This window comes from Salmo salar, chromosome 06 (genome assembly GCF_965601325.2).
Source record: "Salmo salar chromosome 06, fSalSal1, whole genome shotgun sequence".
In the NCBI taxonomy this organism is placed as follows: domain Eukaryota; kingdom Metazoa; phylum Chordata; class Actinopteri; order Salmoniformes; family Salmonidae; genus Salmo; species Salmo salar.
The window spans coordinates 62,718,505-62,862,683 of record NC_138296.1 but is presented as its reverse complement, the minus strand read 5'-3'; the positions used below and the strand labels follow the sequence as shown (position 1 = coordinate 62,862,683).

Below are 144,179 nucleotides of genomic sequence, written 5' to 3'. Positions count from 1 at the left end.
TGCACCTGTGTAATTTTCGTGGTATCGGTATATTTCACGCACCATTGTATTGTTTCTATACTGGTGTTTTTCGTGTACCTTGTCCATGCATCTCAGCTCTCCTGCACCTGACTCCTTTTCACCAGTTACCCAAAGCCTTGACAGAAACACGCACCACCAATGGAGTCAGCAGGAGCAGGTGCCCCTGCAGTAGTGGTCGAGGAGCGAGTCCAGCAGCACGCTACTATGCTCCAGCATCTCGGCAGCGCCATGGATTGCGTGCTGCAAACCATGGAGCGCTGGGAGAGAAGAGGAGTTCCTCAGGCGTCTCCACCAGCACCACCAGTTTCACCTATAATCACCCCTTCTTCACCTGGACCCAGTTGGATTCGGCTCGCCCTCCCGAGGGAGTATGATGGAACGGCGGCAGGATGTCAGGGGTTCTTGCTCCAGCTAGAGCTCTACCTGGCAACCGTCCACCCGGCTCCCTCGGGCCGTGAGAGCGTGGCCGCACTCGTCTCCTGCCTCTCAGGGAAAGCCCTGGAGTGGGCCAACGCCATATGGGGGAAGAAGAAGCGGTGTTGGACAACTTCAGGGATTTCACCCGCCGCTTCCGGGCAGTCTTTGACCACCCGCCTGAGGGTAGAGCGGCGGGTGAACATCTCGTACACCTGAGGCCGGGGACGAGGAGCGCACAGGAGTTCGCGTTGGACTTCCGGACCCTGGCCACCGGCGCGGGATGGAACGACAGGGCCCTGATTGATCACTAACGGTGCAGTCTGCGCGAGGACGTCCGTCGAGAGTTGGCCTGCAGGGACACCACTCTCACATTCAACCAGCTGGTGGACCTGTCCATCCGGCTGGATAACCTGCTGGCCATCCGCGGACGTCCAGATCAGGGTCTCTCGATTCCATCCCCCAGCCCCACCGCTCCGACGCCCATGAAGCTGGGAGGTGCTGCACATAGGGCGACCGGAGGAGGGGCCGTTCATTGCACCATCTGTGGCCACAGAGGGCACACAGCCAGTTAGTGCTGGGGATGTTCCTCTGGGAGTCGAGGCAGCAGGCAGGGCACTCTCGTGTCACCCCAGGTGAGTCGGCACCAAACTCACCCAGAGCCCCCTGGGTGAGTTTGGTGCCGACTCTCCATGCCTTCAAGACACATACCTGTTCATTATTTAACCCTCTGTTTCCCACATGTAAGTGTGCGTGTTTGTTCTATGTTGATGGCTGTATCTGACGGCTGGTATTTTGTTGCCGGATTTTGTACTATGCACCCGTGTAATTTTCGTGGTACCGGTATATTTCACGCACCGTTGTATTGTTTCTATACTGGTGTTTTTCGTGTATTAAATACCTTGTCCACACAGCTCAGCTCTCCTGCGCCTGACTCCTTTTCACCAGTTACCCAAAGCCTTGACACACATTGTTTCCATGTGTTTGATGCCATTCCATTCGCTCCGTTCCAGCCATTATTATGAGCCGCCCTCCCCTCTGCAGCCTCCACTAATGGAATCCTATGGTACAGCAAACTGTCAAAACTCTTTATCTCTTTCTACAGGTTTAGGACTGATCCTGTCTTGAGATGAACTAATTACAGTCATAATCTGGGATGATCTGTTTGCTAGCAGCATAGTGAAAGGTATAGGCCTGATCTGATCTGATCTGCATGATGAAGCTGAACCATGCACCCGGCCCAGACTGACGTTAGGCAATGCACACGCTAGCCAGTCAACTGTAGGCCTACAGCATTATCCCACACCAATCCATTTGCTCTAATATCATTTCTCATATACAGATTTCATCTGTTTCTACCAAAGGCTCCAGAGGATTGTGCCATTCAGCTGTCAAAGAACATGAATGGCACAACTTGTAAGGGGACTGTCTCTATGGAGCACATTATGAAAGGGACTGTAGATTCACAGTAGATTCATGTCTTAACCATACAACTATCTCAGCAAGTCAATTTTTGTCTGTCTTCTGTCTCTTCAGTTTGTCTCTCTGTAAGGTAAATTAAGGAAACCAATCAGAAATGCTTTACAGTACATCCTTTCATTTTGAGTACATACTACCTACGTACCTCTTTAAAACAAAACAAAAGGTTTCTATCTATTGCATGACCATTGTCATGCTGATGAAATTACGCATGATCAACTGTACACCCACATTAATAATGAGTCATTATCTTTATTCATGTATGAGGGATGAGTTTCTTTTGCATAACAGGATACAATCAGAATGGTATTTTTCTCTGAATGGAAAACAATAAACATCAAGGACTATGTTCCCGCTGAATCTCAAGTAAGGTAGATGCTTCTTGGTTTCTGATAAAGCATTTCACGGGAAGTGCAGTTGAACAATGGTCCATTATAGTGGGCCCACTGTATCCAGGTGGTTACTATGGAGATGTAATTGATGGAGGTTAGCATGGATGGGTGGCAAAACTGGGGGTTTGTGGGTCGATTACCTAAATAATTACTGCTCTCGGACAAAAACAACAGGTGCATCGGGGCTGCTATCCAGGCAATCGCCTCCCTCCCTCTCTCCCTCCCTCTGTCTCTCTAAGGTTACTGTGGTGCCAGTTGACTGGCTGCCAGAGCAGAGCACCCCTCCTTCACCCCTCTCTCTCTCTTCCTCAGCTGGGTCTGAGAGAGAGGAGGGGGATCTGTAACAGCGGAAACAGGAGAGAACATTGACCTGATGGAGAGAGAGCTCTGACTCCCACTGCCCTTGCTGTCTGGCTGGCCTCCCTCCCTGAATCTATTTGACCAATTCCCCATCTCTTATCCTGTCCCCCCCCCCCCCCCCCCATGCACACACCACTCCCAAACCATCCGCTGGCAGGACCATGGCCTTCCCCTGGAGGTCCGGCCGGGCTGGGCTAGGATGGGCCGGCCAGAGGCACCAGGACACACAGGGGTCACTGACACTTCCCCAGTCGGCAGAGACCCAGGCAGCCACAGAGGCAGTCTGGACCAGCTGAGGGAAGTGGCAGGGGATGCAGATGTCACATTGTGGTTACCAGAGACAGAAGTAGGTCTTACCACACCACAACAAAAAAAACAGATTTAATGGAGATCTGGATTTAGATAACATTTATCATTGAGTCACACTACTTTTTGTTCAGAGGAGCAAAAAGAGAAAACATTCAAGTCTTAACCTGGATTGGTGTGTACTTTTTGCACATTTTGTAACAGCTAAATTGATTGATTCCCAAAGGATACAGTATATAGGATATACCGTAATAGATATGCATCTAAAATCAGACATTTGAAACTTATCAGAGTTTTGCAACATGTGCTATAAATAATTAAGAATTAAGAATTAATGGCCATAAATAATGAGTGCATTCTGTGGTTTATTAAACACTTAAAACACCCAGAATACAGGAATGAACACTGTCATATTGAGATGAACAGTGTGACTACAGGCACTTCCTGTTTAAAGGATTGAAGAGGAACCCCTTTCTCCTCTTGTGTAACTATCCATCTGTGCAGGCCAAGCAGAAAAAGAGGAAGATATATTGTCAAAGCCTTTTCCTCCTTTATCGTTCAATTCCTTGATAACGTCACCATCATTATGGCGTTAGAATTGCATTACGTTTTCTCCAATGAGAACGAACTCAAGTGCTTAGGCCAAGCATTAACTACCCATATAAAAACGAAGTCAACTGGATTCAAAGCAAACGGATTCTAATCTTGTTTGGAGCTGGACTACCGACCGACTGACTCATACTCGAAAATGCTTGACACTGCAAACCACTGAGAACATGTTTAATTCATCGGTATTGTGCACTGGAATTGTTTGTTGAAAAAAGGAAACGTTCTGTTTATGTCACTGTCTTCTGAGCACTGACAACCAGAGCCTAGGGAATCTGGAGAGCATCATTCACAGTGTGTCATCACCAACACACTGAGCCTAGATAGAAGCTACTCCTCAAGTACAGAGTGATCTTTCATTCAAGGCACATTCATACCAGTTAAGGTCATAGATCAATCATTTCTCTAATGGGAACAGATTCAAATAACTTTTCAAGGGCCAGGGAGAACGTATTTTGCTTGCTTGCAAACATATTCATAAATCTGTCTCGAACAACTCATTCCTGCAAAACACAAATCTCTGTTGCCAACATTGACTATGCCAAATATATCAACCAAGAGAGACTTGTGTTCATTCCATAACTCACCCATATGGCAGCATTTAAATCTCCTTTGATCAAAAAAAATCCCAACTTTGTTCTTGTTGTATGCTTTTCCATCAATGGATTTCCATCAATAACTTATTCACTTTTAAGTCAACAACTATTACAAGTGCAAAATGTGCCCATCAGTTCATCCATCCATCATGCCAGCCACTAATGGCGTAAAGGTATGGTTGTTTAGCTCTGATGAGGGTTAGTTGACGATGGAATGCCTTGTGAGGAGGACCATGGGGAGGGAGCTGCACAGCGGGCACTAAGTCTCTGTTCCTGTGCCCCTTTAAATTCCTGCTTTAAACCACCGCTCATCCCATGTATCACACGCAGCGGCAGGCCTGTTTACTGAGGTCGGAGGTCAAAGATTCCAAAAAATGTGTTTGTCATTAATTGGGAGCAACTGTCCAATGGGACGATCAAAGGGAGATTGGGCACCGGCATGTAATCACTCCTCAAGCCCTGTGGGAAAGTTGGTTTCAGGGGGGCAGTGAGAAGACTGAGCAGAGCAGAGAAGAGGAGAGAACCACACCCAGGAAGGAGGTGCTCTGCTCAGTCAGCAACCATGTGCCTATCAGCCCTGGTCAAAAGTATATAGGAAATAGGGTGCCATTTGGGACAAAGACCATTTCTAGGCTGCATTGTGTGTATCATGATCATTTAGTGTGATCTCTGTATTGTCACTCAGTGGATAGCATGCCTTCCCAATATGTGCAGCACATGCTCTATTGGATCATGGTTACTGGCCATTGGTGTGAACCCCACTTCCTGATTCTGTGCATATCAGAGGAATAGCTAGGAAGAGCAGTGATCATCCTGGGAAAGAAGTCAGTCTGACAGACTATAACCATATGATTGTAAACATTCAGTGCACATAACTCTATGCCCACCAGTTGTTCATTCATTTAGATCTACAAATCACACTGGTTGGGATGGCATCGGCATTATTAACTAGCATACCATTAAATAGCATACCGGGACCATAAGTTCACACAATGCACACAGGCTTTTCTCCCTGTGGGCTCAGAGGGGTACGGACGGGACGGTGGTCAGAGTGAAACAGTGAGCTTGGCACCCACCACGGCTGGCGGACTAAACGGTTACTCTGGGAGACATGCTGTTCTGTTCTGGTGCATCTGTCAGCCGATTGCATTCCTGCGGCCTGCAGCCTGTGCTGAGGCAGCGATGTGCGCAGACAAAAAGTCTTATTGACACGCCGCACAAACAACCCTCTGCCCCGCCCCTCCAACCCCACCACCCACCCACCCACCACTCTCCACTCCAAACGCCAGGGCCTGCTTTTAATTAATTGTATCGCTCCATAACGGGTGGCATTGAACAGTCAGTCACAGAGCAGTCAGTCACAGAGCAGTCAGTCACAGAGCAGTCAGTCACAGAGCAGTCAGTCACAGGAGAGGGCCATGTGGGTTTCACTGATCAAAAAAACACATTGGATCTGACTGAGCCTGGTCTCTTCGGCTGACTGGCTGCGGTGTGCTTGTGAAAGTTACATATGAAAGATGCTTTAGCATTCAAGGTGAATAGGGAAGAGGTCTATTTCAAGGATGTGTGGATGGAATGCTTTCATGCTTTAACATTAAAGTGGGAGAGACTTTTTCCTCCTGCACTAATGAGACACATTTGACATCAGTTTGAGAATGTGTAATAATTACTTCCAGCTGTATAATGCCAACACACAAGCTTGCACCCAAGTACTGTACACACTATATACAGTGAGGGAAAAAAATATTTGATCCCCTGCTGATTTTGAACGTTTTCCCACTGACAAAGAAATGATCAGTCTATAATTTGAATGGTAGGTTTATTTGAACAGAATAACAACAAAAATATCCAGAAAAACGCATGTCAAAAATTGTATAAATTGATTTGCATTTTAATGAGGGAGCGGTCACGTGCTCTAGCAAGGCAGAGGTCGTGCGTTCAAGCCTCGGTGTGAGACGAATCAGAAGGAAGTGGTACTTGCTATGCTAGCAGCGTGCTGTTCTTTACACTATCACACCATGGTGTTAGATATGCGGAGACTCTAAGCACAGAGGCACACCCCAAAACAGAAGGTGATACTCCCCAAATGGACCCAGGGGGGCGGGGTAGTGGATCAGAGGAAGAAAAAAAGCAACAGGAGCAGGAATCAGGGAAGATGAAATGACTTAGCCAAGCAGAAACTGTTCCTCCTCCACAAAACATATGAATTTCAATATTATATTTCCACATCTTTTGTGCGGGCTGGAGTGTCTGGTTATTGTATCTTTTGTTGATATAACTACATGGACAAATCTCAGTTTTGCCATTGAGGTTGAGTGGAGGCTACCCACAAGACCCAATGGGCACAACTAATAGGATTCCCGTAATGGTGGTGGAAAAGCTGTGTGGACTAACAATTACAGTTGGGCAGATTGAGTTTTAAAGAGGTTCCTTTCACCTCCTGCCCCTGTCCTATTCAGCCAGGTCACTAGGCTCCTCCCTCGTGTTTTGTGTGTAGTTCTTCACAGCTCTCCCTCTATCGCTCAGTGCCTTCTCCTCCTTCCTTCCTACTGCCATCAGCACCCTCAATGCAATTAGGCCTACACATCATTGACCCTGAACAAATGAATTCTGGCATTCCTTAATGCTGAAGAAATGCTCCGAGCTAGGCTATTGGATGTTTTCCTGTGAAGCAATACAAAAAAGTAAACACTGGGAAGTTAAAAGGAAAAGAGAGAAAGTGTGGGTCTGTATCCTGAGCATTTCAGTGATTCTGGTCATACTTCGTTGCTGTTGACGACAGAAGGCAGGACATTACAGATTCTTAACGCTATATGTTAAGATAGGCTCTGGTCCTTTATCGTGTCAGACTCAAAGTCTTTTAATACTATCATTAATTCTCAATACAATCCTAGTGACAAAATGATAGCAAACGTCAAGCTAGCAGGCAGCGGCTGTAGATAGTGAATAGGGAAAGGTTGTGTCTAAGAAACTGAACCTATTGGGGAACATTCTTTCCATTATTGACTTTCTAGTTAAGTAAGTCAGGTTTTTTTTGGTAAGAAAGTGCAACCGGTAAAAAAAATTGCGAATGACCAAGTTGTTTCAAACTAAAGAAAGCAGAAACACAATACTAAACAGTTAAGATCTGTGATCCTGAGGCTCTAGTTGTAAACCAGTTTTGCCCTCTGGATGGTTCTATAGCTACTCTTATCTTGTATCTCCTTAAGTTGTCATTAAACAGTAGTTTATTTTTAGCATCAACTCGTGTTGGCAAACATGAAATTTCATGGGGTCTTTTTTTATAAATCACATTCATGACAATAAGAGACAAATTGTCATGGTTGTCGAAAGGAGAAGCGGACCAGTGCAGCGTGTGTGTCGTTCCACATTTTATTTACTCTGTGAAACTATGCAATACATAAATAAACTGAATAAACAAAACAACAAACCGTGACGCAGAGGAAAATCAAACACTACTCAAAATTGCAATCTCCCACAAACCCAGGTGGAAAAAAACCCTACTTAAGTATGATCTCCAATTAGAGACAACGAGGACCAGCTGCCTCTAATTGGAGATCATCCCAAACAAAACCAACATAAAAATACAAAACTAGAACATGAACATAGAAATATAAACATAGAAAAACACCCCCGTCACACCCTGACCTACTCTACCATAGAAAATAACATCTTACTATGGTCAGGACGTGACACAAATAGGCTATGGTAACTACCAACAGCACAAGTAAGAAGCATGTATGTTATGGTCCAAATGCACTACATACATTCAGTCAGCACATAAAACATACACACTGCCAAAGAGACCGCTGAGCAATCACAAATACAGAGGCACAAGGGAATCTGACCGTAGCTGAGATGTGAGGCATCCACCGCTAAAAGTCTCACCATCACCACTATCACGAGTAATATTCTATTCATCCAAAGCGCTGTGTGACTGACAACACTTTTACTGCTGCACCCCACTGCCTTATCTGTCAAATTGCTGTGACAAACCAGGTATTTCTTTCCCATGCACTTGCTCAGTGGCTATGTTGGTAAAGATAAGAGATTGTAATAGCTTTCTAGTTGTCAGGATTTCTAAGGCGGTTCAGTACAAGCACATCGGGGTTGACAAGCATTCCCGAATTACCTCTGAAACTGAGCACAAAAGATTCTAATTAACACAATAGTGTACACAGTTAATTTAAACAATATTCCCCAGTCTACTATCTCATCTGTGTAACCATTTTTATTAGCAACATGAAAATGGTAAATATCCAGATGCATTACAATGGCCTTGTGGACATGTGAAATTACCTTGTGGACATGTGAAATGGCCTTGTGGACATGTGCAATGGTCTTGTGGACATGAAACTGAGCGAAACTGCCCTTAAGCAGCCCAGTGTTCAAGTACAACCCTATTCAACAAGGTCAAGCTGTCTTTAGCTTGTGACGGTATCATATCATATTGACAAAGTAAAAATGTTTGTGCATTCCAAAAGACCAAAAAATAAATGCCATGTTGTTGTTATGGTCATTACAGAAGAACCTGAGGCATACTGTACTAGTGTTCCACATTATACCGAAACTTCAGTACTTTTTCGATACTACAACATGTAAAATGGTACAGTACAATAATTTTTGTTACTTTCGTTTCTTCTATCAAATGTGTATCAAGTCGTATTCACTAGGTTAATCATCTCATGTCTCTTCCTCACCGAACTGAATGTGTGAGATAATGTGTCTCGTGAATTACGGGGTTTTAAAGAGACAGCACACACTTTTATATATACAAATCAAATAAAATGTTATTGGTCACATGCACATGGTTAGCAGAAGTTAATGTGAGTGTAGCGAAATGCTTGTGCTTCTAGTGCAGTAATTGTCACGTCCTGACCAGTAAAAGAGGTTATTTGTTATTGTAGTTTGGTCAGGACGTGGCAGGGGTGTGTTTGTTTTGTGTTGTCGGGGTTTTTGGGTTGTGTTCTATGTTTTGTATTTCTGTGTTCTATTTTCTAGTTTTTCTATTTCTATGTCTAGTTTATTGTTTTGACCTTCATTCGGAGGCAGCTGTTCCTTGTTGCCTCTAATTGAAGGTCCTATTTAGTACTGGTGTTTTTTCTATGGGATTTGTGGGTAGTTGTTTCCTGTTTAGTGTTTGTTGCACCTGACAAGACTGTTTTCGTCGTTCTTTTTTTTCAGTGTTCATTTTATTTAATAAAAGAAGATAATGAGCATTCACATTCCCGCTGCGTTTTGGTCCAATTCATACGACGCCCGTGACAGAACTACCCACCACCAACGGACCAAGCAGCGGAGGAAGGAGCAGCAGCAGAGTTATAAGGAGTTTTGGACTTGGGAGCAGATACTAGCGGGAGAAGGACCATGGAGGAAGGCTGGAGAGGACAGAAAACGCTATGCTGGGACACGGCTGGCAAGGAAGCCTGAGAGGCACCCCCAAGAAATATTTTGGGGGGGGCACACGGGTACTTTGGCTGGGCCAAGGGTGAGCCCTAAGCCAACTCCCCGTGTTTATTATGGGGAGCGTGTGGAGTGGAGAGCGCCGGTGTATGCGGCAGTGCGCACGATCTCGTCCATGCGCACGCGTAGTCCGGTGCGAGCGATCCCAGTCCCTCGCAAGTGCCGTGCTAGAGTGGGCATCCAGCCTGGAAGGAGGATGCCTGCGCAGCACATCTGGCCACCAGTGCGCCTCCTAGGCCCAGGCTACCCTATGCCTGCTCTACGCATGGCAGCCATCAGGCCTCTGCACAGCCCAGTTCGCCCTGTGCAAGCACTCCGCTCGTGCAGGGCTACTATTACCATCCAGCCAGGACGGGTTGTGCAGGAGGTGCGCTCCAGACCTCCAGTGCCTACTCATGGCCCGGTGTATCCAGTTCCTGCTCCTCGCACTAGCCCTGAGGTGCGTGTCTCTAGTCTGGCGCCTCCAAAGCCGGAACCACGCACCAGGCCTCCAGTGCGTCAGCCCAGTCTAGTACGTCCTGTTCCCGCTCCTCGCACTAGCCTTGGGGTGCGTGTCTCCAGTCTGGTACCTCCAGTACCAGCCCCACACACCAGGCCTCCAGTGCGTCAGCCCAGTCCTGCTCGTCCTGCTCCTGCTCCTCGCACTAGCCCTGTGGTGCGTGTCCCTAGTCTGGTGCCTCCTAAGCCAGCCCCACGCATCAGGCCTTCAGTGCGCAGTCCCCGTCCAGAGCTTCCGGCAACAGTGCCCCGTCCAGAGTGTCCGGCAACAGTGCCCCGTCCAGAGTGTCCGGCAACAGTGCCCCGTCCAGAGTGTCCGGCAACAGTGCCCCGTCCAGAGTGTCCGGCAACAGTGCCCCTTCCAGAATGTCCGGTAACAATGCCCCGTCCAGAGCTTCCGGCGATAGTGCCCCGTCTAGAGAAGGCCCACAGTCCGGAGCCAGCAGAGACGGCCCACAGTCTGGAGCCAGCAGAGACGGCCCACAGTCTGGAGCCAGCAGAGACGGCCCACAGTCCGGAGCCGGCAGAGTGTCCGGCAACAGTGCCCCGTCCAGAGTGTCCGGCAACAGTGCCCCTTCCAGAATGTCCGGCAACAATGCCCCGTCCAGAGTGTCCGGCGACAGTGCCCCGTATACTACAGTTTACTACAGAATTCTATAGTAAGTACTGTTGTATTCTATATTATCATCTTGGTATCGAGTATTGTGATACTAAACCTGGTATCGGTATCAAAGTCAAAATTCTGGTATTGTGACAACATTAGTTTGTACTGCCTCTACAACGTACGCTCTTTGCATAAGTCAGTTGAAAAGTTGCTGCAGGGTGTTTGTATAACCTAATTGGAGTGTTGTGTTAGAACTGCAATCTTTCTCTAGAGCTTACCATCAGTTACTGAAATTTGACTTCATGCAAATAGGAAGCATGTCCATTCACGCTTTAACATGGATTGCCTCACGCATAACTAGTGTATTATGAAGATCTCAGATGAAATCACAATTCAAAGTGTTTTCAAATTAGGTCTGGTTTAACATGGCAAGATGAATGCCTCTGATTCTTTGCCCTCGTGTAGTTTTTTTCAAAGCCATACACTGTCTCACGATTAGGCAACGTTGTACTATTTTGCTTTTAAAGCATTTTAATCCATGGTCATTTATGTGAAAGACATATGCTACACAAGCAGAGTAAAAAGGCTGTAGTTTGTTTAGGCAGAGAGGAACAAATAATTCAGGTATCTCTCTCTCTCTCTCTCTCTCTCTCTCTCTCTCTCTCTCTCTCTCTCTCTCGCCACCCCCTCCCAACCTCTCAGATAGCCTATCAACATAGTATCAAGCCAAGGCACCTAAGCTTCCACAGACTGAGTTTCCTTTGATTGCAGTCATGTCAGATCACTGACGAGTGATGCAACCATCACCTTACTTGTAAGTCATGTAACAAAACTCAATGGAGAAGAGATTCCCTAGTGCAAAACAATGTACTGATCCTCAACACCAATGTTCTGATACAACCTGTTCTTAATACCCTGTGAAAGCAACCACCTCTTCCGCTTTACTTCGGTATCATGTCCCCTCATCTTTTGAATCGGCTTGACGATTATATCATCAAATTCGTGATAACACGGTCATTTAAGATAGATATGAAATTATATTAGTGTTTGTGGATGAATTTACTTCTGCCAGATGCCTATTATGAAGTTTTGCGCTGAAGACCATTGCGCTACATTTATGCACATTGAATACCAATCAAAAAGCCTATAAAAGTTCAAAAACAACAAGGGTACTTCCTGGAAAATTACACATCACTTGCATAAGCAAAGAATACAAATGTATTCTGCAGTCCTAGTTATTTTGTAAAACCTAATTGTATGTAAAATAGGGTCATTTAAACGTCTACAGTAGCGTTGATATTTTTGCATAGTGCATGATAAAAGAAAAGTCCAATGATACCAAACATATTCCAGGAAACCCACCAGTATGCCCTTATGTCCTAACAGTATCTGTTTTCTTTATCAGGCCGGTGAAAGAGTACAGTTGGCTGTACTTTGGTGCTGTATTTGCATTGCAAACATTGAACACTCACTTCTCCCTAGAGCCAGTCACTAGATGTCAACAAACCTGTGCTGTGAGCAACTTTGGGAGACCACTTCCTCCTCTCCGCAGAACACTCCTCCCTCCTCCTCCCCTCTCCACTGCTGCAAAATGGCTGGGGCTTGTTAAACCATAATGTAGCTGAGAGAGTGAAAAGGGGGAGACTCAGTGCTCAAGAGTGTTGCTGAGTAACTACTCTAAGTGGCTGTATCACCTGATTGGCTGCCACAGTGTTTACTGCAATCTGTCATCTCACCAACACAACACTGCTCTTTCTCTGAGGGGAGCTGTCCAAAATGGAATGTGCAGGGAGAGAATGGCTATCCGTTTTATCACTGACCCTGAATGACTGTTTGCCCCTGACCTGTCACCTGAGCGGAGGAAGTCATCACCTATAATTTGTGAATATAAACAAAGTGTCATTGTGATATAGGTCGGAAACCTCATGCTCTTGACCCTCAATATTACTGTTGGTGTCAGCATAATCCGATTTTAAGGGTAATACATTGTTGTATGAGCTTAAATAATACATCCCTATACGAATAGGCTAAATAACTGTACTGGTGAAGTAGTAGAGGAATTGACCATATGAAGGCTTTTAGTGAAGTTCAGCTCAGTTCAAAGAGGTATCTTCCAATTTGGTGAATGTAACACCACAGCTATGACACAAACCATTTTGCAGAACCATGAACTAACTGTACAGTGGCCAGACAGGGAATTGTGAATAGGAGTTTGATTGTTACTGTGCTTGTGTAACATATGTAGCCACCCACATATATATATGCTAAAGAAATGCCAACTTCTTCCTGGGTCAAAGGTTCATTGGAGGCGGGTCTGTTTTGAAGAGCACATGATGAGTCTGCATTCTCTCTTGATATGTTAACAATTTGATGATTAATTTGGTAATTTAATGCAAAGCTTTAAAACAGTCACTGGTGTTCTATAGTATGGGGAATGGAATTATGATTGAAATAATTGATCCAATTACATTATTAAGTGATTTATTTACAATTTAAGAAGTGTGGTTTGAGCTTCTGTGGCAACCATTTTAGATATGCCATCTTGTCAGCAGATTCGTCACTGGTGTTACTGTTCCTGCTGGTAACACCTGTGACAATCAATAGCACTGCTAACTTTTTATACCAACTTAAGTTTTTATACAGTTTCAATATTGTAATTTGTAACATAATATGACTTTCCTTTTGATAGATATGGCAAATAAAGTGCTGCTTAAAAGCAAAAGACTCTATAGACAGTGAAGGGATGCTGACCCAGATGACCCAGACCGTAGAGCAGCCTACCTTGAAAAAAACCCACCAGACTTACTTAAAGAATTTAGAAAAAAAGAAAGAGTGAATGATCTCACAGAAAGAGGAAAAAGACAGGAGCAAAATAAATGGCGGGTCAGACAGAAAAAACACAGATGTTGAGAGCAGGAAAGACAGTGTTGACCCCCCCCAAGTAGGAAGACGTTAGTACTTATTTACCCAGTTACCCAAAGGGATAGTTCACCCAGGTTTCTTTAACGTGTAAGCAATTTATGGACAAGGTATGACAGCAGCACACGCTTTGGTTTTGTTAATCTGGCCACTGTTTCAAATGCTAACTGTTTAGCATTTGTGGCACAATAACTCAATGAGTTACGTATAGATTGTTTGGATGAGAAGTGCATGAACTTGCATTGATGTAAAAAAGTAAGCCTTTTAAACAGTGGCCAGGTAAACAAAACCAAAGCATGGATTGTAGTAATACCTTGTCCATTAAGCCATTTTGTAATTTGGGTGAACTATACCTTTAAGTAGGCTTCCAAAATGTTTGTCACATGGCAGAATTATTTATGTTTTACCGAAGCTATATAGTTTTGTGGATAGGCATGTCAGAAATAAAGTAGGATTTCATGTTTGTATCATCTTTGAAAGATTACATCTTTATGTTTTACAGACAAACCGAAGCGCGGAGATCGCACAGGACAGCAGTACATAAAGCCTGAAGAAAACAGCATAAGTTGCAAGAAACGTTGTCAGCGTTTGCAGGGTACAAATCAAGACCCTGAAAGTCCAAGAACGGAGACGAGAAGCACACTACATGGCCACCATGCCTCTTCAACAACTTCAAAAACTCTAAACTTCCACTATGGGCCTTGGGGGATCTAAGAGCAAAGCAAAGCAGCCAAATCAGACAAAGCCAAACAAGAGTTTGCAAATATACTGAGAGGAAGCTAATAAAGAAATAAAAAATTCCAAAAGTTGTGTGAGCAGAGCATTGTTTTTTTTTTATACAAAGCCTGGAAGCAACAAAAGAGGTCAACAAGCAAGCTTGGTGGAAATAAACAAGAAGACAGCCGTGAGACAGTTTTACCTTGCAGGCAAACCCCTGCCAAGAAAGACACTATCACACTAAGGAAGGTGAAGAAAAAGGAGGCTCCTTTGTGATTCCCGGCGTAACCTCCACAGGAAATACGTTGCTGAGCATGGGCAACAGATTTCATCATGCGCCTTCTTCTGAAAGGAGAGACCCTTTTGGGTGATGACACCACAGGAGAGGCCAAGAAACTTGCCAGTGCAAGACTCATGAAAAATTGCGTTTTATGGCAAATCAAATGCTCAAACGTGGTCAAACTTGGCCATAATCGAGGATGAGCTTGTTACCCAGTTCCGGGAAAGGCGCTTTAAAATGTAGGAGACGTCTGTTCAACATTCGATGGCAGGTACCACAGCTACCGGACCTTGAGAGAGAACCTGACTAATGACTGCCTGATCCATATAGTTTTTTGTAAAAAACTTCACATGCATGTATGCTTCAGAGATCCAGTCAGTTCACTTCGGGGGTTCACACAAGCAGGTGACGCTCCACACTGGTATCATCTATGTGGCAGAGGAGCCCCCACCCATCTCTTTCTGCACCTTCTCACCCGACAGCCATATGGGCTCACCTGGACCCCATTCTGGACATGCTAAAACAGCGGTACCCTACCGTGCAACACCTTCACTTCTTCAATGATGGCCCTGCCACCCAATATAAACAGAAGGGCAACTTCTATATGGTTGGTACTGAACCTGTCAAGAACGGCATCCAGGGAAGTACGTGGAACTTTTTTGAGGCCAGTCACAGAAAGGGTGCTCCGGATGGAGTGGGTGGTTCACAGCTGACCTCTTGGTCCACCACGGGAAAGACATAACTGCAATGTCTTTCTATTAGGAGGTAAGAGACTCTGGCACTCAAATACAGTTGTATTATGTCAGTGAGGAAGAGGTGGCATAAAGTAAGCATAAAAGGGAACCATGCGAATGCACCAGGTTCTTAGTATCATGCCTGGCAACCTATAACGTCTCTGCCAAGCAGCGCAAGGAGTGTGGGATTGCCCATGTTATGGACTCCAAGAAATCACTCTCCCGACAGTGCCGGCTAATGGCCACGGTCTCTCACCTCCACATCAAACAGATGTCATTGACCCGGATGCCTCAGCTCCACTTCGGCCAGATGTCATCGAGGCTCACCACACTGGACAGTGGTGCATTGTGAACTATGACGAACAACCATACCCTGGCGTTATAGCGTTATACTGGAGGTCGAAGAACAAAATGTCAAAGTTAAGTGCATGCACAGGAATGGAGTCAACAAGTTCTTCTGGCCAAACCCAAGAGATGATATCAACTGGTATGGGGATTACCAGATTGTGTGTCTGATGCCAAAGCCGCTGTCAGTGAACAAAAGATCAGATTGACCACAGTATCTGGAAGTACTTGGAGGAGCACCTGAATGTGGGAAAGTGGCAGGTGTGAACTGGCTACCATAGAAGAAGCCGTCAGCGGCTAGAAAGCAATGGAGACTGGCTCAGAGATGATAACAGATGGACCTGACACAATAACATGGCAAAGACAAACATGAACAAACATTTCTAAAGACAAACACATCTCAAGTAAAAGTGAAGTTAGTATGGGAAATAATTTGTACGGGAAAAGTTAGTACAGGAAATAGGCCTATTACATGAACATATTTGACTTTAGTCCTAGTTTACATTCACTGTTGTGTTTCTATTGTTATAATAAACATATTTTATGTTTGTACGACAATGTTGTGTTAGGAAATACATTTTAGTCCATAAGATTAAGACCAAAAGATGAAGCCTATTGACTAAAATGTCTATCCTAACACAACATTGTCGTACAAAGTAAAACATGTCTTGGCCAGAAGAAATAAAAGATATTACTAAATTGATCAAATTTGTATGAAATGATCATATGTCACTGCTTTCACATTGTGTCACTGGTGTTACATTGCATCACTGGTGTTATAGCATGGCATGCTGGTGTTCTGGCATCAGTTGCCCATTTTCATAGAATATGTTTATTTGTATTTACACAACTGTTGCTGCGTTCATTAGTAAGCAATTTAAGAATATGATAGTCCAATTTTGGTGACTTAACCTCAATTATATCTGATGTTACAACACAAAACACATGGTAGAAATATATATATGTCGCACAACAGAACTTTACACACACCGGTTTAAAGTAATTTATTACTAATCAAAACAATTTCTTAATTATAGCATTAACCCTTTGTCTTTAATTATATATGCAAATGAAATTGTGAAATTACATTCAGAAAAGCCAGAATTGTCAGCTAAAATATAGGTAACACCAGTGGTGTGAAGTATTTAAGTAAAAGTACTTTAAAGCACTAGTTTTTTGGAGAACCTGCACTTTACTTTACTATTTATATTTTTGACAACTTTTACTCCACTACACTCCTTTTTATTTATTTACAAATATATATTTTTACCCCAATTGGTAGTTACAGTCTTGTCCCATCGCTGCAACTCCCGTATGGACTCGGGAGAGGCGAAGGTCGAGAGCCATGCGTCCTCCGAAACATAACCCAGCCCAGCTGCTTCTTGACACAATGCCAACTTAACCCGGAAGCCAGCCGCACCAATGTGTTGAAGGAAACACTGTACACCAGGCAACCGTGTCAGCGTGCACTGCACCCGGCCCACCACAGGAATCGCTAGTGCGCAATGGGACAAGAACATCCCTGCCGGCCAAACCCTCCCCAAACCCGGACGACGCTGGGCCAATTGTGCGCCGCTCCATGGGTCTCCTGGTCATGGCCAGCTGCAACAGAGCCTGGACTTCAACCAGGATCTCTAGTGGCACAGCTAGCACTGAGATGCAGTGCCTTAGACCGCTCCGCCACTCGGGAGTCACTATAATGACATAATGTACAATAAATAGATTAATACATTCCATTCAAAAAGTGTCTTCATTCAAAAGAATCATCTTAGATTAAAAATATATAAAAGGTAACACACTACATGACCAAAAATATGTAGACATTTACTGATCAAACATCTCATTCCAAAATCATGGGCATTAATATGGAGTTGGTCCCCCCTTTATAACAGCCTTCACTCTTCTGGGAAGGCTTTCCACTAGATGTTGGAACATTGCTGCAGGGACTTGCTTGCATTCAGCAACAAGAGCATTAGTGAGGTCGGCACTGATGTTGGGCGATTAGGCTTGGCTCGCAGTCGGCGTTCCAATTCATCCCAAAGGTGTTTGATGGGGTTGAGGTCAGGGCTCTGTATGAACCTCGCTTTGTGCACGGGGGCATTGTCATGCTGAAACATGAAAGGGCCTTCCCCAAACTGTTGCCACAAATTTGGAAGCACAGAATTGTCTAGAATGTCATTGTATGCTGTAGAATTAAGATTTCCCTTCACTGGAACTAAGGGGCCTAGCCCGATCCATAAAAAACTGCCCCAGACCATTATTCCTCCTCCACCAAACATTACAGTTGGAACTATGCATTCGGGCAGGTAGTGTTCTTCTGGCATCCGTCAAACCGAGTCGTCCATCAGACTGCCAGATGGTGAAGCGTGATTCATCACTCCAGAGAATGCGTTTCCACTGCTCCAGAGTCCAATGGCAGCGAGCTTTACACCACTCCAGCCGATGCTTGGCATTGCGCATGATGATCTTAGGCTTGTGGGCAGCTGCTAGGCCATGGAAACCCATTTCATGAAGCTCCCTACGAACAGTTATTGTGCTGACGTTGCGTCCAGAGGCATTTTGGAACTCAGTAGTGAGTGTTGCAACCGAGGACAGACAAATTTTGCGCGGTACATGGTTCAGCATTCGGCGGTCCTGTTCTGTGAGCTTGCTCTACTACTTCGAGGCTGAGCCGTTGTTGCTCCTAGACGTTTCCACTTCACAATAACAGCACTTACAGTTGACCGGGGCAGCTCTAGCAGGGAAGAAATTTGACAAACTGACTTGTTGGAAAGGTGCCACATTGCAAGATACGACGCTCTTCAGTAAGGCCAGTTTGTCTATGGAGATCGCGTGGCTGTGTGCTCAATTTTATACACCTGTCAGCAATGGGTGTGGCTGAAGTAACCACATCCACTAATTTGAAGGGGTGTCCACAAACTTTTGTATACATACTGTATGTGGTGCTATTATATGTGACTGAGATGAACTTATTACCAGATGGCATTGAGCTGAAAGGTGGGTTTGGGTGTCCCCCCTTTAAATGTATTTTATCAAGACATGATTGTTTCACAAAAGCAGTATTTATTCAATATGAAAAATAGCCACCACTAAATAGACTACCTACTAAATGTGCACTGTCTGTGTCAAGTGAATGTGGTCGTATTCAGAGCACGTTCTGAAAGTGGAGGCGGCTGGAGCTCAATGAGCCAAAAAACAATTTCTGCCTAAAGCAAATGCCGATTCCTCATAATCAAATTAGCGTACATAATTGAGATGAAATTGTTACAAACACCCTTAAACATCTATCATAATGAATCAATAATTAGGTATCACTTTGTTAGGAGTGATTAGAATGTCTTTCAAACCTCTGCGCACACCATCAATTCCAAAATTATTCTCTAGTCGAGTAATTTTTGTTTGGTAGTTTTGAAAGGAACATTTGTCGCCACGACAATATATATTTTTCAGATTTGTTACAATCTGCAAAAAACCCATTGTTCACTCGTTTTTAAAGCCTTGCCCACTTTCTGTGTGAGGGCTCTGATTCGCTGGATCTGAGCGCGGATGCCGTCATCATTCGGGATGCCCATTCATCTGGGCCGCGTTCAGTAGAACGCAACGTTTTGGAACGTTCAGATAGAAATAAACAATATAGAACACACATGCCTCTCCAACATGTAGAATGAGGAACCACCAGCTCTATTCGTGGCATTTCTATCTGCAACGTTCGAGAACGTTTGGCAACTGAATGTGGCCCTGTGCACTTGGGCGTTGGACTCCGCATCTTATTAGCAACACGGGAAATTTCTCCATTTTCCACCCTGTCTACAGCGACATAGCCACAAATCTGGGATTTTTTATTACTTCTCTTCACTTGGCAGGTATTTTCTGCAATTTTCCCATTTTGTTCACTAAGACTGGACTTTGATTACTTGTCCAGTAAACGTTTCAAAGAGGAGCCTTCGCAAAGTGCTTGCATTTAAGAAAGAGTCTAGTAGTGGTCTTTGTTCGTTTTTTTGGATCGGTTGAGTTTCTTTGTTGGAGCGAAAGCATGGGAGCGCAATTCTCCAAGACAGCTGCAAAAGGCGAAACCGCGGTTGAAAAGCCAGGAGAGGCTGCCGCTTCACCAACCAAGACCAATGGACAGGTAATTGATTTAATATATATATTTGTATCCGAGTTAAAGGAAATATAGATATACGGTTGGTTTGCGCAAAGGTTCTCTGCGTGCGTTATTGTGTTGTGGGCACTTATGGAGACGTTCGCCAGGCTGATGGAGCAAACAACCACTATTCGAATACATTGAATCTACACTATTTCATTAAACAGTTGATCATTGATTTGAAATGCAATTTTTAAAATTCTACAATTATTACAAAAGTCCAAACTGATTTGAATAATTATTTGGAGACAAATTCGGTGAAGTATTCTGTCGTTTTCATTGATTCATTTGATGTGTGGGGATTTCGGTTAAATGGGTGAATTCTTTGTTTGAAATTTCGGATTGTGAGACAGCGGAAATTGGTATCACATTGTTGGACCTTATGTAGCCATGTGTAGTTAAATGGATCAATCATGTTTGAATCAAAAGCTTAACTGAAACTGAGCACAAATCTAATAACTTGAGGCAATCGGTGGGTGAATTGGGGAGATGAACGACGCCAACAATGGCTTGCCACGGTCTAGCTAGCCAACACGCCTTTTGTTACAGATGCTCGAATAGAGCGCAGGGATGGTTACTACTACACGGGAGCAGGGGAACCACATTTGATAATGCGTCCCCTCTGTAACTGGTATTATAAGTGTTGGAATGGATGGTATTTATTAAAGTGATAAGGATGATGGTTTGAGGGTTCTGGTGCTGTTTGGTTTTTGGGGTATGCATCTGAAGGATGCTCTGCGTGATCTGGTGTATTAATGAGCATCTGCTGTTTAATGAGCAGATGCTTTGCTTTGGCGCTTCGGTGTTGGAGCGACCGGCAGACACGCATCGCCCCCTAGCGAACCATCCGAAACCGTGTCTCCCTTCTCTCATTGACGGAGGCGGCTTATTCTCGCACGTGATTACGGGAAAGTAGTTTCAATTCTGCATTTCTAAAACGAATTCTGTATTGAATTTGTAACTCGCAAAGCAATTAGCCTGCCGACGCCCGTGCGTAAAGGCCCATTAATACTAAACATGTTTAAAAATAAATAAAAAATAGACAGAGGGCTGTATGCGTTTTGTCCCGATCTATTTTTGTGGTGTCTACTGCCCCTTGTGTCACTGAGTGACAATAGTCCATATCACAGGTTATATTCCACGCTTGTTTTTTTATGTGATGTTAATGGCCTCTGTCTTTAGGAAAACGGCCATGTGAAAGTGAACGGGGATGCCTCTCCTGCGGCTGCAGAGGCAGGCAAAGAAGAGGTGCATGCCAATGGTAGTGCCACGGCTGAGGAGGCTCCAAAAGAGGAGGCTGCAACTGCAGAGGCTGCACCCTCAGCAGCAGCGGCAGTAGAAGGGGAAAAGGCAGAGAATGCCGAGGCTGTGTCTCCAGCAGCTGAGGGTGAGGCTGCTAAACCGGAGGAGGGTGCCACGCCTTCAACCAGCAACGAGACCCCCAAAAAGAAGAAGAAGCGCTTCTCCTTCAAAAAGTCCTTCAAGCTTAGCGGTTTCTCCTTCAAAAAGACCAAAAAGGAGACAGGCGATGGGGCAGAGGGTGAGGAGACCGCTGCGTCCACCGATGAGGTCAAGGATGAGACAGCCGAGGCCCCAGAGGCCGCTGCTGAGGGGGAAGCCAAGACTGCGGAGGTAGAGGCCAAGCCTGCCGGTGCTGGGGAGGAAGCTAAGGAAGCAGCAAGCCCCACAGATGCCAAGCCTGAGGAAACAGCAGCAGCAGCACCCGCTGAGGAGGCCAAGGCAGCCCCAGCCGCCGAGGAGCCAAAAGCAGAGGAGAAGCCAGCTGAGCCTGCTGCGGAGGCACCCAAAACGGAGGAGGCTGTACCTGCAACAGAGGTCGCATCCAGTCCAGAGGCCCCCGCTGCCGCAGAGGCCACTGCTGAGTAAAGCTATAAACGCGAAGAGCAAAACGGAAGAAATAAAAAAAACAAAAAGCTGAAAAAAGATAATCAAAAAAACATTTCCCTGTTTGTATGTTGGAGTGGTGCCAGTTCCTGGCTTTGGAGGACTTGTCTACAACAGGGGTATTTTAAAGCTTTTCTTTTTTTTTGTTTTCCCTTCCCCCTCCACAAAACCCATCTCGGTCCATTGTTACTACCATTCCAACGGGCAGAGGTGGGTTGCTTAGAAACGTAATATTACAGAAAAAAAATACATCCACACTCTGCCATATATTTTTTTGCATCCGTATTACATGTTTTTTTTTGTTGTTGCATTTTTATACAAAATGTACCTTGTCAAAATGTATGGGCATGCCCATGGTATGGAGGAGGTGGGGTATGTAAATGAGTTGAGATGTAAATGAAGGGGGTTTTGGGGTGGGTGGGGGAGATTTGGAGGTGGCACCTTTGTGCCTGGGAATTGTGCCACAGACTATAATGTAAAGAGGGGTCTTAAAAACGAGAATGAAACAAACACCTATGTACCACAAGAGTACCATGCGGTTTATAACACTAAGTCATTTTTACTATGAGACGACAAAAAAATACAATCCCCAGAGCTAGGTTTAGGAAGTCATTAAAAAAATCATAGGAGCTTTTCACTAATCTCATTAGCTGTACCAGTCAGTGATTCAGTAGAAATACAAGTTGTATAGGCTTTATTGTTTATTGCTGGTTTTATGACCTTAATAAAGTGTAAGTATGTATAGGCGGGGTGTTTTTAACTATGATTATTGTACAAATGAAATCTTGATCTCAAGAAGCACATGAAGTTTGCAGCTCTTTTTCCACCCGCTCATTTTTGTAAGATAACAAAAAACAAATTCATCCTGGATGACCTTTTCAGCAATTTTGAACTCAACCAAGCTGTGATAAGTGGAATGGTTACTGTTTATATACTGTGGTATGTTTTGATTACAGCAGACAATGCTTTTTTTTCAGTGGTCTTTGACAAATGAAGGAATCTCTATCGGATGCCACGTTTGTGTAGCATCTTGTCTCTTTTTTTTCTTTTGTAAATACTGGAGAAGCTTTGACCAATTTGACTTAGAGATGGAATGTGACTTTGCTTAAAAAAATGCTATTAAACTCCTGCTTAGTGTTCTAATTTTCTGTGAGCACACTAAAAGCAAAAATAAATGTGAATAAAATTTGAGCATCATCTGTCTTTTCATTTAACCAATTTCTATTCCTTTTAAGATGGAATCCGCAATAGGGGGAAACAGCGCCACTAGCCGCCCCACCACCGTTGTTTTTGTTGCCAACCCAAGTGTTGCGCAGCATGGTCAAATAAATTGCAGTGTATACTGTGCTATTCTATTGCATGTGCAAACAGTGTTTGCTGTAATGTCACAAACGGATGTTTTTTTTCCCACTATGGAGTCCAGCTTTAACCGTTCAGATGGAGGTGGTAAGTGGGTTGTTGAGTGTTGTAATTGATGGGTAATTTCAACATGTGTAATTTGAGCATGCTTGGCTGTTTACACAGGCAGTCAAATTCAGTTCGGTTCCCACCCCACTAATTGAGCTTTTGACCATTCACATCAGATCTTTTCACGTCGGTTCTTTTTTCAGAGCTGATCAGATTGGTCAAAATAATTGGGCTGCCTGTTTTAAATGCAGACATAGTGTGTTCAAACGAATTTTGTAACAACTGCCAACTTTTCTACATACTCAAACATTACAGTATACCTTGCCGCAACAACACCAAGAGGATTTCACCTAGGATTTGAACTTATGGCGTCACAGCCTGTGTCACTGGCCCTAGGTTACCTACAAAAGTCCAATATGGAGTACTCAATGGTATGGACAAATCTATTTCACCTTGCAAGTATTATACAACTAACAACTAGGCCTAACTCATTCAAAGCCTTTTTAAATGAATCATGGACCAGAATAGATGCATTTGTCATGGGGATCAAGGTTTGTTCATTGTACGTTCCATCACTATTAGTTTAGTGCTATTCCTCGCCCCCAACATGATCACATGCAGCCTACATCACTGAATTCTCACTGATGTTAAATACGTTGACATTTTGCAAATCATATTTTGAATGGTGTAAGATTGTAGCACAATAGCTGCTCAGTAACTGGTAAGATGCCAATGGAAATGATAAAATGTCAGTGAAGACCTTTTGAGCAGCTCATTGTTGTAAAACGAGACCCTCAAGGCACAGAGACTAAATACTTTGCAATGACGTTGAAAAATGAATGATGTAGAGCCCCACCCAAGACCTTGAAAGAAACCATCAACACAGTGGTTTGATTTTACGAAGGCTTGCTTGATGCTACACTTGGATAATGAAATATTCGTATGGATTTTGTTTCAGGGCAAAGGGTCCCTCCCAGGTGAGACCACACATAACCTCAAAGTTTGCAAGACATGTTTAGCAACTAAAATGAACCTTTTTTTTACAGTAGCTGGCCTAACACCTGGCTGTAGGCCTACAGTGCAACAATGCTGTTTACATGTTATAGGTTAGCTTCTATTGTAGCTTCGGTGTTGAGAAACCTTAACCACATTCTTCAGCTTCCATTACTGAAAATAGCCAATGAATAGTGTTGCTGACACAAAATAAAACATTTTGATGTCAGATGCACCATCCGTTTTCAATTAGCATCAATGAGTGCCAGCCTTTCCAGGGAAGGCCTATAGCACAACAAACTACAGACATTTGGCCTCTTTATACAATTTGCTGCAGCAACAGGAAAGATTTCATATTAGCCAGTTCCAACATGATAGCGCATATCATTCTGTATGTAGCAAGTTACCGTGCAAGATTGTAGCTAGAGGCACACATCTTTCTGTAGCATGTTATGCATGCTACATTGTAATACACAAAATGGCAACAAATCGAGAGAAAAAAAACATACTATAAATTGCAATTGTTCATTAATAGACGAATAGGCCACAAAATAGGCGTATGCATATTTCTCTGCTAAGCGGGTTGCAGCTTACTAGTGTTTTGAATTTCACACGTGCTATTTTCCCGCTTGCAGGTGTGTCATAGCTACAGTAGGCTAAGTTTCTGTAATGAAAATCTAGATATACTTCATCAGCAAGTCTATCTACACAACTTGATTAAAGATCTTCAGGGTTGTATTAGCAATCACGACGGTTGAAATTACTAGGCCAAATTGGTCGGTATATAAGCTATAACAACAAGCGCGGTGCGGTCTCCAACTCAATCATCAACGTTTGCTGACGACGCTACAGTGGTAGGCCTGATAAACGACAACGACGAGACAGCCAACCGTGCGGAGCCCTGGGGGAGTGGTGCCAGGAAAATAACCCCTCCCTCAACGTCAACATAACGAAGGAGCTGATCGTGGTCTACAGGAGACAGCAGAGAGAGCACGTCTCCATCCACATCGAGAGGGTAAAATAAATTATAGTTCCTTGGCGTGCACATCACTGACAACCTGAAATGGTCCCTTTACACAGACAGCGTGATGAAGAAGGCCCAACTGAAATTCAGCTTGGCCCCTAAGACCCTCAAAAACTTCTACAGATCCACCATTGAGAGCATCCTGTCGGGCTGTCTTGTCACCGCCTTGTACGGCAATTGCACCATGCGCAACCGCAGGGCTCTCCAGAGGGTGGTGCTACAGCCCCAACGCATCACACTGCCCTCCAGGACATCTACAGCACCCGGTGTCATAGGAAGGCCAAGAAGATCATCAAGGACCCCCAGCCACCCGACGAGCCACGGCCTGTTCACCCCGATACCATCTAGAAGGCGGAGACAGAAAAAGGTGCATCAAAGCAGGGAAAGAGAGACAGAGTAACAGCTTCTATCTCCAGGCCATCAGACTATTAAAGTCACCACTAGCCGACCTCCACCCAGTAACCTGGCCTGAACCTTAGTCACTGTTCTAGCCGGCTACCACCTGGTACTCTACCCTCCACCTTAGAGGCTGCTGCCATATGTACATAGTCATTGAACACTGGTCACTTTAATATTGTTTACATACTGTATGTATATACTGTGTTCCACAGGAGGTTGGTGGCACTTTAATTGGGGAGGACAGGCTCGTGGTAATGGCTGGAGCATAATGAGTGAAATAGTATCAAATACATCAAACACATGGTTTCCATGTGTTTTATGCCATTCTATTGACTCCGTTCCAGACAATATTATGAGCCATCCTCCCTCAGCAGCCTCCACTGCCGGTATTCTAGTCATGGCTCAACCTATATAACTTTTATTTTTCAGGATTTTTTCATTGCTAGATATTACTGTACTGTTGGAGCTAGAAACATAAGCATTTCACTGCACCTGCAAATCTGTGTACACAACCAATACACTGATTCCTTGATGAAAATAACAGGCAGGGTGACATCGCCATCGTGTGGCTACTATGCAATGCGCCACAAAAAAAATCCCTAGTGAATTTTGTATCGATTTGGTTTTGGATTTTGCAAGAACTGACATGATGCGCGTTTACAAAGAATGCTGTAAATCATCTTTACGTTGGGTTATGACAGGGCTACAGTTGCACTAAGCTCATGGCACTTATCATGCAAGCTAACACGTGGATGACATCTCTGGAGGAGACCGATCTACCAGGCAAGTCTAAGGCATGGGGAATACCAACAGGGGTTACGTCCCAGACTCCTCTGGCCACTGCTTGTATATGATGTACCTCTCAACAGTTTATAGTGTAGTCCGTAGTTTTTAGCCTGATGTTTATAGTGTAGTCTGTATCCTGGTGTTCATTATGTACATACTGTATGTGTACTGTGTAAATATCTATTTTATTGTCCATCTGTATATTGTTTGTGGCAGCACCATTCCTGTACATGCAAATAAAGGTGATGGGGATTCTGAGTACTTTGAAGGAGTGATTGCAGTGACATCCAGCTCACAAAAGGCACTTGGTGGCGAGTACCTGCCACGTGAGCCGGCAGCGATGAACCCCATCGTATTGTAGATAATTTAAATGATCATGGTTGATTTAGCATATTTACCCCAACTACTATAACACATACATTCACACCACATAGTATTAAAAAAAAGCTTTTAATTGGCAAATGCAAAATATCTACAGGAACACCCACATACTCTCCTCTAAAAACACATACTTTAATTACAAGTAGATTTCTAATTTTGAAGATAAAGCATGTCGCAATATAAAAGCATTCAAAAAGTATCAAAGGAAAGTACAGCAAATCCAGGTTGGTTGCAAATCCTAGAAATCCACTGTTACAGTACACAAAGGAAACTAAGTCTTCACGACGTACGGCTACAGATCAATGCTAAATATAATGTGTCTGGTATGGAGTCAGGCGCGAAGGTGTAGAATCAGCCAAGTTTAGCTGCCCTGGTTGCCACACTCGGGACTGTCCATGGAGAGATCACAGCACCACTATGTGGCTGAATCAGGCACTGCTAGTCTGCTCAGTCTTCACACTGGAAAGTGTGCCGTTTTCCCACGCCAAAACATAAGTCAGTGTCTGAATACATTTGTGACTACTTCTAATTAAGCACAATTTCATATACATCTCAAACTATAAGTAGCTGGTCGTGACAAGCAATTATGAAGTCTTTATTGTGATAAAGAGAAGGATGAGAGATTACAATGGTCTGTACTCCCCCCTGAGATTATCATAATTGTTTTGGATCTTGCAGCACTGCACAAATGAGGGCTGACAGGAATTCATGACCTCCTTTTAAAACTGTACAAACAGTGGCAGGGTGCCACAATTACTCTTAGCTACCTTTACGTCAGTTCTCAGTGCTTGTTTCCTTCGATTTCTCCACCTCTGTACAGAAGACAGCACAAATTAACAAATTGTATCAAGTTATCAATTCAATATTTCTAGGTTATTTACTTCATCTAACTCAATTTATCGAAAATGAAGGGAATTGCAAGTGTTCTTGAAAGTCCTTTACACAAAAGGGGGGTAGTCAGGGTAACCATGTTCTGAATACTCACCAACTTTCTCTTTATCCCCCTCCTCAACTCGAGTCCGTTTTGTTCCTTTCTTGTGATTGGCTTCGTTCCGCCTTCCTCCCTCTCCCTCGTCCTCAGAGTCGGAGAACTCCTCGTCGCAGGCTATCCTCTTGTCTGAAGCACGGACTTAAACGAGACAGGAAATCAACATTCAGATGCTTCTGGAAATAGGATCCATGCTGCTGACAATAGGGTCCAAGATGGATTCCACAGTGGAAAATCCAGCCACTGATACATTGAAAATGGAACCCCCTCTGGAGTGACATAACAGCAGTAGTTAGACTGTACACAGTGTCTTACTGGACATGCGTTTGTCGGGGTCCTCTGCATCCTCATCCACCGTATCGTCAGTGATGGCGTCCTCAGGGACCGTCTGCATCTGCACTCCCGGGGCGTGAGGTAGCATCCGCAAGTTCTCAAACAGACGCTGCCTATAGGTTAATACACACAAAGGCAATTGCTTTAGCGCAGTAACCAACATCAGTGCAGTAAGCAACATCAGTGCAAAAGCACACGAGAAGGCTCTAAGAAACTTGGATAATCATACGCGCCAACGAGAACTTCCTACCACGATACCAATTTCTTAAAGTAATAATGCAGCTGCAACAACCTCAATGCAGACACACATCCTTAATGACATGCAACTCCTTAGCGGTAGTTGAATGCATCGGACATGCTAGATTTGATAGTCCATGACAGACTCAGTCCTTACTTGATCTTATCCATGTACTCCAATGTGTTCTGGTTGGTCATGTTGGATGGGCTGATGTGCAACTTGAAGTCAGGCCCAAAGTACTCAAAGTAATCGTTGTATGGCAGTTCTGAGAAGAAAAAAAAACCTTACGGGAAAATGCCAGCGTCAAGATGAACATGAAGGTTACGATGTACGTGCTGTAACTAAAATAAAGTTTCAGAATGTCAACCCTTTCAGGTACATTTTTTATAAAATGACAGTGATTTTTACACCTATACGAGTCCCTCCACTTGAGAGCGGTTATAATGGAAAGGGCAAGGGTTCTGTTAATGTCCCGAATTCCATGAAGAAAACAGCTGGCTCCTTTGACAGGCTGTGATAATGTCCTCTCACACACACACTTGGTGGCCCACTGATATTCTGCTTAGTCAGCTCTCTGTAGGCAGATAGATGTCAGGACCAGGACTATCCCTGGATGCATCCCAAATGGCACCCTATTCCCTTTGTAACACACTACCTTTGACCAGGTCCTTAACCCTACATAGTGCACTACTTTTGACCAGGGCCAATAGGGCACTGGCCAAAAGTAGGTCACTATGTAGGGAATAGGGTGCAATTTGGGACAAAGCCCCTGTCTAGTGCTGTAGCGTTTTCTCTAGAGACCCAGCCAATCTCTCAGGGGGAAGAGAAGACATTGTATTACGTAAACTACAAAAGTAGACAAGCCTCAATGGTTTGATATTTTCACTGCATTATACAGGTCTAGGCAATCGACACTGAAATGAGGAAAGCACCTTAAAAGTGGCACGTGAGGGTGGGAAATGGGGCATTTTGAATAAGGAAAAAAATAAATCAACACACCGTCAGGGATCTCAGTATCCAGAGCCACGGCCGTCTCGTAGGTCCAGCAGCGGGCCACGTTGCGGATGGTGTAGCCTCCTCCACCCAGCATTAGCAGGGGAAGGTTGAACGACTTAATGTACTCAACACACTTAGCATGGCCTGATGGAAAAGCAGCATGAAGAGACAAAACATCACATAACTATAGGAACAACATGGAGGGCTTAGAACAGGCTAATACACTTCTCTAAGAACAAAATTAGATCATCATTACTGTTTAATAAATGACATACTAAAAACAGATTTCTGTGTAACTCTCAATGCTGGCTCAATCATTACAGTTAAAATGAAGCTATACAAGTTTAAAATGGACTCGCACATAAAACAGGTAAGACGACTAGCATACAGCCTCCTTACCGCGGATGGTTAGGTTGAAGCAGCCCAGTCGGTCTCCTGAGAGGGAGTCTGCTCCACACTGCAGCACCACTGCACTGGGCTGGTACATCTCCATCACCTTGGCCATCACCTGCCAAGACAAAGCACTTTTCTCTCTTTTCCATTGTTTCCCTCTAAAAATCAGGGACTAATTTAGACCTGGGCCACCAGGTGTGTAAAATGTATTATCAGGTAGAACAGAAAGCCATCAGAATCCAGACCTCGCAGGGTAAAAGCCAATTTATGCTTGATCCCAAAAATGTGGTTGAAGGCTCCGTATGGAGGGTGTGATGCTTTTGCTGCGCCTCCAGAGGCCAAATTGAGCTCCGTACCACATTGCCGTGCGCCTCAAATTTTGCAACAATGCGGAGGGCTCCGTATAGCTCCGCATTGACATGATTGGTTGACGATAAGTGGTTTGTGGGAGGCCCTGTATAAACACAAACTCACTTCCTTGACAATAGCTCTGCGAAACGCAAGTATGAATGCCCTGACTTCTGCAGAGGCCATTTCACTGTAAATGCTTAGACCAGAGCAATTACTGTTAAGTGCCTTGCTCAAGGACAGATTTTTCACCTAGTCAACTCTGGGAATCGAACCAGCGACCTTTCAGTTACTGGCCCAACGCTCTTATCCACTAGGCTACCTGCAGCCCTGCTAGAGTTCAGCACTGAACACTGCGACACCTGTGCATACTTACAGGCTTGAAGATAAGCTCATACGACTCATCGTCAACGCCGTCCCTCAGGGGGAAGTTGACAGCGTAGTATTTACCTTTTCCAGCACCAATATCCTAAGAACAGAGTGGCAATTGAGGATTTTAAACATGTTTACACACTTGCTAATCCATAACTAAAATACTGCATCCATCATAAAGTGCTCTTCCCAAGCAAAATACTACAAATAATGAAAGTGAGATTACTTTGTAACTATAACTGTGGAAAGAAAGTCTCTACCCAGCTATCAATGGGCCCCTCTGTCACAGAGCACCAGGAAGTTCACATTGAGGTGTGACACATGGGGCTACGTCCCAAATGGCATCCTAATCTGTACATACCGCACTACTTCTGCTGGTCAAAAGTAGTGCCATTTGGGACGTGCCCAAGTACTCACCCTGAGGTCTCCAGTCCCGGGGAAGTACTCTCCGTATTTGTGGAAGGACACAGTCATGACCCGGTCTGTGGTGTAGAAGGCTTCCTCTACTCCATCCCCATGGTGGATGTCAATATCTATGTACAGTACCCTCTGATGGTACCTGGGAACGAGGAGGTGTGAATAATTCAACCTGAGGCATGCATAGTAGAATACACATTGATATATCAGGGTGTCTACAAAAAAAAAAACAAGTCACCATCACTAATGCATTTCATTGTAGAAGTCATACGGATTAGCCGGTTTCTATCTGAGAACACAAACTCACTTGAGGAGCTCCAGAATGGCCAACACAATGTCATTGACGTAACAGAAGCCAGAGGCCTCAGACTTCTTAGCGTGGTGGAGTCCACCTGCCCAGTTCACCGCAATGTCCGTCTGCTGCCTGTTGAGTTTCACCGATCCCGCTGTGCCAAGGGAAGAAAAATATTTTTGTTTACACTATTTTCACAAGCATGTGTTGTGATTTCTGAACCAATAGGGACTAGTTCTACTGTTTGCAGGTGAAAAACTGTAGACAAAGAAATAAAAGATGTTTGGGTTACCCTAACTCATTCCAGGGTTCTTCATTTTGACTATTTTCTACACTGTAGAATAATAGTGAAGACATCAAAACTATGAAATAACATTCCAGCTCTAACCACACTGTAGTAACCAAAAAGAGTGTTAAATAAAAAATATATGTTATATTTGAGATTCTTCAAAGTAGCCACCCTTTGCCATGATGAAAGCTTTACACACTCTTGGCATTCTCTCAACCAGCTTCATGAGGTAGTCACCTGGAATGGATTTCAATTAACAGGTGTGCCTTGTTAAAAGGTCATTTGTTGAATTTGTTTCCTTCTTAATGGATTTGAGCCAATCAGTTGTGTTGTGACAAAGTAGGGGTGGTACACAGAAGATAACCCTATTTGGTAAAAGACCAAGTCCATATTATGGCAAGAACAGCACAAATAAGCAAAGAGAAAAGAGACTTTAAGACATAAAGGTCAATCAAACTTCAAGAACTTTGAAAGCGCTTGATGGTTTTTGCGACTGCACTATGATGAAACTGGCTCTCATGAGGACTGCCACAGGAAAGGAAATCCCAGAGTTACCTCTGCTGCAGTTACCAGCTTTAGAAATTGCACTACAAATAAATGCTTCACAGAGTTCAAGTAAACAGACATGTCAACATAAACTGTTCAGAGGAGACTGCATGAAATCAGGCTTTCATGGTCAAATTGCTGCAAAGAAACCACTACTAAAAAACACAAATAAGGAGACACTTGCTTGTGCCAAGAAACACGAGCAATGGACATTAGACCGGTGGAAATCTGTCCTTTGCTCTGATGAGTCCAAATTGGAGATTTTTGGTTCCAACCACAGTCTTTGCGATGCAGTGTAGGTGAACGGATGATCTCCGCATGTGGTTCCCACCGTGAAGCATGGAGGAGATCGTGTGATGGTGCTTTGCCGGTGACACTGTCAGTGATTTATTTAGAATTCAAGGCACACTTAACCAGCATGGCTACCACAGCATTCTGCAGCAATACGCCATCCCATCTGGTTTGCGCTTAGTGGGATCATCATTTGTTTTTCAACAGGACAATGACCCAAAACACACCTCCAGGCTGAGCAAGGGCTATTTGACCAAGACGGAGAGTGACGGAGTGCTGCATCAGATGACCTGGCCGCCACAATCACCTGACCTCAACCCAATTGAGATGGTTTGGGATGAGTTGGACAGCAGAGTGAAGGAAAAGCAGCCAACAAGTGCTCAGCATGTGTGGGAACACCTTCAAGGCTGTTGGAAAAGCATTCGAGGTGAAGGCGGTTGAGAAAATGCCAAGAGTGTGCAAAGGTGTCATCAAGGCAAAGAGTGGCTACTTTGAAGAATCTAAATACATATTTAACACTTTTTTTGGTTACTACATGTGTTATTTCATAGTTTGTCTTCACTATTATTCTACAATGTAGAAAATAGTAATAAAGAAAAACCCTTGAATGAGTAGGTGTCCTAACTTTTGACTGGTACTGTATATACACAAGAGTATGTGGACACCCCTTCAAATTAGTGGACTGCCATTTCAGCCACACAAGTTGCTGACAGGTGTATAAAATTGAGCACACCGCCATGCAATTTCCATAGACAAACATTGGCAGTAGAATGGCCTTAGCGAGTAAAAAAAAAAGGGTCTGTCCTCAGTTGCAACACTCACTACCGAATTCCAAACTGCCTCTGGAAGCACAAGAACTGTTCGTCGGGAGCTACATGAAATGGGTTTCCATGGCCGAGCAGGCGCACACAAGCCTAAGATCACCATGCACAATGCCAAGTGTCGGCTGGAGTGGTGCATAGCTCACCGCCGTTGGACTATGGAACAGTGCAAATGCGTTCACTGGAGTGATGAATCACGCTTCACCATCAGGCAGTCCGACGGACGAAACTGGGTTTAGCGGATGCCAGGACAACGCTACCTGCCCGAATGCATAGTGCCAACTGTAAAGGTTGGTGGAGGAGGAATAATGGTCTGGGGCTGTTTTTCATGGTTGGAGGTATAGGCCCCTTAGTTCCAGTGAAGAAACATTGTATGCTGTGGCATTAAGATGACATTCTAGACGATTATGTGCTTCAACTTTGTGGCAACAGTTTGGGGATGGCCCTTTCCTGTTTCAGCATGACAATGCCCCCATGCACGAAATGGTTTGTCGAGATCGGTGTGGAAGAACTTGACTGGCCTACACAGAGCCCTGATCTCAACCCCATCCACATACTTTTGGTCATGTATTGCATGTATTCATGGGAATATATTTGTATGCATGTACTTACCAGCAGAGCCACCAGTAGATAACTGGCAGAACTCAAACAACCCATCAAATACAGGACAATCCTCACCAACATTAACTATGATAAAAACAAAAACACAAATTAGTGATTCTAGCAATCTATTTATAATATATATTTTTTTTTCCCTTTCTCAATACTAGGTTAATATGGGTAGTTTTCCCTGGTCCAGTCATAAGGTTAGTAACAACTCCTGGCCCTAGTTATGGCTCGACTTACACCGCTGCATTTGCTTGCTGTACTCCGACATGTTGTCTGGTCGTATGGATCTGAGAAACTGGATGTAATCGTCACTGTGGTATTTGGTAATTTCCTCTGCAGTGGCTTTGTGTGGTCTCTGCAACAAAGAATAACAATTGCCTACTTGATGGCGAAAGAGAGAAAATGCCATACCTACATATTCAGAATTAACCTTTTTTACTTGAAATCTTGTTATAAACGTACATATATTTCCATTTTTCTGTATAGTCCATAGTTCAACAGTAGGTTGTGGGTCATTCGAATTCGGTGTGGTTTCATGGGATGCCCTTGTCCATAATAGTAATTGCCAATGTCACCTGTTAAAAAGGGGAAAAAAAGACCATAACTAAAAACAGAACCTACATTTGAGAAATGTTGATGTTTCACACAGCTAACTATCACCATGCAACATTCCAGCTCTAACCATACTTCTACTACCACATAATTGTATTTTTTTACTAACGTTACTACAACAATGCAGTCAGTTAGCTAGCAGTACTAGCGCATGAAGCAACGCCGATAATGCGCAATAGCCGCTAGTGTCGTCATCTTCATCAGTCTTCAACGCTATCACTGGTCCCTTGCTGGCGGTAGTAAATCCATTTAACTTTCTGCTTATATTTTCAATTTCATAAAACAAAATACCACAACAGCGTGTTTACTTGTTTAACATCATATTAGTTGTAAAAGTAAACGTTGCTGTGGCTGGCTAAACTCGCTAGTTACTCACAATGTGCCCCGACATGAGTGAAGCCGGCTAAACTAGCACTAGCTACAGTAGCTGGTTAACGTTCACTAGCAAGTCTAGTTTACCGATATATCTAGATTCTAGAACACCGTCTCGTAACTTATTTCAGAATCATAACAGGAACAGAAAACAAATAATGTCTGGATCGCTAGCCAATAGTACCTAGCTATTCAGAGAATGAATGGATATTACACTGCACTGGCTGTCATCACGCACCCTAGCTAAAGCGCTAGTTTGGCCTTGGAAACTTATTCTGAAAACTCAAAATGAACATGCATTTCTTTACCGTCATAGTAGTAGCAGACTTTCTTCTTGGTTCCACCTGCAACGGTGTAAGCCATGTTGAGTCGGATTTCTGTTTGAGATGCTTGCCGACACTTAGGTAGTATTTAAGAACCTGGTGGCGGATAGAGACATTCACAATAAGGAATAGCCACAATTGTGGCGTTTGCGGTTTGCTTTCAAAATAAAAGTTAGTCATTGAAAGTGATGCAAATGGGTACAAATAAATGAATTATGCAATTTGGACTAGATAATGGTAAACAAAGTCGGAATGTTTGTTATATAAATGGAAGAAAATACAATAATTAGAAGAAAACAAATATCAGTTGAATTGCACTGTGTATGTATTAGATATGAATTGTACATTCATATTGCACTGTACAGCCTTACCTATGGATTATGGATCAATGAAATGGGGGTATCAGTATACTCAGTGACACACACAGAACACAACTATGAAGAGTCTTCACAAATATTAGTGTCGTAGCTCTTATTGCGGGACTTTGAAACCACTATGAAATGAGCCACATAAAGCTTACCAGTCAACCATGTTGGACATTCATATTGCACTGTACAGCCTTACCTATGGATTGTGGATCCATGAAATGGGGTATCAGTCTACTCAGTGACAACCACAGAACACAACTTTGAAGAGTTCACACAAATATTAGCGCCATAGCTCTTATTGCGGGACTTCGACTGTGGGAAATCACTTCCCCTGTCAGCTTATTGTGTATATTGACATTCATATTGCACTGTACAGGGACTCTGAAATCACTGACCCATTGGGCAAATTAATATAGGGGATTCAGAACTAATGTTTTGCTTCTCCACTTTTTTACCAGCGAATTATCATAATCCAAGTTTCAGTATTTTTTTAGCTAGTCTGTATAAAAAAGAGATATGATAATTTTATAGGCTAAATTGTAAAATTGAGTGTGATATGATTGCATTTTGTAACCCCGCTCCGACTTAAGTCCTTTTGGGGGTATCTGTACTTTACTTTATTATTTGTATATTTTTTACAACTTTTACTTCATTACATTCCTAAAGAAAATAATGTCGTTTTTACTCCAAATATTTTTCTTGACACCCAAAAGTACTCGTTACATGTCTAATGGGGGTGGGGGGTCGAGGTGAGGAGGAAGGAGGATTATTTAAGATACTGTTTGAAGAGGTAGGGTTTTAGATCCTTTTGGAAGATGGGCAGGGACTCCATTGGGGTGCCAGGACAGAGAAGAGCTTGGACTGGGCTGAGGGCCAAGAGACCAGGAGGGCCAAGAGACCAGAGGTGGCAGAACAGAGTGCTCATGTTTTTTTCTTTTTTTCTTTAACCTTTATTTAACTAGGCAAGTCAGTTAAGAACAAATTCTTATTTGCAATGACGGCCTACCCCGGCCAAACTCTAACCCGGACGACACTGGGCCAATTATACGCCGCCCTATGGGATTCCCAATCACAGCCGGTTGTGATACAGCCTGGAATCTAACCAGGGTCTGTAGTGATACCTCTATCACTGAGATGCAGTGCCTTAGACCGCTGCGCCACTTGGGAGCCCATGGTTGCGGTGTAGGGTTTGAGCATAGCCTGAAGGTAGGAAGGGGCAGTTCCTCTTGCTGTTCCATAGGTAAGCACCATGGTCTTGTGGTGGATGCGAGCTTTGACTGGAAGCCAGTGGAGTGTGCTGTGGAGCGGGGTGACAGTTGAAAACCAGGCGGGCTGCAGTGTTCTGGATAAGTTGCAGGTGTTTTATGGTATAAGCGGGGAGCCCAGCCAACAGCCAGTTGCAGTAGTCCAGACCGAAGAGGACAAGTGCCTAGATCAGGACCTGTGCCACTTCCTGTGTGAGGTAGGGATGTTGTAGAGCATGAACCTGCAGGAGCGAGTCACTGCTTTGATATTTGCAGAATACGAAAGGGTGTTGTCCAGGGTCATGCCAAGGTTCTTTGCACTCTGGTAGGGCGATACTGTGGAGTTGTCAACCATGATGGAGAGGTCTTTTAGCAGGCAGGCCTTTTCTGGGAGGAAGAGCAGCTCTGTCTTGTCGAGGTTGAGCTTGAGGTGGTGGAGTGACATCCAAGTTGAGATATCTGCTAGGGAACGTTCACGTAGGCTGATCTCCAACTGTTGTCTATATTGTGGTGCTGCGGGGCATTACATAGCCACCTGCCCAGTAAAGAGACCTGACAAATTACTAGATACGAGTACACTGGTGAGCCAGATTGGAAATTCTGTAATTCCCATTACCCGTACTCCTCTTTTTGTGATCCTGCTGTGGGGAGACCAGTCTAAGTCTCTCTGGGTGCTCATTGACTTTGGGGCAGATTAAAGTTTTATGGATGCTACCCTGGTATCGGAACTAGGTATCCCCACTCAACTCCTCTCCGTTCCAATGGACACTAGGGCACTGGACGGCTGCTCCATTGGAAGAGTCACGCACAGCACAGTTCCCATTAATCTGCGGGTATCTGGCAATCACAGTAAGACTATACAGCTTCTGCTCATTGAATCCCCTCACGTCCCTGTTGTGTTGTGATTTTCTTGGCTCCAAAAGCACAATCCCATTATTAACTGGACCACGGGTTCAATCCTGGATTGGAGCCCATTCTGTCACTCCCACTGCCTTAACTTCTTTGGGAACAGGGGGCAGTATTGAGTAGCTTGGATGAATAAGGTGCCCAGAGTAAACTGCCTGCTACTCAGGCCCAGAAGCTAAGATATTCAGATTTGGATAGAAAACACTCTGAAGTTTCTAAAACTGTCTGAATGATGTCTGTGAGTATAACAGAACTCATATGGCAGGAGAAAATCTGAGAACAATCCAACCAGGAAGTGGGAAATCTGAGGTTTGTAGTTTTTCAAGTGATTGCCTATCCAATATACAGTGTAAATTTGGTCAGATTGCACTTCCTAAGGCTTCCATTAGATGTCAACAGTCTTTAGAACATTGTTTCAGGTTTCTATTGTAAAAGGGGAGCGAATAAGAGCTGTTTGAACCAGTGGTCTGGCTGAAAGCCTTGAGTTTAGTCACACGCGCGGCCGCGATAGCGAGCTCCATTCCCTTTCATTTCTAAAGACAAAGGAATTGTCCGATTGGAATATTATTGAAGATTTATGATAAAAAATCCTAAAGATTGATTCTATTCATCGTTTGACATGTTTCTAGAAACTGTAATGGAACTTTTTTGATTTTTCGTCTGGACTTCGTGCCCGCGCCTTGTGCATTTGGAATAGTGAACTAAACGCGCAAACAAAAAGGAGGTATTTGGACATAAAGATTAACTTTATCGAACAAAATGAACATCTATTGTGGAACTGGGATTCCTGGGAGTGTATTCTGATGAAGATCATCAAAGGTAAATGAATATTTATAACACTATTTCTGACTTTTGTTGACTCCACAACATGGCGGGTATCTGTATGGCTTGTTTTGGTGGCTGAGTGCTGTACTCTGATTATCGCATGGTGTGCTCTCACCGTAAAGCTTTTTTGAAATCTGACATAGCGGTTGCATTAACCTGTTTAGGATAGGGTTGCATTAACCTGTTTAGGTATTTTCACGGCCGGATAAAAAACGTACCCGATTTAATCTGGTTATTACTCCTGCCCAGAAACTAGAATATGCATATAATTAGTAGATTTGGATAGAAAACACCCTAAAGTTTCTAAAACTGTTTGAATGGTGTCTGTGAGTATAACAGAACTCATATGGCAGGCCAAAACCTGAGAAGATTCTATATGGGAAGTGCCCTGTCTGACCATTTCTTGGCCTTCTGTAGCCTCTTTATCGAAAATACAGGATCTCTGCTGTAACGTGACATTTGCTAAGGCTCCCATTGGCTCTCAGAAGGCGCCAGAACATGGAATGATAACTCTGCAGTCCCTGGGCGAAAAACAGTAGGGGTTTTGGAGAGTGGTCCATCTGAGAACAATGACACTGGCGCGCGCATGCATGTGAAGACTCCATTTTCTTATTTCAGTGTTTGAACGGATACAACGTCTCCCGGTTGGAATATTATTGCTATTTTACGAGAAAAATCACATAAAAATGGATTTTAAACAGCGTTTGACATGCTTCGAAGTACGGTAATGGAATATTTAGAATTTTTTTTGTCACGAAACGCGCCGGCACGTCACCCTTCGGATAGTGACTTGAACGCACGAACAAAACTGAGCTATTTGGATATAACTATGGATTATTTGGAACCAAAACAACATTGGGTGTTGAAGTAGAAGTCCTGGGAGTGCATTCTGACGAAGAACAGCAAAGGTAATCAAATTTTTCTTATAGTAAATCTGAGTTTGGTGAGTGCCAAACTTGGTGGGTGTCAAAATAGCTAGCCGTGATGGCCGGGCTATCTACTCAGAATATTGCAAAATGTGCTTTCACCGAAAAGTTATTGTAAAATCGGACACCGCGATTGCATAAAGGAGTTCTGTATCTATAATTCTTAAAATAATTGTTATGTTTTTTGTGAACGTTTATCGTGAGTAATTTAGTAAATTCACCGGAAGTTTTCGGTGGGTATGCTAGTTCTGAACAAAACATGCTAATGTAAAAAGCTGATTTTTGATATAAATATGAACTTGATTGAAGAAAACATGCATGTATTGTATAACATAATGTCCTAGGAGTGTCATCTGATGAAGATCATCAAAGGTTAGTGCTGCATTTAACTGTGGTTTTGGTTTTTGTGACTTATATGCTAGCTTGAAAAATGGGTGTGTGATTATTTCTGGCTGGGTACTCTCCTGACATAATCTAATGTTTTGCTTTCGTTGTAAAGCCTTTTTGAAATCGGACAATGTGGTTAGATAAAGGAGAGTCTTGTCTTTAAAATGGTGTAAAATAGTCATATGTTTGAGAAATTGAAGTTTTTGCATTTTTGAGGTATTTGTAATTCGCGCCACGCTATACCATTGGATATTGGTGAGGCGTTCCGCTAGCGGAACGTCTAGATGTAAGATTAAGGAGAAGTTTATCAATAATTAAAACATACAGCTGGCGGGTTATACACTCTATCGGCAGGACAGACGAGCAGCCTCTGGTGAGACATGGGGCAGGGGCCTATGCATATTTGTAAACAATAGCTGGTGCACAATATCAAAGGAAGTCTTAGGGTTTTGCTCGCCTGAGGTAGAGTATCTCATGATAAGCTGTAGACCACACTGTCTACCTAGAGAGTTTATCTGTATTTTTCGTAGCTGTCTATATACCACCACAGCCAGAGGCTGGCACTAAAACAGCACTCAATGAGCTGTATTCTGCCATAAGCAAACAGGAAAACGGTCATCCAGAGGTGGCGCTCCTAGTGGCCGAGGACTTTAATGCAGGGAAACTTAAATCAGTTTTACCTCATTTCTATCAGCATGTTAAATGTGCAACTAGAGGGGAAAAAATTCTAGACCACCTTTACTCCACACACAGAGACGCGTACAAAGCTCGCCCCTAGCCATCCATTTGGCAAATCTGACCATAACTCTATCCTCCTGATTCCTGCTTCCAAGCAAAAATTCAAGCAGGAAGCACCAATGACTCGGTCAATAAAAAAGTGGTCAGATGAAGCAGATGCTAAACTGCAGGACTGTTTTGCTAGCACAAACTGGAATATGTTTCGGACTCTTCCAATGGCTTTTAAGAGTACACCACATCAGTCACTGGCTTTATCAATAAGTGCATCGAGGACGTCCCCCCCACAGTGACTGTACGTACATACCCCAACCAGAAGCCATGGATTACAGGCAACATTCGCACTGAGCTAAAGGGTAGAGCTACCGCTTTCAAGGAGTGGGACTCAACCATCAAACAGGCAAAGCGTCAACACAGCACATTACATTACATTACATTTAAGTCATTTAGCAGACGCTCTTATCCAGAGCGACTTACAAAATGGTGCATTCACCTTATGATATCCAGTGGAACAACCACTTTACAATAGTGCATCTAAATCTTTTAAGGGGGGGGGGGGGGGGGGGGGGTTAGAAGGATTACTTTATCCTATCCTAGGTATTCCTTAAAGAGGTGGGGTTTCAGGTGTCTCCGGAAGGTGGTGATTGACTCCGCTGTCCTAGCGTCGTGAGGGAGCTTGTTCCACCATTGGGGTGCCAGAGCAGCGAACAGTTTTGACTGGGCTGAGCACCAACATTGAATCGTACTACACCGGCTCCGACGCTCGTCGGATGCGGCAGGGCTTGCAAACTATTACAGACTACAAAGGGAAACACAGCCGAGAGCTGCCCAGTAACACGAGACTACCAGACGAGCTAAATAACTGCTATGCTCGCTTCATGGCAAGTAACACTGAAACATGCATGAGAGCATCAGCTGAATGTGTGATCATGCTCTCCGCAGCCAATGTGAGCAAGACCTTTAAACAGGTCAACATTCACAAGGCTGCTGGGCCAGACGGATTACCAGGACGTTTACTCCGAGCATGCGCTGACCAACTGGCAAATGTTTTCACTGACATTTTCAACCTCTTCCTGTCTGAGTCTGTTATACCAACATGTTTCAAGCAGACCACCATAGTCCCTGTGCCCAAGAACACTAAGGTAACCTGCCTAAATGACTACATGACCTGTAGCACTCAAGTCTGTAGCCATGAAATGCTTTGAAAGGCTGGTCATGGCTCACATCAACACCATTATCCCAGAAACCTTAGACCCACTCCAATTTGCACACCGCACCAACAGATCCACAGATGATGCAATCTCTATTGCACTCCACACTGCCCTTTCCCACCTGGACAAAAGGAACACCTATGTGAGAATGCTATTCATTGACTACAGCTCAGTGTTCAACACCATAGTGCCCTCAAAGCTCATCACTAAGCTAAGGACCCTGGTGCTAAACACCTCCCTCTGCAACTGAATCCTAGACTTCCTGACGGGCCGCCCCCAGATGGTAAGGGTAGGTAACAACACATCCGCCACGCTGATCCTCAACACAGGGGCCACTCAAGGGTGTGTGCTCAGTCCCCTCCAGGACTCCCTGTTTACTCATGACTGCACGGCCAGGCACGACTCCAACACCATCATTAAGTTTGCTGATGACACAACAGTGGTAGGCCTGATCACCGACAAGGCTGAGCCAGCCTATAGGGAGGAGGTCTGAGACCTGACTGTGTGGTGCAAAGACAACAACCTCTCCCTCAACGTGATCAAGATAAAGGAGATGATTGTGGCCGATAGGAAAAGGAGGACCGAGCACGCCCCTGTTCTCATTGACGAGGCTGTAATGGAGCTGGTTGAGAGCTTCAAGTTCCTTGGCGTCCACATCACCAACAAACTAACATGGTCCAAGCACACCAAGACATCCGTAAAGAGGGCACGACAAAGTCTATTCCCCCTCAGGAGACTGAAAAGATTTGGCATGGGTCCTCAGATCCTCAAAAGGTTCTACAGCTGCACCATCGAGAGCATTCTGACGGGCTGCATCACTGCCTGGCATGGCAACTGCTCGGCCTCCGACCGCAAGGCACTACAGATGGTAGTGCGTACGGCCCATTACATCACCATGGCCAAGCTTCCTGCCATCCAGGACCTCTATATCAGGCGGTGTCAGAGGAAGGCCCTAAAAATAGTCAAAGACTCCAGCCACCCTCGTCATAGACTGTTCTCTTTGCTACCGCATGGCAAGCGGTACCGGAGCGCCAAGTCTAGGTCCAAGAGGCATCTAAACAGCTTCCACCCCAAGCCTTAAGACTCCTGAACAGCTAATCAAATGGCTACCCAGACTATTTGCATTGCCTCCCCCATGCTGCTGCTACTCTCTGTTACTATCTATGCACAACCAATTAAATAAACCTACCTGCATGTACATAATTACCTTGACAAGGGGCCCCCACACGTTGACTCTGTGCCGGTACCCCCTGTATATAGCCCCGCTATTGTTATTTACTGCTGCTCTTTAATTATTAGTTTTTCTTATCTCTTACTTTTTAAAACTTTTTTGTTATATTTTCTTGAAACTGCGTTGTTGGTTAAGGGCTTGTAAATTAAGCATTTCACCTGTTGTATTCGGGGCATGTGACAAATACAATTTGATTTGATTTGATTAGATAGTTCAGCGATTTTACACATTTTAATATTTGTTTCCTCCCCCGTTTAGCATGTATTAATAACATCAGTCCACTTTCTCTCCCCCAGGTGGCCATGCACAGCTGTTAAAAATGATTACATGCTTCATATCGGCTTTTTTCTTGTTGCTCTTTTTATACTTTGAGGGATTTGTGTGCTCTAGCATGAGCTGTCTCTCCTCTGTCTGTCTTCTCCAGTGTGTGGTACTGATTCTCTCAACAAAGATTGTGGGGAGTCAGGATGCAGTTGCAGGGATCTGGCAGTGGCAGGCCAGTCTGCACAGACAGAGCAGCCATTTTTATGGAGGCTCCTTTATCAACAAAGAGTGGGTCCTGACTGCTGCTTATTGCTTCTCCAGATAGAAAAACCTAACCTTACCCATCCGCCAACCCTTACAGTATATTATGTCAATGTATGATTGAAACGTCTAATTACGCTGTATTTTCCTGCCATGTCAATTAAAATAAATTAACTTGAGTTAACTTGCAAAGTAAATTTCCTAAAGAAAATGTGTGCTTGCTGGCTGGTCTTCAATTATTACTGCTTGTCAAATAAGTTGTAGCAGTGGTAGTGACTCCAGAGAGCTATACATCACAGAATTGTGTAAACAGTGTCAGCAAGCACACTAATAATAGTTAGCATCAACTCCCTTCATTCTCAGCACCAGCACGTCCGGCCTGCTTGTCTACCTGGGCCGGCAGAATCAGCAAAGCATCAACTCCAACGAGGTATCCCAAACAGTCTCTCAGATCATCCGCCACCCGAACTACAACAGTGCAACCAACGACAATGACATATGTTTGCTGAAGCTCTCGTCATCCGTCCCCTTCACTGACTACATCCAGCCGGTCTGCCTGGCAGCAGTGGGCAGCACCTACTACACTGGCACTACTAGCTGGGTCACCGGATGGGGCGATATCAATAGTGGGGTTGAGTTCTGATGGTCCCGATGCTGACTTTGCATTGACAAGCCATACATACCCTTTATGTACCTATACATGTAACCACTTTTTTTGCCCATTCCGTTTGTACCAAAACAGTTGGAGCAGACCACGAAAGATCAGAAATGTACAATAAGTGTGTTTTAATTCAATGTGAAAATGAATCTACTGGTAAATATGTTCTTGTGATGTAAATAATTAAGTTGGAAAGCAAATGTCATTTTGTAATGCTACAGGATTACATTTGGTTGTTTATCAGAACTCAGTTCATATGATGGTTAAATGCCTTTCTATTAGCCATCACACTTGATGATGATTTTTTATTTTTTTTTGTATATTGCGGGACTAAGCACACACCCTGAGGGGCCCCCGTGGTGAGGCTCAGTGTAGTGGTGTTGTAGCCTACCCTTACTGCCTGGGGGCGGCCTGTCAGGGAGTCCAGGATTCAGTCGCAAAGGGAGGTGTTCAGTCCCAGGGTCCCGAGCTTGGAGGGGATTATGGTGTTGAACGCTGAGGTGTAGTCAATGAACAGCATTCTCACATACAGTGGGTATTCCTCTTGTCCAGGTGGGAGAGAGCTGTGTGAAGTGCAATTGAGATTGCGTCTTCTGTGGATCTGTTGGGGCGGCATTCGAATTGGACTGTGTCTGGGATGATGGTGTTGATGTGTGCCATGACCAGCCTTTCAAAGCACTTCTTGATAACAGATGTGAGTGCTACAGGACGATAGTCAATTAGGCAGGTTACATTGGAGTTCTTGAGAACAGGGACAATGGAGGTCAGCTTGAAACATGTAGGTGTACCCAGTAAAACAGCTGTTAAGCTGAAGATTGAAATTGGTTACATTTCTACCTCCATCTTAACAGCCTATGATGTGTTAGACCTGGGATATCGTTCAAATAAAAGCAGCCTGCTTTCATTCCTCCCTATTCAGCGATTTCAAAAGGTTGGATTTGGTAAAAACCAAAAGGGTCAAATCAAATCCAGTCATCCACAGATCAGTGTTTATCTCAAAAAAAGGAAGAAAAGAAACTAGGGTGGACGCAAGCATGGAAAGAAGGTTGTACTTAAAAGTATTCTAAGTACCTCTGTTTTGAATTTATAAGTTTGCTGGTTGGTCCAGGACTCTTGTGGTCTGCCCCCGAGAAGGGAGGCACTGCCTCAAAAATGAGTCTCTCTGGGGATAAAGAGAAGGGGGGTGGCATTCTCTTTAAAATGTGATAGAGGGGGGCGCTGCCTCTAAAATTAGTCTCTCTGGGATAGAGAGGAAGGGGCACTACCTCTAAAACAAGTCACTCTAGATGACATGACGCCAACAGCAAAGCTATGAGGTAGGACACAAGGGTGTGTGTGTGAGTGAGTGAGTGAGTGAGTGAGTGAGTGAGTGAGTGAGTGAGTGAGTGAGTGAGTGAGTGAGTGAGTGAGTGAGTGAGTGAGTGAGTGAGTGAGGGCAGGTGCATTCACACAGGTGTGGTTTTCTGAGTTAATTAAGCTATTAACATCCAATCATGGTTAGGGTCCTGTATAAAAATGCCGGTTGCCCATTATTTTGGCTACAATGGATAGAGGAAGAAATTGCAGTGACTTTGAAAGGGTGGTCTCAAAGGGGCATAGGGGGTTTAAAGAGTGTGTGTAGGTATGTATGTTTACTCTTTAATTGTAAGGATGATAGAATTACAAATACAGGATTTTAATTTAACTGAGAATAATTGAAAATTAAGAGTGCTGAATGAGGCAAAGCAGGGGAGGACATACGCACATAGAGGAAGAGTGAGAGAGAGACAGAGAGAGAGAGAAGACCAATGACATGTGTCACGAGGTATGCGTCACACCCTGACTCAACAATACAAGCTATTACCTACCTATGTAAATACCACAGGAGACTGAGGACGGCTCATAATAATGTCAGACATGGAGCTAATGGAATGGAATGCGTCAGTGTGGTGAGCCATTACCACAGCCCATCCTCCTCAATTAAGGTACCACCAACCTCCTGTGGTACATACCTCCTCCTTCAACCAAAGGTATTTTAAAGACAGGACACACACAAAGCCGTAGCAGCTGATAGGATGGAGTCGGGGTGGGCATTGTGTGCTGTTGTAGTAGCGTTGACCTGCATGGGAAAAGGTAATTGAGAATTAATATTATTATAGACCAGCATTCCACTTTGAGTTACTTTAATACATTTAGAGAAAACTCACCAAGTTCACACTTTACTATGAAGTATTGTACATTTCCAAGTAAATTATCTTACAGTTTGACTAGATTCCTATATAGACAGAGATTGGGTTCTTTCCCAAATGAATAAAGGAAAGTTTAGACTGCATTAAAACGGTGCATATGTTTGATATCACTGCTTTTACAGTATATTATAGGACCATAATCTATTTTGGTCCGTGTTTATATTTGTTTTTGTAATGATTACTGCCTCAGTTATCTATGATTAGTAATTGAAATTGTACATGTCTTTTGAAATGATGTAATCATTCTTCTACTGAACCTTTCAGTGTAATACATGTCTTGCACATGACACCACTTTCATCGATAATTAATATGATAGCCAAAACATTCTTCACAGGACTGTCCCAAGTGATATTACTGTTTAACAAAAACAAAGTGGTTTCCACGCTGACTAAATCAAAGATTCTCACTCAAACTACCGTTATATCTACTTCTTATTATTAAAAGACAACAATACATACATACTTTAAATTGAACCTTTATTTAACTAGGCAAGTCAGTTAAGAACAAATGCTTATTTACAATGATGACCTACCCCGGAAGAGCTGGGCCAATTGTGCGCTGCCCTATGGGACTCCCAATCCCAATTGTGATACAGCCTGGATCAACAATAGACTAGTCTAACCAGATCACATTTCTGTTGTTCACTGTTGAGTTTCACCCACTTGACACAGTGATACTGTTTAGATGTTAAATCAAATCAAGTTTTATTTGTCACATGCTCCGAATACAACAGGTGTAGACCTTACAGTGAAATGCTTACTTACAAGGCCTTAACCAACAATGCAGTTTTAAGAAAATCCCAAAAAAAGTAAGAGATAAGAATAACAAATAATTGAAGAGCAGCAGTAAATAACAATAGCGGGGCTGTATACAGGGGGTACCGGTACAGAGTCAATGGGTCAATGTGCTTTTGGCACTGGTGTCGTGGTAATTGAGGTAATTATGTGCATGTAGGTAGAGTTATTAAAGTGGCTATGCGTAGATAATAACAGAGAGTAGCAGCATCGTGGGGGAGGGGGCAATGCAAATAGTCTGGGTAGCCATTTGATTAGCTGTTCATGAGTCTTATGGCTTGGGGGTAGAAGCTGTTTAGAAGCCTCTTGGACCTAGACTTGGTGCTCCGGTACCGCTTTCCGTGTGGTAGCAGAGAGAACAGTCTATGACTAGGGTGGCTGGAGTCTTTGACAATGTTTAGGGCCTTCCTCTGATACCGCCTGGTATAGACGTCCTGGATGACAGGAAGCTTGGCCCCAGTGATGTACTGGGCCGTACGCACTACCCTCTGTAGTGCCTTGCGGTCGGAGGCTGTACAGTTGCCATACCAGGCAGTGAGGCAACCCGTCAGGATACTCTTGATGGTGCAGCTGTAAAACATTTTGAAGATCTGAGGACTCATGCCAAATCTTTTCAGTCTCCTGAGGGGGAATAGGTTTTGTCGTGCCCTCTTAACAACTGTCTTGGTGTGCTTGGACCATGTTAGTTTGTTGGTGATGTGGACGCCAAGGAACTTGAAGCTCTCAACCTGCTCCACTACAGCCCCGTCGATGAGAATGGGGGCATACTCGGTCCTCCTTTTCCTGTAGTCCACAATAATCTCCTTTGTTTTGAGAATGAGACTAAGAATATAACAATGGATGTTCCAAACATTAAATTCTGGAAATACCTGTTTGTTTGTCTATCGTCTTTACGCCTTTAGAAGGACATCCACTGAGCGGCACTGAATGGTGTATAAACAAAAGGGTTGATATGACAAAAACCCTACCAGCATCGAGTTACCACAAGTTTCACCTAGAGAGCCAAGTATATTCTTGCCTAGTGGGCTGTTTCTGTGACGTATTTATATGCAGTGTATGCACAGAGCCTTCGGAAAGTATTCAGACATGTTGAATTTTTCCACATTTTGTTAAGTTACAGCCTTATTCTAAAATGGATTCAATACTTTGTTCCCCTTGAGCATACTACACACAATACACTATAATGACAAAGCAAAAGCAGGTTTTTAGACATTCTTGCTAATTTATTAAAAATAAAAAACAGAAATACCTTATTTACATAAGTCAATACAGTTGAAGTCGGAAGTTTACATACACTTCGTTTGGAGTCATTAAAACTCGCTTTTGAACCACTTCACAAAATTCTTGTTAACAAACTATAGTTTTGGCAAGTCGGTTAGGACATCTACTTTGTGCATGACACAAGTAATTTTTCCAACAACTGTTTACAGACAGATTATTTCACTTATAATTCACTGTATCACAATTCCAGTGGGTCAGAAGTTTACATACACTAAGTTGACTGTGCCTTTAAACAGCTTGGAAAATTCCAGAAAATGATGTCATCACTCTAGAAGCTTCTGATAGGCTAATTGACATAATTTGAGTCAATTGGAGGTATACCTGCGGATGTATTTCAAGGCCTACCTTCAAACTCAGTGCCTCTTTGCTTGATATCATGGGAAAATCAAAAGAAATCAGCCAAGACCTCAGAAAAAAAATTGTAGACCTCCACAAGTCTGGTTCATCCTTAGGAGCAATTTTCAAACGCCTGAAGGTACCACGTTCATCTGTACAAACAATAGTAAGCAAGTATAAACACCATGGGACCACGCAGCTGTCGTACCGCACAGGAAGGAGATGCGTTCTGTCTCCTGGAGATGAATGTACTTTGGTGCGAGAAGTGTAAATCAATCTCAGAACAACAGCAAAGGACCTTGTGAAGATGCTGGAGGAAACGGGTACAAAAGTATATTTTCCCACAGTAAGTCCTATATCAACATAACCTGAAAGGCCGCTAAGCAAGGAAGAAGCCACTGCTCCAAAACTGCCATTAAAAAAGCCAGACTATGGTTTGCAACTGCACATGGGGACAAAGATCGTACATTTTGGAGAAATGTCCTCTAGTCTGATGAAACAAAAATAGAACTGTTTGGCCATAATGACCATCGTTATTTTTAGAGGGAAAAAGGGGGAGGCTTGCAAGCCGAAAAACACCATCCCAACTGTGAAGCACGGGGGTGGCAGCATCATGTTGTGGGGGTGCTTTGCTGCAGGAGGGACTGGTGCACTTCACAAAATAGATGGCATCATGAGTAGGGAAAATTATGTGGATATATTGAAGCAACATCTCAAGACATCAGTCAGGAAGTTAAAGCTTGGTCGCAAATGGGTCTTCCAAATGGACAATGAGTCTTTGTGAGTCTTTGTGTGCCTTTCCAATTCATGTCCAATCAATTGAGTTTACCACACGTGGACTCAAATCAAGTCATAAAAACATCTCAAGGATGATCAATGGAAACAGGATGCACCTGATCTCAATTTCGAGGCTCATAGCAAAGGGTCTGAATACTTATGTAAATAAGGTATTTCTGTTTTTTATTTTTAATACTTCTGCAAAAATGTCTAAACCTGTTTCCACTTTGTCATAAAGGGGTATTGTGTGTTGATTGATAAGGAAACTTTTTTTATTTAATCCATATTAGAATAAAGCTGTAACGTAACAAAATGTGGAAAAGGTTAAGGGGTCTAAACTTTCCTAATACACTGGCTATCATTTTGTAGGGCATCATTCTATTTTGATAGAGCTACACACTGTAAGATTTCCAGCTACTTAAAGGGATAGTTCAGCGATTTTACATAATTAGATATTTGTTTCCTCCCCCATTTAGCATATCTCTTTAAGCCAGAGGTATTCAAACTTTTTCAGCATCCTTAGAATCGATACATTTAGATTTATTTTCACATCAACAAACAACTTTAAATACATAAAATGTTAATCTCTTATCAAAATTAAGATAATCAATAAATACATTTTCTCAATACATTTTATTTTTCAAATTATACTTATATTTTTACTTTTTCACGCTTGAATAGTGCTTTAAGCACTGTAACCTGGTAACCGTAAACCCCTTTAATAACACCAAACCACTCTCTCTCCACCAGGTGGTCATTCACAGGCAAATGGTAAGTTGTTATTATTACATGCAACTGCAGTGCTTCATATCAGCTAGGGTATCTTCCTTAATGCTCTTTTTATACTGTGAGGGATTTTTGTGTTCAATCATGAGCTGTCTCTCCTCTGTGTCTTCTCCAGTGTGTGGCATTGCTTCTCTCAACACAAAGATTGTTGGGGGTCAGGATGCAGTTGCAGGGAGCTGGCCATGGCAGGCCAGTCTGCACAACTCCAACAGCCATTTTTGTGGAGGCTCCCTTATCAACAAAGAGTGGGTGCTGACTGCAGCTCACTGCTTCCCCAGGTAGAAAGACAACCTTACCCGTCCCCCAACCCATATATTATGTCATGGTGATATTGTAACATGTATATGCTGTCTTTGTCTATGTACTGAATTATCTATTTTAATCATGTATTAATCACTGAATTCAGAGAACTAATTCAAAGTATAATGTATTTTGGTAATTTATTTAATAAATGTAACATGATAAATGTACATGTAACTGCCAAAATACAGGACATGTCAAAATATAAAGTGTCTTAATAGGATGTTGAGCCACCAGAACAGCTTCAGTGCACCTTGACATAGATTCTACAAGTGTCTGGAACTCTTTTGGAGGGATGTGACACAATTCTTCAATGAGAAATTCCATCATTTGGAGTTTTGTTGATGGTGGTGGAAAACTAATCTCCAATAAGTGTTCAATTGGGTTGATATCTGGTGGCTGAAACACACACACAACTTTTAACCCCCTATGATCCTCTGAGACTCCTCTTCAAAGTCACTTCTAGCCATGGTAGCCAAAATAATGTGCAACTGGACGTTTTTATACATGACCCTGAAGGTTACCGTATGCTTCCCAGTCAAAACAGTTTGTGCATGTATTATGACGATGTTTTAGTTAATTTTGGTGTTCGGCAGCGTACAGGTTTATTCGGCTGTTCAAGCACACCATTTTATTTTTCTTGAGACAAGCTGAAGTTTGGTAGTGGAGGTCTACGCCCCTTCATCGGTGATTGGTCAACAGTAGGGATTCGTCAATGAAGTGTGTGTTGTCATCCAACGACTGGTTTTTATTCACATTTTTTCCTTTGAGAAATACTGCACTAAACATCTTAGTTTGATGTAAAAATGCGCGACTAAGACCTCCTCGGCCAAAAACTCAATTAATTACAGGTTTCTTGATATATCTTAGATTATTTATCTTGATTCTGACTATTTTGAGGAAGTGTTAATGTATGTTGCCACAGCGTCTCAAGAGGGACAAACAGTAACAGCATTTAAACACAGACCATCACAGAATGTGCGTTTTTTAAACCATTTCACCTGCGTTTATATTGAACGTCATCTGCGTTTACAAAATGCAGCAAGATATCTTTTCTGCTTTTTATATTTCATTTTCTGCTTGAAAAATACAAAATCCTGCGTTAATGCGGCCCCTGGTGATGGGATGTTAATTGCTTAATTGACTCAGGAACCAAACCTGTGTGGAAGCACCTGCTTTCAATTGACTTTGTAGCCCTCATTTATTCAAGTGTTTCCTTTATTTTGGCAGTTACCTGTATGTGCTTGCTAGTTTGTACTGTACTTGTTTTTTAAAGTACAGTATTAATGGTTGTCAAATAAGTTGTAGGAGTGGTAATGACTCCAGTGAGGTGACATTATCTCTCTAAAATACATCACTGAATTGTGCAAACGGCATCAGCAAGCACACTAATAGTCTAATAATGACATTAATAATAGTTAGTCTCAACTCTCTTCATTCTCAGTACCAGCACGTCCGGCCTGCTTGTCTACCTGGGCCGGCAGAATCAGCAAAGCATCAACTCCAACGAGGTATCCCAAATGGTCTCTCAGATCATCCGCCACCCGAACTACGACAGTACAACCAGCGACAATGACATATGTTTGCTGAAGCTCTCATCACCCGTCACCTTCACTGACTACATCCAGCCGGTCTGCCTGGCAGCAGTGGACAGCACCTACTACACTGGCACTACTAGCTGGGTCACTGGATGGGGCAATATCAATAGTGATGGTGAGATCTGATGGTCCCGATGCTGACTTTGCATTGACAAGCCATACATACCCTTTATGTACCTGTACATATATCCACTTTTTTGCAAGTAAATGTTGTTCCAATACAGTTGGAGCAGACCACGAAAGGATCAGAAATGTATACAACAGAATATCAGCAAAAGTTGATTTCATGGTCTCTCCTCCTCAGTGCCCCTTCCCTCACCCGGGACCCTACAGGAGGTGACTGTGCCAGTAGTGGGGAACAGGGAGTGTAGCTGTCTCTATACTGGATTTAGTTCAATCACAAACAACATGATCTGTGCTGGTCTACTGAGCGGAGGACGAGATTCCTGTCAGGTGATGCATGGCTGTGTTTCATTCCAAATAGTTGCAGAGCCAAAGCTGCAGTTTAGCTGCAGTTTGCAGAGCTATTATTCAATGACAAGAAAGAGATGATCATGAATCAAACTCATGAGAACTTCTAATGGTAATTTCATTGTTCACTGACCCTGATGATTAACCTGGTGGCTCAGTTGGTAGAGCATGGCACTTGCAATGTCAGGGTTGTGGGTTTGATTCCCACAGGGGACCAGTATGAATAAAGTATGCACTCAGTACTGTAAGTCGCTCTGGATAAGAGCGTCTGCTAAGTTACTAAACTGTAAAATGTATCCCTCTACAGGGGGACTCCGGGGGGCCAATGGTGAGCGAACAGGGTCAGGTCTGGATCCAGTCTGGGGTTGTGAGTTTCGGACAAGGCTGTGCCGCAGCAAATTTCCCAGGAGTGTACACCAGAGTGTCCCAGTACCAGACCTGGATCAACAGCCAGATCAGCACTGACCAGCCAGGCTTTGTCACCTTCTCCTCCAGTGGGACTGACTCTGACCTCAATGTCACCTGTAATGCACTGTCCACTGGGACCACACTCGTCTCCCTCTCTCCTATTCTCTTCTCTCTCTATCTCTTCTAATAGAGGAGACACTAAAAGTGGATGCTTAAATGTACTCACTGTATGTGAGAAGTACTGGAATAGTATGTTTATACACTGAACAAAAACTGATGGGTTTAATTTAATATGAATCTACTGTATCTACTAATACTTGTTGATTGTGATGTAAGTCATTAAGTTGGAGAGCAAATGTAATCCCATAGCACAATGACATTTGGTTGTTTATTAGAGCTCAGTTTATGATTGTTTGCAGATATGCTTAGCGATCACACTTCATAATTAAATTGAGAAAAAAAGTTTTATTCATTAAGTTATGTATATTTGTCTATCTTGAATATACTGTATCTGCAAATAAATACACTATTTACAGTGAACTACAGCTATTTACCATTGAGCTGAGAATGTCTCTCAACAATCTCCTATCATGTAATGGTGGGCAGGCAGGTAACTACCATCAGTCTGCCCACTTCCTCTAGCGCAGAATGTTAACAGACTGATATAAATTCCAGGGGTGCCTTTATATAGACCAAGACCATAGCAAATAGTTGCGATACCGTTTACGCCAATGGGAAAATGTTTCGCAAAGAAAACGAGTTTCTCGTGGACAAATTCAGGTAGGTCCCTAACAAACCGTTCTGTTGGCTTCCATTTGGTTTGTTTGGTTCCTAATGAATAGACCCCAGTTGTTAACCCTCCTACCTGGATTGGGCCATACCAACTCACTTCTCCAGAGAGGTGACATCTCTCTAGCGACACTGAACAAAAATATAAATGCAACATGTAAAGTGTTGGTCACACGTTTCATGAGTTCAAATAAAAAATCCCAGAAATGTTCCATACACAGAAAAAGTTTATTTCTCTCATGTTTTGCACAAATTTGTTTCCATTCTTATTAGTGAGTATTTCCCACTAATCCATCCACCTGGCAGGTGTGGCATATCAAGAAGCTGGGGTTGCGAGAGAGAGCTTTCAATTTTGTGCAGATGAGGGATATACATTTGAAAATAAATTGTACATCTCATGATGAAACGGTTCCCAACCCTATACACACGCCTATGCGAACCATACTCTAAAGAAAAAACCTTATCTGTTTTATGGGCTTACTGTAAGTTGCCTATATGCAACCAAAACAGAAAGAGGAATGTGGACAGAGACCTACTAGAGCAGCACAGCCCCCTTAAGATTCTGAGCCTGCCTGGCATGGTTGGTCTTACAAAGCCAAAGCCCCCTGATGGGTGAGCATAATATACAAGGAAATTGTCAAAGCTGCTAATGAGAACCTTGACGAACATGTACCTAACCAGTGGCGATTCCGGTGGGGTACCTCCACCCAGGTAGTGGCAGGGCTGGCAACACTGGCTGCAGTAACCCATGGGGAAGGGGTCACAGTCGGACAATCAGACAGGGGGCATATTATTGTGACCATAGTGGGTCTGACTGCACAGAGATGCTTGGGAAAATGGTCACAACGGGGGACCAGTGTATGTGTGTTTCAGGGGAAGGGGGTGTATCTGATCTCCATCACCTAGGACTTGACACTGGTTAATCGAATCTCCTCAATGTTGCACATTTTGCTCAATCTTGCAAGCTTTCTCAAACAGCTGTAACTGTATATGCATTTGTAAATCAAGTCCTTTCTTGATTTGGGCTCTGGGATGTAACAACACAACCGTTGAGCATCTGAGCTTATGGTTGTTTGTCGGGGAAAGGGGTTGAGAGAGAGAGAGGGAGAGAGAGAGGGGGGGGGGTGTGTGTGTGTGCCCACATCTGTTGCTAGGTGGTAAGGATGTTAGGGACAATATAGGATGAATCACAATAATTGTTCGCTAAAATAAAAATTGCTTGACAAAAATGTAATGCAATGGCAATCCTGGTTATAGTTATAGGTAACAATCCTTTGCATGAACTGTCAACATTATTACGCATATTAATTGTTAATGATGGATATTAAGATACACAAGATTTTTTTAAATACACCGCAAGCACAATTATTAAGCAAGTGAGTATTCTGATCTTATCATTATTTCTATGCACATTTTCCAACTCCAAACCATATAAATTTGAATGCTTATTGGTTGATGGTAGGTCCTGTATAAACACTATTGCCGTGTATTCATGGATGGCAAGGGATGCCAGGCTTCCCCAAAAATGTTTAAATGTTGAATTTGAAATTGTGCTGGAATAATGGAGACAGCTCTTGTTTTCTTTGCGACTTGTGGTAACTCTGTGGTTCTAAATCCATAGACGTTTAGTGGTCCGAAAATGTGGGAAACATTAACTTGCTTGACCATGCTGTAGGTCTGTTACTGTACATGCAATATGCTTTGTGGACTTCACTGGGCATTGGTTGCTATCCGGTTTTGTGATAAAAACAAAGGTGTGGTTGAATTTATTCTGCAGTTTCTCCAATAAATGTAACTACGCACCACTACTGATAAACACAAACTCACTTCCTTGACAACTTCCTTCACAACAGCTCTGCGCTGCTCCGCCAAACGCAAGAAGTATGAATGCCGTGACTTCTGCAGAAGCCGTGTCACAGTAAATGCTGCACGTGATGTTGTCGGGCAAACCGTAATGCCCTTGACATGAACGGGTAAAAGCTGCGAAGGAGGAGCGCCCTTGTCAAATCAAACAGTAATCTTCGACACTCGATCATGTTGTCAACAAAGCAGCATGATGCATCGTTCAGAAACATACATCTCTTTTCTATAAAATTTGTTAGAATGTTATAACTAGTTTTCATTTGGGAAGGCAATAAACACCTATTTTATCAAAAGCAACCACTTTTGCATGCAAGAACACAGAATCCTACTCATTAATCTGCGTGTTTAACCTACTGTACATCACCTGTTTTGACCTAAATTCGCCGTCGGCCAAAATTGCCCACCTGGCTCACGCACCGGAGGCAGCTCGTTTCCAAAACGAATGCAACAAATGTTAACCCGGTTCACCACGGGCATTAATCGAATCCCCTCATTGAAAACGACGTTGCCGCTCATTCTGTATTTAGTCGATCAATCAGTAATCATCATGCAAAACCCTAGTCATTCTCTCCATGTAGCTAGGTATATAATATAATGTTTTCCTTCTTGCCTGACCTTGTGGATGTGTATAAAACTCATATAAGAGTCTTGGGCCTCTAATCCATGTGATGCAGATCATCTTTACACTGAACGATCTGGCAATGATACTACATTATAGAAAATAGAGCCTTTGAATGTTTTTGGTTTCCTGCACTTACTTTAATGTTTGTTGATGCTAGTCTATGCTGTGTATTAAGTTGATAAAGTAGGCTAGCATTTGTCACGTCACATTCCTCCAGTCACTAAATTATTATAAAACTTGCCCGGCTGTCATTGTCCATCCAGATTATTTTCTAGTCTCTCTTCTTACAGAGGCGTTGAGAAGAGACTAAAATAAACTTGCTCAAGAACCGTGGAGGAGATGAGGAGATGAAGGACCGTGGCATGTCATGGAAAACCATCCCCAAAAAGGCTGAAGGTCGGCAGAAATGGCACTATTTCATGGACTAAGTGTCTCTCCAAATTCTAAGCATCTTCGTTATTGCACTGAGGATGAACAACCTGCTCAGACTTTTGTGAGAGACAGGGTTTTGAGTCTATTGCCACTGCATTCCTATAAGATTCACATCATATTCAACTGCACAGCAGGTGTCATAATTTAGTCAAAACCAGTCAAAGCAAGTCAGCACTGAAGTGATGGAAATTAGACTTTGAACCATCTCAGCAGCTAGTCTGTGACTGAGCAACTGTTCCTGCAGTTCAACAGATCAGAGAACACCACTTTTTATTTTACATTGACCCTCTCATAATAAGATACATGGAAATATGTATTTGCTGAGCTGTGGGCAATTAATGAAGGTACCAGGAAATATGTTTCCAATTGTGATTTAATTCAAAATGACAGACTCAATAGAATGACCCAGTACTTACTGAGAATGAAAGCATTAAGTGTCTTTAAACCCCAAGATAAATTACGAGACAAAACAGAAAAAAAATACTCAGTTGACACATGTTTAAATGTTATTTTAATGAAATCCTTTTTTTGTTACAGAACAATACACTTATGATACAGAGTGGCTATTTGCACATAAGACAAATCTGGTAATTGTAGTAGAATAAGCATTAGATGATTTGACATGAACTAACAAATAACTTTATACAATGGCTTTTGGCCAAGGGCAATGACAAACAATTTCAATACTGGGGGGGACGGGGACAAAGTTACCACTCAAATCCCTTTTGCAACATTTAAATGCTTGACATACAAGACCACGTTTTTATCTGAGTCAGAATTTGGTGAGAAATGCTATGTTCCTATTCCCTCTTGAGAATCTCCTAGATTTCTGAGTTATATTACAGACACAAGCGCTTCATGGTAGTGGAGAACACGAATAAACCTAAAAACAACATAGAAACAAAGGTTTAAAGAATGATACTGGAATAATGTTTGAAGAATGATACTGGAATACATAAAAAAAAACAATGTTCATTGCACATATAAAACAACATCTAAATGAGAGGGAAATAAATGCATGATTATCACATTCAGAACTTGTAAGGACGTGTGGGCTTACGTCTTCGTCAAGGTTGTTTTAATATGAAACGTTGTCACACATATAGGTTTATGAATGCTTTTCAATCTGTAAAATATGTGTGTCGATGACTGACAAGTGTTCTTTTAAAAGCCGCATCGTTCTTAAAATAATCTCATGTCTATCTCACATTTGAGAGTATACCCTTCATTCAATATTGGCTGAGAGATGAACAGGTCAGTGTTTTTTGTCATGAAACCTGTTCTGGAGGCAGCTCTGCAGAGTGGTCACTAGCTGCCACAGCCACAAAGCCATAAAATCAGATTTTAAACCTAACCTTAACCCTAACCATACTGCTAACCCTAATCTTAAATAAATAATTTTTTACAATATAGCAAATTTTGACTTTGCAACTGGCCCATCTAGCGGAAATTGTTCAGTTCTGCCTCAAGGACAAGACTCATCCCAATAAATGTCAACCTGTGAGAGATAATGGCAAAATGATGAGTTCATAAATGGGGAAAAGTGTAAAACAGGTGAACTATTACACATGAAGATCAGGCGCATTAAACTGAATTGTTTTGTAACTCACAAACCATTTTTCCTCCGACCCCCTTACATATTTACAAACAAACATACATTGATTCTGTTACATATTTGGTCACATTGTCATTCTCATAGGTGTTAAATTCAATCAAAGTGCTTTTTAATATCCTTTAATATTTTTGAGGTTGACATCTTGAAAATGTCAACAGAACAACTTTAGTTAACACATTTATATAGACCTTCCCTTCGTTTCTCAGGGCCAGTTGAATGTCCTGCCAGTGATCTGATAAAACTTCTGATTGAAGGGGTGGAAGAACTTCCTCAATTTGGCCACGACCGAAGGGTCCACCTCAGGGTGGATGCGCCCCTTGCTGCCTGCCAGGCACTTGTTGAAGACAATGTTAAATCGCAGGCAGTAGAATCCCCTGGTGGCATTGAAGTACAGATTATAGTGGCTGATCCTGGACGGGAGGTTGAGGAAGCGCTCGACGAGCTGCAGCTCCGGCAACGGGTCCGTGATCAGACGGTCCCCGTCCACAATGTGGAATTGTTCCACGGGGAAGTACTTCAGCCAGCGCTCCAAGTGCTTGGTGTAAATGCTGGTCCGTACCGCCTTATACTTTGTGTTCACCTCACACGTGTTTCCGTCAATGGCCAGCTTCTCAAACTTGTGGTAGGTCTTGTTCTTGCGCTCCTTGCCCTCCAGCACCTGTGTGTAGTCTGACACAGCTCTGGTGGTGGGCTCGCGCACGATGATCAGCAGCTTGATGGAGGAGTTCATCTTGAAGATGCGTTCGGGGACCTCCTCTGTGATGAAGTAGGCGGGGCTCTTCTCAATGGTGATCTGATGGGGGAAGGAGAAGGGCATCTTCTCCCGGTACCAGTCGATGCCCCGGGCGTAGTTCTGGTCGTTGTCAAAGAAGTGGATCTCCTGCGAGGCCTTGACCACCGCCGGGTGCAGGTTGAGCATCTCCAGCAGGGCGCGCGTGCCCCCCTTGCGCACCCCGATAATGATGGCCCGGGGCAGCTGCTGAACCAGGTTGTGCAGGCGGATCTGCTCTTTGGTGGCATTGCCCTTGCGGAGCTCGTGGAGCAGACCACGCTTATACTGCAGGGTCCGGAGAGGGATCTGCTCCGGCAGGTGAGGAGGGCCCAGTCTGCTCTCTATGGGGCAAATAGGCTGCAGCCTGGAGGAGGGAAAAACACAGAAAGAGACATTCTGTACTTAACATTTAACAGGCCTTGCTTTCAGACCGAAAGCGAAATGTGTTAGCTACTATGGACACCAACCGACATACCTATCCAAGCTCCCAACCCTGGCCACTAGATAGAGGAGACTCCCGATAGCAAGGCTGCCCAGCACAAAGAGCTTCTGTCTCAGCAACGCCTGCTGTTTGAATAGCATGGCCCTCCATCAATCTTCAGGACTGCGTCTTCAGCCTGGGGACGGGAGAGCAGAGCACATAAACCACTAATCACTGGCAGTCCTAATGTTTATTAACATTCACTCAATCAAGCCTTACAAGTGATTAAGCCACCCTCACAGGATCCTGTAAAGTGCTGCATTGTCATTAGAGCAGACGTCTGCCTTCCTCAGTCATACCCACCCTTTATTTATTTCATTGTTTCTGCCAGCTAGCTCGGATCGGATTTGATCAAATGCATGACAGGCAGACCCACTCGGCGAGAGCCTCATCATGGTATCGTTTTCTTTCTTTTTTTGAAAACGGTTGAATCTGTTATAATGGTATCATTTTTCATTGAGTCCGTGTAAATGCAGAATACACAATTCTTCTACCAGACACCTTTTATTCTCACAAAAAGGGTGACAGCATAGTTTGGTCCCAGACAACCCTTCAGCTGTTAATTAAGGAATATATATTAATTAGATAGGGCCTAGATTATGATTTGGTCTCTAGATTACTGTGGCTTCAATTCAATCATAAAGTTTCTGTGGTGCTGTATGTAGCCTTTTGCAAAGGAAAACCCACAGTCTAGAATACACAAGTCGGTGCCTCATGAATGTATTCAAAACAAAAATATATACGCAACATGCAACAATTTAATTGATTTTATTGAGTTACAGTTCATATGAGGAAATCAGTCAATTTAAATAAATAAATTAGGCCTTAATCTATGGATTTCACATGACTGGGAATACAGATATGCATCTGTTGATCACAGATACCTTACAAAAATAGGCCTCACAATGGGCCTCAGGATCTCATCACAGTATCTCTGTGCATTCAAATTGCCATTGATAAAATGCAATTGTGTTCGTTGTCCATAGTTTATGCCTGCCCATAACCCCACCGCCACCATGGGGCACTCTGTTCACATTGTTGAAATCAGCAAACCGCTCGCCCACACGACGGCATACACGTGGTCTGCGGTTGTGAGGCCAGTTGGACGTACTGCCAAATTCTCTAAAACGACGTTGGAGATAGTTTATGGTAGAGAAATTAGCATTCACTTCTCTGGCAACAGCTCTGGTGGACATTCCTGCAGTCAGAATGCCAATTACATGCTCCCTCAAAACTTGAGACATCTGTGGCATTGTGTCGTGTGACAAAACTGCACGTTTTAGAGTCAACTTTTACTGTAATGATCAATCATGCTGTTTAATCAGCTTTTTTATATGCCACACCTGTCAGGTGGATGGATTATCTTGGCAAAGGAGAAACGCTCACTAAAAGGGATGTAAACACATTTGTGCACAACCAGGGGCGTTGTATGGGGGGGAGGGATTAGGACGATTCCAATTGCCTGTGACTGACAGGGGCCCTAAAAAATTATTAGAACATTAGGTACATTTCTTTCAATATTAAATTATTAACCGATCATCATTAATATTTACAAAGTACTAATAAAACTAACGGTTTCTTTTTCTTTACTTGCTTTTGGCAAAAAGTAAACATCCAGAGAGCCTCTAATATTGCCCAACCCCCCTCTATTCAGATGCAGCTCAGTCTCTTAGTCTGAAGCAACACTGATTGCTACGCAAATGGATGTTGCACCTCAATTTAGCAAGGAACACAGCCGCCAGAGGAAAAGGAAGAGATTCCACGATGAGACCTCTGAAGAGGAGACAGCTCGGGACAGTGCAGCAACGGTGTTTCCGAACACAGTGTTTTTACTGCTATGGACAACATCATAAGTGACTTGGCCACTAGGTTCCACACCACTGCAAAAATTGTAGAAGAATTTTATTCTGTTCTGAAAGTTGGGAAGATTAGTGAGGATAAAGTCCCTTCTGTGTGCCAACCACTGATCATGAAGTATTCCAGAGATCTTACACCTGAGTTTCAACATGAAGTAAGACACCTGAACACTGTATATGCTGCCACTTTCACCCTAACTTGTCCCCTCTTGGTCTCCTGAATGCAGTTTGTAAGATGCTCCTGCAAAGCATTTTTGGAGAAGTGTGCATTGCTTTACGTATATTTTGCACACTGCCTGTGACTGTTGCTGGTAGTGAGAGAGCTTTCAGTAAGCTAAAACTGATTCAAAAAACTATTTGAGGTCCACTGTGTCCCAGGACAGACTTTGCAGTCTTGCCATGTTGTCCATTAGCTAGAAAGCTGGACTTCAAAGACTTGATCAGTGACTTTGCTAGCGAGAAGGATTGGCATTGGGCTCTTGGTGAGTAAGGCTGAGAAAGGGCCAGTGATAACTGTTAAATTACATGGCTATGGAATCACTACACACATGATGCCCACAGGCTGAGAACAGGATATCTCAAAGTTTACTTTTTTTCTTTTTTCTTTATTTAACTAGGCAAGTCACTTAAGAACAAATTCTTATTTTCAACGACGGCCTAGGAACAGTGGGTTAACTGCCTTGTTCAGGGGCATAACAACAGATTTTTACCTTGTCAGCTCAGGGATTTGATCTTGCAACCTTTCGCTTACTAGTCCAACGCTCTAACCACTTGGCTACCTGCCGCCCCAATGGCTGGATTGCCATAAAATTTGTTGTGCACAATCAAGACCCCAAGTGGAAGAAACCTATTGATTTGGTGACCACTTTACCTTTCCTCTAGCGCCAAAATCAGGCCTCTTCATTTCCATTTTGTTTTACATTTCCACTTTTACAGCTGCTGATTTTCTAGTTGGTAGGTATACTTAGATCAAAAATCTGCTACGGATTTTATTATTTTGTTTGTCATATCATTCTATAGATGATAAAGCTAATTTATTTTAATTGAAGAGGTTAATATATATTTATTTTAAGTTATTCATTATTGTTAAGAGAATTCTCCGTTCAAAAATTGTACCATTAAAATTACATTTAGACTGTAAAAGATGGCCTTTAGCACATTTCTTATAGAGGGTATCAGTCTTGCATCAAATAGTGAATTCCACTGTATGCAGAATGTTGCATGCATGTCTGCACAGTGTTATATTTTCACAGCTCACTGTCAGTAAATATCGTACAGTAAATATTGGATTACAAGAGAGTTGCAAGCCTGCAAAGGTAGAGTTATTTAAAGCTTTGAATGGGTCGATTGGGTTCTGGAGGTGTGTGGTTACAGCAATTGCGCAGGGTTGGTGTGGCCTGTGGTGGTGGGGCCCAATGTGATATATTTTCATTGTGCTTATGGTCAATTTCTGGGATCTTTTATTTCAGATCATGAAACATGGGACCAACACTTTGTTGCGTTTATATTTTTGTTCAAACAGGATAGAAATTATCTCCTTTGATGTTGCAATCTCAATTTTCAACTCCGTTCATAACGTGTGCTGTGTGAAAATCATGTTGTGGCCTTCCGAGGGGCGCAACGATCTAAGGCACTGCATCGCAGTCCTAGAGGCATCACTACAGACCCAGGTTCGACCCCGGGCTGTGTCGCAGCCGGCCGTGACCGGGAGACCCATGAGGTGGTCCACAATTGACCCAGCGTCGTCCGGGTTAGGGTAGGGTTTGGCCGGCAGGGATGTCCTTGTCCCATCGCGCTCTTGCGACTCCTCGTGGGCCGGGCGCATGCACGCTGACTTCGGTCACCAGTTGTACGGTGTTTCCTCCGACACATTGGTGCGGTGTGTCAAGAAGCAGTGCGGCTCGGCAGCGTCGTGTTTCGGAGGACGCACGGGAGTTGCAGCGATGGGACAAGACTGTAACTACCAATTGGGGAAAAAAGTACAAAAATAAATCAAATAAGAAAATCACGTTGTATGAAAATAAAGCATCTCCGTATGAAGCTGCTGCATTTGAACAAAACAATAATGATCAAAGGAAACAGAACAACCTGACCTCAATCCCCTAGAACAATTACAACATGTCTGTGGTTTTTATTTCAGAAAGGAAATAAATGTAAGCAAGGTCTTTAGAGGAGTTGGGTTAAATGCGGAAGGCACAGTTCAGTTGAATGCATTCAGTTGTACAACTGACTAGTAGGTATCCCCCTTTCCCTTTCTCTGTCCAGTCCTGTGTAGAGCTTCCATAACAAGCACTGAACAGCCAATCACCAGAGATCTTACTGTTGATGCTAATTGTGTAAGATCATCAAAAACCTAATCTGTCTCAGGACATTTCCCTTGTTGTGATTAGCATACAAAAGAAAAATACCCTATCTTCATCACGTTCGACATCATTCGTTTGACCTTCAATGAAGGAAAACGAAAAACCTGTTCCTCTGTTAAACCAAGAGGGGGCAGTGTTTCATTATATAAGAATGACATCAATCTACTCACTGACATGACTGGAGTTTTTTTCCCTCATCAGTTCAGTTCTTTCATTCTGGCCCAGGTTAAGCATACTAGTGGCTGTCATTGGTTGTCAGACGTGTCGTTAAACATAAGTTATATGAGGGAGTATTAGAACACTGCTTTTCAAAGGTGGGCAGGCTATTGTCATTTGAATCGAGAGAGAGAGAGATGCAGTTTTGCAGGACTGCATCATGCTTCTGTTTGTAGGTAGGCTTTACAATAGAAAGTATTTGCAACTACTGTTATGATCAGCAAATGGAAGCCCAGTTCTCCCTAAAGAATAACCACTAACTGACCCCATCCATAGCCTTGAATATTTCCCCTGGCCCCGTGAACCGAGAGAGATCCAAGACACCAAAACCTATTAGTATATGGGTGATATCATCCCTAATACAATGTACAGGGAAGATAATATAACATATAACAGGCATGTGGAGTGGGCCTTTGACTCTTGCTGTAACTAGAAAATAAGTAATATTGCATTTTCCCTGGTCTCTAAATGGATGCTAGCCAAGCAATTGGAATTTTAGCAGTCTAACAATAAAGGAGAATAAACCCATTTAGCCAGAGGGCCAGTCCAGTCCCCTTGTTGGTGGATTCCCATTTGGAAATGAAATGTTTTTCATTAAAGGCGGTATCTCTGTGAGGCTAGGGAGCGACTCACAGATCTCCTAGAGTGCTTTCATTTCAATGGCTCTTTGATTTATACAGGGTGTCATTGGCAGAACAATGCCGGGTACTTACAATGCTGAAGTAGACTCGGTCCAAATCAATGTACTGTTTTTAAAAGTCCCGACCTCTACATTTAGAGTACATTTAATGTACTCCCTTAGAATTAAGGACGTCCCTTCTCTCCCGACTATCTTCTACGTCTTCCCTGGTAAGAGACAGCAAAGTTGAACGTACATTTGACTCTATGTAGGAATTCCATGGGAAACATATCTCTGCTACTCCCATCTCTAGTACTCTTACTAAATACTGACATATTTTAATTCCTTCTAATCGCCCTGGCTGTTGAATCCACAGTGTGAGCTTATCATGTCTGAATTAATTGCCTTTTTCACATGACCCCAGACTTATTTTAGCACTGAAAAGATGTCTGAGCGACTTCTGGTCAAATTAGTTTCAGATTAGGGTAATGTATAGTAAATTGCCTTTCAGACAAGTTTTCTTGACTCGGCCATTTGTGAAAAGCTACAGAATCCTGTTTGCGCTTATCAAGGCATGATACATTTACATTTAGGTCATCAAGAGGCCATATGGTGTTTTTTCTATGAAGCCCCCGGCATCAGCATAAACAGTCAACATTTTATTATTATATATAGCCTATAGCCTTCATAAGCTAAATTAGGAGCTCAATAGTCTCAAGCCAATCGAGTACAAGACTCACACAATGTGACCTAAATAAACCAAGATGAGCCTCAGAGATATTATTTTTGAAGGACTTGGCAGACAAAGAGAAAAGTTTGAACAATCGGCGTGTAGAGAGAGTACAGGTACCAGTGACAGAGGGAAACAAAGACTGACACATGTTCGATGCCTTTTTAAGCAGGCAGGTCCTTTGAGAGTAAATTGGAATTGTCTACACATAAACAGCAGCATCAATAGAAACGTTGAGAAGGAATCACTTTCACCTTGAGTTTTACTAGATTCTGGAAGCAAGTTTACGGCAAGTAAAATAAATGGTTTTAAGTTTCTCAATTTTACTTTTAGCAAAAGGTCTTGCTCTAACTCCGAGTCAATATGCAGTTTACCAGACAACACAAGGCATTGACATTAATGCAGGGAAGTCTAGTCTTTGTGAAAGTAATCTGTCAGCCTTTACATCAAAGCATGGATATCCATAATAATCCACTCTGATGTTTCAGTTCTCAGTTAAATAACCTTTTATTCTGTCATTTTTCCATTTTCTCTCATCTGTGCTCCTGACCTTAACTGTCTCGGCGCATCTTACCTCTTGAATGTTTATGCAAAAAGCTGGAGAGCCGGCTAGTTTGTTTCTCACATTTATTTTGACTGACATGAGTTCTGAACATACCATACCGTTAGGCTGTAAATTAAGCCTATTATATGTTATTACCACAATTTGTCCTCTACAATTGTAAATAGCATGGAGAAGCTTACATGATATTTCCCCAAGCACATTTGAACCGAGTAAATGTTGGCTATCCAAAGGCTTGATAATAACACCCATTTCCATATAGCCTATTGCATCCTATGAATGAAAAAGCCCTCATATTCATTACTGTAGCATGTGCTTATAGACATGGATACTACGTATAATCTTGTTGACTTATTAAGGTGCCCGCTATGTTCTGCTCATGATGTGTACTCTGCTACGCTGCTGTTCTAATTCTCAGAACATCGCGCTGTGGTGGTGTGCCAGAAATAGATCAGTACTGCAGTTGGTCTCAGTGGAGTTCTGAGCACATAGTAGAACACCTGATTGGCCGTTAGACAAGCCGGCGTCTCCTCTCAACCCCTCTCTGTTCCTGCCCCCCCCACCCCCCCACCCCCCAACCCCCCAGAGCCCCACAGAGCAGGACCACAAAGCTGCTGGTTCTGTCCCAAATGCCACCCTATTCCCTGTATAGTGCACTACCTTTGACCAGGCTGGTTACAACTACCTGGAAACAACGGGTTTGAATCCGTTCCATTGATTCCATTCCAGCCGTTACATTGAGCCCGTCCTCCTATAGCTCCTCTCACCAGCCTCTTCTGACCAACAGTGGCAGCGGTAGTCAGCAGCTGTGGAGTGTCACATCACATGGAAGCCATAGGAACTGTCTAGAAAGACACATTGTCCCAGATCCAAAACATGTCAGACCAATACCATTTTCTCCACTTCAAATCATCCATTTGTTAATATATAGCCTATGACTAACTACTCTCTTATTTCCACAGCCTTTCGAACTCAACAGAATTAAATGGGGGAACAGAATGTCTATGGGATGGAGAGGAACATTAAGAAACGGTAATGGTCCACACAGAGAAGTGATCTGGGGAACTATTTCCACTAGGCACATTTTTCCTCAAACAAGTCATTGTTCGCGCCCATGAGGCATGCAGCAAATTGGTATATTATATTCTGAATCATGTCCCATCTTGAGTTACGCTCATGTAATGTGACAGCTGAATATTAGACCCCAAATCCACTTACATTTGGGGCGATTACATAGAGTTGGGTGATTTACCTCCCGCCATTTATTTGTGGCACTACTGCTGACGAGGTGCCGAGCAGCCGAGTAACTACCACTAGAAATGACACAGTCTACTTGACACACATAGTCACATCGTTCTTCCATAGTGGACAGACGACTGGTATTGTGCAGTAGACAGACGGCTACTATGAACTGGTGCAAAAGACTAGTGATTTAGGCCAAAAACAAATTCCAATCCTATTCATCTGATTCGGTACACATTCATAGAAAAACTTTATTGCATTCTCTCACATTTCTAAGTGTCTGTTTGTTAATTTAAAAAAAATCCCAATGAAGTTTAATGGAGACAGACTGAGGCGCCATTGTTCCCCGTAATGCCCAGTAATGTCATTTGAGGACAACGTGGAGGGATGGAAGAGATGGGGGGGGGGGGTTTATTATAATTATAATTAATATTATCTGGATTGATCTGTATTCTTATGCACCGGGGAATGATCCTGCTGTTCTGTCGGCATCCAACCTCCATCCCGTCCTTCCATCAGCCCCTCTTAGCCATTTGTCAATTTTGTGACATTACGCCTACTTTATTTATCACCAGCACGCTGCAGTGCCTTTGTCCTGAACTCTCCTCTGGCACCAGCGTGTCTGCATGCCTCGGTCTGCCCCTGGCTGCAGCCAGCCCAGCCGCCACCCCTCACTGTACACAGAGTAGACACGCCCCCTTTCTCTCACTCACACACACACACACACACACACACACACACACACACACACACACACACACACACACACACACACACACCCCGTCCAGTGTGTCAGCTCTGACGCACCATACAGCACTGACAGTGAAAGACCATATACTGTATGTTTACTCAGTGCTGCATTCTGTCAGGGTGCTTATCTCAACATCAAAGTCAACTTAAAAGTGCTGTTCGTGTCCTTAGAGAGGATCCCACTCCTCACACTCCAGCTGCATGTGACGGACACAGCAGCGAGAGAACGATCATGTCCTACTGGGGAAAGAGACACCAGAGAAACCATAAACACTGGGATGTTATGATGTACAGATCAAAATAATCTGTCGGTGGCTGCTTTGTCTACATACTGTAAAGACCTAAGCACACAATGGAAAGCTAATAGAGTTATACACAGTGTACAAAACAATAGGAACACCTGCTCTTTCCATGACAGAATGTCCAGGTGAAAGCGATGATCCCTTATTGATGTCACTTGTTAAATCCATTTCAAATCAGTGTAGATGAAGGGTAGGAGATTGGTTAAAGAAGGATTTTTAAGCCTCGAGACAACTGAGTGTATGTGTGCCAATGTGCATGAGTGCCATGCAAGACAAAATATTTAAGTGCCTTTGAACGGGGTATGGTAGGTTACTTAGGACAGAAACGATAGGAGGGAGGTTGGTTGGGGAGGACGGGTGGGCGTATAATGTGAACATCTAGCAATCCAAAGGTTGAGTGTTTGAATTTCATCACGGACAGCTTTAGCAACTTTGCAACTGTGCAACTACTTAGCATGTTAGCTAAGCCTTCCCCTAACTTTAACCCTTTAACCTAACTCCTAACCCTAACGTTAACCCTAACCTTAATTTAACTACTTAGCTAGCATGTTACCTAACCCTAACCGTATCCCCTAGCCTAGCTAACGTTGGCCACCTAGCTAGCCTAGCTAATGTTAGCCATAACAAATTGGAATTTGTGTAATGTACATGAATGCTTTATGAAGAAAGAAGATCATGTAACACACACAAAAAGTGCATTTTTTGGTGTGCCTGTCACGAATTGCGAATAAGTAATTTGTGTCTATTTCACAATCAGCTGTAATAGTGTGTTGCAGCTAATACATCATATGGCACGTGGTTCCATCTGTATCGTTGTTTCAAGTCCAGTGGGCTCAGGCTGTTGTATTTGTATCATTTGATGGGCGTTCATCATGAGCAAAATCAGTTGTATCATTTTACTTAGTCTGTGAAAAACGTTGTTGCATAAGTATTCACCCCCTTTGTTTAGGCAAGCCTAAATTAGTTCAGAAGTAAACTATGGCTAAACAAATCACATAATAAGTTACATGGACTCATTCTGTGTGAAATAATAGGTATTGACAATACTTTTGAATGACTACCCCCTTCCTCTGTCCCCCATACATACATCTGTAAGGTCCCTCAGTCAAGTATTACATTTCAAGCACAGATTCAACTACAAAGAGCAGGGAGCTTTTCGAAAGCCTCAAGGGGCAGTAATTGGTAGATTGGTAGCAATAGCAAATCAGACATTGAATATATATTTAAGCATGGTCAAGTTAATAATTATGCTGTGGATGATGTATTAAACTACCCAGACATCAAAGATGCAGTCGTCCTTCTGAACTGAACTGCAGGACAGGAAGGAAATTGCTTAAGGATGTCACCATGAGGCCATTGGTTATTTTTAAAACCACTACAGAGTTCAATGGCTGTGATGGGAGAAAACTGAGGATGGATCAATAACATTATAGTGACTCCACAATAATGACTTAAATGGCAGAGTGAAAAGAAGAATACAACATATACTGAATAAAAATATTCCAAAACAAACCTTTTCCAGCTGAAACTCTTAACACGTTCAAAAGTGAATACTGGAACAATATTTCTAACATGGAATGGTCAGAGGCGATTTATAGAACACTAATGTCAATTTGTTTGTTATTTTGTGATGTAATAAACATTTTTATGAAGTAAATATTGTAACTTGGAAAGTATACCCCCTACATGTATGAAGTTTCCATACTACGCGTTGTGCATGTAATATGAACAATTTTGAAAGTGTTTTTGTTAAGATGGATATGATTTGAGAAGCTATAAGAGATGCTTGTTTTTTATAAATTTGCACAGTGAGTAGTCACCGTCCCTGAGTGAGGTCAGAGAGCGTGTCAGCCTGCCGGAACACCCCCTTTCCTGCAAACTGTATAAATTATGGGTTAAGAAATGAACATACCAGACCAGAAAGATGTGAAGCTGCAGCTTCATGTTTAAAGTAGTTTGAACTTTGAATCTCAACACGAGGTGGAGATGATAAACTCACCTCCTGGACAATCACTGGTACGGCTGATTAGCTGTCCTAAGTAAAGTTTCTTCAAAAGTGAATTTAAATAGGACCATCCTGTTACTCTGCTCAAACCATCGATACGTCTGGCTAACCTATCTTCAAAGAAGCCTTTGCAAGAGTGAATGAAAGGAAAGTCAACTCTGTAGTTCTGTTCAGGATTTTACGACAAGTCACCGGATACCAGACAACTACAAAGATGGACAACAATAGAAGACTTGTTGGAACCATTTCAGACAATCAAGGCCCAACCCCCTTTCCACGGCTGCCCTGTTCACCGAGAGACCCCCGGTGAATAGATTCATGATTTCTTACTCAAAGCGGGAAGTGCTTCGTGTGCAAAGTATATGGTTACTGTAAGTGAGAGGAGTTTCTGAATGTACCAATGTTAAGTGTCTCTGTCCCTCTCTCCCTCTCCATCTCTTCTTTCACAAGCATCAATGTTGTCATTCCGCTAGGGACCTGTTTTCAGCGTATTACGTCTCCAGTCAATAACCGGTGCAGAGTGTGTATGTTTATCCTGTGTTCCCATTTAATAAGCTAGTGAATAAATAATTAAACCAATTTGTATAGTACTGAATCATAAGTAAGGCTCTGGTTTTAGCAGATGCAAGGAGGTTACCACTGTTCAGAATGATGATATGATACGAGGTTATGCTTAATAAGTTGACTGTTTATAGATGTGATAGGTAAAGACCTTTTAGAGTTTAATTCGGGAGATGGCTCTCGTGGTGCCCCAGATCCTAATGAGTTAATTGTTACATGATTAAGTTAATTAAGTTAATCGGGTAACAATTAAGCATAGTTAGTTAATTAGATAAATAACAGTCTTCAGATTAATGTTAAAGTCAAGTTATGACAATAACCTACAACACAAAGCCATATCTACACTGGAGTTGCTTACCAAGAAGACAGTGAATGTTCCTTAGTGGCAAAGTTACAGTTTTGATTTAAATCTCCTTAAAAATCTATGGCAAGACTTAAATGGCTATTTGGCCATGATCCAACACCTTGACAGAGCTTGAATAAAATAATAATGGGAAAATATTGCACAATACAGGTGTGCAAAGCTATTATGAGACTTAACCAATAATAAAGGCACTAATTGGTAGAAGTTCCCCTGGGTGTATTCTATTCCTTTAGAATATTCCATATGAAGGCCAGACATGAGGGAAGGAATGAAGCAGTGGGATGAAATAATAAACAGCATCACTGCACTCAAAAGACAATATCTGATTTACTGCTGACTATGGTGCGACCTTGAAGCAACAAATAAGACAAAACTCCAATGCAATAAACTCACAGCCTAGAGACAGAGCGGGAGAGAGATACCAAGGTTTATGCCTTCTCCCCTCAAGGCAAAGTCAGTATAGTGTGGCATTTACACTCCATCTCTGCATTGTTTATCTCCCCACGCCTTCTGAAGATGTGATATGAATGACACCTATAGATCCCAGACCCTGATGATATACACCTTATGTGCACAATATTGTAAAGAGACGTGCACACATCCTGATTTTGTCTATCGATGTAAACGGTAGATATCACACAAAACATTCAAATGCAGTCTCTCTCATTGTTATCCGAGAGGTGGCGTCACCCCTACGGACGCTCGTCCCTCAACTGAGATTAGAGTCGTCGCACATCTGAGGTAAGACAAAGGATTGTCTCGTTCTATTCCTGTGACTTAGCCTATCTCACAGGGGACTGAGATGTCATTTACAAACGAGGCACAGGAGAGCACCACACCTCCAATTAAAGACGGCTGTTTGCATTTACAAATCTCGGCAAACTACAGCCACCTGCACTTGCATCAACCATGTTTTCCCTTGATGTATTTTAACTAGATACCCTGCATCGTTATAAACACTGACAACTAACTAGATTAGGTATGAAGGCCTGATTTGCCTTTGTAGTTACACTAATAGAAGAAGGCCTGTGATATATATATATTTTTTGGGGGGGGGGGGGGGGGGCATGTGCCTTTGGCTGCCTCTCTACCTCATGGGGGAACCTGGGCCACATCAGACAGAAACACCTGCTAAGAGAGAGGGCTCTGGAGCAGCTGGCTCCCCCAACAGATGTGCCTCCCAACCCACTCTCCAAAGAGGAGAGTCTGCTGTCTTTACATCTAACTAGCCCATACACCCTCTCCTCTCCAGCTCTGGAGCCTGGAAGGTTTGAGGCCCGGCTGTGCCATGCTGGCTCGGTGCTGAGTCTGTGCTCAGTAAAGCAAAGCGTACCATCGGCAGGATGGTGTCTGTCTGGTACCCCACCAGATGAGCAGTGCTGCACAATCACAACCTCCCCAGGGTAGCTACTGCTGCTGCGTCAACCCCCCTAATTCAGTTCCATTATCGCTACATGCTGTTTCTTGGATGTACTGGGCTCTGCTCCCCCACTACTATAGCAAGTTAAGAGACTGGGCAGCCACTGCTAAAGCAGAGGCTGTCAAGTGGAAACAACTTAATCCAGATATCCAGGGGAGACGAGCTTAGTTCTGTAGAACAGTGTCATGACTGCATGATTCCTAGGCAGATACGTCATCTAAACAAGGCACGCTGGCACAGGTTTATACTAAAGGGCTTTTTTGTTGGCAGGATCTAATAGGGGACATGCCTGCATATGCCGTGTTTCAAGGTACATAGAGAGGGCCTTTATAATGCACACACGCACACCTTTGTGGTATTTTAATATTTGTTCCAGTCAGCAAACACTTGATCATCTTGCAGATTGCCCATGATATGGCACAAGAGAGAGACAAAATAGCCATGACTCAAGCAGGGTGTTTTATCTAAATATGAAGGGACATTCGCCATTAGCCTAGCGATGACAGGACCAGATCTTATCAGGGGCTTATGGATGCACACCTGGGTAAATAATCTCTGCCATCCACACACTGCCTAATAGACTGAGGAAGCCTAGCAAGTTCAAGTTCACTGTGTCATATGCAAAGGATACACATGGTGCAGCTGGCTTCCGAGTTAAGCGGGCGGGTGGTAAGAAGAGCAGTTTGGCGGAGGACGCATGACTCGACCTTCGCCTCCCGAGCGTGTTGGGGAGTTGCAGCGATGAGACAAGATCGAAATTGGGGAGAAAAGGGTGGTAAAAATACTAAAAAATAATTTAGAAAAAAAATGTTGCATAAGTATAAACACAGGAAGGCACTCAACAATTGACAGTACAATATTTACACGTGTGTCGGAGAAGGGGGATTGCCCTCAGAACATCCTCAATTCGTCGGGGCATGGACTCTACAAGGTGTCAAAAGCCAAAACGTTGACTCCAATGCTTCCCACAGTTGTGTCAAGTTGGCTGGATGTCCGTTGAGTGGTGACCAATTCTTGATACACACAGGAAACTGTTGAGCGTGAAAAGCCCAGCAGCGTTGCAGTTCTTGACACAAACTAGTGTGCCTGGCACCTACTACAGCACCCTATTCAAAAGTGACTTAAATATTTTGTCTTTCCCATTCACTCTCTGAATGGCACACACACAATCAGTGACGACGCGTCATTCAGAAAAGGTGGGGCAAATAATGGTGAGGCGAATAATAATAAAGTTTGCCTGTTTTGCATGTTATTTTGGCATTAATACATGTCACATATCAGTTTGCAAACAATGTAAAAAAAAATTAAAAAATCACTGAGTTAATAAAGCCGCATACAAACATGGTCTCTTTTTTGCTTTCTTGAATAATGCAGCTCCAAAATGCAGGTGTTTCAGCCTAGCTCAGTGCTTTCTGTGGTGGTGGGGCAGCCAGAGGAAAATACGGAGCGTCGGGGTTGGTAATGTTCTATAGTTGCATCAGTGTTCTGTCACTCATGGGGACACTACGTCAGTGCAAAATCTATAGGTAGAGCTCGAAAATGCAAGCCCCTTGGGTGCTGCCATAGACTTGCATTAGAAGTGCCCATCCAAGAATGCTCAAGGTTATTGACCACAGATACAATGATGTCAAATCACGTTATATCTATCGTAGCTTTAATTGGACTGATCATGTCAACATCATACTAACATAAATATATGTTACCAAATGATGGGGATTAACGATACATTTACTAGGCCTACTGGTAACATAAGTAATAGGGAATTGCCAAAACTAAACAGAAATTTACAAAACATAAATGTGTGCATCCGAACAGTGCACTGTGGACACGCCAACTTTCCTTTCCAATTCGCAACTTGTTGCCTGAAAAAAAGAGATCTGTATATAATGACGAGATGCTCATGTCTCCACCCTAACAATGAGAGTCGTTGTCCCAAAGGCAGGAGGGCAGGCTACAAGCTTAGGTCTGCATATTAAGCACATAGAAACGCATTGGGCTTATCCTGGACAGAGTTTGGTGAGAGTGAGCCCTCTCGCTTCACCTCTTCCTCTCTGCTGAATCTATCTCACCGGAGAAAGCATCCGCGTGAGCGAAACGGCGCCCCTCTGTCTTACTATATGTAGCCCACGTATCTGATGCTGTCTGGCTAAAAAAAAGTATGACATGCCATATGCTACTCTTTATGTCCAGACAGCATCATATATATGTTCTACACATACTGAGACAGAGGGGGGAAGTTTTGCTCGCTTGGGATGCTTTAGCTGAGACTGATGCATCTTTGTCGGAGCGTGTCTCTGTAAAATAAATGATCAATATTTTATTTGGATGGGTAAGGAGGTACGATAGGGCTTGATGACGGGGAAACACTGCTGGTTTGTCAGTCTGCTGTCTGTCCCGCCTCTCACTACCAGTGTTATTTTTGTGCGCTGTGGTTGGCTGCAGTCAAATTTCTTTTCACGGATGACGGAGAGCATGATGCTTCTTCATCGTCTCCCGTGAATGAATTGACACGTGCCGTGTTATGTTAATTGGTAACGATGAGTTGAAATCCACTTAATTCTTGTTTTGTGGCATATTCATTTGTTTTCTTTTGCGTGTTTTAAAGGCCTGTACAGTACAGCCAGCAGAGTCAGGCGCATAGGCTGTTTACTGTGCTTTGATTGACAACCGAACAGTCAGCAAATGTTGACTAGTTTATAAAAGGTGTCGAACTGATTGAATAGTCAATCTCATATATCCCTTTGCTATTCATAAATCATACAATGTAGTTACATGTCCATGATATCGCATTGGAACAAGTAAACCAAATATCTTGTTTATATTTTTCTAGGATTCGAAGCCCATGTCAAGACTTGCCAGTGACCGCTAAAGTGACTCGTCAGTGTAGCCTAGTGATGGGTTGTTCACAAACAACCGGCTCTTTTTGAACTGATCTTTTAGGTTAACCCGAATCGTAGCGAACCGAATCGTATCGATGAGAGAGCCGTTCATCCGTCTCCTTTATTTGCATATTGCTAGGTTACAGTACTACTGTTTTTTGGCGATTATCTGCAGATAAATTATGAAAACATTTGATGAAGATGTTGAATCCTCTCTACAAGAACAATAGGTAGCGGAGAGAGGAGCCTCATTCTGGTCCAAAATATGCTAAAAGAAAACAGATTGAAAGCTATAGGGGTGCAACATTCTGAAATTACATTTTTGTCCCCCCCCCCAGTTTTATCATTGGAATGTGATACAAAACAAAGTCAATGGTGTGCTTTAGGACAATGTGGACTCCTCCGAACGGTCGGGTAGTGTCCTCCCCACTTCTAAAACCAAAGTTGCGCCCCTGATAAAAGCTAATGTCATGATACTTACATGGTATTATTAAAAGATGTTGATATAGGCTACTGCTGATTTCTGTGTAGCAAAGCCCATGTTTAACACCTGCTTCATTCTTCAGTCATATAGGTAGGTCTATTCATGGTCGCCTGACTTTGTGCACCCCCACTTTTATACAACCTGGCTGGGGATCTGGCTGTCCTCCCCAGGATTTTTTTTCATTTTTAATTTTAAAACCATTTTCCTGCTATTCTATATTGTTTCTCAAAATGGAAAATATGATAACTTGGCAGAACAACCTTTTTTTATTAGGTTTTTGCCACAATAAATTAAATTGAAAGAGTTGACTAGATTAGTTTTCCTGACTAGACTACTAATCTACCGCCTTCCCTCAAAGTCCCACCCACAGTGATTGATTGACAGGTCTGAAATTCTACCAACTCTGTGACTCACAAACATCCTGCACCCTCCTCTGACAATCCCACCCACACTGATTGATGGGCCAAATGGTTACAGGGATAGTTCACCCAAATTACACAGTGTCCACACTAGCGGAGTCAACAAAACACATATTTTGAAGAACAAACATCGTGGCAATTCATATCTTGCAGTAAAACTGTAAATATGACTTTAATCTCAAGAGAAGGCAGGTTTAATGTTAAAGGTACTCTTACTTAGAAAATAGTCTTGATCGTCTAGGCCTAGACCAGGGATGGGCAACTTTGATGGGGGTGGGGGCCACAAAAAATCTGAACTCCTCACGAGGGGCCGCAGTTGCTCGCTGGTCTGCATACCCACATCCATACCCACATTGCTAGCAAAACATCTTAGTTACCCCGCTCTTGACAGCAGAGAGAAAATGTTATTTTCGTGCAATTCTACACATTTTGCCATGGGTGTAGAGAAGATTTTGACATTTTTAAACTAATTCCATGCAATTCTACACATTTTGCCATAGGATGGAGAGAAATTTTTGCAAAAGCGGGGCCACGGGCCGCCAGTTGCCCATCCCTGGCTAAGTAAATATCCAAAACAGCGTATTCAATAATTTAGCTGTGTATTTCAGATGGACTCAAGGCATTAGAATGTACCAAAGGCCACCAAAATAGAGGTCGTTCTGCAAAAAAAATCTATTAAAAAAAAACAGGGAGCATACACACCCCCCCCCCCTGTAACATCGATAGGCTTTGGCTACTACATGATACTAACATTTTCCCTAAACTCATCATGAGGTTGCTACAACCTAGGCTATGAATGAAAGTTTACAACTGTGGAAAAGGACATTTAACTTGTTATCTTATATGACCGGGAAAAAGACACAGGCCATCCTGTTCCTCCTTTTTCCACCACAATCATTTTTTTATGTTTCACTATTTGTATTTTTATGAAATTCACTGAGGAGGATGATGATCCTTCCCTTCCTCTTCTGAGGAGCCTCCACTGTTGTACATGGGCCCTGGTAGTAAAAGTAGTGCACTATACACGAAATAGGGTACCATTCAGAGCTTTCGCTTTGAGTCGTGAAAAACATTGGGGACTGAGATCTCCTGAGATCTCCCGTCCATCCCAGGCTTTTGGGACAGCGTTTCCTCACACTGCTTCTTCCTTTCTGACAGCTTCACATGCAGTGCAACACCCAAGGGTATCTATACTGGAGAAGACGGTCAGCATATTATATGAAGATATCCATTTCAGACATATTGCAAACGATAATGTATCACAAGATATCAGCTTGTAAATCTAGTAATGTAACTACCACTGTGGTAATGTATGTGCATACAGCTCCTTATTTACTTTCAGTAGTGGGGGAGGTCTGCTTGGGTGCTCATGGGTAATGGACCCAGGAGTCATTTAGTTGGGGGAGGGGAAGAAGGGCACCCATCTGGCAAGAGACAGCAACACGCACGTGAACCTAATTAACCCACCCCACCTTGTGCTGCATATGCAGCAGGATATTTCCCAGAACCCACTCTGTTTACAGCCATCAAGCTCCTTCTGGTTCTCAGTGACAGGTCTGCTGCTCTGACTTGCATAAAGAATCCACCCCACCGATCTGTTTATCATTTCATCCACTCGGCTCCGCAGAGACCTATTGGTGCACAGGATTCTCAGGTTGTCCGCAAACAGCCCACCTCAGCACAGCAGGACACCCCTATTAATGCTGTAAACCCTTTCCTCGTGGTGATGGATAGTCTTATTGCCTACATCTTTGATAGTGGACCAGCCACAAACAATCAAATGAATATTAGCATTTGACACTTTTTTTCATTTGGGGTGGGCAACAATGATATTAAATCAAATGCCGGATCGATAGATTCAATCGCAAGTTTCAATCACACAAGCAGTTTGTTCTAGCAGGGAATCTAAATGGAAATTCACAGTGGAAAACTGGAGTGAGATCCCCATTGCTGTTCCCTATACTTGAATGGTTGTAGATACTTATCCCCTGCTTTAACGGACTGAAGCGAACACTCCTCCAGTCTCTCTGTAATGAGCTGATGATGAGCACCATGTTCTCTCTGTAATTGGTTCCTTGTTAGGGTGCACCATTCCAGTCCTCATCTGGTCTACAACAGTGAAAGACAAGAGATGTGAAGAAGGTGGAGAAGATATTTAAAGCTATCTGTCTCTTTACAGTCTAATCACCACTATTATAACCTTTAACCCTTTACAGTTTAATCACCACTATTGCGACTTAATCATGAACAAATGTAAAACTAGGAACTTTCCTTAACGCCTATTCAACATCACTGACATAACATGCTTCCATACATGCATTAACATGTTGGATGACAATAGCTAAATGAAATCCACATACAGAGTGCACAAAACATTAAGTACACCTTCCTAATATTGAGTTGCGCACCCCCCATATCCCGTTTAACCTGTCTGGGCTAGGGGGCAGTATTTTCACGGCCGGATGAAAAATGTACCCAATTTAAACAGGTTACTACTCTGGCTCAGAAACTAGAATATGCATATTATTAGTAGAGTTGGATAGAAAACACTCGGAAGTTTCTAAAACTGTTTGAATGGTGTCTGTGAGTATAACAGAACTCATATGGCAGGCAAAAACCTGAGAAAAAATCCAACCAGGAAGTGGATTGTAGTTTTTCAAGACTGGGCCTATTCAGTATACAGTGACTTAGGGTTCAATTTGCACTTCCTAAGGCTTCCACTAGATGTCAACAGTCTTTAGAACGTGTTTCAGGCTTTTGCAGTCAACAGAGAGCGAACAAGACCTCCTGGAGTCTGATGACCGAGAGAATGACAGGCCACAATTACGCGCATTCACGTGAGGAGGTAGCTGTGTTCCATAACGTTTTTCAAGACATTGGAATCGTCCGGTTGGAATATTACTGAAGTTTTACGTTAAAAAGGCCCTAAAGATTGATGTTTTACAACGTTTGACATGTTTCAACGAACGTAAATATAACTTTTTGTCGTGAAATTTTTGGCGCGCTTCCTACATTTGGAGTAGCTTACTAAACGCGCAAACAACAAGGAGCTATTTGGACATAAATTATGGACTTTATCGAACAATACAACATTTATTGTGGACCTGGGATTCCTGGAAGTGCCTTCTGATGAAGATCATCAAAGGTAAGTGAATATTTCTAATGCTATTTATGATTTTAGATGACTCCAAAATGGCGGGTATCTGTATTGCCTGGTGTATTTTTCTGAGCGCAGTACTCAGATTATTGCAAAGTGTGCTTTCCCCGTGAAGCTTTTTTAAAATCTGTCACAGCGGTTGCATAAAGGAGATGTTCATCTATAATTCTTTGAATAACAGTTTAATATTTTATCAACGTTTATGATGAGTATTTTTGTAAATTGTTGTGCTGATTCACCGGCAGTATTGGAGGCAAAATATTTTCTGAACGTCACGCGCCAATGTAAAATGCTGTTTTTGGATATAAATATGAACGTTATCGAACAAAACATACATGTATTGTGTAACATAATGTCCTAGGAGTGTCATCCGATGAAGATCGTCAAAGGTTAGTGCTTCATTTCGCTGTGTTTTGGGTTTTATTGACACATGTCCTTGCTTGGAAAATGGCTGTGTGATTATTTTTGTCTATGTACCCTCCTAACATAATCTAATGTTTTTCTTTCGCTGTAAAGCCTTTTTGAAATTGGACAATGTGGTTACATCAAGGAGACGTGTATCTTTAAAATGGTGTAAAATAGTCGTATGTTTCAGAAAGTTGAATTATGACATTTTGTTGTTTTTCAATTTGCTGCCCTGATATTTTACTGGCTGTGTCCCGCAGGTGGGACGCCACCGTCCCACCTAGCCCATAGAAGTTAAAGGCACTTCAATATTTTGTCTTGCCCATTCACCAGCTGAATGGCAAACATATTCAATTCATGTCTCAATTGTCTCAATGCTTGAAAAATCCTTCTTTAACCTGTCTCCTCCCCTTCATCTACACTGATTGAAGTGGATTTAACAAGTGACATCAATAAGGGATCATCGCATTCACTTGGTCAGTCTGTCATGGAAGAGCAGGTGTTCATAATGTTTTGTACACGCAGTGTACATAGCTACTGTAGTCACAATGTTGGTCAGTTCTGTTTACATCTTGTATCGACTCGTTTAACTATTCATCCTCTCTAGACGCTCGTCCTCCTCCACCACACTTCATCAGGTCGTATCAACGTCTCCAGTCAATCAGCCGATTGATCGTTCTGACCAACAACAGCGTGGAGATGGTTGTGGTGGCTCGGCTGATTAGTGGAACTGTCACACAACTGTCACACAAGACACTCTCTCTACCACCTGAACACTGGAGAGATGCCCACCATCTAGCCTACTAAGGGGGCCTGGTGTGTTGTCGCCCAAGGCGGGCAGCTTCTATTGGTTTGCCACAGTCTAAACTAATTGGTGGCACATTCGGATTCTTCACCATGTGCCCGTTTCACCATGTTGCCAAACAAAGTCTCATCCTGGTGTCATTATGCATTAGCTTCATCACCAAAATAAATGTCTTACTCTAAGAGGATTTGCCCATCAATACTAACCCTGTACAGTCTTTGACTCAATATAGGTCAGTGTCAACCATTGTAAACAAAATTCTGATACAAAAAAAATACAAAAAAATAAAAAATAAATAATTCTGCATGAATTTTAATCATCTTCATCTGGTTAAACAGAATCACCTGAGGGATCCAAACAACAATGGGTTCCAGTGGAACGTCCCTCATTCCCAACTAATGGTGTCAATAAAGACCTGGCTCATATGATCCCTGTCATTCAGTAAAGCAGTCAAATCAAACTGAGTCCCCGGAGAATACTAATGCACGAAATAACTGACGTGCTATTAAAAATGTATGCTAAATATATGTAGACATGTTTTTCTTTTCTTGGAATACCTTTCAACTAGGAATGAAATGTTTATTTGTGCTCCTGTCGAGGTCTGCCAATACATGCTTTGAAATAGATTCGGGTTTGGAAAGTCATTTCCACTACTTCCGACTATTTTTAGTCTGACGCAATCAAACTGAAATAAACATGATGTCCATCTACAAAGGCACTTTTCGTGTGTGTGTGTGTGTGTGAATAGATTGTGTGATCCATCAATGTCATTATCTGCATAATTTACAATCCCCCATTTATTAATAAAGAGGGATCATTATGATTTGTGAGAACATTGTTTGTTTGCGTGTTTCTGTGGTAAATCAACGTGTTAGCATATTGAGATTTTTTCTCTCTCTCGCTTTTTGTGAATTTGGCCTCTGTTTCTCTATGAAAATCTATTAGCAGCATGATTAAAATCAGCTCACTTGCGGCATGTTCAACAGAATAAAGTAGAGAGGAATAACTTAAATCTATGTCATTAACCTGTGCTCCCCTAGTCCTTCGTCAGACGACGACGACGTGGGCAGGAGCAGCTCCTGTCCTAGAACTTCTTCTCAACCAAGAGAAATCTGTCAGAACAAAGCCACACGGAGAATAAGTATTATCCAGAAGCTCAAAGTAGGAGAGTCTATCGTCAATCCATTTGTCACGGTGTGGAGAGGTGGACTGATCTAATTCGTGGAGAACAATCCTTTTCTTGCAGACAGGCGGCACTGATGATCCTTTTGACCATGCACTTGTTCTAGCAGAGAATTTGGACCTCGGTGGAAGACAAAAGGGAATGAAGCGAGAAGATAAAAGGAACACGTATTTCTCTGCAGAGTAGAGAAATTGGGCCTGACATTTGTACTGGTTAACGTTGGTTCCACAGCATTTGACTCCAGTGACTTTATGAATGACTGTGTAAAAACCTTTCTTACTCCCCAAATAATATCCACCATAACATTTGCACAATGGAAGTGATAAAAATCTTCACAGTACAGTGGGACATTAAAGCCATGTAAGAGAGAGGAGAGAAGTGTAGAGCCTCAAAATAACTAAAGCCTTCCCTATTATTAATGTGTTTCGTCCATTTCCAGACACATTTGCCATTTCTAGAATGTCAGTGGAGTGCAGAGGGAGGGAGGCAATAAAAGATAGAAGCTTGGATGCTCCACTTATTACAATTCATTATTTATATGGCCACATTAGCTAGGCAAAACCCACCATTTCATATAGAGGGGTTCTCTTCAGCCAGAGCCCGGGCAGATGGAATCGGAAAAGCCTTTTTACATTAAATGAAGACTGCAGTGAGTACACGGCCCATGAATAATGGATTCAGTGTGTTGCTGTGCTGCTGAATGATAACGTCCCTCCTCCACTCTCTCGATCATTTTGTGTACGTGCTCTGTGCATCCAGTGCTTTGTGAACATATTTAAGCCATGCATTGACTGTGTTTGGTCTGAGGAATATCTCATCAAAGCACTATAGGGTAGCAGAGATAAAGACTATCTTACAAACCATATCACTGTACATTACAGGCTCTGAATTGAATTAGAAGATGGCAGTAGTGGCCCATTAGGAGAGATTACAGTGTATACAGTCCACCAAGTTATGGAGAGATTAGAGATCAACTCTCTGAACGTTCCATGTATTGGAGTGCAATGAATTATAGTATGCATTAGAGAACGACCGATAATTGGCCAAGTCGGTATCAAACAGCTGTAAAAACAATACTCTTTGTAATTGAAAATGTATTTCACAGCGATTTAGATGGTACAATGATTCCCTACACTATTCAGTGCTTGTTTTCTCACAAACTGAAATTGAGCAAACGGTGTCGAGTTTTAGCAACCAGGGAATGACAGAGCAATTTCCACTAGATAACACAGCCATTAAGTCAGAACAGCTTTCGCATCTTGACAACAGATGCCGCTCCGGTGGGAGAAATCAATAGTCGAATATCGCAGCCAATCACAAAACTGGCCGGTAATTAATACAGTGAAACACTATCATTCCACTATTACAGCCAGATATAGTATGGACATTTTCTGAAATTACAATGCAAAAATTCAAAAACATCCTACGTGTTGCACCTTTAATTAAGGGAAAAGGGATACCTAGTCAGTTACACAATTGAATTCATTTCTTCCGCATTTAATCCAACTCCTTTACCCAGTTTATAAAGATATTTACCATTCAAATATAATTATTATTAGGGGTGTAGTGGTTAGAGCATTGGGCCAGTAACCGAAAGGTTGCTAGATCGAATTCCCGAGCTGACAAGGTAAAAATCTGCTGTTCTGCCCCTGAACAAGGCAGTTAACCCACTGTTCCTAGGCAGTAATTGCAAATAAGAATTTGTTCTTAACGGACCTGCCTAGTTAAAAAAATAAACATGATATAGCTAGACAGGTAAAAACAGTCAAATGCATTGCTTGATTAATGCATACATGGCTCTCTCTGGGAAATGCCATCAAAATTGACAAATTGAATGATATTAACTATCGGCCTAAAATATCGTCCATTTCACCCCCAAAAATAGGTATCGGCATCGGCCCTAAAAAAATCCATATATCGGTCGTTCTCTAGTATGTATCCAATTCCCTACGTGGGTGAGAGGATGCATAGTATAAACCTGTATGTAAAAACTAGACAAGAGTATTATTAAAAACAATATTTCTGGACTGAGAATGGAAAACAAACACCATGCAATGTGTGATTTCCCATCTGGGGTACAGAGCCTGCAAGCCATCAAAACTGTTAATTAATCACCTGTGGAAGTAGACTTAACACTACAGTGAGGGAGAAAAGTATTTGATCCCCTGCTGATTTTGTACGTTTGCCAACTGACAAAGAAATGATCAGTCTATAATTTTAATGGTAGGTTTATTTGAACAGTGAGCGACAGAATAACAACAAAAAATCCAGAAAAACGAATGTCAAAAATGTTATAAAATGATTTGCATTTTAATGAGGGAAATAAGTATTTGACCCCTCTGCAAAACATGACTTAGTACTTGGTGGCAAAACCCTTGTTGGCAATCACAGAGGTCAGACCTTTCTTGTAGTTGGCCACCAGCTTTGCACACATCTCAGGAGGGATTTTGTCCCACTCCTCTTTGCAGATCTTCTCCAAGTCATTAAGGTTTCGAGGCTGACGTTTGGCAACTCAAACCTTCAGCTCCCTCCACAGATTTTCTATGGGATTAAGATCTGGAGACTGGCTAGGCCACTCCAGGACCTTAATGTGCATCTTCTTGAGCCACTCCTTTGTTGCCTTGGCCGTGTGTTTTGGGTCATTGTCATGCTGGAATACCCATCTGCGACCCATTTTCAATGCCCTGGTTGAGGGAAGGAGGTTCTCACCCAAGATTTGACGGTACATGGCCCCATCCATCGTCACTTTGATGCGGTGAAGTTGTCCTGTCCCCTTAGCAGAAAAACACCCCCAAAACATAATGTTTCCACCTCCATGTTTGACGGTGGGGATGGTGTTCTTGAGGTCATAGGCAGCACTCCTCCTCCTCCAAACACGGCGAGTTGAGTTGATGCCAAAGAGCTCCATTTTGGTCTCATCTGACCACAACACGTTCACCCAGTTGTCCTCTGAATCATTCAGATGTTCATTGGCAAACTTCAGACAGGCATGTATATGTGCTTTCTTGAGCAGGGGGACCTTGCGGGCGCTGCAGGATTTCAGTCCTTCACGGCGTAGTGTGTTACCAATTGTTTTCTTGGTGACTATGGTCCCAGCTGCCTTGAGATCATTGACAAGATCCTCCCGTGTAGTTCTGGGCTGATTCCTCACTGTTCTCATGATCATTGTAACTCCACGAGGTGAGATCTTGCATGGAGCCCCAGGCCGAGGGAGATTGACTGTTCTTTTGTGTTTCTTCCATTTGCGAATAATCGCACCAACTGTTGTCACCTTCTCACCAAGCTGCTTGGCGATGGTCTTGTAGCCCATTCCAGCCTTGTGTAGGTCTACAATCTTGTCCCTGACATCCTTGGAGAGCTCTTTGGTCTTGGCCATGGTGAAGAGTTTGGAATCTGATTGAATGATTTCTTCTGTGGACAGGTGTCTTTTATACAGGTAACAAACTGAGATTAGGAGCACTCCCTTTAAGAGTGTGCTCCTAATCTCAGCTCGTTACCTGTATAAAAGACACCTGGGAGCCAGAAATCTTTCTGATTGAGAGGGGGTCAAATACTTATTTCCCTCATTAAAATGCAAATCAATTTATAACATTTTTGACATGCGTTTATCTGGATTTTTTTGCTCTCTCACTGTTCAAATAAACCTACCATTAAAATTATAGACTGATCATTTCTTTGTCAATGGGCAAACGTACAAAATCAGCAGGGGATCAAATACTTTTTCCCCCTCACTGTACATGTTGCTATATACTCTCGAACCTGAACAAATCTATTTCAACTCAAACTTTATTTCTCTTACACAAAACCTGATGTAAAATCTCTTACTATCATACTGTCTCCTACAATTGGATACTACACTGCAAAAATGTTAATTTTATCTCGATAACTCTTACCATTAGAATGCATTGACTGGACGTCTGAACAAAGTTGATTATCTTAGTGCACTCGCAGATAATATTGCTTATTTTAAGCTGAAAATGTCTTGATACAAGTCAGAGTATCTTAAAACAAGACTAATTATCTTGAGGCATTTTCTGGGTAAGTAAAATCAACTCAAATCAAGTAAATGCATTTTCTTGGCGAACGAGATCAACTCAAAACAACACATTTTTACTTAAGATAATTCATCTAGTTTTAAGATATTCTGACTTGTACCTAAGATAATTTATCTTGGTAGGACGTCAAGTCAGTGCTCCCGAGTGGCGCAGCGGTCTAAGGCACTGCATCTCAGTGCTAGATGCGGCACTACAGACACCCTGGTTTGAATCCAGGCTGTATCACATCTGGCCGTGATTGGGAGTCCCATAGGGCGGCACACAATTGGCCCAGCGTCGTCCGGGTTTGGTCGGTGTAGGCTGTCATTGTAAATAATAATTTCGTCTTAACCGACTTGCCTAGTTAAATAAAGGTTAACTTAAAAATACAAATGAATTCTAATGTTTAGCGATATCTAGTTAAGATCAACATTTTTGCATTGTAGGTCTGTAGCATGTGAAGAACACTGTCATAATATTAGGTCAGAAGAACACAGTCATAAAACTCTCTCACACGTATCTGTGCTGTCCTTCAATACATTCTCTTAAAAGCTTATACAGCACTGCACTTCTCAAGCAAAATTATGACAATACCCTCTACACACACACACAATGTAATTATGCCAAAGTATTAAAGGCAAAGGCCGTGTTCGAAGGGCAGTGGTTTATGTATCTATTTTGCCACTGTGTACTGTACATTCGCCCTGATGGCAGTAGTTTATCATGTATACAGCGAAGGTGACTGTGGAACACCAGAGTGTCATCTGGCCACACGCTGGATGCGTTTCTCCGATGACCTCACCCCGTTCCCCTCATCATTTATGCATTGCTCCTGTCTTTTAATATCAACTTCAGTTATTACCCGACACAGCCAGGTTGCCTACCACCGGGATACAACAATATGAAGCCACATTGCCTGGAGGGAGCAAAGCAATGGCCCTTAATATTGCTCTGAAATTGGGCTGCATCGTCACCATTCCACTGCAATTTATGATACAAATCCGAATGATCAGAAATATGGATATGATTACAGGCGTTTTAATTGTAATGCTTTGTGTCAATAGAAATGACTGAGGTGATGCAACACTTCTTTCAGTATTGTTTGATTGAATCTAATGTATTTTTTTTTAATATGGCAATATGGCATATTAATGCAATACGTATGGTTAAATAATAAATACAGTGCATTCAGAAAGTATTCAGACCCCTTCACTTTTTCCACATTTTGTTACGTTACAGCCTTATTCTAAAATGGATTCAATAGTTTTTTCCCCCTCATCAATCTAGGATATCTATGTACTTAGCTTCATTCATCTTTCCCTTGATCCTGACTAGTCTTCAAGTCCCTGCCGCTGAAAAACATCCCCACAGCATAATGCTGCCACCACCACGCTTCACCGTAGGGATGGTATTGGCCAGGTGATGAGCAGTGCCTGGTTTCCTCCAGCTGTGACGTTTGGCATTCAGGCCAAAGAGTTCAATCTTGGTTTCATAAGACCAGAGAATCTTGTTTCTGATGGTCTGAGAGTCCTTAAGGTGCCTTTTGGCAAACTCCAATTGGACTGTAATGTGCCTTTTACTGAGGAGTGGCTTCCGTCTGACCATCGGGTTCTTAGTCACCTCCCTGACCAAGGCCCTTCCCCCCTGATTGCTCAGTTTGGCCAGGCAGCCAGCTATAGAAAGAGTCTTAGTGGTTCCAAACTTGATGGAGGCCACAGAGTTCTTGGGGACCTTCAATGCTGCAGAAATATTTTGGTACCCTTCCCCAGACCTATGCCTCGATACAATCCTGTCTCAGAGCTCCACCGATAATTCCTTCGACCTCATGGCTTGGTTTTTGCTCTGACATGCACTGTCAACTGTGGGACCTTATATAGACAGGTGTGTGCCTTTCAAAATAATTCCCAATCAATTGAATTTACCACAGGTGGACTCCAATCAAGTTGTAGAAACATCTCAAGGATGATCAACGGAAACAGGATGCACCTGAGATCAATTTCAAGTCTCATAGCAAATGGTCAGAATACTTATGTAAATAAGGTATCCGTTTTTTATATTTAATACATATGCAAACATTTCATAAATTGTGTTTTCGCTTTGTCATTATGGGGTATTATGTGTAGATTGAGGAGGGGGAAGAAGTATTTTATCCATTTTAAGATTAGGCTGTAATGTAACAAAATGTGCGAAAAGTGAACGCGTCTGAATACTTTCCGAATGCACTGTATTACTAGCATCTATAACAACCTGAAAATCTTATTGTTTGAGGGGGAGGTGTGGATTTTCATGAGAAGAACCCCCTGACCAGCCCAGTCTAGGTGGGATCAACTCCATTTGCTTATTAGCAGAGACTCAAGGATCCTCCTTGATTCCCCCTGAAGTGTGGAGTAATTGGGTTCATGTCCACTCTCTTTTCTTCCTAAGGGAACCATCTGACATTTCCATGCTGTACAGCCCACCGAGATAGCAACCCAGCAAATCTGTACTACGGCTCCTATGTTAGTCATTTGTGCTACATCAAGGTTTCACAAAGGGGCCAAACTAGTCTCCTACAGTGAAAGCACTGGGCAACTAACAGGCCTTGAATGTACACTAACCTACAAAGCAAAAGTGCTTCAGCACCAGGCCCTTGTGGGAAATGGGCTCCAACAAAAGAATAACCTCCATTCCGACAGGCAGGCAGCATCTACAGAGTAATTCTCTGGTTCTCCAACCTTTAACCAGTCTGCTGTTATACATGGTGAAATAATTAAAGTCCTAGCTGTGTTGCCGAGGCAGGGCTCTTGTTGCATTGCACTGGGAGCAGCTATTGATTTCAGCGTGTCTTCTGCCTCAGAGTGTGGCCCAGCTCTGCCCTGCAAGCTAAAAGGAAACACCATCGATGCACAAATAAGCCTGCCCAACTATATCTTCTATTGTGTTTGGATGAACCACCGCAGCGCCTGAACGTGAGAGCGGCACAGCAGTAGTGCAGACACTTGATATTTCTGCCGGAACATTTAGGGCACAACAGGATGACCGATGGCTGCCTTTGATAGCACTAATTGAACACTTCAGGTCTGAGGTCTACCATTTGCATAGAATTAGAGGTAATTACTGTTAGTGCCATTTGCTTGTGGCCAGTCACTTACATCGGAGAGTGGGGGTGTCAGTGAGGTCACCGGAGGTAATGCACATAACCGAGGCCAAAATGATGACTCTGCAGATGAACTGCAGAGGCTGAGGCTGTCCTAATATGGACACCGTACACCTGCTATGAACCTACGGAGGGCAGGAAAGGACAAGATGCAGACCTGGCCATAGCCAATGCTCCAAAAGGATAGCTAACGATCTTATCCCTCGATCGTGATTCAGCAGCCAGCTGAGCATAAACAGAGCAGAAAATGCAGACTTCATAATGCCATTGTCCTTCAGCTGGTCTTGTCTAAGTGATAATGATTCACCTAATGAAAATGGAATAAATGATGTATGTTTCTCTTTCAATACAATTAGCCTCAAGCTGTTGTCACATTTCCGCCCAGTTTAGTAGGCCTAGCACAGACGGCGCATGAAAATAACTCGACTGTGGGGGAGGGGGTGGGGGAATATCGGAAAGCTCAGGTTCGAATAATTTCATGTGTATTTGATTTTTTCCCCCATAATTGCTCTCATCTGTCACCACGCTCAGGACAGCTTACAAAACTCCATTTAGATCCCTTCCTTCCTGCTTCTTAGTTGTTGTGCAAAGCATTCTGGGTAAACGTGAGATAAATCCCTCCAGTTTCAAAGAGAAATAAGGAGTGTTGATAGGTAGGCCTCCGTCTCACAGATGCCTGTACTTTATGACGGATGACATGAGGACGGAAGAGAGAAAATTATTTCTCTGGTAGATCTGAGAATTTAAATTCCAGCCCCCTTCAGTCGCGGGGCTAAATCCGTCATGACGGGTGATAACTGAAACATGCTTGAACAGTCGGAAATGTGGTTCCAGAGCTGTGCCGAATGAGTGTCTGTGAGATGAAGCTTATCTCACGTTCTTTCGGCGGATTCCACACACTTAGCAAATTAACTTTATACATATGCAGGTAAGTCAGAACTCAGACTGTAAGCGTTTCTCTACAACACGCGCAGTAGAAATCATTCCCCAGCTGTCTGCTACACAGCAGGGCTGCTGCAGGGCCTTGCTTGGATTAGACTCCAGTGGGAGAAACTGCCTTCCTTCCCTCCCATCAAAGTGCTTCTCACTTCCTCCAAGTTGTCAAACTTAGCCTGTCTTCAAACTTTCAAGTAGTTACACAACAGAAGGCTCCCTGCAAATTGATGAAAGCTCAAACTAAATCCGCTCTGCATAAAGATGTGGGTTGAAGATATTACTGAAGTTATGGAACAATACTTATGAGTCAAAAGTTATGGCAAAACTGACAAATATACTGAATACAATCTGATCAGAAGTTTCTTTCAACACATCACAACAAACTTTGTAGAGCTCATCTGTATCACATGTTCTGACATGAAGCCAATAAACAGGTCCCCACTGGCTAATAGTAAACTGATTATACACTACCTTTATTTGATATCTGGTGAACAACAACAACACTACGGGCCAATAAAGTGTTAAGGCAAGTCGTACAAGGTGATATGCGCAAAGTTTTACTTACGATAATAGATTTATATATTTTTTTGTTTCGTCATGACAGCAGTTTTAATTTGATGCTATTTTAGTGTGGAACTGTCAGTTAATCTCAAAAAATAAACCTACAAAACAGGGATGGTGCCGACACATCAGCAGAGATATGAGAGGTGGGCTTAATCGTGCAGCCCAGGAATTGTGTAAACAGAGACGTTTCTTATCCTATGCTAAAAGAGAGTAGGGGAGGTGAGAAAAAGAGAGAGGGAGTGAGTGTAAAAGAGAGAAGGAGAGGAGGGTAGAGAAACGGAGGGAGAGGGAAAAGAGAGCGGTAACAAGAAAAGATTGACAGATGAGTGTGGGGGAGATTTAGTGGCCTGTCACCCCCCAGCCCAGGCAATGCTCATACCCCACCACCACTCACAGTGTGTGTGTGTGCCAAGGCAAGCAGCAGGGGTTGCCAACCATCTCCCTTCTCATCTCAACTGTTGACAAGTGAACACGGAACAGGACAAAGTCACCACCAAGGACAGGTAACCTGCAGCGACATAAAAAGTAACATAGACCAGACAACAGGGTCAGCTATTCCTGCTTCCTTCCTGTTCACTACACACGTTAGGCAACAATACATGTCCTGTGACCAGACAACTTTCACCTACAAACATGTGCAGTATTCAATTGCCACACATGAACATACAACACTCACCATCTATCCTGTCACCTGCTTGGAGTTTCATGATTGTTTCAAGACTACATCTAATATTAATGGTATATTGTTTTTGTAATTATGAAGGAACCTCGCTTGAGCTAAATTAAGCAGAGACGACAACCACGGGAAGCCTTTTAAATTTGGAACTGTAAGATAACACATCACAGTAAAGGTCTATGAGTGTGAATTAAAGGACTGCCACATCTGTTTACCTCACACTCAGGGAGAAGCTCATTCACCTCTAGCAGGCATAAACAAATAGACTGGCATCAGGGCCGTAGCCAGGTTCTGGGTTCTAGTGACGTGAGGAGGGGGATTTTTACAAAGTTGAAACTCATTTACAGCATTTCTATACAATTTAAAAACTCTAAAATGCTATTTGGAGAACGGCAAAAACAAGCAAAAAACACATTACTTGCTGTAGCTTCAGTTACCTCAGTCTATCTGCAAACGCGTAACCTATTAGCTATACAATTAGCCGCTACACATTAACTCAGAACCGGGATTAAAAAATATAATTGAATATGTACAGAGGGATCTGTTAGCAGAAAAAGCATTTTATTAACACAAGGTAAACAAATATGTTTGCTTTACAGAACTTTTTTTGTCGCAGTTTTAGAGGAAAACTGCAGATACACAACCAAGTTTCTAAATTGCACCTTGTGTATTCTACTATTCTACCTCTCAACAGTAAGTTGAGACCCCGACTGGGTTTCTCATTTTTTATTTTATTAAAACAAATTCAAAAAAAAGTACAGAGATCCGGACCTCTGTCCTCATATGTAGCTACTATCCTGACTGGCATACACCTGGGCATGCAGTGCATTCGGAAAGTATTCAGACCCCTTGACTTTTTCCACATTTTGTTACATTACAGCCTTATTCTAAAGTGGATTAAATAAAAAACATTCTCAGCAATCTACACACAATACCCCACAATGACAAAGCGAAAATAGGTTTCTAGACATTTTAGCAATTGTATTACAAATTAAAAACAGACATACCATATTTACATAAGTATTCAGACCCTTTTCTATGAGACTCGAAATTGAGCTCAGGTGCATCCTGTTGCCATTGATCATCCTTGAGATGTTTCTACAACTTGATTGGAGTCCACCTGTGGTAAATTCAATTGATTGGACATGATTTGGAAAGGCACATACCTGTCTATATAAGGTCCCACAGTTGACAGTGCATGTCAGAGCAAATACCAAGCCATGAGGTCGAAGGAATTGTCCGAGACAGATTGTGTCGAGACACAGATCTGGGGAAGGGTACCAATACATTTCTGCAGCATTGAATGTCCCCAAGAACACAGTGGCTTCCGTCAGTCTTAAACGGAAGAAGTTTGGAACCACCAAGACTCTTCCAAACTGAGCAATCGGGGGAAAAGGGCCTTGGTCAGGGAGGTGACCAAGAACCTCAAGGTCACTCTGACAGACCTCCTGAGTTCCTCTGTGGAGATGGGAGAACCTTCCAGAAGGACAACCATCTCTGCAACACTCCACCAATCAGGTATTTATGGTAGAGCGGCCAGACGGAAGCCACTCCTCAGTAAAAGGCACTGATTGGAGTTTGACAAAAGCCCCCTAAATTACTCTCAGACCAGGAGAAAAAAAGATTCTCTGGTCTGATGAAACCAAGATTGAACTCTTTGGCCTGAATGCCAACCATCACATCTGGAGGAAACCTGGCACCATCACTATGGTGAAGCATGGTGGTGGCAGCATCATGCTGTGGGGATGTTTTTCAGCGGCAGGTATTGGGAGACAAGTCAGGATTGAGGGAAAGATGAATGGAGCAAAGTACGAAGAGATCCTTGATGAAAACCTGCTCCAGAGCGGTCAGGACCTTAAACTGGGGTGAAGGTTCACTTTCCAACAGTACAACGACCCTAAGCACACAGCCAAAACAACAGAGGAATGGCTTTGGGACAAGTCTCTGAATGTTCTTGAGTGGCCCAGCCAGAGCCGGGACTTGAACCTGATCAAACATCTCTGGAGAGACCTGAAAATAGCTGTGCAACGGCGCTCCCCATCCAACCTGACAGAGCTTGAGAGGATCTGCAGAGGAGAAGAATGGGAGAAACTCCCCAAATACAGGTGTGCTAAGCTTGTAGCGTCATACCCAAGAAGACTCAAGGCTGTAATCGCTGCCAAAGGTGCTTCAACAAAGTACTGAGTAAAGGGTCTGAATACTTATGTAAATGTGATATCAGTTTTACATTTGTATAAATTTGCAAACATTTCTAAAAACCTGTTTTTGCTTTGGCATTATGGGGTATTTGGTGTAGATTGACGAGGGGAAAAAACGATTTAATCCATTTTAGAATAAGGCTGTGACGCAATAAAATGTGGAAAAAGTCAAGGGGTCTGAATACTTTCCGAATGCACTGTACATCTGTACTGTGTTAAGTGTACCAGCACACGAGAATAAAACAGAACTCATCACTAGAACATTGTACATTAGCATAAACACAAGCACGTTTGCAGGGAAGATTCAGGGGGAAATAATTCCTTTATGACTGCACTACTTGTAAAAGGGTTGGTCCCATGTTTCATGAGCCGAAATAAAAGATCTCAGAAATGTTCCATTCGCACAAAAAGCTTATTTCTATAATTTTGTGCACACATTTCTTTACATCCCTGTTAGTGAGCATTTTTCCTTTGCCACAATAATCCATGCACCTGTCAGGTGTGGAATATCAAGAAGCTGATTAAACAGCATGCTCATTACATAGGTGCACCTTGTGCTGGGGACAATAAAGGGCCACTCTAAAATGTGCAGTTTTGTCACACAACACAATGCCACAGATGTCTCAATTATTGAGGGAGCATGCATTGGCATGCTGACTGCAGGAATGTCCACCAGAGCTGTTGTCAGAGAATTTAATGTTCATTTCTTTACCATAAGCCACCTCCAATGTCATTTTAGATAATTTGGCAGTACGTCCAACCGGCCTCACAACTGCAGACTACGTGTAACCACGCCAGCCTAGGACCTCCACATCCGGCTTCTTCACCTGCGGGATCATCTGAGACCAGCCACCCGGACAGCTGATGAAACTGAGGAGTATTTCTGGCTGCCTAGTTGGGAAATCCATAGATTAGGGACTAATTAATTCATTTTAATTGACTGATTTCCTTACATGAACTGTAACTCAGTAAAATCTTCGAAATTCTTGCATGTTGTATTTATATTTTTGTCCAGTATACTTACATAACTTAATTATTATGCTTTTAATGCCACTTCTCTCTCCTCTGAAACAGTCTCGGCCTGCCAAATATCTGGACACCCTGGAAACAAGAGGTTTTAAGTATGATTCAATTTGTCATTCAGACACCATTATGTTGTCACGATCACTATCTTCGAACTCCCGATCATAAATAAACCAAGGCGCAGCGTGCATGGAATTCCACATCTTTTTAATGAAAATGAAACTCACCAAAACAACAAACAGGAGGGAAAACGAAAATGTGACGTTCTGGGGCTGCTCAAAGGCAGCGACACAAAAACAAGATCCCACAACGAAAGGTGGAAACAAGGGCTGCCTAAGTATGATTCCTAATCAGAGACAACGACAGACAGCTGCCTCTGATTAGGAACCATACTCGGCTCAACACAAAGAAATAGACAAACTAGATTGCCCACCCCACATCACACCCTGACCTAACCAAACTAGAGGAAAATAAATGTCTCTCTAAGGTCAGGGCGTGACATATGTAAACAAATGGGCCACGCTGGTGTGTTGCACACTGAGTGAACAACCTTGTGATTACTATAGCTTTTATCTTGAACCCAAATGATCATAACAAAAGCAACAAGCTTGCCTGGCCTGCTAGTTACAGCCATTCTCCCAGACAATAGGAAGAGTCTGTTGGCTTGGAGCCCGAGTCTCAGAAAGGAATTCAATACAGACATAAAAATCCCCCCCCCCCCACCTTTCTCTTCATATTATGTATTGATTCTCTCTGGCTTTGAGCCTGTCCGTAATTTATTCCATGCAGACTGATGCAACGGGACTATACTCAATCACAAGAATATTATAACATACATTTGGAAAGGGGGGGGCTCATAACAATCAATACGATTCATATGCTGGTCTCTCTCCACTACAGTCTTATGGAGTAGGAGCAGAAGGATGGAGATAGGAGGAAGACAGCCGATGTTGTGATTATAGAATACTCTGACCCTGAAGGCCACGGGGTAAAAAAGGTCAAATCTCTTGGGGGAGGAGGGGGAGGTTGTTGTTGGTCTGCCCTCAAGGAATGCACAGTACTTCAATCACTTAAAATAGTCATATATAAGGCCACTGAACTGTGTCCTCCCACTGGTATCAGTGGATCCATGGAGAATATTCCTCCTGTAAGATCCTCACACCCTGCCAGTAACAGAGCTTATAAACTGTTAGGAACGGGAATGTGTTTGCCAAGCGGCGCAGAACAAATATTCATTTAACTTATGCAAATAGGCACAAGAGTAGATTCATTTTAATAATTAAAAAAGCGACAGCTCTGCATGCAACAGATTGCTGGGCTTGTGAACTCGCCGCGTCTTACACCTCCCTAATTATGAACCACAGTCTTGGGTTTTGATGAGGTAGAACAGAACCTGTGAAGCATGCACAGCAATACAGGATACGCCGTAGATCACAACGTTCGCCCGTAGAGACGATAACAATCTTCACACCGCTCACTGGAGCAGCGTTGATTTCTGCTGTGAACAATTTCCATCTCCTCCCCTTTCTTCTTCCCTCTCTCCACTTCCACACTATCTCCCTACACAATACCATTACATGTAATTGAATGTAGAGCACAAAAACATGTGCACAGGCAGCGGGCTTTACGCTGAGGTAATAAACACGGCAATCCGTTCACCTCCTTATCTCTTCCTCCGTGCGCCTCCATATCCCTATCCCCCCCTCTTCATCTTAGAGGTAGTGGCGGTGGTATTCCTCAGAGCAGTTCCCCATCGGTAGGTTTTACTGTTTCCTCCAAGAGGAGAGCGGTAGAGAGGGGTTATCTGCAGGGCCAACGGAGAGGTAATACAGGAGGACAGGAGATAAGAGTCTCTGTCTGTCTGTAGGTGGTGAGGCTGTGGAGTTTTCAACCCCGCTGCTACGTTTGTGAACAGGACTCTTCTTCATCCCAATCATACACAGACACTCTAAAACGTTTACATGTTAGTCATTCAGCAGACGCTCTTACTCAGAGCGACTTACAGAAGTGAGTGCATACATTGTCATACTGGTCCCCCGCAGGAGTCGAACCATGCTCTACCAACTGAGCCACGCGACAGACGCACACAAAAAGATGCTGTTTTTATGAGCGAGTTCATGTTTATGTTCTTACTCAGTACTGTCAACACTTTGTATTCAACACTTCTTCCTATTTCCACTCAGCGCTACAAGAAGCACTGCAGCAGTAATGAATGAGTAGTAAAGTGTATGTATAGGCTTGCGTTGTTGTTATGATTAGCGGCTTGGGTCTTTTTTAATATTGAGGAACATTTCACTTTCTCTGTTCATAGGACTAACAGGAATTTGTGCATGAGACAGAAATAATGTGGTGTGACTCGAGTTTCACCATCATCTGGAAGACAGTGTCCCTTAGTGGTAAGGGAGAGCGGAGGGACCCTCTCCGCTGAGACTAACTATCAGATGCAAGCACCAATTATTTAAATGTATGCTCACTCAGCTGTGCTTCACAAGTAATACAACAACAGATATATTACCGGTGTGATCATATAGCCTACCTCAAATGTTTAAATATATATATTTAAATGGCCCTAACAACAATGCATTGGCAGAGCAATTCAAGCTAAGCCAATATATGGTGATAATGTATTGGGCCTATAGCTTACTGGACAAATCTCATTTCTACAGTACTGTTTATAATTGGTTAATGTTGCATAAGCTTATGTTTTTTAAGTCATGTTAAAAAAAATCTGAGAGGTAGGTCTCGGCTTGCATTTTGACTCAAAGTGATCTTGACCGGTGTGGCGTAAACAATCAGAGCTGCAGTAGGCCTGTATGGAAATAGACCGTTGCCATATATGGATCTATGCCATTTACTTTGAACTGGACTGTGTTTAAAGCATGAACGGTCGTTAGTAGATGCACTTGTTTTGAGATCAAAGCGAGAGCTGCATGTAGCCACGGGTGCACATGTTGTTCATATCCTTTGCTAGTTATTGAGTTATTAGCCCAGTTATAGATCATTTGTAGTCAGAAATGGGGGAGTGATTGCTTCCTACAAGAGAACAAAATGAGTGCATTTCTAGCCATCTTTGAAAAGCAAGTCAGGTAAAGAGCTTTTTATTTGGTCTTAAAGGGGCAGTGTTGTATTTTGAGACAGACTTGAATAAGCTAAATAGCCAATAGGCAGAGGGTATCATAATTTGTCTGATTCTCTGTCATAACAGTACTATACATGGCCAATGTTAAAACTGTATCTTAAAGCGGGTACAGCCTCAGTGTTCACAGTAAACGCACACTGGAAGGTGCACAGAATTTTCACAACGTTCAAGTTTGCGCTCAGCAGACCTGAGATTTGCTCAGTGCAGAAAAACATTTGAGCGAACATTGCACCTGACCGTACTGGTGTCCAGCGTAATGCGATTGCTGCACTGTTGATGAGAGCGTGCTGAGAGATGACTCTAGCTCAACGGGCAGCAGCCCTCTTCCTGCTAATGCCTGGGAAACAAAATGCTTACTTATGTAGACTCTCATTCAGAATCGTTACTATCAGCAGCATTACCAAGATTAATTTGACAAATACATTTGCTTTGGTAGCACAGCCAGCCCCTTTCTCACCAGTAATACTTGGGATCTAGTGTTTAATGGCCTCCAGTATTAGATCTGCTGATCAGACATTTGCATTATAAAGCAACTCTGTCAGTGGTGCAAATGAGAAAACCTCCGTTTGGTTTTATCGTTCTCATCCATCACCCTGCTCATTTGAGAGAGCACCATGACCGCACCAACGGCAGAAATCCTCTATGCAGGACTCTCTCTAAACATTCCCTGCTGGTCTCTTAGTGGTGTTTGCTTATTTGTTTGAATGCCTTTTGTGGGACCCAGCAGTCAAATTATTAATGATAACAAATGGCCTTAGCGTCCACTCAGGTCTTATCCATCCTTTACAACTGCTAAGGAGTTTTACACTAGCGCTAATATGGGCTGTTGTTCTATATCAGGGTAAGGAAAGGGAAGGGAGAGGGCAATTCCACAGTAACAGAGTGATGACACTCAGATTGTTCACATCATAATGTATGCCAAACAAAAACTAATGATTGCAAAGTTAAACAAACCATTCAACTCTATGCTCAAGGACAACTGAAAATGTAAAAAAAAAAAAACATTTACTTGAAGAACAGTGCAGATGCAAAGTTTGGTAACAGAATGGCGGCACAAACAGTCAAAATTGTTAAAAGTAGTCCTTGTGCATAGAGTTGTATGGATTCACTTTGCGTTGGTTTTTGTTTGACATACATTTTAAAGTGAAAAATCTGAGTCCCAGCATCACTCTGTTACTGTGGAATTGCCTGAGCCCAAAATGCTAATCTGCTAATTTATAACATGATCTGGCGTTAGGCCGAGATGGAGACGAAGAAAGGTTGGGTGAGAAACTGCAGTGTCACCACGTGAGTCCACTTTTAGCCCTCCTGCATCAAGTTAATGTATTTATGTGCTGATCCAGCCGGGGGAAATGTCCTTGAGTGCCGGACTCTAATTATTAATGGGTGAGAAGTTCCACACTTTATCCCAGCCAGAGCTGCTTAGAAGCACACGCTGGGGATGTGTCCCAAATGGCTGCCTATTTCCTATTTATAAGTAGTCTACTGCATAGGGAATAGGGTGCCGTTTGGGATGCAACCTGGGCCTGGGCCTTGATCACCCTGTGCCAGAGCAGGGTCCAAGGACCTCTCCACAGCAACATAAGTCATAAATCAACTCCGCTTTGAGGTCATTAATATGGCCATACAATACGGCTGGGAATTGCTAGGGACCTCACCATACGATATTATCATGACACTTACTGTCGGTGCCGATAAGATATGTATTGCGATTCTTACAATTCTATATTGTGATTCGATAATGCGATTTTTATTGGGATGATTTTCCAAACACATTGCTCACTTTATGTCTGCTGCAGAGAGGAGAGAGAGCATGAGAAAATGTGTTTTGATCAGTCATGGAAATTAAAGTGCTGAAAACATGTTGGCTCAATATTTTAAAATACCAGAGTTTTGGCGCAGGTACAGCCAACTAGCGCTAGCAGACACTACTTCCAAAAATAATAGCTACCTCCCAAAATAATATTGCGATATGTAACTAGGGCTGTGGCGGTCATAACAGTTATTGCCATGCAAAAGACTGCTGGTCTCACGGTAATTTACTGCTAATTAACATACAGTGAGGGAGAAAAGTATTTGATCCCCTGCTGATTTTGTACGTTTGCCCACTGATAAAGAAATTATCAGTCTATAATTTTAATGGTAGGTTTATTTGAACAGTGAGAGACAGAATAACAACAAAAAAATCCAGAAAAATGCATGTCAAAAATGTTATAAAATTATTTGCATTTTAATGAGGGAAATAAGTATTTGACCCCTCTGCAAAACATGACTTTGTACTTGGTGGCAAAACACTTGTTGGCAATCACAGAGGTCAGATGTTTCTTGTAGTTGGCCACCAGGTTTGCACACATCTCAGGAGTGATTTTGTTCCACTCCTCTCTGCAGATCTTCTCCAAGTCATTAAGGTTTCGAGGCTGACGTTTGGCAACTCGAACCTTCAGCTCCCTCCACAGATTTTCTATGGGATTAAGGTCTGGAGACTGGCTAGGCCACTCCAGGACCTTAATGTGCTTCTTCTTGAGCCACTCCTTTGTTGCCTTGGCCGTGTGTATTCGGTCATTGTCATGCTGGAATACCCATCCACGACCCATTTTCAATGCCCTGGCTGAGGGAAGGAGGTTCTCACCTAAGATTTGACGGTACATGGCCCCGTCCATCGTCCCTTTGATGCGGTGAAGCTGTCCTGTCCCCTTAGCAGAAAAACACCCCCAAAGCATGTTGTTTCCACCTCCATGTTTGACGGTGGGGATGGTGTTCTTGGGGTCATAGGCAGCATTCCTCCTCATCCAAACACGGCGAGTTGAGTTGATGCCAAAGAGCTCCATTTTGGTCTCATCTGACCACAACACGTTCACCCAGTTGTCCTCTGAATCATTCAGATGTTCATTGGCAAACTTCAGACAGGCATGTATATGTGCTTTCTTGAGCAGGGGGACCTTGCGGGCGCTGCAGGATTTCAGTCCTTCACGGCGTAGTGTGTTACCAATTGTTTTCTTGGTGACTATGGTCCCAGCTGCCTTGAGATCATTGACAAGATCCTCCCGTGTAGTTCTGAGCTGATTCCTCACCGTTCCCATGATCATTGCGCCTCCACGAGGTAAGATCTGGAGCCCCAGGCCGAGGGAGATTGACAGTTCTTTTGTGTTTCTTCCATTTGCGAATAATCGCACCAACTGTTGTCACCTTCTCACCAAGCTGCTTGGCGATGGTCTTGTAGCCCATTCAAACCTTGTCTAGGTCTACAATCTTGTCCCTGACATCCTTGGAGAGCTCTTTGTTCTTGGCCATGGTGAAGAGTTTGGAATCTGATTGATTGATTTCTTCTGTGGACAGGTGTCTTTTATACAGGTAACAAACTGAGATTAGGAGCACTCCCTTTAAGAGTGTGCTCCTAATCTCAGCTCGTTACCTGTATAAAAGACACCTGGGAGCCAGAAATCTTTGGGGGTCAAATACTTATTTCCCTCATTAAAATGCAAATCAATTTATAACATTTTTGACATGGGGTTTTCTGGATTTTTTTGTCTGTCACTGTTCAAATAAACCTACCATTAAAATAATAGACTGATCATTTCTTTGTCAGTGGGCAAACGTACAAAATCAGCAGGGGAACAAATACTTTTTTCCCTCACTGTAAATAAGTTTAGCATCTCCAAGCCTCCACTCATACAAGCAGCTGATGCACGCCTTTGGAACATCTACATTTAAAAAGTCTAATAAATCAATTTAATATACACCATCACAATAATTCATTATTTATTTTAGCCAGGTCTAAAGAAACATTATGATTTGAAGAAAATGTATTTCAGAAGAAGAGAATATGAGTTGGCCTACTGTATGTTATCTGGCTAGGCTCCACGCCATAGGCTGTATGCTTTTTCATTTAGCTGACAAGAAATACTTATAAGTACTTATGCCATTATTTTATAGTAAGAAGAATATAATTGATCTTAGCTGAATAAAATAGAAAGTATATTTTTCCCATTCCGGAGCAAGTGTGCATTTGAAGTGGCTATATTGAGCACAACAATGATCATTTGAAACAGGTCCTATCCGCCAGATTCAGAGTTATTTGGCAACATTAGTTAAGAATGATACAAACCTTAGAATGTCTTAGAAATTAAAACATGTATGGGCTGCATGATGTGATAATAGCTTTTTGATGATCTGAGAAAGTTGTGCACTTTGTTCCTTACCTCAGACTGCACAGCTGTTCTCTCATCAAGTGATCATATTTTCACCCCATCAGACTATTCTCAACTTAATCTGGTCTTTACTAATACGTCAAATTAGTATTCTTTTGGAATGGCCCATTATCAAATGGGCAGGGGGAAAAAAGACATGTCATCCATATGACTAGCGAATGGAGGCCAAGCGCTTTCCCGCTGGTCTGTTTTTCAATGACGCGGAGTAGGCTACTTCGGTTTTATAGCAGAGCTCTGCTTAACATGAGCAGCTGAGAAATAAATATAAGAACATACAGAGTCCACACTCAAAGGCAATTACTCAAAATGTGTTTAATTATGGAGTATAGGCTAGACCAATTATGTACCAAAGACCTCTTAAATCCGTTTTGTGTTAGGTTTTTCTGCCATGCATAATATGTAGTAGGAGGAGATTAGCATGACTCAAAGGTGATGTGGAATTTTACTGCAGTAATGACTCATGATTTTTTAAAGACTTTTTCATTTAATCTTTATTTAACTAGGCAAGTCAGTTAAGAACAAATTCTTATTTACAATGACAGCCTACACCGGCCAAACCCGGACGACGCTGGGCCAATTGTGCGCCGCCCTATGGGACCTTGTGATACAGCCTGGATTCAAACCAGAGTGTCTGTAGTGAAGACTCTAGCACTGAGATGCAGTGCCTTAGATCACTGCGCCACTCGGGGGCCCATTTTCCCCCCATAATTATTGTACAATGTGGTATGCTACATAAATGTAACAACAATCTACACGTATGGACACATATAGCTAGGAAATGTAATTTTTCTGCAAACTGTATTTATACATTACAAATTGATAATCAATATTTGAATATACAAAACATGTTCTTTCCATGACATAGACTGACCAGGTGAAAGCTATGATCCCTTATTGATGTCACTTGTTAAATCCACTCAGTGTAGATGAAAAGGAGGAGACAGGTTAAAGAAGGATTTTTAAGCATTGAGAATATTGAGACATGGATTGTGTATGGGCAAGACAAATGGGCAAGGCAAAATATTTAAGTGCCTTTGAACGGGATATGGTAGTATCCCGTGTCAAGAACTTCTGGGTTTTTCACGCTCAACAGTTTCCTGTATGTATCAAGAATGGTCCACTACCCAAAGGACATTCAGCCAACTTGACACAACTGTGGGAATCATTGGAGTCAACATGGGCCAGCATCCCCGTGGAATGCTTTTGACGCCTTGTAGAGTCCATGCCCCGAAAAATGTAGGCTGTTCTGAGGGAAAAAGGTGGTGCAACTCAACATTAGGAAGGTGTTTCTAATGATTTGTACACTGAGTGTACCATCAATACATTAACTTGGATTGATCATTTATTGTGCTATAAACATAAAAGTAAAAATACGTTTTTAGGTCAAAGATTCTTCAAACACCATTACCAAGCCACGACATAGCTTGCTCTCGGATTTGAATATTCAGAATAAGTATTACATCAATGAGTTTGCAATGCAGCTCACTCTTGCAAGGCAAGACGCTCACACCAGAAACTAATGATGCCATAAGCCAATAGATCATAACACGCCAGGGAAAGCGCTAGAATAAATTGCAATAACCTTTCAAAAACTAGCAGCTTTTAAAAGTATTAATTTCTACTCCACATAATTGGATAGGACACCCAGGTGACCGGTCAATATTTTTTTATGGGATTGCCCTGTCAGGAGTGAAGATTGTCTTTGGAGGCAGAGTGATCGTTTAGTGTGAAGTGACAGTGAATCTTGGAAATGGGTCTCCTTAGAACATTATTTGCCATAAATTACGGTGCGGAACTCTGCTCAAGGTCAGCTGTAAAACTGACAGCCTTCAAACAGCAGCACGGACACAGTGCAGCAGCTGGCCAAGGCTTCATCTCATCAGCCTCCCAGTTTGTCAGCTGTTGCCAGTGCCACACGCTTACAGTCCCTCTCGCCACACGCTTACAGTCCCACACGCTTACTGACCAGCGAAAAGAGTAGCTCTTAGTAGCTACATAGTATCATACCGACGCCTTTAAACTGGGGCAGTAAAACACCGGGCAGTTCTTTATGTGGCCAGCGTACAGACCCATAAGGACAGCCAATTACCTGCTGTGAATCATAAAGACTTAAGTGGCTTTGAACTTCCGCTTGGGTTGGTCTACCTCCAGTGGCATGCTGTACTTCATGAGAGATATTCATGGCAACAGGAAATACTTTACCAGTTTTATTTTACTGGGTATATAATAAACTATAAACTTGGCAGTAGTAAACCCAAATCGGGGCTGGATCTTCAATGGCATCACAGCACTAGTCAATGGGGTTAAATCCACTGACATACCTTAAATCCATTGTGATAGATACCATAGACAGGACATCGGAAACCAAAGACAGTACAACCGGGGGGTCTGTCTCCGAGAGGGACTGTTGTATAGCGTGTGGCAGCCCATCTGATGTGGGTGATGTGTTCTCAGAGCAGGACCGGTAACGTGCGATAGCATTGATCGTTTCCACGTGGCGTAGGCTCAATCAAATCACACTACAGCTGCAGCCTTGTCACTGGTACTGTCACAACGACAGCGGCAGGGCCGTGAGAGCTGCCACGCCCCGCTTTGACAGTCTGACTACCATGTTCACTGTGTAAACCCCAGAGTGACCAACTCGCTCTCTCTCTCTCTCTTTCCTTCGACCATTCTCCACTCGTTCTTCAGTTGGCTGGCAGCAACACATCTGTGATTGCAGCACTCACACCCGGCAGTCTGTCTAGCAGAGATAGCCTCACTCTGAGAAACCCATAATCATTCCATTTTCATCCTTCCTTTTCCCTTTTATTTGTGCTGCATCAGGCTTTGTGAGTGATTTATGCTAATGATCTGAGCTCAAGGAATTTCTCTGACATAGAAGTGGCCAATCAAAGTCAAATTGTGCAAATGCTATTCTGCCTTCCGTGTTTGTTTGTCGATTATGTTAAAGTATTCAGTTTGCTGGTAAAACTAAAAGCAGGTATGTGTTTTAAGATTATTTATTTATTTTTTTAAACATCTAAATGTCAGCACTTATGCAGTTGAAATGGAAAACACTGGAGAGTTTGAATCAATAAAACGTGTGAGATGTGACTGATAAAATTGTCAGGCCAAGTCCTCAGTGTCTACGTGTTAATTACTCCTAGATAGAGCTGATCTGGGAGATCTCCCACTCATTGTGTGATTCAGTCAGTAATCTGTGTCAGTGCACAAAATACATTCATTAGGGAAACTGCTATGGATCAACCAGCACTGTGAATCTCACTGCATAGCTGCTCCTATATTGCTGTATATGTCTTGTGTAGTCATTTTGGGCTATTGGTAAATAGATTCCCTATTTATTTACAGCAAAGAGCAAAGCCATCAGTAGTCAGCAGTACTGTGGCTCCCATATCATCTAAATGTTATGCACCACTTGAAGTCACAACCCAACGGCATAAAATCAGATGTTTACCCACAACGGGGATGGTGCAGCCTCAGAGAAGATACAAGAATGAGGGCACACAGGAAGCTTGACGGTAAGTGAGTAGCAGCATCTCTTTTTCTTCTTCTTCTTCCCCACGGCAGATGAGAAAGCTTTTAAAACGCTAGCTGCAAGTGTTCATTAGAGATAAGAGAGTTTTCACTGACCACGTAATTACCCAGCTCACAGTGACAGGCAGACTGCATGTGCCAGTCACCACCCTGACAGTAGAGGAAAGGAGGCTGGGAGGGAGACTCCGTGTGTGTCCCAAATGGCGCCCTATCCCCTGAATAGAGCACTACTTTCCACCGGGACCCATACAGCTCTGGTCAAAAGTAGAGGACTATATAAGGAGTAGGGTGCTATTTCCACCAGGTCGTTGAAGATTGATGTCCTGACGACGTCGGGAAGTGCCTTCAAAACAGGCCACTAGGGGCAACAGTGAGCGCTATTACCATCAAGTAGGCTAGGGTGCTGTGGACTGGGGTGATGGATGGATGTAGCCCCATGACTCTGGATCAGAAGGTTGTGTGTTCGATCCCAGTTGTGAACCCTGTCTTTTTTAACCCCATCCCAAAGCTTAACTCTTAACCATTCGGAATGACTGGCTCAACTTAACCCGTAACTTTGTACTGTGATGTTTGGAGAAACGGAACAATACAGAGCAGCAGTAGCAACAAAAACGTTTAGAGCAACTTCCAATTTGACGTTTGGAGAACGTGGATGAACATCTAATTCTGCGGTGAGACTGTGAGAGCTTGTTGGCCATTTGGGATGCATCGTCCACCGCCACTGGATGTTCCGTTTCTCACACATTTTAGACTCATTATGACTCAGCAGTAAGCCGGGCCTAATGATAGGCTCCTTTTTGGTTTGCTCCTCCAGTCTACAGAAAGTGGCAACATAAAGTGCTATTTAATGAAGTTAAAGCTAGCCTAACCACTGATCATCTAGTGCATCAAATTGATAAATCTTCTCTGCGTCCCGTGGTAAAATGTGTAGAATTGCAGGAAATAAACTCTAAAACTGCTGCTGGGGTTTAGTCATAGCACCTCACCTCTGTGACCCAGTTGAAGTGACAGTCTATCAGATGTTCTCTGTCACAGATTCTGTTCCCTGCAGTTCGGCGAGAGACCAGTGGCAGAACTCTAAAGGCGGTTGGTTGAGGGAGAGGTTAGGGCCCCCAAAGAGGCTAGGGCTCTGACTGCATGTGTGGGTATGGATGTGGGTACACAGACCTGGGAACCACTCCTGCCCCTCATGATGAGTTAAGATTTTTTTTGTGGCCCCCACCCCCAACAAAGTTGCCCATTCCAGATCTAGTGCACCAGAGTCACTGGCATGTCACAAAGCCCACATTTATTTCCCTGTAAGTAACATCGCTTTACTAAAACACTTCATGAAGTGCCCTAAACATCAGTATTTTGCATATTTATTTCCCAGACTTTGATATACAGCACTGTCTGTATTTTCCCACATTCTTTTGCCTGTTTGAGTGATACAAACCCAGCTCTATACATCCAGACAGTATTTTCCATGTTTTGAACTACATTCCACACAGTATCTGTCATACCTGATTTCCCTGACGAGATCCAATTAGCTTGTTTTCTCTCTTCTTTGATCACTTGAGCTGAGATGTAGCAACATGATGTCATTCTCAATTGATGAGATTATCTCATTTGTCTCTGAGTGCAACAACAAAAAAAACGGCAGAAAAGCTTCTGGGTTGTCATTGTGTAACTAGACCCATGATAATTCCACATATCCATCTGATCACAGACTTAACATCTAACTTTGTTTTACAGTGAGTCACTCTGAACGGGAGAACTATGCCTGCCAACTCTCTTTAAACACATTCTGTTTTTTTTTTTATGAACACCAGACAAGCTTAATGAGCAGAGGAAGCAGACTGGTGAATGTGTTGGAGGAGGAGGGAGCTGGTCTAGACATTGCCACAGGCAAAGTAACCAGCAAGTGCTAAACTTGGCTTCATTGGCTCTGAGCCCAACAAGTAAACAGGTTCAGGAAAAGAACATCTGTCTGTCAGACCTCAGTGCAGAGGGCAGAGGGCGTTAGAGAGAAAGAGAGAGAGAGAGAGCCTCCTCTTAAGTAAAGCTATAGTCTCACACCTCCAGATGACATCCAGGGGCCAGCTCTGGCTGCAATGTGCTCCAAGAGCAAGTAACATCCATAAAGCTGACAACCCCCCTACAGGAGAGACTGGAGGGGATAGAGAGGGCAAAGGAGGGGAGCCATGCCTAAAATAAGAAGGCCCTCTTAATGGAAGCCTCCTGTTATGAGGTGGCAGGGAAGGGGAGCCACACTGCACTTCTTCTGGCAGGCTGTGGGCCCATTTGGCATGGCCGCCAGTCACTGTTGAGGCGGTGATAACTGTAGATTGCTTAAATCATCTACTGGGAGGCCCTGCAAATGGACATCTACAGGCCAAAGGATGAATGGCGATGGGTGACCATAACCAAGCCTGATTGATACAGCAAACACAGCTCTGCAATAACATGGACAATATGCCTCAAGATGCAGCACGCAAACTGCACATAAAAAGTCATTCCCTCTTATGTGATGATCAAGCTCACCGAATTATCGTTTCGGTTACACAGGGTTGAGTCAGTGACTCAGGTGTTGTGAGTAAAGCAAACACGACTGTTTTCAAGGAGGGACCCCGTCGAGAGTTGGTTTCTAGATCCTTCAGCTGGAAAGAGTTTTGTAAATCAGTGGGACGAGAGGAGTAGAACTTTTCACCCAAAAAGTCCCCAATGAAGTGTTTTGACGGTGAGCTTAATAAACCGTGAAGAAGTCATTAATAAGTCATGCTCTGCTGTGTTGACAAATAATGAAGAGTGCATCAGCTGGGACCACGGAGTACATCAAATCACACACTCAGCCAAACGTAACGTCAGAGTCAAGGCAACAGCTACTCCCATGAAGTAGCTAGGCCTTTTTGTGCACGCTGTGTGCTCTGATGCATCACTAGCTAAGGAACCCAGCACGCAGAAAATGAAAGCTCAGGTGGGTTAGAAGTGCTAGAAGCGTGGACAGCTCTGTTACAGTTGTTATTGTGTTGTCTGGAAGGTGAACGTCGTCTCTGAGGCAGGGCACCACACAGTATCCAATCAAAGCTCAACAGAAGGATCTAGCTCTTCTGATATCACAGGAGAGGTTGTTGATGGGAACAAGTGACATCAAAAGGAAAACCTGTTTTCGGTGAGATGGGATACACAAGGCGTCGACTCCAATGTGGAGGTCTCTGAGATATATGGATTGTTATTGTACAGTGCAACAGCCTTTGTAATAAGAGCCTGACAGCTGCTCCCTCCCAAGTCCCAATGCCAAGCTATGAACCTTGAATATTGAGTGGAGTTGGCTTCATAAAACATGGCTGCTTTTATAAAAAATTTAATAGGATTCTGCGGTTTTTACGGCAGCTCATCTAACCATGGCCACTGTTGCCATTGGTTTATTTACAGCGAGGTATAAAAATGCATTCCAATGATAACAGAGCTCATATAAACTTTGCCTCATAACCCGACTGTTGATAGTCATCCATTTGCTTTGAGTTGCAGATACTGTACAACAACATCACGTATACTTTTCACGGCTTTATCATGTCTAGACATGATGACGCATATGACGCATATCTCATATCAACGTGTTTATTTACAACTTTCTCTCCTTGCATTGGGCGCATAGTGCGGAACTGCCTGACAGGATATATCATATAGACAATACGTACATGTAGAGTTTTACCTTGGCCATGGCTTCCTGGTCACGGCTCTGGAAATGCGTTTCACCTCCCACAGCGTGGCCTGCATCAATCTTCCCAATGCATGACACTTCCCTCCTCACTGACCACGCTCGCAGCAGCCGGCCATTATACTCATGGCTTGTTATCAATAATCTCCTGTTCCGTGAAATTGTGTTAAGAGGCTGCTACCGATCCCACAAATCACGGAGCAGCAAATCCATTTTGACACCAGAGCCACGTCTCTGGTGGATTTCATTCTGCTGAACAAATAGTGTGATGCAGCGTTTTTCTGACACAAACGGCAGTCCTTCGAAAAGAACTCAATCTATTTGCGTCGGTGAGCAGCACTACGAATGAACGACTTGGGAGCTGCTCAGGGAAACATTTGGCGTAGTAGAAGAACACCTGATATCCGACATGGATCTCAATGTCAATACAGGACATAATTGAGTAACTCATAGCTCTGTTCCCCTCATACATAAACTGACTTATTTGGACTTAAAGCAAATAACTATCTCCACAAGTAGAAATGTTTATAGTTGAGTCTGAGTTCTGGAGTGATTGCTTTCCCTGCTCCTCTCCTTGGGCTGAATCAGCACCATGGACAGCAGCCCTAAAGACTTCTTCACTCAGCCATAGATCCTGGAGGATACTGCAGCCTGCCCTACACAGTCCAGGAGGGAGGTCTGTTCACCCATCCCTCCATCCATGCCACTGACTGAACTGGCAATGGTCTAATACTGTAATGTAAATACATGTATTCAATAGTATTTAAGGCTATGCCCTTTTAATAATTATTTTATAGCTGCTGATGAAACCGATACATATTGCTTGAAGAGGATGTAATGAATGTGTGTAGACGATGCAGCAAAGTTGAAAACCCCCGATAGGTAGCCTAAAGGGCGCGCTGCGAGAGTTAATGATGTCACAGGCGGGCTCATTATGTGGCGCGTGAAAGTGTGAGCCCCGTAAAAGGCAGGATCAGTCGAGTGGGAAATGATCAGACCTCTGGGACTGTGTGTTTGCACGGGCCACATATTCACCATCATGGATCACAAGCTAAATATATGTCTCTAATCTTTAGAGAAGAGCTTTACCTGCCTCTGGACAAATAGCCAGAGGATATATCAGTGCGTCTACTCGCTGTTACCGAAATTACTACCGATATTACTCAACAGTTCAGATTTGCATTTAAAAAATCATTCAAAAGTCTCTGATCGCTCCATTGGAGAGGGACAGATAATTCCCTGTCCAACCCAGTAAGAGGCAACAAGGTATATCGGAAGCCAGACGTTATGCTGTGTAGTGACAGATTATACTCCCTCCCATTACAACTGGTATTACACGGTAACTGAGAGCGCGTAGGTCCCAGAAATTCAATCCCCAGAGTTACCAGTGGATTAGCTTTCCTATCAGTACAGTCATACGACAGCTGAGTAAGGGGATTGAGACTGCTTACAGGGGAAGTAGTATATCTACATGTCCTGCTGCATGTATATGCACGCATACAGTGGGAGCACATTAATATCAATGTAAAAGTATAGCGTTACTTCAGAGACCGATGTGCCAGGTCAGTCGTGTATGCAGGACATTGCTGTAGGTCAGGACACTCATCTATTTACTAGATCTACTGATCCAGTCAGTAGCTGGAGCTCCAGAATGGATGGCCTCGCCCCCCCAAACCCCCCTCCTCATCTTCAATGTGCTCGCGACGCAGAGGCTGCACCTAATCATGGAAGATGCTCGGCTGTCCGCTGCTCAACGGGAGTGGGTGTCGGAGACGGAGGGCACCTATGATCTGTCAATGCATTTGCTGACCCTGAGGTCATCAGCTCCGGTGCTCAACGCAAACTGTTATTCTACAGGCTTTTCGTTCTGCTGCCCCCCCCCCCAACCCCAAAACACAGAGAGAAACATGGCAGAATGAATAATAGATATCTATGTGCATGCATTGTGTTAAGACGAACAATATGTGTAAGCTGTGGAGTATACGGGTAAGCTGTGGAGCAATTAAAACAGTGTTATGCTTGAATGTGGACTTTTCTGTACTATTTAGTTGCAGCGCTGTGCTCGCTGTTACATTCATGTGTTTTGGCGCATTAGCATTAGGTCAGATTTCTGCTTATGACGGGAAATAATAATTAGCACTGTAGATTTAAAAGAAAACCCAGCAAATGTGATGATATATAATTCTTGGGAATAAAAACACAATAGTATGCTGCTGAAAGGGCAAAAGGGTTGGCTCGTGCAGTGAAGTAAACAGAGAAAGCAGGAACTCAGCAGAACAGATTTGAAGACTGAAAACACCAGTCCCTCTGTTTCCTTCAACACTTATAATTGAGCCCTGTGAGATTTTACACATCGCAGGAAAAAGCCATTTGAGAGAGAGAGAGAGAGAGAGAGAGAGAGAGAGAGAGACCAGGTACAACCATTCAGTGGCACCCAGGAGAGGACTACGTGAGCGATATATGCCCATTTTGAGTTCCTCTAAAATACGCATGGAAACATGCTCACAACGTGTAAACGTATAAATGCCAAAACAAAAATGACGGGGAAAACTCGGAGATGTTTGCATAACACCCTAGGCAACGGTAAGAAGAAGCTGTTCGATGCAGCTCAGAGAGGATAAAAACAAAGATGTAGGTTACATCCCTGAGGATGTACTGTACCGTGACTTGTACCAAGCCCAACTCCCACCTCATTCTATCCTAAAAAAAAGTCATGATGCATTGTGTGTGCGTCTGAGAGAGCAGAGGTGTACAAGAGGTGCACTGGAACAGTTTCAGCTGGTTTTACACTGTAATATTCCGGAATTGAACACTGCCATTGAGAGTGCTCGTTTCCACTTTATTAGATTATGAAAATAACCACGAGACGACCTTGCACATTAATACTTCAGCACGTGCTCCAAAACGTAGAGAAAAAGGGGAGCATTTGTAAATGTGCGATCTTACAGTGAAATACATTAAGTGAGTCTGTTCTTGTCCAGCGAGGGCACTGCACTTTCTGACATCAGTCTATATCCAGGCCTGGAGAGGGTTCGGACACAAATTGTCCGAGTGAGAAAAAAGTAGTTTGAGTTTGAGCAAAAGTAACAAGAGTTTTTGCCTTCAGGATGACTTTTCGAAAAGCCAACATAGCGTCAGAGTACTTTAAGTCAAGGTCCCTGAAAGTTCTGCTCAAAGGTTATGATCTTTTCGCTAGTAATAGTGTTTGCTGCAGCGTTTATTTTTCGGGTTTTGAAGAGATTATGCCTGAGACACTAGACATTACTTTCTTTTTTTTCTGTCACGCAGAACTGTAAACATCACTAAAATCCAGGATCCTGGTTTTATCCATTTTAAACCACGACTCTCCCAAAGGCATTGTTTTAACATAGTTAATGAGACGCCAGTAAGACTTGGAGTTATCTGATCTAAGAGCACCTCATTCACCTGCCGGGCTTCAGACAGGCCCGCAGTCTACTGCATTAGTCTAATGTTGTATATCTTATTCAAATACATGCAATAGATTCAATAGTATATTCAAAAACAGCTTCCTCAACAGCATAATTCTCTTATACTGGTGGCACGGTAGCACTGGAGTCAGGTCCGTCAAACCAAAGCCAATGCCGATGTTCTGACTGAGTGTTTTAGGGCTGTGACGTGGCTGCTAGCTCTGACTGTCACTCTATGTGCCCTGCCCCGTGGGCTAATTTATGACTAAAGGAATGCTGTAGCACCCATCGCTCTGCTACATGAGACCAATAGAATATTCATGGGATTTTGCTCTTTTGACAGCAGAAACTTTCCAGTTTCACAGCCTTCATGGCCTCTGATACAATTCTTATTAATGCCCCTCGGGCTGCTACAGGGTGAACTGAATGCTCAATCAGACAAGACTGTCCTGAGAATCTAATACACTTATGCGGAGAGAAGCCTGCCCTCACTCAGAGAGTCAGAGAGCAAACTGGCTATCAAATGAATCCATTTCAGAGGCGCTAGCAGAAGAATATTCCCAAACCACGTGGACTAGGTCCTTTTGTTCGTGAGGCTGCCTGCAAACGAAATACAAAATCAATCCCACTTACGATAGTTGATCCACTTAAACACCGCAGATCAAACATGAAGATGTTGTCATGGTTTAAAGGATGGCTGTTCCTATGCAATTAGAAAAACATCTTCAGATGAAGCAGCCCTGGGTCAACAGATGATACATTTCTCAGAAACATCATTTAAGTGTGTAGCTGGGTGTTCCAACTCTTCCTGTGAGAAGTTAGACTACCCTAGAGATATCCAAATGCGCCAATTTCGATCTAAAATCACCCTTGGTTGACTCTGGTCCTGTGAATTATTAGATGAAAGTAACCCAGCCTCCAGCTTGACCCAACACATCTAGACGTAGTGGCCAGCCCACTGAACAGAATATCCCATCGCCTTCATCGTCTTATTCCTCCATACGGCAGCTCATTAGAATTCAACATAGAACTGGAACACTCTTTACATTTACATAAAAACATATAGTCAAAAGATACTAACTAACTAACTCCTGTACAATCTTTTCACTGTGTCTCTAGTGATGATAAGCTCATAACAGCAGCACTTTGCATTTACACAACTGTGTCCCACACCGCCTTGTTACATTCAATTATTCATGTAAATAAAACCCTTCGTCTGACCGGAGGCCCTGGGCATTACATATACCCCTGTGACTGCACATTCCCTACACAACCTAAAGCCAACTGAGCAAATGCCACGCTGTATACATTTTTAAAGTATGTACTCCTCTCATTAAATCCCGTAAATGATTATCTTGTCGGTTTCACACCGGTATTTTATTTCACTAGTTTCACCAAAGCATTAGTCTCTTTTAGTGAGAGAAACCGATAAAAAAAATAGAACTATAAACTTACACCGCCTTAGATCTGCTCTGCTGCATAATTTATTCTCTTCTGGTATCAGCGTGAAGGCTATCTGGGTAATTTTGTGTTGCCTGCTGTTCTTCTTTTCTAAGTGCATCTGTTTAGACCTTAATTACAAGGGCCCATCTCTATCAGAAAGGGGGGTAATTGAATACGGTGTGGGTCATAACATTTAATAGTATGACTCATCATTAACACTTTGGCAACAGGGATCGATACAACGTAAGTGAAAAGAATACTTGAAAACAAGGCTCCACCAGCAACTAAGTGCTCCATCAGATAACTGCCGCCTATAACTCACATTGCGGAGAGACTGGAGAGAGACTGGAGAGAGACTGGAGAAAGAGAAGGTCCAGCTGCTGGGTGTTTTTCTCTGTCAGGGGACCAATTCAGATTACTCCTCATCACTGTCACTCGCCGTGGCTCAGCCAGGCCACACTAGACTGACTGACACCCAGCACTCAAAGCCCCTCTCCCTGTCTCTCCGTGTTTTAGGTTGACCTCTCCTGGCTGCCACTAGTAGTGTCTCCCAGATGGATCAATAAGCTAGGCAGATTCCTTGATGATTTAGTCTGTGGATGCTAACTCAGGGTTGAATCAGAGCAGATTTGTAGTACACTGCTCCCCCAAGAAACTTGAATCTGACTGGCTGTGTATCTCAATACTTTTTGATTTTAATAAAGTTGTCAACTCCTCCCTTTTCATTTGCCTGGATCCATCTATGCCATCGTGGGTAATTTCCTGCTGTAGAACAGCAATATTAAACTCAACATACTTGAGCTTGAAGCCAATGCCGCTGTATGACTGCCTCCGAAAGCACTCAACAGAAAATTGTCAAAGCTGATCTTTTCACAAGAAATAGCCTCAGCAATCCTGGCTAAGCCGACAGAACCCAGTGGTAAAGACACAAGGTCCACGGTACACACTATGCTCTGCCAACACTGCTAAGTAATTCATGCTTATTGTTTCTGTCCCTGGGTGCTAAAGATTTTGAATCTTTAAAATGGTACAGTGCAGTAAATCTTGCAGCACACCATCCACAGCCATGCAGGGAATAGCCCTGCCAGAGACAGTGGTTGCCAAGGCCCTGCCAGAGACAGTGGTTGCCAAGGCCCTGCCAGAGACAGTGGTTGCCAAGGCCCTGCCAGAGACAGTGGTTGCCAGTGGTTGCCAAGGCCCTGCCAGAGACAGTGGTTGCCAGTGGTTGCCAAGGCCCTGCCAGAGACAGTGGTTGCCAAGGCCCTGCCAGAGACAGTGGTTGCCAGTGGTTGCCAAGGCCCTGCCAGAGACAGTGGTTGCCAGTGGTTGCCAAGGCCCTGCCAGAGACAGTGGTTGCCAAGGCCCTGCCAGAGACAGTGGTTGCCAAGGCCCTGCCAGAGACAGTGGTTGCCAGTGGTTGCCAAGGCCCTGCCAGAGACAGTGGTTGCCAGTGGTTGCCAAGGCCCTGCCAGAGACAGTGGTTGCCAGTGGTTGCCAAGGCCCTGCCAGAGACAGTGGTTGCGAAGGCCCTGCCAGAGACAGTGGTTGCCAAGGCCCTGCCAGAGACAGTGGTTGCCAGTGGTTGCCAAGGCCCTGCCAGAGACAGAAATGTTATAGGGAGATGCAACCACTAAATGATAGCGGTGGATAGCAACTCAAAATTAGTCACGCTTTTCTATCACTTTGTGTTGCATTCCGCTGTCTGACTGTGTGGCCCAAGTTACGTGTGTACTCTGTCACTACATAAAAATTTTAAAAAACGACAGACGTCCTTAAAACTATCAAGTCATCTTTGCCAAGAATAGGATGTTGTTTCAGTAGCGTGAATCAAGAAAAATACTCTCAAGTTCATATAATAAACACTAAACCAGACATATGACTTGCTGGTATTGTTCTTGATGCCACTTGTAAGGTAACATTAGTTCTTATATGTTGATGGTGAAATCCTTCAGTATTCCATTAGGTTTACCTTCGCCTGCATTATTTGACAAGCATTAAACAGCAGAGTTGAAGAAGAGAAATGTGGTCCCTTCTCTCAGCCTTTTCCCGGCCCTCATTCCCGGTGACCATGATGGGGAAAGTGCTTTCTGTGAAATTGATGAACCCGACTGTCATTTCGTTATGCCTGCCATTAGTCTACCCTAATTCTGGTCAGAACGACTTAAGTAAATCAACTTTTGTGCTATGGCATCATTTCCAACCACATCAATAAACCTTTATCTTTTTTTATGGTCAAGCTTCGGCAGAGACGCAGTAACGCAAAAAAAAAAAATATAGAAACTGCTGAACCCGGATGTAACTCGACACGCCACAGAGGGGGAAAAACCCATCACACCCCCTGTCTGTCTCTGTGAAGTAATGAATGTCTGCTCTGCAGTCAGACAACAAACAGACGCTGCTCTCATCATTTTTGTCAACAGAGAGGTCAGGCTGGAGACTTGATACCCTGGACTCAGCCGCAGTGGAAGGTAGAACTTGATGTTTATCAGTTAATTCACAAAGCATGAGACAGCACGAGGCTTGGAAGGGGGACGGAGGGCTTTAAATATATTTTCAATGCACAACAGTTTTTTTGCTAGATCTAAACTTTTAATTCAACTTTTATTTAAAACTAATGCTGAGTGGTGCGGCGGTCTAAGGCACTGCATCTCAGTGCTAGAGGCGTCACTACAGACCCTGGTTCCATCCAAGCTGTATTACAACCGGCCGTGATTGGGAGTCTCATAGGGCGGCGCACATTTGGCCCAGCGTCGTCCGGGTTAGGGTTGGGCCGGGGTAGGCCGTCATTGTAAATAAGAATTTGTTCTTAACTTAGTTAAATACATTTTATTAAAAAAAACTGAAATATCACTTTTACATAAGTATTCAGACCCTTTACTAAGTACTTTGTTGAAGCACCTCTGGCAGCAATTACAGCCTTGAGTCTTCTTGGGTATGACGCTACAAGCTTGGCACAACTGTATTTGGGGAGTTTCTCCCATTCTTCTCTGAAGATCCGCTCAAGTTCTGTCAGGTTGTATTAGGAGTGTCGCTGCATAGCTATTTTCAGGTCTCTCCAGAGATGTTCAATCGGGTTCAAGTACGGGCTCTGGCTGGGCCACTCAAGGACATTCAGGTACTTGTCCTGAAGCCACTCCTACGTTGTCTTGGCTGTGTGCTTAGGGTCGTTGTCCTGTTGGAAGGTGAACCTTCGCTCCAGTCTGAGGTCCTGAGCACTCTGGAGCAGGTTTTCATCAAGGATCGCTCTGTATTTTGCGCCGGTCATCTTTCCCTCGATCCTGACTAGTCTCCCAGTCCCTGCCGCTGAAAACAGGTTTTTAGAAATTTTACATAAGTATTCAGACCCTTTCCTATGAAAGTCGAAATTGAGCTCAGGTGCAATTCAATCAAGGCTGTAACGTAAAATAATGTGGAAAAAGTCAAGGGGTCTGAATACTTTCTGAATGCACCATATGTGTTAAACATTGTTGCATTTCAAGTGGAACTGACAGCACTTTAGCAACATGAAATCATATGAAAATATGTTCATACACACCCCCAGGAAGAATATGATACTTTTAAAAACATTTTCTGAGAAGCGACTACATAGATATGGTCATTTTCACATTTTCATAAATTCTTAGAATGTTTGTGAATTACGTATACTAAGGCATTTGTAAAAGGGGCCATGCTCTTGGAAAATTAATAGATACTGCAGTAAATAAAACACAACAAAAATATCTGTCTTGTCCAGGACCGGAGTCTACACAGACCGGTGCACTATAACCAATCAGAGCTACAGTCGGCCTTTGTGCAAACAAGCCATTTGCCACATTCACTTTGAACTGGACTGTGTGTTTACAAGCAGTTGCAACAGAGTGACTTTAGATCATTAGAACACATTCGCCAAAAGCCACAAAATACACCTGAATGGATTTCTGCAAATATGTAACACCACTAGAGTCCTCTTACATTTGGGGACTTTACAGTCCTATTGATTAAACAACCATGAAAGGGTAGGCTCTCTCTCCCTCAGTTATGCACAACAACAACACGATCAACAACTAATGCTAGTCAGAGCAAGATAAGCTCAAATCTAATGAAGGAACAAACTTTTTCAGCTAGTTGGCCATCAAAATTGCACTGATAAACGATGAGGAACTGTAGCCTGAAATCGGAGTAGATAGCCGGAGTGAATTTGGAAACGCAAGAGATATGCTAACTTGAAAACAGTCGTTTAAGTTTTTGCTAGCTAACCAAATGACACCTGCATCTCTAGCTGTGTATAGCCACCGAAAAAGCGATATGTCACACACCCACTCCTCCAATGGCATGACTTGACAGCCTCCTAGCAGCTAGCTAGCTAGCTAACGTTAGGCTTCGTGTTTTTAGCTTGCTGCATAAATAGATACACTAGCCTATTAGCCATGTTATGACTGACTTGTGATCATTGCCCTTGCTAATTTGATTGTATTGATATTCCCAGCCGATAAACATGGCATCTCTGCTTCTAGCTCCTTAGCAACTTTTCAGCATTTTATTTTTTTACATTATTTGTCCTGAAAGTTTTTAGTGTTATTACATACAGCTGGAATATATCAGAGTGGCAGTAAATCACCAGCATTCCGACCAGAAATACAACTTTCCAGAATTGGATCCTTTATTAGTACCCCCCAAGGCAATTGAACTTATCCCAGAGGCTGTCCAAGACGCCGCCGGCGGAGAAGAGGTATTCGGAGAGGACTTCTGACTCAGGAACCTTGCACTCCATCCACCGCTTCTGAGTATATTACTCGCTAATGATCAGTCCCTGGACAATAAAGTAGATGAGCTCAGGGCGAGGATCTCCTTCCAGAGAGACATCAGGGACTGTAACATACTGTTTCACAGAATAGTGGCTCTCTCCAAATATACTGTCCCAGTCCATATAGCTAGCTAGGTTCTCAGTACATTGCGCAGAATTATACTAAGTATTGTATCCACATACTGTCCATAATGTTTATACATCCCCCCCCCACACACACACACACACCGACATTGCTCATCCTAATATTTATATATTTCTTAATTCCATTCTTTTACTTTTAGATTTGTGTGCATTGTTAGATATTACTGCACTGTTGTTGCTAGGAACCCGTGCATTTTGCTACACCTGCAATTACATCTGCTAAATATGTGTATGCGACCAATACCATTTGATTTGATTTGATTTACATTCAGTCTGTTTTGTCCAGAATACTGAGTCATTGAAACTGAAACAGTGCATCCTGAATGGAGGCAGCAAACAGTGTACCTGGCCAGCTGTGATCTACAACCTGATCGCAATATTTTTTGGGACTACCAAGAAAGTTTACGTCATAGAACTTCGAGTCAAATAGAATCTATTTTTAAAACCTCTTATGAAGTTGGTTTTATAGCATAAACTGGAAATGTGATATTTTGGAGTGGTATTATGATTGTCTGTTTCATATCTACAAAGTAGTTCAAATGCTATCAGTTCCAGTTTAAACTTTAGGTCACCGTTTACTTTGTGTGCTAAACGTGAAATGTTTTTTTGCAATGGGAAGTAATAGTGGCTCTCCACTGGGTGGGCCTGTGTCCATCCAGGCCCACCCATGTCTACGCCCCTGATGCAAACAGCACATGATCACAGTTGCACATAACAAATCGTCTACTCACCAACACTTCGGATTAAACTTTTTCAATGCCTGGTTTAAATACCCATTGTTGCCATAGTTAGAATAAATTGAAAGGTCTTTCCTACCCTACCAGCTAAATGCTCCATGCCAAAACCAGTTGAGAGCTGAACACTCTTGCTGCCTACAGATGATATTCCGCTGAAACTAGGCGTGTATATTTCACGTGCTTTGCGATTGTGTAGCCTACTTTGTGCATCATTTCTCTATTGTACTACATAATTGATGTCGTATACCTCCACTACACTACTTTGATATGCATTAGTAGGGATTAAGAAGTGAATATACGCAATATCCACTGAAGAAAAAAAAGTGGGCATACAGTTTAGACCTGCGTATACTCTCCACTACACCACTGGCTCTTTGTGTTTTACTAAAAGTGCACTCTCCTACATGATTGCGCTGGTATTACGGTTGCAGTCCTTTCAGAATCACCAACCTGCCACACACTGAGGTCCTATAGGTTCGCCACCACGCAAACATGTCTATAACTGACTGTTAAGGCTGTTAAGATATTAATGTTTCAAGAAAGGAGTGTATATATTTGGCCTGGCGAAGCCGTTTCATGCGCTGACCAAATGGAAGCTGATAGTTCAGAGTTTTTTACTCTGCTGCTCTAGGGAGGAAATTACGAGTCCTCACTGTCCGAGACAAGACCGAGTACAAATGTATTGTCCAACAGCGAGAAGTCATAAAGCATGCAGATGCAATACGTGAAAATACATTATCTATGTACATCCAATAGGAGTCGAAAGAGGGATACACTAGCTATCCCTTTTTTGGCCATTGAAATAAGATCAAATTGATCAGAAATACAGTGTAGACGTTGTTAATGTTGTAAATGACTATTGTAGTTGGAAACGGCTGATTTTTTTATGGAATATCTACATAGGCGTACAGAGGCCCATTATCAGCAACCATCACTCCTGTGTTCCAATGGCACGTTGTGTAAGATAATCAAATTTTATCATTTTAAATGGCTAATTGATCATTAGATAACCCTTTTGCAATTATGTTAGCACAGCTGGAAACTGTTGTTCTGATTAAAGAAGCAATAAAACTGGCCTTCTTTAGACTAGTTGAGTATCTGGAGCATTTGTGGGACCGATGTGCCACTGGCAAATTTACCTGAATGTCAAGCCCTGCAAGGGCATGCTAATTTAAACGATTGCTAGTCATTATCATCCTGGCTCTGTATGGAATGCAGCTACATTATAGAACACAGGTCAGGTTATTAACGCCGTGCCGCAGAGAAAAAAATGGAGCGACCTAATCATGTGCTGGTGCCATCAACTGAAAAAAAGTTGGTTGCACCAGCGCCACAAGTGGAACATTTTTGTCTAGAGCCCTTGCAATTTTAAAGCATGCTTTAAAACTGGCAAATGTTGTCTCCGCCCCATGGCAAAATATGTATAATTGTCGGAATTTAGCTATTGTGTGGCCAGTAGAAGGCCCTCTAAAATGTTCGGCCACGCCCACTTCCAAGCCAAAGCTCTCCCTACACTAACTTTGCAACCACTGCTGGAAAGAAATCCTAGGGGAAACACTGACCTGCATTGGACCTTCCATTACACTGAGTGTACAGTACAGAACAGTACACACATTATTCAACGTCACTCAGTGTACTGTATGCCTCAGCTGAGAAAATCTGTTGTTCTTTACAGAAACACTGCTAGAGGTGCAGTATCATGGCTTAGTCTACAACAGAGACTAGTGGAACGATAAGGCGTAAGGCAGTGAAAAACAAATGAGCTGTGAGAGCTTGCAACAGGGAGGAGGAACATGGCGAGGAAGCGATTAGACATCACTCAGAGACGAGTCGGCGTAATTATTTATGCATTCCAAAGTCAATTACACACAGTACAGAGCCCTGGTAGTAAATATGGATCCATGCTAGGGGTAATATACTGCATTTTCATTCAACGGCTTTAAAACCACAAGTACCTCAGAGGGAGAGCTATAACTTCCATTGTTTTTAATCCGAACACAAAGGAAAACAGATACAATATCTGATACCGTGCAATTGTTTCCAAAACCTGAAGCAAAAGCTCCTCGACAACATATGACCAATACTATGGTGTGCATTTTGTGTTTGTAATGAAATCATGTTTATTTCACATGTGAAATGAACATTTAAAAAGGGAAGCTCAGCTAGAAAAAAAAAGCAAAGGAAAATCAGAAGTACAAAAATCGAATGTAATCAAACATAAGGTCTCCAGCGGTACACCGTTGGGAAGGGCGTCTATACTGCACCAGACGAATCCTGAGAATCAAACCCGTATGGCTAATGGATGTGGATTGCGATATTGTTTTCAAAGGCGCTAAAACGCACTGCTGTCCTTCAGATGTTACACAGCCAGACCTCCGCAAATCATTACAGGGAGGTATAATAGAGCACACTTGATCAGACCCAAGAGAAACAAGAGTGCAAGGGAAGAGCAGATCGGTCTGTGAATAATGATCACAGTCACCTTAGCTATAACTCCCTAGCCGCAGGAAGATGGCTTAGATATGGGGTGTCAGGACAGAGGAGTGACAAATTCCCGCGCCATACGCAGCAGCTTTCAATCGCATACAATAAAAAAAAGCCCCCCCTTTCCCTCTCTCTCGCTCCCTAATTGCATCGCAAGCAAGCAATTCATCTCGATTGTTGTTCAGCAAACACGTCTGTTCAAATTGGGCATTGCTGCTAGTTGGCATTTGACCACGGATTATTAAGGATCGGGATTGATGACACAGTGCTTTATAGGGGTACATATCCACTACTGTATGTTTGTTATATTTGTTTACTTAATGAGAGTCAGTAGTCAAGGTCAAGTTAGATATTGCTTGGAAACTATATACACTGAGTGTACAAAACATCAGGAACCCTTTCCATGACAGACTGACAAGGTGAATCCAGGTGAAAGCTATGATCCGTTAATGATGTCACCTGTTAAATCCACTTCAAATCAGTGTAGATGAAGGGGAGGAGACAGATTAAATAAGGATTTTTAAACCTAGAGACAATTGAGACATGGACTGTGTATATGTGCCATTCAGAGGCAGAATGGGCAAGACAAAAGATTGAAGTGAACAGGGTATGGTAGTACATGCCAGACGCACCAGTTTGAGTGTGTCAAGAACTGCATCACTGCTGGGTTTTTCACGCTAAACAGTTTCCTGTGTGTATCAAGAATGGTCCACCAACCAAAGGACGTCCAGCCAACTTGACACAACTGTGGGCATTGGAGTCAACATGGGCCACCATCCCTGTAGAAAGCTTTCGACACCTTGTAGGGTCCATGCCCCGTCGAATTAAGGCTGTTCTGATGGCAAAAGGGAGTGCAACTCACAGTGTTCCTAATGTTTTGTACACTCAGTGTACATCAGCGCTGAACAATTCACAGAAATGTCAGTTATTTTTCAGTTTAAAACAACTAGTTGACCAACTGCGGCCCAATTATTTGAATTCCATTTTTTTTCCCTGTGAGCTCAATGCGCATATTGCAGTTTCTCTACATAAATGAGATCCAGCCTGAACTGTGTGATGTAGTAAGCAGTTGTAGTTTCCAACAGGCAAAATGTATACATAGTATAGTGCATAAAATGTGGTAATTAACTACAATGGCCATAATCCATTGCACATCTACTTGTCCAGTCTTTCTTTTATGCCTGCTACAGAAGAGACAAGAGAATGAGCGATTGTGAGGTTATATAGAGAGCAGCTGTTGCTTAGTGAGGTATCTCTACCTGAAAATACATGATCTACGTGATTGCTAGTCAGTATTCAGCAGTCCTAAAAGTATGCCTTATTTACTTTGAAGAACTCCTAATAGTTATTTTGTCAGAGAGCATAGGCAGCAGTTCTACAGAGATGAGATGACTTGGAATGAAATAATAAAGTCATCAAATTAAACAAATGTAATATAGATAGCTTTGGCTTGAGGTATTGAGAGAATCACTGTAAAGGACACTGTCAACTCTGAGTGAAAGGCTATTCTCCATTTCTCTCTCTCTTTCTTTCTTGAGATTTTTACAGTGCTTGGCAAGCTCTCCAGCCAGCCACGTTGTTTCATCAGCCAGTAGTAGGATGCTCCATTTTTTTTTCTTCCAGAAGGTCAACGGAGACTGGCCTGCTTTCAGCTCCTGCCTGGGAGTCCTGCTGCAGCCCTACCCAGTGGAGTCATTAAGATGAATGCAACAATATGGTGCCCTGGCTGTCTCTTGCTGTCGGCCATCATGGCGTTTATTATCCCAAATTAGGCCTTTGACAACGCAGCAGCCCCTAACTCATCCCTGTGGTGCACTGTTGCCTATGTGGGGGGGGGGGGGGGGGGAGTGGATGGAGTGCAGAGTGGAGAGAGACACTCGTGTTATGAGATCCGTCCTTGATTTAAAGTTTCTGCTGTCTTTCTGAAGATGTGCCAAAGGAGTAGGATATCGAGCTCTCTAGTGAAGACTAGTGGTGCCCACATTGTACGTGCAGGACTGAGCTGGAAAACACACAGAGGCAGATGGCTTAGGGAAGTTATTCAGTTGTCTTTTTACCCACGTTGCGCATTCAACAACATGGCGCTGCAATGTGTAGATTCTAACGTGGTATTGTTCTGTGTGGTTTATCTGTAACTACTGACTTTTACAGATGAGGCTGGAGACTTAACTAATTGCAAAAGCCTTATTAGAAAGTAAACGCAGAGTAATGGTGACAGGCTGATCTACACGGCAAAAAGCATCTGTAGACAGTAATGAAAGTAAATCACCGCAGAGACGAGAAGACACAGAGACGAACACACAGAACAAAGAAGAGCTTACACAGAGAGAGAGAGAGAGAGAGAGAGAGAGAGAGAGAGAGAGAGAGAGAGAGAGAGAGAGAGAGAGAGAGAGAGAGAGAGAGAGAGAATAGTTTGGCGCAAACCAAGTGTTGATGTTATGCATGATTTGGTACTTTACATTTTGGTATCACTTTAAACTCATGGATTTCATTGGCATAGGAAGTATATGACAAGAAACTAGGGCGCACTACAACTACCTACATCTGTGAGGGATACATTATAGGACACTAACGCTTGTGTTCATAAAGCAAAGACCCTCTTAGAGCAACATCTACCCAATCACTAGGAGCCCAGATTAAAAATATGTTTTAAGATCTGAAAATGTCTGACATTAAGAGCTCTATTTGCACATCATAGAAATCAGATTCTATTTTGATTTGCTATAACAAAAATGTATGTCAAAACGAATGTTTTTTGTTTTACCATCAACACTTTTTATGAGCTGCCTGTGTAATGCATTGAGTGACCTCCATCTATATTACATAATACAATATACTGTAAAACCTGCTATAGGCATTCATTATAGGCATTCATAAAGCAATTTGCAGCAAATAACAGCATAAACACAGGTTCAGAATACATAATGTGCTATAAACAGGTGACAAAGTTACAATTTAACTTTGTGGAAACATCCTCGAACTTCTGTAGGTTATTATTACATGGTTATTATAGATGTAAATATAGTATACTATTTATCCAATACAGCCGTGTTTCCCAACTCCATTCCTCGAGTACCCCCAACAGTACACACATTCAGTCTAGCCCTGGACAAACACACCTCATTCAACTCATCAAGGGCTTCATGATCAGTTGACAAGTTGAATCAGGTGTGCTTGACCGGGTTACAGCAAAAAAAAGGTGTACTGTTGGGGGTACTCGAGTACTGGAGTTGGGAAACACTGCAATACAGAACATAACTGTGAACTTAAAGACTGACATGAGGGAAAGACTGGCATGTAAAACTTGTCAACAAAAAAAAAACATGGCCAACAAAAAAATTACGCCAGCAGGTCAATTTTAGCTCTGTCCTGACAGGTGAAAATATGAAGGGAAATGCAAAGGCTTATTATTTACCCATGTAAAAAAAAAAAAAATCCTTCATACATTATGTTAACTAAGTTAGAGACTTGTCCAAACTTTGGGATGGAAACGTAAAATATATCCATTCAGCCATTGGTTCCGTAGTTAGTCTACCTGCCCGTAGAAAACAGCCTAGTCAGAACACAGCGCTGTGCCTAGTAGGTGGAATGAATGACACGTGCAGAATGGTTTTTTTTAACCAACAAAATGTTACTGTAAACCTACCTGTTAGGCATCCTCAACGGGACACGGCTATCCTCTCAGCGGCGAAATGCACAAGAACCGACAAAATGCAGTAGAGGTCAGAAAGCGCCCCCACATAATCTCCTGCAGGCTAGAGCAGGTGCTTCTCGGTCTCAAGCACCTACACGCACTGCCGCAAGAGATGTCCCGGACCGACTCGTCGAGAAAATTTTCTGGTAACCTATGTTTCGAAATGCGATCAAACTATTCTAAACAGTCATCCTGATGGTTCCACACGGAACACACGTGCACACAAATATCGGCGCCAATAAGTCAGGTGTAGGGTAATCTGCTACTAATGTAATGAAGTAGGTTGTGACATCTCGTGGACCTCTGTGGGGAATGGTGAATCTCAGCGCTGTACCGCGGAAACTGTAGATCGGTAAGTGCGTACCCTCTGCTTTCAGGGCACCTTGACAAAAGCACTGTGCAGTTGGAATATGCGCGTTCAAGCTTTTGAGTTCCAAAATACAGTAGGAGTGCCCACCACAGCCGTCCACCAGTAGCAGCAGACTTGTGACTGACGACTGATTTTGAGAGTTTGGGCGTTTCTTGGAGGAGAGAGGTGGATGCGCAAAAGATATGCAGCTCAACTCAGACAAGAAAGGTAATGGTCGGAGCTAGTGCCATACGTTTCTTGTGTAGTAGGCTACTGTAGCCTCTGTGTCCAAATGTCAATCACATTAGCCCACCATAAAAATAAAATGATTTGGTCTTTTCAAATAAAAATCACCAGCTTTGTAGAATTTCGGTTTTAACTATTTGGAATCGTTTGCAACTTCCCATAATTGATAACTGGGACAGCATGTGTGTGTGTGTGTGTGTGTGTGTGTGTTGACAAGGAGAGGTCATTGAATCTCCATAAAACCAATTGTACCACTTGATATTTTAAATACTATCCAGGGGCTTCATGCTTGCCATTATAATGACATTATATAATAGGGCAATTAGCTGACAGCCCATATAAGAGGCTGAGAATGCCCTAACTAATTTGTCACTGGAGTCAAGAATCGATAAAGATTAATTGAAAGATGGGGGGGGGGGGGACCAATGTCAATAATACTTGGGCTCAAATGACAAGATAGGGTTGCGTAAATTGGCAGCATAACTTTGACACCAGCACAGTGCCACACATCAATTAATTTACTAGTGCAAGATCAACCTCCTAACTCGGGATTATATTGATAGCCAGGCTCCTCAGTTAGCCTAGTTTGGGCACAAAGGCTATTTGAATATATAGTCTGGATGTTTCTGTGGCACTCACAGCTGCCAGCTGGTCCTGCATTAGAACTTTCAATTATTCAGTCATCCCAGAGCAGATTGAATCTGTCAAGCGTAAGACAACATGGCTGGTTTCTTACTGTGCTGCTGGGGAACCATGGGATATGTACTAGAAAGTTGGTTAACAACTTTTTTTTTGCAGATCCAAAATTTGACTAATAAAGCTGATGTGGGTGCTGTTGCTCCAGAGTTTGTTAGCTAAGCTACGTAATTGTTTTGGAAAGCAGAATGTGTTACGTTTTCATTGCAGAGAAGAACCATGCATTATTTAGCCGTTTCAACTTTTACTAACCACACGGCACTTATCCGCACATAAAAGAAATACATGATGTTATTCCTTTTAACAGATTCTTAAATGTTTGGTCCGTTCACTAATGCACCAAATAAAGTCAGGCTATGTCAAACGCAATTATGGAAATGATCTAAAAGTTGAAGAAGAATGTGGGAAAAGCCATAAAACAAAATCTGGCCATAAATTCACCAAGAGACATCATGTGAAGGTTAAGACATTTAATGGTCTACAATTACCATGTTGTCCATTAGTGATATTAGACTGAAGTTTTACTTATTGCCTGGTATGATTATTATTCCCATATACTAACAAGATTGCTCCTGTCACATTAACAGAACCACTGACACTATGAACATAAGTCTCCAAATATTGTTATGTGATATACACTGAGTGTACAAAACATTCACCCTCTGAATGGCAGACATACACAATCCATGTCTCATTTGTCTAAAGGCTTAAACATCCTTCTTTAACTTGTCTCCTCCCCTTCATCTACACTGTTTGAAGTGGATTTAACAAGTGACATCAATAAGGGATCATAGCTTTCACTTGGTCAGTCTGTCATGGAAAGACAGGTGTTCATAATGTTTTGTACACTCAGTGTATATCATTTCAGATTTAGTATTTTTCCCATACCCACCTCCCTTATCAGCTACTAAAAACAGTTTAAAATCTACAATAAGGCGGACATCCACATACTGTACATACATATTTTTGTTTGTGCAGAAATTATCTGAATTCAGTGTTTGGATGATGTAATTTCCTTTGTCTGCTTGCAGCTGGTTAATCCTTTATAACAGGATGAAGAAAGCCACAGTGGAGAGGCGGGATGTATCCCAAATGCCATCCTTTTCCTAGTGCCCTACATAGAGCTCTGGTCACAAGTAGTGCACTGTATAGGGAATAGGGTGACATTTGGGACACACGGCGGTGTTGTACTGTGTTGTACAACTGTGTCTTTTCTGTAACCACTCTGAAAGAAGGGCTCATTAATCCAGTTGGGCGTGGTGCTCTCTTCTCACTCAGTGGCTCTCAACCTCCAGTCATTTAGGAATCACTTGAAATTAAAATGGAGAGATCTTATGTGAATGGGGTAATATTGCATCTTGAATCAAGAGGCTAATCACACTGTACATGGCGCTCAAATATCAGGTTCATTTCGTGTGCTATATTTTCCATGTATGACCATCATCTGAAGTGCCTGAAATTAGTGCTTCTTATAACAAGGGGGAAACAAGGTAGTTATACACTTTAGAATGAATGGTCCATGTATCTTGATTCAGTATGGACTCAGATGTGACATGTGATGCTAGCTTTCTCACATCACCCTTTCAATTATACATTAGACCAGTGGTTCCAAACCTTTTTTGGTTATTCTACCACCAAACGTTTTTTTGCTCTGCACGTAGTACCCCTGAACTACCCCCCCATGTTCATTTTACCAGTAAGCCTATGGTCTCATGGGTCTTCTCAAGTACCCCCTGTGGATAGGCCAAGTACCCCCAAAGGTCCTAGTACTTCCTGGTTGGGAACTACTGCATTAGACCAGCACTGTAATACAGTGAAAAATGAAAATCATGACATTTCAGATATTTGAAAAGTTTATTCGTTCTTGCTCTTCAAAACAGATGTACGAGGTCAAATTGTTGTGAATACTATGGTTGTTGCCATATTGACTTCCTCACATGCATAGAAATCCATATAGGCTACATGTCAAATTCCCCAGGACAAGCTCTGTTAGACACCGACAGACAGAGAGAATGGCAACCAAGTTGTAAATATTCATGTGTAGCTGACTAGCTGTCAGTTGTGTACCTCTACAGCAGCTCTTGTCAGGGCCATTGATCTCCCACACATGACATTCTCTTTGACTGACCGCACTGGCACTGCTCTAACCTCTGTCATGTGAGGAGAGGAGAGGGGCTCACACTCCCACCTGCCTGTTGTCTGTCTCAGAGACCACAACTATCTGACCGCTACAACCACAGAAGGTAGAAGCTACTCCTAACCACTGATATAGTATCAGATACTGTATATGCTCTAATGGTCAGGATTGAGAATAGACTGATTCTACTGTAGATCTGTGGTGCAGGGCGACTTCTACCTCGAGATCTACAACCATTCTGTTCTATGCCTGATCTATATCCTGCCCTATGGACAAGCTGCTGCACCTAGTTTTAAGTTAAAAAAAAAACACTCCATATAGTGTCAGCATATCTACCACCGCTGTTGCAAAGTAGAACCATATCTCAAGTAAATGTGGTATTATATAAATCTATACTTAAGTCTTTGCATAATGTTTAATATCAGCCAAACTCTTATGTGGGGATCCTATAACCTGCAGCGACGGAGTCACTTCTCACGATGTCTAATTTCAGTGCTCCGTGCGCAATTTATTTTATCTGTTTTAATCGTATAAATGTAACAATATCGTTACTCCTCTGGGTAAAGACTGTCATGGGGAAATTTAAATCCGATTAGAATGCGTAACTGCCTTAAAGCATTATTATTGTCGCTAACAAAATGAACCCCTCGAGAGACATTATTCTTAACAACACCACTACACCGCACCATAGGCACGTTGATTCCTAAAGTGGTGTGTCATCAGTTTCAGCCCCGTGCATGTGATATATATACCTTAATAATCCACAACGACACACTGTTGTAAATACTGTCTATATGTACTGTATGTTCAATGTGTGTATACACTGGCACTTGAATGTAGACGTCCTATACAGTATTGTTTTTACAATGAGATTCATAATCAATTGCTATCTGAAATTACCATGGACAGATAGTATGCATCCCGAATTAAACAGGGCATAATCATACAGTAGTGTATGCCAGTTGTCTGTATGGTATCGGAAAACCCGTATCAATTAAATCAGGACAGCTCTAACTTCTATTGCTCATGTTGTTTCCTTCTTACCCCACTCCGCCAGCCCTGATACTGGTCACGCGTCATGAACTCTGAGATGTACAGGTGTGTGTCAGTGATGCACTGGCAGACGTGGGCCGAGGCCTGTTTGCTGAGAAAATCAGAAATGGAACGATTTGTCATTATCCTCTCGGGCTGATTCTTCCTACGTTCCACCAGATCCAACTCTTAATTGCCCCCAAGAATCCATTCAAATAGAAACACTGCCAAACTGTGTTGAAAGACTAGTCCACTGTTAGGTCTCTGAATCAATCAGCTACAGTGGAGCCACAAAACAATTAGGCTTTTTTTTCTTCATAGAAATCATTCTTATAGGATTTTCTTAGAGAAAATGTACCATGTGGGTTGAGATAGCACAAACATACAGTATACTAGCTATTGCTAATGATTTTTTCCCCCTTTAATTATAATTTGCTGAACAGGGACAGACCAAGCTAGGGTATGTAAAGGCTGGCATCAACGATTGAGAAATTCTAATGCACACAGTACTGGCCATGGTCCTAGCGGGACTGGAGATGCTCAGTATTTTCTTCTGGGATATTTGCTTAACATCACTGGTGGGGATTTTTAGTGTCATGTCATTTTCATTTATTGTTGCCGTAAATGCAATAAGTTGTATGTTAATTCATAGTCTCTGGCAAGTTCAGGTTTCCTTTCCAAGATCTCATCTATATCCCATATCTTTCAATGGGGATTTCAGTTCAACGATTTTAATAACATGCATGAGTGGCCAGGCATTTATTTCTTAAAGAAATAAATAGTTGCAATGATTTTTCTTTCTCCCATGGCATTAGCAAGCAATCAATGGCCAATTGCCTATTTCATGCTTTTCTTCAGGATCCTGTTGAAAGTCAGACCCATTTCAAGGTATCCGCCCCAAACGTCCTCCTTGGCTGCCCCTACATTTTCTCTTTCCATGCAACAAGGAGCAGAGGAGTGGGTACAAATAATACAGATCATGTTTGCTGAGTAATGATTTCACATCTCCTTACTTATACCCCATTATTAGTTAGATCAGTATGGCAGTGTACCTTTTATTTTATTTTCACTTAGAAGGAACGGTCACACTTTATTTGGATAGTAGTTCATCTGTAAATGCTCTACAGATGGTCATACTATCAACAAAATATCTGTTGATAAGCAACTGCTTGCTAAGGTTACAGTTAAGGTTAGGGTAAGGGTTGAATTTAGGGTTACGATAAGGGTTAAGATTAGGGTTAGTAATTAGTTAGTTAAATGTTACTGATAGTCTGTAGATAGTAAGGTTTGGAACCGGTTCAGGGAACACAACCGAAAAACCGGAAAATAAATACATTTTTCATGGAACAGAAACGGAACCGGGAACAAAAGTGTTCCAAACTGTTCCGGAACAGAACCGTTCGTTTAAAAGCATGGTTAATTTAATATATCAGGATTTTTTTTCTTGTCCCACAAAAAAAACGCAACAAAACTCCTATGCAAAGCCCTCACTCTGTCACTCAGAAACGTATTCCAGTGTCTGCCTGCAAGCTAAAAATCTTTGCAAGTGTGTGTGTGTGTTTAGGCTACCTGTCCCTCCCTTCAAAGCATAGGTTACGCTACTGATGTTACAAGCGTAATTCAGAAGATAGGGAGAGAGATTTTTTGTTAGCTAGTTCCATTCTTCTAGAGAAAAACTGAACTTCTAGAGAAGAACTGAACTTTTTCAAAACTAGTTAAGGATACTATAGGCCTACTGTAGTTATCAATTTTCACATTGGATTTATTAACTACAAAAAAGTAAGAAGTGTTTTTAATTCTGGTGCAACTCTGCACACACAATCGTGTTAGCTAGCTAGTTCAAGCGTGTTAGCTAGCTAGCTCAAAGGACATTGAAAGCTATCCATAGAATCCGCTCCTCCTAGGTATAATGCTGTGGACCTAATTCAGATAATGCATCTTGCGCCATAGGCTACACTTGTCTGTCCATCACACATTAAACAACTAGCTTGCCTGCTCTATCCACACTGCTTGGTGAAGTAATTTAATGAGATAAATGTTTTTTTTTTTAAATGTTGATTTCACAGGTTAAAAAGGAACAGAAAGGAACCAGTACTTTTTTTGGTTCAAACCGGTTCAGAACTTTATTTTGCTGGTCAGAACAGTGCAATGGAACAAAAAAACTAAACGATTGGAAAGTAATTCTGCTTCCAACCCGTGGAGCATCTACAGATCGACTATCCAAATAAAGTGTTACTGAAGGAACATTACCCTGATTAATTTCAGCATAGAGTGGAGGAAACCAGAGGATTTCAGCAATTTGAGCAGTGAAATCAATTTGTCCTGATGTGAGAGGAGTCGGGGCGTGTGGGGGTATAGACAAGTATGAAATTACCCGCTCTGTCTGCTCCTTTAATATGAAAAGAGCAGCAATTGGCAATGCCCTTTTTGCAGGAAATGTGGCCCCTTTTGGCATTTATTAAGAGGAAAAGAACTTGAAAATGGGATTGTCTCAATCTATAAACCATTTACCTTAGTCTTACTCAAACCAGTTGTGTTGTTGGAATTGGAAAATCTATTTAAAGATAAAATATTTCAAAATGCAGTTATTTTACGGTTTGGTGTCTGCAATTCTGTGTTGCCATTCTGCTTGTAATTAAGTCATTGAAATGTACATATTGGTGAGATCTTCCTTTAAGGTATAAGTGCTGTTAAATTAATTACAACTGCATGCTCACACCCAATGGAGTCTGCCCTCCAACCCCTCCTGCTGCTAACATAGGGTATCATGCCTCCAGAGGGGACCTGAATACATATTTGCAGGTCCACAGAATGAATATTCTGATCGGCCTCCAGATCAGTCAACACGACAGAGACCATGGGCAAATTTGGAATTCTCATGTCGATTTACATAGCATATTTACATTATGTTATCACCTGGATTTAGGGCTCTCTTAGGGCTCTCAGAATGCAGCTTCCGAGAAAATTGACTGAGCAGTTCTTCTGAGGGAAAACAGATCTGTCCTAATTGCGTAATTAAAACCATTATTTGGACATGAAATTAAGTCAAGCATTAAAGCAGTAACAAATTAAAAAGTGTCTCTAAAATGCTGGGGTCTTTAGGGGCTGCAGACAGAGACCTCTGGATGATTCTCTGCTGTGTTGCAGGTCTATTATTTATAACATCTTAAACTGCAGTGGAATGAGCAATCAGATATTTGCTAAATTAATTAATCAATCAGCTTAGGATTTAAATAGTTATTTCCAATGCAGAACCTTAGCCCTTCAAAATCACAACAGCATTCAAACCTCTGTTCTACTTCTTAACTAAACCCTAACGAACTGGTGCTGTATATGGCTTAAACCTTGGTTCCTACAGGTACCATTACAATTCATCCATTCACCTGGTGTCACACACCTCTAATGGGACTAAGATGAATGGTAGACCACGTTCCTCATGGACAAGCCAACCTCCAGGGCGTGGACAATGAGGAAGAGAGATTGAAGGCAGACCAGTGGCTCCATCCCTCAGAGGAGGTACTCTGGGAGCGAGAAGGCCATAGAGGAGGCACCGTCCTTGACCACCGTAGGACACCTGAAGTCACCACTGCACCTGAAATGGAATCAAGACTAATGGTGCAGTTCTTTGTCTTGTGGGCGAGCTGTAGTCCTCAACCTAAAGGCCTCCACCGGTGCTTGATGAAGACAGATGAGCACTAATGTGGACTGTTTCGGGGCCACCTGGGGTCATCCCTCAGACGGCCAGGTAGAAAGCGTCAGGACGGTGAAAGGCTGATGTCCTTGGGCTGGTGCTGGTGCTGAGTAGAGGCTCTGCATCTTTAGGGATGGACCCTCGCTCTGACTGATTGGGGATGGAATGAAGGACATGATGAGTTGCCCGTGTTTTTCATCTCCTGTCCTGAGCCAACGTCTTGATGGATGACCGTACCTTTCCCTCATCGAGTTAGGGTTTGGTGGTGAATCAATAGTCTGGGAGCAGATAAACCTGGAGAGGAGGGATCTCATGAATGACAAGCTGCTCACACACAGGAATGATGTTCAGTCTTCCCTTCCCCCGGACAAGACAGTGAGGAGAGTGACTGCCTCTATGATTACATGAGGAACATACATGTCACGCACCAACCCTGAAACCCATCCTTTCTTAGCTTAGAGGGCTTGGCTACCAGACTAAAAGAATGTGCTCATACTTCAAATGAGTCTCTACCCCTATCCTCTCCAAACTCATCCGCTTCTATTACCTTCACCTTGTGCCCATCTTCTGTCTTGGCAGCGTTCTGCTTTTGCAAGCATTTTGTTTTATGACTTCTCTTTTATTTCCTTTCATCCAACGTCATTTGTTAATAAAACCAGTTTATGTGAGAAGGTGCTGACACGTGTTTACGTTTGTTGAGGAATGATGCCTCGCGACTAATGATAATGATGCAGCTTTCTGCTTAGAGCAGCTCAAAATGTAATTGACACAGGAAGAGCCTTTGCAGACTGCCTAATGTTGCTTATGAATGCATCATTTGGAGAATGCAGACAACAATTATACCCTTTCAAGGAGACCCACTCCTAATATTGAGTATTCAAGTGCAAAATAACTTACATTTATACTAAAAAAAATATAAATTCAACATGTAAAGTGTTGGTCCCATGTTTTCTGAAATGAAATAAAAAATCCCAGAAATTGTCCATACGCACAAAATCTTATTTTCCTCAAATGTTGTGCACAAATGTGTTTATATCCCTGTTAGTGAGCATTTCTCTTTTGTCAAGATAATCCATCCACCTGACAGGTGTGGCATATCAAGAAGCTGATTAAACAGCATGATCATTACACAGGTGCACCTTGTGCTAGGGACAATAAAAGGCCACTCTAAAATGTGCAGTTTTGTCAAACAACGCAATATGTCACACCCTGATCTGTTTCACCTGTCTTTGTGATTGTCTCCACCCCCCTCCAGGTGTCGCCCATTTTCCCCATTATCCCCTGTGTATTTATACCTGTGTTCTCTGTTGGTCTGTTGCCAGTTCGTCTTGTTTGTCAAGTCAACCAGCGTTTTTGTGTCTCAGCTCCTGCTTTTCCCAGTCTCTCTTTATCTCGCCCTCCTGGTTTTGACCCTTGCCTGTCCTAACTCTGAGCCCATCCACTCTGCCTGCCACTGACCCTAAGCTTGCCTGCCACCGGTACCTTTGCCCCACCTCTGGATTATTGACCTCTGCCTACCCTGACCCTGAGCCTGCCTGCCGTCCGGTACGGTTGCCCCACCACTGGTTTACTCACCCCTGCCTGCATTGACCTGTCTATTGCCTGCCCCTGTTGGGTTATTAAACCATTGCAGACGTTGTCTGTATCTGGGTCTTACCTTCATACCTAATAGTACGAATTGGCCCTGAAAAAAGCGACAACGCATAGAACAAGACTTCTCGGCAAGCTCCGGCTGGTCTTCTCCAACCACTGCCTGTCCCTCACCGCCCCTGGTCCCATATATCCCTGGAGTATTTCTGTCTGTAATAAAGCACTTTTGCAGGGAAAAACTCATTCTGGTTGACTGGGCCTGGTTACCAGATGAGTAGACCTATGCCCTACCAGGTCCACCCATGACTGCACCCCTGCCAAGCCATGTGAAATCCATAGATTAGGGCCTAATTAATTCATTTAATTGATTTCCTTATATGAACTGTAACTCCAGTAAAATCTCTGAAATTGTTGCATGTTGCGTTTCTAGATATGTTTAGTATACAAACACATTATGTAAAGTTCAATGGTGCTGTCGCTGATATTATGTTTCAGACATCCTCTGAAGTGATACAGAGGAGTGTTAAACATAACTTTATATGAAAGGACATTCAGAAAGTATTCAGACCCATTGACTTTTTCCACATTTTGTTATGTTACAGCTTTATTCTAAAATGTATTTTTTTTAATCCCTCAGCAATCTACACCTGATACAGCATAATGACAAAGCAAAAACTGACTTCTAGACATTTTTGCTAATTTATTAAAAACATTTTTTTTTAAATATTACGTTTACATAATTATTCAGACCCTTTACTCAGTACTTTGTTGAAGCACCTTTGGCAGCGATTACAGCATCGAGTCTTCTTGGGTATGACGCTATAAGCTGGGCACACCTGTATTTTATTTGGGGAGTTTCTCCCATTCTTCTCTGCAGATCCTCCCAAGTACTGTCAGGTTGGATGGGGAGCGTCACTGCACAGCTATGTTCAGGTCTCTCCAGAGATGTTCGATCGGGTTCAAGTCCCGGCTTTGGCTGGGCCACTCAAGGACATTCAGAGACTTGTCCTGAAGCCACTCCTGCGTTGTCTTGGCTGTGTGCTTAGGGTCATTTTCCTGTTGGAAGGTGAACCTTCACCACAGTCTGAGGTCCTGAGCGCTCTGGAGCAGGTTTTCATCAAGGATCGTTCTGTACTTTGCTCTGTTAATCTTTTCCTCGCTCCTGACTAGTCTCTATGTCCCTGCCGCTGAAAAACATCCCCACAGTATGATGCTGTCACCACCATGCTTCACAATAAGGTTTTCTCCAGACATGACACTTGGCATTCAGTTAAATCTTTAAAAAGAAGTACCATTATTTAACTAGGCAAGTCAGTTAAGAACAAGTTCTTATTTTACAATGACAGCCTGCCCCTTTTGGTTTCATCAGACCAGATAATCTTGTTTCTCATGGTCTGAGAGTCTTTAGGTGCCTTTTGGCAAACTCCAAGCAGGCTGTCATGTGCCTTTTACTGAGGAGTGGCTTCCGTCTGGCCACTACCATAAAGGCCTGATTGGTGGAGTGCTGCAGAGATGGTTGTCCTTCTGGTAGGTTCTCCCATCTCCACAGAGGAACTCTAGAGCTCTGTCAGAGTGACCATCAGGTTCTTGGTCACCTCCTTGACCAAGGCCCTTCTCCCCTGATTGCTCAGTTTGGCCGGGCTGCCAGCTCTAGGAAGAGTCTTGGTGGTTCCAAACTTCTTCAATTTAAGAATGATGGAGGCCGCTGTGTTCTTGGGGACCTTCAATGCTGCAGACGTTTTTTGGTACAGTACTCTTTCACAGATCTGTGCCTCGACACAATCCTGTCTTGGAGCTCTATGGACAATTCCTTCGACCTCGTGGCTTGGTTTTTGCTCTGACATGCACTGTCAACTGTGGGACCTTATATAGACAGGTGTGTGCCTTTCCAAATCATGTCCAATCAATTTAATTTACCACAGGTGGACTCCAATCAAGTTTTAGAAACATCTCAAGGATGATCAATGGAAGCAGGATGCATCTGAGCAAAATTTCAAGTCTCGTAGAAAAATGGGTCTGAATACTTATGTAAATAAGGTTTTTTAGTTTTAATAAATTTGCAAAAATGTCTAAAAACCTGTTTTCACTTTGTCATTATTTTATTTAACCCATTTTAGAATAAGGCTGTAGCTTAACAAAATGTGGAAAAAGTCAAGGGGTCTGAATACTTCCCGAAGGCTCTGTAGGAGCCATTGGTAGGGAGAGGATATGCTCAGTATGGCATGGGCCAGTGCGAATGTACAGTTTTTTCAGTGGCAGAGCAATAGAGTTGATAGTGATCTTCTAACTCTGGAAAAGAGACTTGAACCTTGACACGCACACAGAGAAAAGAGTATACCTTTGCAGATCTGCAGGCCGTTTAAACCTGCTGACTTGCATAATTTCACCGTAATGTCTCGGAAGTTCTCAGTAAATCAATTGCATTAAATGTAGTGTATGTGTCACATGTTCATTTGATAGCATATTGGACATTGTTAGTATTATATATTTAGGTGTCATAACATGGATTGATACTATTGAAGGCCATTGGCTGGATGGATGGGGATTCAGTTGTCATTACATTGATGTTCAAAGGGAGAAATGGTGTGCAAGCACTAGTGGGAAGATCTAGCCATCTTTCAAGTAGGCTGACTTAATGTCATCTGATCTCATTTCAGTAGTGTATGAGTGGTGGAGGGTAATTAGCTTAATAGATGATTGGACCTTCAGAGGATTTCACTAGTCGAGGAAGCCATTGAGTTAACAAGTGCGTGCTTGTGTGGATCAGAGTGCTTTGGTCCAGCATGTTCACATAGTACTAGGTTGGTAAATGTCTGAAAGTAAAACACCTTATAAAACCTATAAAAGCCCCTTCGTCTATGATTGGTCAGCAGTAGGGATTCTTCAATGAAGTGTTTGTTGTCATTCAACGACAGCCAACTAGTTTTCATGCACATTTTTTCACTTGAAAAATGCTGCACCAAACATCTTAGTTAGATGTAAAATTGCGCGACTAAGAACACCTCGGCAAAAACGTCCAAATTAATTACAGATTCCTTAGATTCATTATGACTATTTTGAGGAAGTGTACTGGCTACGGCGTCTCAAGAGGGACGAACAGTTTTTGAAGCGAAGGTATATTAAGGGACTATGCAAGTACAGACCTTCACTTCACCTAACCGAGTTCTGCTAGGAGCAAACCGAAATTATGTATGCGGACGCCTTTAGTGTAACTCCTGCTCAGACTGGAAAAATGGCTGTTGATTGCAATTGATACATTTCAATAGCATTATGAGCAATGTTTCCTCAAAACATTTTCGGGCACTGAGCAAATTTCAGGTCTGCTGAGCGCAAACTTGAACTTTGTGACAATTCTGTGCCACTTCCAGCGTCTGTTTACTGTGAACACTGAGGCTGTACCGACTTTAAGTTACAGTTTTAACAGTGGCCAAATAGGCTGCTGTGGCTATTTGATCATAATGTAGGCCTACCAGAGTGGCCTACTATCAAAAACAATGTAGAAAAATGCATCTCATAACATTTTAATGTGGAAATAGCTGTTCTATCAGTAGCAGCAAATGTGTGGAGTTCAATGTAGGCCTACATTCCATGAGACTTTTGAAAAAAACATTGACATTATACCTGTCAAGGTTGTCGTAAGGATTGGACCAAGGTGCAGCGGGAACGTGTATACACATCTTCTTTATTAAATCAAAAGAAGGAAAAACAAAAGAAACACTTATACAAAAAAAACTAAAGAAACACTTATACAAAAAAAACTAAAGAAACACTTATACAAAAAAAACAAAAGAAACACTTATACAAAAAAAAACAACGACCGTCACTAAACAGTCCTGTCATGTGCACAGACACAAAACAGGAGACAACTACCCACAAATCCCAATACAAAAACACCCCTATACATAGGACCTTCAATCAGAGGCAACGAGGAACAGCTGCCTCCAACTGAAGGTCAATCAAACCCTAAACATAGAACTAGAAGGACTAGACTAGAACATAGAAATATACTAATAAAGAACATAAACCAAAAAAACCCAGAACACATAAAACAAACACCCCTCTTACTTAAGTACATAGCCCAACAAACCCCGAACTACATAAAACAAACACCCCCGCCACGTCCTGACCAAAATACAATAACAAATAACCCCTTTACTGGTCAGGACGTGACAATACCTGTTTATCCACTTGTCCTTTAGACAAGGTGACTGAAAATGTTGTTGTTTGATGCAAGAAACCACTTTACTGAATAAAAATCATTATTATTTCCATACCATTATTAGAGAGAAACAGCCTAATTATGCTACCCTCTGCCTATTGGCTACTTAGCTTATTCAAGACCGTCTCAAAATACAACACTGCCCCTTTAAGACATAAAAAAAAGCTCTTTACTTGACTTGCTTTTCAAAGATGGCTAGAAATGCACACATTTTGTGCTCTTGTAGGAAGCAACCACTCCCCCATTGTTGACTAGAAATTACACTGAACAAAAATATAAACGCAAGTAAAGTGTTGGTCCAATGTTTCATGAGCTGAAATAAAAGATCCTGGAAATGTTACATATGCACAAATTTGTTTACATCCCTGTTAGTGAGCATTTCTCTTTTGTCAAGATAATCCATCTGCCTGACAGTTGTGACATATCAAGAAGCTGATTAAACAGCATGATTATTACACAGGTGCACCTTGTGCTGGGGACAAAAGGCGGCCACTCTAAAATGTGCAGTTTTGTCACACAACCCAATGCCACAGATGTCTCCAGTTTTGAGGGAGTGTGCAATTTGCATGCTGACTGCAGGACTGTCCACCAGAGCTGTTGCCAGAGAATGTAATGTTAATTTCTCTACCATAAGCCGCCTCCAGAAAATTTGGCAGTACGTCCAACCAGCCTAACAACCGTAGACCACATGTATGGCGAGCGGTTTGCTGATGTCAACGTTGTGAACAAAGTGCCCCATGCTTGCAGTGGGGTTATGGTATGGGCAGGCATAAGCTATGGACAATGAACACAATTGCATTTTATCAATGGCAATTTCAATGCACAGAGATACCATGATGAAATCCTGAGGCCAATTGTCATGCCATTCATCTGCAGCCATCACCTCATGTTTCAGCATAATAATGCATGGCCCCATGTTGCAAAGATCTGTACACAATTCCTGGAAGCTGAAAATGTCCCAGTTCTTCCATGTTTGGTATGCTCTGGATTGATGTGCACAACAACGTGTTCCAGTTCCCGACAATATCCAGCAACTTCGCACAGCCATTGAAGAGGGATGGGACAACATTCCACAGGCCACAATCAACAGCCTGATCAACTCTATGAGAAGGAGATGTGTCGCGTTTCATGAGGCAAATGCTGGTCACACCAGATACTGACAGGTTTTCTGATCCATGCCCCTACCTTTTATTTAAGGTATCTGTGACCACAGCAGCATATCTGTATTCCCAGTCATGTGAAATCCATAGATTAGGGCCTAACACATTTATTTCAATTGACTGATTTCCTTATATGAACTATAACTCAGTCAACTCTTTGAAATTGTTGCATGTTGCGTTTGTATTTTTATTCAGTTTAGCTATAACCGGGCTAATAACTCACTAACTAGCAAAGAATATTAACAAATGTGTAAAGGTGGCTACATGCAGCTCTCAAGTGCATCTACTGACCGCTAATGCTATAAACACAGTCCTGTTCAAAGTGAATGGCACAGAGCTATGTATGGCAATGGTTATTTGCATATAGGCCTACTGCAGCTCTGATTGGTTATGGCGCACCGGTCTGTGTAGAGCATGGGCCTGAGTCATTCCTGTCAATGCAATAGAATCCTACTCCAATTAGCTCTGCCTACAAGAAAATCTCTTGCACAGTTAGTTTTGTTTTGGTATGTTACATTGAAAGGGGCTAATATAGTGTTGATTCGAGAACAATTCCCACAGTAGAGCGAAACGTTGATAGTCTAACTAAAGGGGAAAACTCTAAAGTTGAGTGAAGTTCAATCTCGTGCTTCTCTGGGCGGGCTGATATTTCTTCTGCGTGGCAGTCCGAGTGGAGCTGTGCACAGCTTAGAGGGATCATTGATTATGACCAAACATGTACTAAATACATCATAATTATATATTCTTATCGAAACATGTTCGCTAATGTATGCCAGAAGTGACCTTCAGTACTTGACGGTCTCTTTAAGTTGTATCATTATGTAACTTCAGCACTGAGACAATGAGCACAGTTTTTCAGCATTGTCACTCTCATCCATCTGAATATTATATTATCGAATTTAAAGATAGAAATAAATAACAGGCATGAGTTGTTTCAGTATTGTGTGCCATCATGTTTGGTGCATCATGTTCTGCTCCGCCGGCCCCTGTCAGTTGTCCCTCGAGTTATTGGCTCTTAACAATATTAAAGAGAAATACGGCTTAGGAAATTGGTAGTGGGGCAACAGAGCGTGGCAATCAAGATCCATTTCCTTTTACTGTGGCCTTGTATACCAAGTAGCCACTCTGGTGTAGCCTGGTGGGCCTCGTCATGACCTTGTGAAAAGTGGGAGCCTTGTGTGGTCCATTGTTCTCCCCTCCCAACATGGCTGATTTATAATGTTCCATTTTGAGCTGGACAGTTCAAACGAGCATAAAACTGAATCAGATTTGATAGTGTGTCAAGACCAAAGCATTTGTACCTTAAGGACCGGGTTGAGTTCACACTCGTTGTTTGACCAGTGCTTTAGTGTTGTGTACTGCCCAACTACTTCAGTTGCTGGAGGTGATGTGGTGTAGTTTGCTACAAATAAATACATGTTCAGAACATTGGCCGAAGGAGAGTGCAAAGAGTCATAACCAATGTTCTGGAAATACTTACCCTGTGGGGACATGAGAGAGAAACAGTAGAATGTCCTTCTTGAGAACACAATCAATATCAGAGGCTTGATAAATGGTACAGGTACATGTAGTACATGCATCGGATACACAGAAATATACAAGACAAAACTACTGGTGACAGGTAGTAATGATGAAGCCCTTCGCTGTCTCTTTGCCTCTGTGTGTAGAAGCAGGCACACTCCATCTTTCATGGAGCCCTCATTTGACAATCTGATAGCAGGGAGCTGTAATGTGTTCAGGGGTCACCTCATGCACATTTATCAAGCAAATTCTAGAGGCCATTGTAATGATAACAGCCTCAAACTGATATGTCACGATTAAATGTATTTTTTTTTATTGTGTTTTCAGGCTGCACTTCTTGGCTGGTACCCAATCAGATTGAGCAAAAACAAAAAAAGAATACATTATTATTCTAAAAATACTCCTCAGCAACCCAACAAATTTCTGCCTACACTCCAGCTTCTTGGATTTATTTTGCAAAAGCAAAATCCACAGCAATCAACAAGCTTAAAACAAAAATAGGGATTGTTGTGTCTAAGTGGGTGTGATCACCATCAATACATATATTTTAACAAGGAATCTGTAAAAGTTGTAAAATAAAGGATGGAGAGGTACAGTAAGTCATTGAGGTTCATAGAGTCCTTGTTCGTGGTTCCTCTTAGGATCTAAATGAGATGAAAGACAGAGATAGCACTGGCCATCCCCATAAATCAAATGAGTGGGATGTCTGACTTGATGTTCAATTAGCCTGTGAACGATGCCCTTGATTAGTGGCTGTAAATTAATCTGATGACTCCACACATCTTAGAAAAGTCCCCACCAAAATTAGTTAAGTGCCAGTGATGACGGACAGACGTGACACATGCACATGCACAAATATGTTGAAAAATGTAATGTGTAGAGCCACCTATTGTTGTTGCATGCCCAATTTTGTACACATCGACACACTCACTAACGCATTAATGTAACATTCATATTCCCTAGAGTGTTGCATCTGTTACAACATTTCCTCGAATTTTAAGCCAATTAACCTGCGTCGTCAACTATCTCCATAATTCATGAGTATATTTGCATTTTCATTAGCAAAGGGGTGGAGAAACTCGGCTCAGCTTTTAATTGGCTAAGAGAAGGAAAGGTTAGTTCAGGGAAGAGCCTGCAAATGCTGACTCCCATTGAGAGTGGCATATGGCTGAAATGCCGCCAAGTTTCTAGACGTTTCGTCTTATTGTAAAACTTCTAGAAATAGTAACTAAACCTTAGAGTGTTGTCAAATAACCATTATAATGACTCCATTCAACTTGTTCCATACACAATGTAATTTAACACTAAAACTAGCTAGTTATGTTGAAATGTTGAAGATATATAGATCGCAAGATAGTGTTACTGCGTTCATTTGTTTAAAATGTTTAACCTGTTGGGGCTAGGGGGCAGTATTTGCACGGCCGGATAAAAAAACGTACCCGATTTAATCTGGTTACTACTCCTGCCCAGTAACTAGAATATGCATATAATTATTGGCTTTGGATAGAAAACACCCTAAAGTTTCTAAAACTGTTTGAATGGTGTCTGTGAGTATAACAGAACTCATTTGGCAGGCCAAAACCTGAGAAGATTCCTTACAGGAAGTGGCCTGTCTGACCATTTCTTGCCCTCCTTGATCATCTCTAACAAATACAGGGGATCTCTAGCATGACGTGACACTTCCTACGGCTCCCATGGGCTCTCAGAAGGCGGGAAAAAGCTGAACGATGTAATTCCATCCCCAGGCTGAAACACATTAGCGTGTTTGG

The 144,179-nt window shown here is 42.7% G+C and overlaps 6 protein-coding genes across 7 annotated transcripts; 4 read left to right on the top strand and 2 right to left on the bottom strand.

Annotated features, from left to right (window-relative positions):
• Positions 1-9,010: 9,010 nt before the first annotated feature.
• Positions 9,011-16,490, top strand: LOC123743469 (uncharacterized). The gene is made up of 2 exons (XM_082976801.1): positions 9,011-10,794; positions 14,161-16,490. The coding sequence occupies exons 1-2, from the start codon at positions 9,387-9,389 to the stop codon at positions 14,370-14,372; spliced, it is 1,620 nt and encodes a 539-aa protein (XP_082832927.1). The 5' UTR covers positions 9,011-9,386; the 3' UTR covers positions 14,373-16,490.
• Positions 16,491-19,504: 3,014 nt separating this feature from the next.
• LOC106607732 (myristoylated alanine-rich C-kinase substrate) lies at positions 19,505-22,974 on the top strand. Its single transcript, XM_014205003.3, has 2 exons — positions 19,505-19,863; positions 21,061-22,974. Exons 1-2 carry the CDS (start codon positions 19,768-19,770, stop codon positions 21,763-21,765), a joined length of 801 nt encoding a protein of 266 aa, XP_014060478.1. The 5' UTR covers positions 19,505-19,767; the 3' UTR covers positions 21,766-22,974.
• A 3,852-nt stretch (positions 22,975-26,826) lies between these two features.
• hdac2 (Histone deacetylase 2) lies at positions 26,827-35,131 on the bottom strand. Its single transcript, NM_001279013.1, is given in 13 exon segments — positions 26,827-27,585; positions 27,759-27,902; positions 28,077-28,207; positions 28,489-28,597; positions 29,332-29,472; positions 29,728-29,836; positions 30,446-30,538; positions 30,859-31,000; positions 31,166-31,304; positions 33,710-33,784; positions 33,944-34,061; positions 34,169-34,281; positions 34,999-35,131. Coding segments are annotated over 13 exon segments (1,407 nt in total). The 5' UTR covers positions 35,054-35,131; the 3' UTR covers positions 26,827-27,547.
• A 7,788-nt stretch (positions 35,132-42,919) lies between these two features.
• LOC106607613 (serine protease 27-like) lies at positions 42,920-44,105 on the top strand. The gene is made up of 2 exons (XM_082976163.1): positions 42,920-43,402; positions 43,709-44,105. The coding sequence occupies exons 1-2, from the start codon at positions 43,166-43,168 to the stop codon at positions 44,012-44,014; spliced, it is 543 nt and encodes a 180-aa protein (XP_082832289.1). The 5' UTR covers positions 42,920-43,165; the 3' UTR covers positions 44,015-44,105.
• Positions 44,106-45,955: 1,850 nt separating this feature from the next.
• On the top strand, positions 45,956-53,558 carry prs27 (Serine protease 27). 2 transcript variants are annotated; one of them, NM_001146399.1, is given in 7 exon segments: positions 46,053-46,141; positions 50,197-50,217; positions 50,348-50,498; positions 51,993-52,245; positions 52,435-52,583; positions 52,909-53,143; positions 53,146-53,547. In NM_001146399.1, coding segments are annotated over 5 exon segments (801 nt in total). In that variant the 5' UTR covers positions 46,053-46,141; positions 50,197-50,217; positions 50,348-50,414; the 3' UTR covers positions 53,226-53,547.
• A 4,840-nt stretch (positions 53,559-58,398) lies between these two features.
• Positions 58,399-126,100, bottom strand: LOC106607731 (heparan sulfate glucosamine 3-O-sulfotransferase 5). Its single transcript, XM_014205000.3, has 3 exons — positions 125,722-126,100; positions 59,578-59,719; positions 58,399-59,466 (listed from the first exon to the last, which is right to left on the bottom strand). Exons 2-3 carry the CDS (start codon positions 59,682-59,684, stop codon positions 58,533-58,535), a joined length of 1,041 nt encoding a protein of 346 aa, XP_014060475.1. The 5' UTR covers positions 59,685-59,719; positions 125,722-126,100; the 3' UTR covers positions 58,399-58,532.
• Between the last annotated feature and the right edge of the window lie 18,079 nt (positions 126,101-144,179).

What these genes read in the sequence shown, in the direction of transcription:
- prs27 (XM_014204740.3), top strand. Translation starts at nt 46,084, where the DNA reads ATGGAGTCGGGGTGGGCATTGTGTGCTGTTGTAGTAGCGTTGACCTGC. An exon ending in GGGCAATATCAATAGTGATG is followed by an intron (nt 52,246 to 52,434) that starts GTGAGATCTGAT and finishes TCTCCTCCTCAG; the next exon opens with TGCCCCTTCCCTCACCCGGG. An exon ending in GAGGACGAGATTCCTGTCAG is followed by an intron (nt 52,584 to 52,908) that starts GTGATGCATGGC and finishes ATCCCTCTACAG; the next exon opens with GGGGACTCCGGGGGGCCAAT.
- LOC123743469 (XM_082976801.1), top strand. Translation starts at nt 9,387, where the DNA reads ATGAGCATTCACATTCCCGCTGCGTTTTGGTCCAATTCATACGACGCC. An exon ending in GTTTACTACAGAATTCTATA is followed by an intron (nt 10,795 to 14,160) that starts GTAAGTACTGTT and finishes TATGTTTTACAG; the next exon opens with ACAAACCGAAGCGCGGAGAT.
- LOC106607613 (XM_082976163.1), top strand. Translation starts at nt 43,166, where the DNA reads ATGATTACATGCTTCATATCGGCTTTTTTCTTGTTGCTCTTTTTATAC. An exon ending in CCTTTATCAACAAAGAGTGG is followed by an intron (nt 43,403 to 43,708) that starts GTCCTGACTGCT and finishes CACTAATAATAG; the next exon opens with TTAGCATCAACTCCCTTCAT.
- LOC106607731 (XM_014205000.3), bottom strand. Translation starts at nt 59,684, where the DNA reads ATGCTATTCAAACAGCAGGCGTTGCTGAGACAGAAGCTCTTTGTGCTG. An exon ending in AGGGTTGGGAGCTTGGATAG is followed by an intron (nt 59,467 to 59,577) that starts GTATGTCGGTTG and finishes TCCCTCCTCCAG; the next exon opens with GCTGCAGCCTATTTGCCCCA.
- LOC106607732 (XM_014205003.3), top strand. Translation starts at nt 19,768, where the DNA reads ATGGGAGCGCAATTCTCCAAGACAGCTGCAAAAGGCGAAACCGCGGTT. An exon ending in CAACCAAGACCAATGGACAG is followed by an intron (nt 19,864 to 21,060) that starts GTAATTGATTTA and finishes CTCTGTCTTTAG; the next exon opens with GAAAACGGCCATGTGAAAGT.